Source organism: Bufo bufo, chromosome 3, assembly GCF_905171765.1.
Source record: "Bufo bufo chromosome 3, aBufBuf1.1, whole genome shotgun sequence".
Classification (NCBI taxonomy): Eukaryota; Metazoa; Chordata; class Amphibia; order Anura; family Bufonidae; genus Bufo; species Bufo bufo.
The window spans coordinates 597,700,634-597,844,812 of NC_053391.1; the positions used below are offsets into that span (position 1 = coordinate 597,700,634).

Consider the following 144,179-nt stretch of genomic DNA (forward strand, 5'->3'; position numbering starts at 1 on the left):
AGCTGGTCCCACAGAGGCCATCAGTTACACAAGGATGAGACTATTAGAGATCATGCTCCTTCCATGGGTCACGATGCAGCCCAAATCCCACTTATATTTAACTTTGACTTATTTCATGCGACACACAAGACATGTATGTGCCTTAAATGGTTGGATTTACTGAACATTGGCATGATTTATGCTCCATGTGGTCTAATACCATCCATCTTTGTAATTACAAATTATACTAGACACTATGATATTTGTAAGAGGAAAGCAAGAACATGATGGTAAAATGCATAGACGGTATTAAAGTATTAAAAAATATATTATATTCACTGTTTGGAACTCCCTCCGTTCCCGAGCTGTGTTCTGATCCTCCTCCTTTTCATGACTGCACTGTTGATGTGCCCATATACTGCATGTGAATGGGAATGGGTATAAGGCACTTCAGCCAAAGACATGACATCATGGCCGCAGCGACGATAGAAGATTGGAGCTGTGGTGGTGGAGTAGAGGGGGTTCAGAATGGAACTTGGACAATGCCATAGAGTCCTATACATTAGATTTAGAAATTCCCATTCACACACATGCATTTTGCAGTTGAGTTTTTTTTTTCTCTGGTACATTTCAGGTGTTAGAGCCATTTGGTTTCCACTTAACTCTGTCCATGTATTTTATTATTAAAGAGGTTGTCCCATAAAGACAACTTAACCCCCATTCACAGGAGAGGGGATCGGTCTCTGATCAGCGGGGGTCTGACCGCTGTTAAAGGGGGCCACCTCCCCCATTTGAATAGAGCGGCAGTCACTCATGCACACTGCCGTTCCACTAAACTCTGTGAGGCTGCTGGAGATAGCCATGTGATTTTCGCAGTCCTACAGAGTCGAAAGGAGTGGTGGGTTTCTGCCGCCCCAATCAAACTTAGAGATCATGCCTGGTTCTTGTGATTGGCAGGGGCCCCAGCGGTCAGACCCCCACTGATCAGACACTTATGGCTTATCCTGCAGATATGGTATAAGTTCTTTTAATGGGACAACCCCTATGAGTTTTGCAATGATTGCCAGCCATCATACTGAACTTCAGGAACCAAGGGTGAGGGTCGCATTCTGGAACTCCGTAGTGTGAATCCAAGCATACTGTGTAGATTAATCCAAGCAATTTATTTTATTTATTTTATGCACTTATATAGCGCTACTATATTCCGCAGCGCTTTACAGACATCCAACTGTCCCCAATGGGGCTCACAATCTAGGTTCCCTATCAGTATGTCTTTGGAGTGTGGGAGGAAACCGGAGAACCCGGAGGAAACCCACGCAAACACGGGGAGAACATACAAACTCCATGCAGATGTTGTCCTTGCTTTATTATATACATACTGTACCATGTAAAAATGGGAAACCTAATCATCAGCTCACAGGGCCAGAGTCAGATTGTGGTTCCACCAGAGGAAATTACTCTCACGGCCCAAACCCCATATCATCAATAAAGTCTAAAAGGTTTGATTCATAGAAGTAGATCCTAGTGGCAAGTTATTGGCTCCAATGAAAGTTGTAAATGTTTTTTTCTTCTGAACCCACTATGGTATCAGAGCCTGGGCCCACCGGAGTATCCTCTGGTACTCTGGTGGGCCAGTCAGACACTGCACAGGGCTGGGGGGAAGGGGATCAAATTCCTCGCTGTTGCCCTGCAAATCCATCATCAGAAAGACAACCTAGGTCTCCATTGTGGATTGTCTGCTTTATTATGGGATGATCACCCAGCTTGTAAATTCTAGTTCTAAGGATATATCAGGTTATCTATGATACTGTTTATGCAGTTTATACCTCCATCGAAATTCCAACAGTAAAGACATTTCTTAAACATCTGAAACTTAGGTCTCCTTATTTTGAGGAACATCTTTAGGTTCTTGTAGGCAGCATTGAGGCTGACTCATAAAGTGCTCTGAACATAACTCCTGCTTTAGTAGTCAGTGAAACTCTAAATTGATTTCTTGTGTTTCTGATGTCACACAGCGAAAAAAAAAATCACAACTGACCACTGCAACTTGTGCATGCTCCAAGAGGCGGATTTCGCCTCCCTCCCATTCTTTCATAACACTCACCCTAAGCCCTGCTGTTCCTTTCCCTGAAACCAGTGCTCAATAGGACCCTCCACATACATTCTTCTTCTCATGCACTATCTTTTAGGATACCAAGAAGGACGCAGGTGACCATACTGTAGGGGGGCAAGAAACAGGAGCAATGAATGCATGATTGGTCACTTTTTCTCCCCTGCTAGCTAATATAGTTTTGGAAGGAGTCAAAAGCTGGAGGGATGTGGTAGGGGGAGGGGAGGCTGGGGGATGCCCTAGTGATTGCAGTCCAGGCAGCCTGCTGTCACACTCTCCCTCTCTCTCACACACACATTGTCACAGTAAAGAATGGTGAGTCCCACACACGGCTTCGCTTTGGTCCCCTTGGCTTTGCACAGTGTGGATTACTAAGCAGCACATTTGAAGGAGCATGTTCCCAGAACCAGGAGGTAAGGAGAGGCTTCTATCTGGATGCATAAATGGTCTTTTTAAGGGCTGGTTGTTCCCTGTGGCTTTAATGTGGAGGCAGCAGCTGTCCTGCATCAGCATGACCTGCTTTCCAACCTTTTGTTGCCAATGGGGCTAGCAATGCCTTGCCACACAATCCTACCACAGAGGTCAATAGGCATGGCTCTTGGATTTTTTTAAGAATTAACAAAGCCGCTGGTTTCTGGGCTGTGTACGTTTGGGACTGCGGTTACCCTACGTGTTTCCCTTTTTATCACTCGTCTACGTATTCCATTGATTTTATAGGTGAAAGTATACAAAGTTTCGTCAGTGTATTCATTTCTGGCGACGAGGTTTTCATCTTAATGTCTACAACATGAACATGTAAAACCTCCTCTTTGCATTATGTGTCCAATGGAAATGTAGGACTTTGTTGCAATTATATAGTAGGCTGGCCTGCGAACATATATGTATGAATTTTGTGAATGAGGGGTTTGGCGATAGTTCAGAGGAGTGGCGTCATGTAACACATTGTACAGTGAGCTGGAGCTCTGATCAATAGATTGAACTTTTTAGGTGTATACAGACTTTATCTATCTATCTATCTATCTATCTATCATATCTAATATCTATCTCATATCATACTGTCCCATATCTATCTATCTATCTATCTATCTATCTACTATCTATCTATCTATCTATCTATCTATCTATCTATCTATCTATCTATCATCTATCTACTGTATCTAATATCTATCTCATATCTATCTATATCTATCGATCTATCTTATCTAATATCTATCTATTTTCTATCTATATCATACTGTCTCATATATATCTATCTACTATCTATCTTCTATCTATCTATCTATCTATTATAGTGTGTATACTATATATATATACCTACATTGTGGCTTTATGCCTGCATTTGCATTCACTTTACTTTTAATTTTTCAGATCTCATCATTCCCTTCCTTTGCCACATATTTCTCTTCTGTCATTTTACTATCGATCTTTTGCTTTGAACCTTATTTGTTTTTTTATCACTTTTTAGACTGGTTGATTGTGATTTGGGCTGTTCACACTAGACACCTCCAGCATGTTGTGCTGTAATTCTCATTTATTTAGTGTATGAGCTGTGGTAAGCGGCTTCGTTCATCCGGGGACAATGCTTTCTGCTGTGTCTGCAGGCTAGCGGCTACTATGGGGCTAGTTGTTATGGAATCAGATCTAGCAGACTTGTGTACAGACAGCGTCTTAGTGAGAAAAGTGGTAATTCACATTCTTGCATCATAGGCGTGAAAGCAGTTTGAGCTATTCTTCATTATTACAGACATTAGATTGTCCAGGTCATTTTGCTACATTTAAAAAATGCTATCCTTCATCCATTGTATGTCTGTGTCTCTCCTTAGGCCAGTGCAATACATTTTACGCCAAAAAATAACAACCTCCTAATTTCTACATTAAACTTTTGCAAATGACGGGATGCCACATTTTGCTGGGCTATCCATTATGACATTACTTTGCCTCCCTGGGAGGAGGGGGCTTATAAACAGTGTAATGGTGGGATACATCGTGCATTTAGGATTTGGGAAAATGTAAAGCCATATTTTCTTCTACTTTATGTAGTGAATATTTGACTTTATATTGTAAGCACTGTAATAGGTGAACTGAATTTAGGCCACTTTTAACCATGGCGGATGCGCCACGATTTATGGACAACTTTCGACAATGTCTAAATGAGGCCTTATGTTCGGATGTGTATAGGATAATAGTCATTAATGTGGGGGCAGTGATCGTGTACTTTCCTACACTAAGGCTACCTGCACACCATGCGGATTATGTGCGGTTTTTCATATACACTTTGCTTTTTTCTCTCTTTGCTGTTTTTACATCTGCAGCATTTCTATTGTTTGTGCAGTTTTTTTGTGCGAATTTCCCCCTTTTTCAATGGAAGGGTGAGATCTGCAGCAAAAGCTCACCAAAAAACGGAAGTAAAACATGTGGTTTTTTGGTGCAGAAATCCGCATGGAAATCGGTGCCCATATTCTGTTAGTAAACCTGAAACCATGTGCGTGTACCCTTACTTGCCTATCCTCGTAGACTGACATGAGCTCACTCGTGCCTAGAACTAAATATACTCCTAAGCGGAGGCAGGGGGTTGCTCACATGGTGCTGTCTCAACTCTTTGCTTACATACGTCATCGTACAATAGAGCAGAACAAGCATTAAACATTAAGAAACCTGATCCGTTTAATTTACGTCCCCGCTGCATAATATTCAACACTGGCGTACATTGCGTATCGCTCCTTTTAAGTTGGATTTAACCCTTTGCAGCTGTCGCTGCACACAACTGTTGGGCTACGCACACAGGAGTAAAAGTTTCGGGCTTGGCAATGTTAACGTTCTCTCATGTGAAGAAAACAAATATCATTTCATCCACATTACACTTTGGGACCCGGTAGAAATCACTTTATACCCCCGGGAGATCTTATGTTTCGTATTAAGTCTCCAATTATTGCACACATGGTAAAATCTATTTATATCAACTCCAGTTAGGAAGGTCTTGTTGGAATTCAGAGGCACTGTGTCACTGAGATTTCGCAGATTCCACACCTCCTGCTGGATTATTTGATGTGGGAAAGGCTCGTGGTGATCGTTTCCATTTCCATTACAGCCTGAGACTGCACAGCTTGCTGTTCCTCCATCTATATCATGCACAAGTCTAAACCGCAAGCCTTCTGCTCACATTGATTTGAACTGTACAACCCATGTAACACAAACTATGCTGGACATAGATAAGTGAAGCTGAGGGAGGTCGAGGCTTGTTTCATACATGGTGTTTTTCTGAGAAATGCCACCTTTTGCTGTGTTTAAATTTTATTTTATTTTTTGCAGCCAGATACTACTTTAATATCTATATTGAATTATAAAATGCACTACATACAATACATTTTGGTTTTTAGTGTTTTTGTGGCGTTGGGTTTGGCCATGTTTTTTCTTTTTAAACGTTTTAGCGCATGCATTTATTATGTGTTTTATTTATTTATTTAGTATGTAACCCCCTCCTTGGTAGGTCAGGTTTAAAAACATACATTGCCACTTGTGTTTTCAAAAGCAAGGCCAAAAAAATCATTGGATGATTATGGCACAAAATGCCAGGCAAAATGTGTCACATACAGAGCACGGTGTGACTTTTAAGAAAATCTCATTGACCCCCCCTCCCCAAAAAAAAGCAACACAAGTGAAGAAAAATGGCATAAAAACATGTTTATACTGCATTTAATAATTTCCATAGTAACCAACATTTGGCTGTAAAAACAAAAATGTCAGGAAAGATACACAATTCCTAAAACATGCCAAAAAAGACTGTAACACCACTCACACTACGTGCAAATCCAGTTCTAATCTGGTACGATTTTAATGACCAGAGCATGTACTTTTTGGGGATCACCCTATTAGTAGAAGCATGGGCTGCCAGAAACAAAAAATCTAAAGTAAAACATGACTTTTTGTCATTTTCGACCTTTAGGTAGAAAAAGTTTTGAGCATCATCAATATCTAAACAATTGTTCTACAATAAGTAAACGTTCTGTCAGTAAAGTCTGAATGAAACGCTTCCCGTCACCATCAGATAGATAGAACCTTTTAACATGTTTTCATCACCTGAGGACTTTATCATTGGAGTTTTCAACAGATTTAATACGGTCAATTTAAAGGTCCAGATTATGCCCGTAACAGCCAGATCCCCCATGGTACTACAGAACTGAGCCTAGACTCTAGACTCAGTTCTGAAGTGTCATGAGGGATCTGGGTGTTATGGGTGTAATATGGACCTTTAAGCAGCGATGGCTAACCTCCGGCACTTGGGAGTCGTAGTAGTTTTACCACAGCTGGAGTGCCAGAGGTTAGCCATCACAGCTCTGGAGCATCATAGGGTTCTAGGTGGACCTAAGAGTGGGTCAGTAAAACTGCAGGAGGTTCTTGGGTTGCAGCTGAATTCATTACCCATAAATGCAGCTCCACAATGGAGAACTGTGATTCAGGGATACTCTTTTGTTGCATCAATGTTCATGTAGGGAACAATCGCATATGTGGGTATATCATTGAATATGTTGGCCTGGATGCCCACCGGATGGACTGGGTTTGCTTCCAACCCATAATGGTGAACTCTCCTTCATGGAGAGGTTGACACGATTCATAGATTCTTTATGCTATGTAATATATACAGAAATAAAGGCTAATTCTAAGAATGGTTCTGGAGTAGGTTTGAAGGCAGCAGGGCAGTGTATTTAGGGTACTTCTGTGGAGAGGCGCCACTTGCTCTCCATCCCTGTTTGTCAAGTGTTTCATACATAACAACTGAGCTGCAGAAAAGCAATGGCAAGGGCGGTCGATTTAATATGCTGAGGAGTGAAGTGGAATTAGCCTGCACTAGACTAGTGAGGGGCATCTGATGTCTTCTCCGCTTTGTCTGCTCTACCATTACTAGATCCTCTGCATGCCGGTGTTATGGCTAATTCATACACTGCTGTCATCGGGCTGGTGTCCTGACTGAGCAGAGGACTAAACACATATGTCTAGTCATGACGACTGCAGTGCAGACATGTCTTACTATACTGTATGCAACATAGTGACATTTAACTATGGGATTGATGAAATATTGCACCCCACCTAAATAGGAGTAGTAAAAGTGTGTTTGCCAGATGACGGCATCTGGATAGCTTATCTTTAGTCTTACATGGGATTTTGGGAGAGTTGCCATGAAATCCCCAAAGAGTTTAGCTAGAAATTTGCCTCTGCTGTATCTCTAGGCATATCCTCCAAGTGTCTTCATTTTTGATCCAGATTTCTGAGTCCCTCTTGTGAAATGTCTGTCTTTCAGAACAAATTGCTGATTTGTGGTAATACATTTACTATAATGTCCCAGAAAGTGAAGGCTTTTATACATAGTGGACTCCTTGTGAACGAAGCTGGCAGATATACCGACCCCTCTCCCCCGTCTGTGCTGCCACATGTGGACTGCACCTCGGTGTTCCTCTCAAATCTTAGGCTCATTCACATCAATATTTCCCCATAAGACAAGCAGTTCACTTAATTCACAATTCAGCAATTGTGCACCCAGTTTAACATTATTAAAGACAGCAAATTTCAGAAGTGATTTGACATTGACCACTCGTTCACATTTATTACGCTCTGCAGTATGAAGCCAGTTATTGTTAGCTTTATAGTATAATATGTAATTTACAGACTGAAATATAGCAATATAATACTTCTGTCCTCTGCCTCATCTATATGTACTGGATGTGAATTAGAACCCAGTTGTCTTGTTTCATTTCCAAATATTACATTTGCTGCTTGCTCTGGCCATGTACTTAATAATAGGCACCTTAACTGTGATGGCAGGTTAGTTGTAATTAAGTGCAAACTTAGCATCTAAATGCAACATTTACGGTAATAACTCAAATGTATTAAAGGGTATTTATTAGCAGGGTCTTGGACTGTTATCTGTAGTAATACATGAGTAGTACTGCAGAGCACTACTTTGTGTTTTCCTACTTCCCCTCATTCCCCCCCTGTCAGCGCTCAAAGCTGCACTGAAATACATTGTCAGGACTGTAGCGCACATGAGTCCGCTCCATTATGTTAGTGCAGCACCGCAGTCCAGACTACATATTTCAGAGTAGCTTTGAGTGCTGACACAGGGGTAACGGGACAGTAGGAAAATATAAAATAGAACCACTCTATGCACCCTTGTTCTACCTGCTTTCTCTTCCAGACCCTCTTTGATTGACAGTGCTAGGCGGAATGACTATGCAAGAACTTGACCCTGTCAATCAAGAAGGAGGAGTAGCGGCTAGCAGAAGAAGCAGGAGGAGCAAGGGTGCACAGAGTCGCTTGAGCCTACCCTCAGTGCACTTAACTTCACATTTGCATATGAATGAAAAGTACTTACTAAGTGAAAGGTATCATTACATATAGCTGAGCTGAAGACATTGTGCCTGGGTAACTGGCTTAACAGTAAATTTCCAGGTGACAAATTCCCATTAAGCTGCAAAAATAAATTTTGTATTTAGAGGTTTGTTCAGTTGTGTTTGGGAATTTTATTTCTATTTCTGTATACTGCCTTTTTACTAAAATTTGCCAGATTTGTTTAACATAAGGGGCAGGGTTAAAGGGTTTGTCAGCCAATCCCGCCTCCCCCGCCAGGCATGTGGAAGGAAGCACACTTACCTGCTCTTCAACACTTGGTTCTAGCTCCTTCAGTCCACAGTGATGTGCCTCTTTGAGGACATGTCACCGTTGCGGCCAGTCATTGGCTGAGGCTCCTATCCTTTGACAAGCGGGGTCTGAAGTGCGGTGGATTGAAGGAACCAGATCTAAGTGGCAGGGAGCAAGTAAGTATGTCTCCTTCCACAGGTTTATTGGGATATGTGGAGCTGCCGAAAAGTGTCTGAAAGCTGGACAACCCCTTTAAAGGGAACCTGTCACCTGGAAAACACATATTAAACCAACCACAGTACCTTAAAGTATCCCCCAGTGTGTTGCTAATCATGATTTTCTTTCCTTATTCTGTCTCCTCATATTTGTTAAAATTGCAGTTTTAATGTCTATTGGCTCCTTCTCTAGTCAGGCTTGAAGTCAAGGGGGCAGCGGCCTCCTTGCTTCAAGGCACGATAACTCCGCCCCTTACCCCTCCTCTCTACATTGTGAGGCAGCGCACGGCGATTTTAACAAATATGAGGAGACAGAATGAGGAAAATAAATCATGATTAGCAACACACTGGGGGATACTTTAAGGTACTGTGGTTGGTTTAATATGTGTTTTCCAGGTTCCCTTTAAGGTTCCATATGTCCTGCTACATACGTATATATATATATAGCAGGGAATGTACAAATGCCAAATAACTGTCGCCCATGTGTTCCGAAATTGCAAGCAACATACCCCTCGTACGGTCGTGTGACATTTTAATGAATAAAGCATGGTGGTACAGTTTTGTCACATTTTACATAAGGGTATGGTCAGGTTTTGGAAGCCAAAAACTTCCAAAACTGCATCAGGAAACCTGACCGTGTGGCCGTACCCTTATTCCAAACAGAGGACACATTGGTACGCAGCAGAGTTCTCATTTGAAACTGGAAAGAAATGCAATGTCCAGATGTAAGAGAATTAGATTTAAAGAAAACTTATTCTGAAGATATGTTATTTGAGTTTCATCCTCTGTGGTTCTGTGCGGTATGTGCAGTCTGAACTGTCTTCTAGCCGGGTTGATACTACAGCAACATCTCGTCTGACGTGAGCGCTCGTATAATCTTGTGGTAATGAAGTGGCAGCCACTACGGTGACTTATGTAACTTATATAACCTAGCCGTACAGAATCACTTTAATTCACCCTGGAAGCGAGCTAGTCGCGGAGGCTGATGTGTCATCAGGCTGTTCTCAGAGGAGGTACATGTTCTGAGAGAACATTACAGGCAGTTCTGTCCTGGGGGAAAAACAAGGAAAGCAAAATTACTGGAAAGTATGAGTGTTCTTTCTTTATACTTCAGACAATAATTAGAAATTTAATGAATGGGATTCCTGATCCTGTTCCAGATGGGCAAACATGTTTAGAAGGGGATGTATGTCATACACATGGTTCCTTTGGAGGATGTTAGAAGTCTATTATGCTTAAAGGGGTTCTCTACTTTGGACGGTTCTTACTTAAAGGGGTTTCCATCATTGACACACTTTCTGGCAGTTTCCCCCTCCCTGCTGGACCTCTGGAGTGAAGCATACCTACCTGCTCTCCGCTGCTCGGCTACCGCTCCTTCATTTGATTGTACTCCTGTTCTCTGCTTGTCAACTTCCAGAGTAGATAGGGTCACATGTGCCACTACAGTCAATAAATGGCCACAGTTTTGACGTGTCCACCAAGTGGCACATCACTGGGACACGTCACTACTACAGCCAATTATTGGCAGCAGTGGCACACGTGATCCCTGTCCACTTGAAAGTTGACAAGCAAGGAACCGGAGTGTAGTGAACCGAAGGAGCCCGGTACTGAGCAACAGGGAGAGCTTAAGTATACGTCGCTCCACAGGTCCAGCGGGGAGGAGGAGCTGCCGAAAAGTGTCTGTGTGATGCAGGACAAGACTTGTCAGAGAGAGAGAGAGGGGGAGATGCCAAGAGATTAGGACCCTGAACAGGGGACCTGCCTAATACAACTTACAACTACCTAATGGAATACTTGAAAATGGTATTTCTGAACTGAAGGAGCCCTTTAATATTATTTGGCGTATATCTATTTAACACAAAGGTGTTAGGCAATCCCTGCGGCTACTGTATGGAGAGGGGAGGCTTCCTTTAACGTTGACCCCATCCTGCTCTCTCAGGGGCTGACATTGGAGAACACAAAGACCAGCCCCTCCAAGTATAGGCCCAAGGAAAAAAATGGAGTTCTTGGATGGGGTGTGCTTTTTTGATATTTGCCCGTATACATATTTAATTTGGAATAGAAGAACGGCTAGGATTGGATCCAAAACACAATAAAGGATCTAGTCCCTGACTTGAATATTTGCACCTAAACTTTGCCGTGTGAACAAAGTCTAAACTGAAATATATACCTTGTTTAACATGAGGCAGGATTATAGGTATATACTACTGTACAATATACAATATTACAATTGGGCTTTCAGTCCCCTGTGAGAAAAATCACATTATTTATAAATGCTGTATATTCATACCGCAGGCTATTATTATGTAGGAGCATTTCTGTAATCTCCTGCGTACCCATTATTATTACTTACAGTACAGTACACGTAATGACAGCATAGTTTAGTGTTATGTGTAATAGAGCAGCCATAGCCACACTGTGCAATGTGTTCAGCTCCCTCTTCGGGTTTTATGTTGCACTTTTTAGACAAATGTCCCTCCACATCATGCGTCATTCCTGCCTTCCTGTTCCACGTGGCCTTTTATCTGCAAATCTGTTCCAGTTGTCCCTGGAGCTGGGAATGCAGAGGATTACAGAAATGCTCCTGTATTTTCTCCTCTGTTTGTATGCCACATACCAGCAAAATAACAATGTGAGACGCTCACTCAGCGCCAAATTAAATTATCCACGTCAGGATTTCTCCAGAATCTCTTTGTGTTTAGTTCTCTATTTCTTGTGTATTAATTTAAGTGAATTCTCTTAAATATTAAATTAAAGGGAGTAGAATATTGATTGCCTATCCTCATTAATATCTGATCAGCAGCGGGCCACTGATAGGGATGCAGTGCTTGGAAGAGCGCCGCAGCCTCCTCACAGCTTACCAAGAACAGCGCCGTATATTGTATAGTGGCTGTGCTTGGTATTGCAGCCCAGTCCCAATGCAGGATCGGACTGGACTACCAAAGTACCAGAAGATCCTTCAGTGGGCCCATAATGAGCCGCAAAGATCCAGAAAAAACTCATTAGGCTGTCTTTGGAGCAATCACTTGCCAGTAGGGTCTATTTCTCTAATTCAAAACCTACCTTAAACTTTATGGATAATATAAGGGTTGGGCCTGTAGAATAAGTTCCTCTTGTAGGCCCTGGAAATCCCAGTCTCAGTGCCACTAGCCTAGACAGAGGCCGTAGTGCTCAGTGGGAGTCGGACCTTCACTGATCTCACATTGATGACCAATCCTGAGGATAACTGAAGGTAAGAGTTGAACGGCACTCCTCATTTGGTGTGGACGGTGCTCAGTGGTAAGTATAATAGCAATGTTAATAGGAAAACCACGGCACTCAAAAGAAAATGTTGCGTAAATTTCTTATTTATTTTCTTACATTCTTATTTTTATATTCTTATATTTTTGTATATATATATCCATCCGGAAAATTAATTCATAGTGGTATAGTGGCCAACGTTTCGGTCTTATCCAAGACCTTGTTCACTGCCTGAGTCTTACAAGTAATGGACGCACGCCATCCGATGCCTCCATTACTTGCAAGACTCAGGCCGTGAACAAGGTCTTGGATAAGACCGAAACGTTGGCCACTATACCACTATGAATTTATCTTCTGGATGCATATATATATATATATATATACAAAAATTTAAGAATATAAAAACAAGAATTTAAGAAAATAAATAAGAAATTTACCCAACATTTTCTTTTGAGTGCCGTGGCCATCCTGAGGATAGGCTATCAATATTTTATTCCTGGAAAACCACTTTAATACAGTTCTATCTGTTTCACATCCAATATGGCCTCCACTACAGTTATTAGCTTTCTCAGGTTCCTCAATGGCAAAAATCTCTCAATACATGGCGTACACTAATGCGTCCATAGACTTTATGGGGCCCCACTATTCAAAAAAGGATCCTGCAGTTCCAAATGTAGTTGACTGCACTTTTCAATATAACCATAAAAAACCCATATCCACATACCATGCTCTATAACGGTACATTTTTCTTCTTATTGTAGTCAATGGCAGGACTATTTATATAAATGTGGACTAACTTGGGGATGCATGGTGACACCCTATTTGGAAAACATATTGACAACTTGATTCGTTTTTACCCAGATTTTTCAGTAACAGAATGGATTTTGACACCACAGTTGAAGGGTTGGCTCATGGGGTTGCATTTACTGATGATTTTATGATTTTAGAGGCAAATGGAATAATTTTTGAGCTTTATTCTGACCTGATGATTGTGACCTTTATTAGCAGCTATTAAAGCAGGGGCTGTGGGCTAGGACAATACTGAAGCTTTGGTAAAAGTTGTCTTTGAGCGTGCACATTTCCACAACTCAGTGCTTTCAGTAATGACAGTTAATGAGTTTTTTTTTTCCTTTTGTGGGCTGTTATTGTGAATCTACGCAGTCACCCCAGCGTTAAAAATAATCGGAGACAGCCTCTGAAAGAAGCAGTCCGGCCTCATTTTCTTTTCATTTTTCCACATCAGTGGCTAAAAACTTCATCTAACCCCCCCATCCCTCCAAAACCTGAAGCGGAGTATACAGTTAATGCCATGTTTCTCAGCTTTGTATTACATGAGGTTGCGAAGTGCTGTCTCGGGGGGTATGGCACCTCTCAGTGTCAGCATGTGACACAAAGTTCAGCTTTCGGTGACATGCTGGTGCTTGACATAGGCATCAGAGGGATTTTTGTAACTGCTGCGCTGCAAATCCCATACACAGTGTGAAGCTTTCTATCAATTGTTCTGCAAAGCATTGCTTGGCTCCGTCCCCGAACTGTTTGCTTTTTTCTTTCTTTTTTTTTTGCAGGAGGGGCACATGGTGAAATGTTCATTTAAAAAAGTTAACACCATAGAAGAAGTGGTTGAACAGATCAGAATCTGTTTTATTCCAGCCTGAAGTCCACTGACAGACTGTTTAGGTTTACGCAGCTTTGAGAATGCCATTGACTGCTTGTTTATTGTAGAAGTGTCAGTAGTGATAAAATAGGGTTGGTGCCAAGCCAGTGACTCCTAGCTCGACAGGCAGGAAAGCTGGCATCGATGTCAGGAGAGATTTTATAGACATTTACATTTTATTTATATCAGGCGCTCTAATATGTGCATGGACCTAGTATGGCAGTGCATGAAGTCTATATGGTATGTCTATGAAGCACTGGATTCCCTGCTAGAAGCAGAACACCTCCCCTAATCCAATGTTGCATGTAGGTTTCGAATCAGAAGTACATAATGGACATAAAACAGATTTAAAGGGGTCCTCTAATCTCAGACATCAGTCCCACATCAGTCAGACTGTCCTGGTCGCTGATGCATCCAGGCTGCAAGAGGCATCTGGGTTTACGGAAACAGCCGAGGTATGCTGTTTCCATCACTCCCATGGTAGCACAGTGACCGTATCTCACAGCAGAGCTCTCTGTGCTACATGGTTTCCAGAACCGCCATTTATTTCTATGGGAATTAAGCCAACAGTGTAGCACAGTGAGTGTGGCTGTTTCCATAAACCCAGCCATCTCATGGAGTCTGAATGAGGCAGCCAACAGGGTATGACTTGTTGGTCTTGGTGGACCCTGATTTAGAAGCAGATGCAGGTCCCAGAGGTGTGATCCATGGACTTGTATATCTGATATTCATGACATATTCACAGGATGTCTACCATTGATCCATACAATAAAAATTTTTGTCCTAGGATCAACATTTATCACTGATGGCTGGGTGATGCACTACTGGGACCTTCTTCAATAATAAGAATGAGGGATCCTGTCCCCCCTTTTCCTCTTCACTACACCCTAGGAAGTGATGAGGAACGTGAATGGAGCATGGTCCAGAATGCTCACTAATATCACTCCATTCAGGTTGTGTCATTGATGGAGATTGCCGATTGAAGGGTTTGGTTATCTTTGCTATCGTAATGGGTGGTGTCCCCAGCCAATAGACACTTATGACCTGTCCTGTGGATAGGTGATAAATGTTCATTCTGGGAAACTCTTTTAAAGGGATTTTCCGAGTGTTTAATACTGATGACCTATCCTTGGCCTCCTTGCAGCTTACCAAAAGCAGTGCCACCCATTGTATAGCAGCTGTGCTTGGTATAGCAGCTCAGCCCCATTCACTTGAATTGGACTGAGCTGTGCCTAGGCTATGTGACTGATGAATGTGTCATCACTGGCCTAGGAAGAAGCTGCAGAACTCATGGAGTGCTGTGGCCTCTTGGTGGGGGAGACATGGAGGCAAATGACCCCTTTCAGACCTAATAACTGAACCATAGTATTAATAAAATAACGACATGACACCTTGTGTTGGAATAAAAATGGCCGCAATGCTTTATTAAGGGTAAATAAATTAATAAATAATTAAAACTTCAAATTTATTAAATAAATAACCATTAAAAAACTTCAATAATTACCGAAATCCACTCAGCAATAGCTGAGTGATACAGCCCCTCTAATAAAGCAAAGCGACATAAAGCGTAAGAATAGGGAGGAAGGGCGGTGCGACCATCCGGTCTTGATAAAACTGGCCCAGAAGCGCCGCCGAAACCCTCTTTTTAAGGACCATACTTTCCCGCCGCTGGCATCAAAACCAATCAGCTGTCTGGAAATCTCCCCCAGCAACCAGCTGCACCAATCAGAGAAGATCCCTGCTTGTCATCTAAGGCTCAGGTGAGACCGGATAAAACCAGCTGATTCTGACAGAAACTTTACCACTTGAGGTAAACCTGAAATAAAAGAGCGGGAAAAGCAAAAAGGGGGGGGGGGGAGAGAGCAAAAACCATACACAAAATACAAAAATGTATGGTGTCATTGCCCCCATGTGTCCCCCAAGCGAAACGCTCTGGGGGGCCTGAACAGGAGTCGGATCCTCACCAATCAGATACTGATCCCGAAGATAGGCCATCATTATTAAACATCCAGACAACCCCTTTCAAGATCTATAATAGGGCTGTGTGCATTGGACCATATTTTGGTAATTGTGGATAACTTTCAGATTAGAACTTCAGAAGTGTCTATAGAGCAATAGTGAGCACAGATGAAATGACCAATTAGCCCACTTTTGTGCTAATGTGATGGTGAATGTGTGGATTTCTACATGTATGTCTTGTCTTCATGGTCAAATGCTACATGCTGAAATGAAATCTAAATCAAATCAAAGCCTCTTGCACATGACCGTATCCGTTTTTGCAGTCCACAAATCGTAGATCGGCAAACCACACAGATACCATGTGCATCCCGCATTTTCCCTTCTGCAGGTCCAGCACTATTTTCTAGATGTCAATTCTATAAAATAGGACATGTTCTATTTTTTTTTTTATGGGACTGCCGAACAGACGTACGAATGAGGACAGCACATGGTCTGCTGTCCGCATCTTCTACAGCCCCATTAAAATGAATGGGTCAGCATCCGATCCGCAAAAAAATGCAGATCGGATGCGGACCAAAACTATGGTCGTGTGCATGAGGCCTAAAAATGCTGAAAAAAATGCGTGCAGAATTCTTCTGAAGTAGTTACTTGTCGCTTTTTTTCCGGCTGACATCCTCCATTATGGGAGCTGACACGCCTGTTTCTTTATCACCCTCATGGTGAAAGCGTGCAGCGGTTTAATATGTTATAGATGTGATTATAGTGATGAAAGACATTTCATGGAAAAACAAACAGAAGGTAAAGGCTTAATTCTGAAGACTGCAGTAATGAGCGCCTGACCTGGGGATTGTCAGGCGGACTTTTCACCGGGCTGCCTATTACAGAGCGGACTTGTCGGACTGGATGCAGAGTTGCTAGTCCTGGTTCTTCTCACAAACAGTCTGTGAGCATTGACAGAGGAGGGGGAGGGGCGACCCTATCAAAACTTGTTGAGATGCGTCTTTTTGTGCGGATCCTATACATTTCCACCCAGTATTCGTTTCCCAGAATGTTTGCAAAATGAGTCGGATGATAGGCTTGACATAAGTAGGAAGTGTGTCACCATATTGTCACAAAATATTCCTAGTTTCTATATTTGCAGCTCATTTCCTTTCACAGTTTCATAAATTCTTTCAGGAGATACGTTTCCTGCAGATTCAGCATTTGTGCATGTACGGCCTGGCTTGTTCACACACTTCTGGATTTTTTGCTCTGGATTTAGGAAGGTAAATAGGAAAAGCTATTGTGCCAGACGTCATCACAGAACAACTGTGGCCTTTTTTTACTGTTTTACTGTTCTCATTAAGGACTGGCCGTACCTGGGCTGCAAGCCTGGGGGGAGGCCTGCATGACTGGGTTTGGAGAGAGTGAAGAGAAAATGGCAGGCAAGGGGTTAAGGGAGGTGCTGGGAGGGGAGTGGCTGGTGGGAGGTGGAAGACAGTTAAAAGCGGGGATCAAAAGCAGGAAAGGGGCCATTTTAGTGGGCACACTGAAGGGATCAGTCCCACCCACCCGCCCTGTTGTATGTCAGTGGTCACAAGTGGGGAGGGGGGGTTTGTGTTGGTACAACTGGGGGTCTGGTAGGTGGTTGCCGTTTGTTGGCCAGGTCATTCTTTTGTCATGGCGGCCTTGGCGGTTGGGGGGTCCTTGGAGTTGGTGGAATGGTGTTGAGGGAGCCAAGAGGGCTCTGGACTCCTCAGGTCTTGGAGACGGAAGGGTGAGATGGCGGAAATATGCCCAGGTGTAGCCCATGTTTGCACAGTTCTGCGTCTGAGCTGGCGGCTATACGGATAGAGGTAATTTAGTTGAGGGGCAGGACAGATTTACGCCAGGTTCTGGGGCTGCAAGGACCCTCCCCGTTTTAGGAATGTTTTTGGGGTTGTTGAGGGGCCTTAAGGAAAGAAGACCTTTGGGGATGTTATATGTTATGTATGATATTTATGTTATTTATGTTGTTTTGTTAATAAAATGGCTGCTGTGGCCAACTAAATCCACCTTTGGCTGAAGTGTCTTTCTTGAGATTAAGGGAAGTCGGGGGGTGGCAGTAGCTAGGAAGGAGAGAGCGATTCGACAATACCCTAGTCAAGAAACAATAGGCCTCCTTCACACACAATTTATATTGAGCAAATTTATTTTAGTCCACAAAACACAGCATATTTCTTGCATTTTTTTTTTTTGTTATTATAAATAGTATTTTAGTACATGTTTTTCTTTTTTGTGGCGTTCTTTTGTATTTTTTTTTTTTAACAGGAACCCATGTATCCTCTGTAGATCTCTATACGACTGAAAGCCACTGTAAGAAAAAAATGTGAAAACACCATAAACGAATGCAACACAAACAATGCTGAAAACAATTGATGGCTGTGACTCTAAAAATGCCAGAAAATAATGAAAAAATGCAATAGCCGCAAAAAAAAAAAAATGTAAGTAAAAAAGCATGTTTGCACTAAAAATAAAACTGTAAAAAGCTATATGTGTGTAAACAGCCTAAGGGTTCGTTCACACACAAATTTGCTCTTCTGAATGAGAATCTAGAAACATAGAAACATAGAAACATAGAATGTGTCGGCAGATAAGAACCATTTGGCCCATCTAGTCTGCCCAATATACTGAATACTATGGATAGCCCCCGGCCCTATCTTATATGAAGGATGGCCTTATGCCTATCCCATGCATGCTTAAACCCCTTCACTGTATTTGCAGCTACCACTTCTGCAGGAAGGCTATTCCATGCATCCACTACTCTCTCAGTAAAGTAATACTTCCTTATATTACTTTTAAACCTTTGCCCCTCTAATTTAAAACTGTGTCCTCTTGTGGTAGTTTTTCTTCTTTTAAATATGCTCTCCTCCTTTACCGAGTTGATTCCCTTTAGATCTCTATAGAAGTAGCCATGTACTGCACAGTAGTCAGGTACAAGTGCCATACAGGTTCTTATACACCAGGAAAGATCAGCTTTACCTGTGATGCATTTACGTCACGTAATGTATAGTTTTTATGATATAATGCAGTTATAATGTCAAGCAATCGATGATTTATCTAGCAAACGTATCCATAGCGCACACTCAAGCCAAGCTGGAAACCTTACAGATGCATCTGGTGCTTGAGTGTATATTAAAGACTCATTCATCACAGCAATCCATGATCTCTATGATAATGGTGCTTTAGCCGTATTTACCGTGCAATGAGCATGACTCAATGAGCCGCGTGAAAAATGATTCCAGTGGATGAGAGCTTAGGCTTAGGCTCTGCGCCTGTTACAAATATGCCTCTTTATCACTAAGTACTACGTGTGTCGAACCTGTGTAATACTCTATATAGCCTCCTACAATTCAGTGGCTCTAACCATCCAGAGGTGGGGAACAGTGTATATTACATTTTATATAGTAGTATATGGGTGACGTGACCGTATGGATATGGTACATCCATTGATATCTACTGTTTGTATATATATATATATATATATATATATAAAATGCATCCATATACTCTACATTTTGGAATGGAAATAAATTACCATTGCCTTCAATTGCAATGTCCAAATCCTTTCCCGAAGCCCCAAATGACACACAAAGTATATATGTGATGCAGGCAGGTATATACATTGTAAAGAATGTAGAGTCCCTTTAAGGTAAGAAGGCATGTATTCAACGGTCATTTTTGGTGATTGTTTTTTATCATTTTCTCTTTACACAAAGTGGTCACTAAACCTCTAAATATCCTCTAATACATCCCTTAAAGAGGCTTTCCAGGAGGAAAATATTGATGCCTAGACTCAGGCTAGGTCATCAATATCTGATCGGTGGGGTTCCGACACCCGACACTGTCACCAATGAGCTGCTTGAAGAGGCTGCAGCACTCTGGTGAGCACCGTAGCCTCCTCACAGCATTCAGTTGCAAGAAAAAGTATCTGAACCCTTTGGAATGATATGGATTTCTGCACAAATTGGTCATAAAATGTGATCTAATCTTCATCTAAGTCACAACAATAGACAATCACAGTCTGCTTAAACTAATAACACACAAAGAATTAAATGTTACCATGTTTTTATTGAACACACCATGTAAACATTCACAGTGCAGGTGGAAAAACGATGTGAACCCCTAGACTAATGACATCTCCAAGAGCTAATTGGAGTGAGGTGTCAGCCAACTGGAGTCCAATCAATGAGATGAGATTGGAGGTGTTGGTTACAGCTGCCCTGCCCTATAAAAAAACACACACCAGTTCTGGGTTTGCTTTTCACAAGAAGCATTGCCTGATGTGAATGATGCCTCGCATAAAAGAGCTCTCAGAAGACTTACGATTAAAAATTGTTGACTTGCATAAAGCTGGAAAGGGTTATAAAAGTATCTCCAAAAGCCTTGCTGTTCATCAGTCCATGGTAAGACAAATTGTCTATAAATGGAGAAAGTTCAGCACTGCTGCTACTCTCCCTAGGAGTGGCCGTCCTGTAAAGATGACTGCAAGAGCACAGCGCAGACTGCTCAATGAGGTGAAGAAGAATCCTAGAGTGTCAGCTGAAGACTTACAAAAGTTTCTGGCATATGCTAACATCCCTGTTAGCGAATCTACGATACGTAAAACACTAAACAAGAATGGATTTCATGGGAGGATACCACAGAGGAAGCCACTGCTGTCCAAAAAAAACATTGCTGGACGTTTACAGTTTGCACAAGAGCACCTGGATGTTCCACAGCAGTACTGGCAAAATATTCTGTGGACAGATGAAACCAAAGTTGAGTTGTTTGAAAGAAACACACAACACTATGTGTGGAGAAAAAGAGGCACAGCACACCAACATCAAAACCTCATCGCAACTGTGAAGTATGGTGGTGGGGGCATCATGGTTTGGGGCTGCTTTTCTGCATCAGGGCCTGGACGGATTGCTATCATCGAAGGAAAAATGAATTCCCAAGTTAAGACATTTTGCAGGAGAACTTAAGGCCATCTGTCCATCAGCTGAATCTCAACAGAAGATGGGTGTTGCAACAGGACAACGACCCAAAGCATAGAAGTAAATCAACAACAGAATGGCTTAAACAGAAGAAAATACGCCTTCTGGAGTGGCCCAGTCAGAGTCCTCACCTCAACCCGATTGAGATGCTGTGGCATGACCTCAAGAAAGCGATTCACACCAGACATCCCAAGAATATTGCTGAACTGAAACAGTTCTGTAAAGAGGAATGGTCAAGAATTACTCCCGACCGTTGTGCACGTCTGATCTGCAACTACAGGAAACGTTTGGTTGAAGTTATTAATGCCAAAGGAGGTTCAACCAGTTATTAAATCCAAGGGTTCACATACTTTTTCCACCTGTACTGTGAATGTTTACTTGGTGTGTTCAATAAAAACATGGTAACATTTAATTCTTTGTCTGTTATTAGTTTAAGCAGACTGTGATTGTCTATTGTTGTGACTTAGATGAAGATCAGATTACATTTTATGACCAATTTGTGCAGAAATCCATATCATTCCAAAGGGTTCACATACTTTTTATTGCAACTGTAAACTTGGTATTGCAGCCCAGGCCCATACAATTGAATGGAACTGAGTTGCACCTAGGCCATGTGACCAATTAACGTAACATCACTGGCCTATAGGAAGAGGCTGGCTCTTCAAACTGCTGATGTCAAAAGTTATACCCCCACCAATCAGATATTGATGACCTAACCTGAGGCTACATTAAACTCCAAGAAAACCCCTTTAAAGGGGCATGCCAAGATCAAATCCCTTTTTAATTAGGCCCCCTAGCATGTGGTACTTAAGGAAAGAACCAAACGTGTCTAGTCCCCACCGCTATGGTTCTGAGTCCTGGCTGTGCTCTGTGATCTTAAGGTCCCTAGATTATTTACTTCTGGTAGAGGTATGGATGATGTCACATGCACCGCGGCAGCCATTGCTTGGCCTCAGAAGTGATGTGTCCCCAAGTGGCACGTGACCCCAGCAGTGACATGCTGTTTGGGGACACATCACTGCTGAAGCCAGTCATTGAATGTAGCGGTGCCCGTCACCCCATGTGTACCTTGGCTGGTAGTAAACAAGCTGGGAACTGGAAGATCAGCAAACAGAGCCGAAGCGGCGAATCGGAGCGGTAGAAAGCAGAAGGGTATGATTATTTCCTTAGATACCACATGCTAGGGGGCTTAGGCTATTGTTCACATCTCCGTTTTGTAAATCTGTTAGTATGTTCCAGCAGAGGAACAGACTGCCGGAGTTACCGTATCCGTCATAGCCAGACACCACGAGGTACCGCCAGATTCCACTTCACTATAATGGGATGCATTGGATTTCCAGCATGAATGCCACCTTTCTGCCAGCAAAATACTGCTGTATTTCTCCAGCAGAAAGCTGCCATTTGTGCCGGAAACCTTCCAGATCTTCACCAGGTCCCATTATGGTGAAAGGGGATCTAGCAGTGCCCGGTGGTGTCTGGAAGGGATGAGCGAACGTCCTATTTTGAAGTTTGAGTTCGTGTTCGGGTATATGCTGAATTGCATTATGGATTCCATTACAACAGACCATAACGCAATTCCATGATGGAATGCATAACGGAATGCCTTTCATTCATTCCATCATAATAGAAGTCTATGGCCTGGCACAACAGATCCGTCCAGTTTTCGTTATTTTGTTATGCTGGAGTCCTCTCTTTCATAACGGAAACTAGACGGATCAGTAATGCAGCCCATATACTTCTATTATGATGGAATGAATAACGGAATGCCTCTAAAGGCTTCCGTTATGCATTCCGTCATGGAATTGCGTTATGGTCCGTGGTGACAGAATCCATGACGCAATTCAGCATATATACCCCAACCCGAACACGAACTGGAACTTCAAAATATGTGTCCGGCTATGCCAGATACAGTAACTCCAGAACTCTGTTACAAAACAGAGATGTGACCAAAGCCTACAGTAAAAAGGGATCAAATCCTAAAAAACCCTTTTATGTTTTCATTTGTCATTTCATTGTTTGGGACTGTATTTGTTATGATCTGTGATAACCTGCAGTCCTATAAAAATGAACTGTACCATATGACAAACTCATGTCTGTTATATCTTCATTATCTCAGCATTTGAAGGGCCAGAATTGTATTTTTTTGACCCATAAATGAAATATCCGGTAACAACCTAGTCAGTGGATGAAGCTTTCTGCAGATATTACGTGATCTGTCTTTTGCTGGGATGGTTTCAGTGTTATTGGGGGCAGCTCGCCTGGGTCAGCAGCTGCAATTACCCAAGAGCTCCAATAATGCAGATGAGTTATTGTTCATTAAGGAGATGAATTGGAATAACAAATGTATTCAGTTGTCTGGATGTCATCCAGCCCGGCTTGAAAGCATGCCTTGCATTATTGTTCCATGCTTGTGGCTGGGAACCAGAGAGATCATATGTTTTTTTAATATGTTAAGTAGCTGCTGATATTTGTTGACTAGGCAATGTGCTAATGTGTGTAGTACAGAGGGATCATTTGCAGCATATTGCGGTTTTACAAAGAAGATTTTTTCAAAATGCAATTGGATTGGACACTACATAGAGCCAAATGATGGCGCTATACAAATGAAAATAATCCCGCTATAAGGTTGTAGGGTATTAGGCTAGGGCTACACGACGACATGTGTCGTGCGACACATAGGGCACAACTACACTGCAACATGACAATTTTTATAATGATAGCCTATGGTGTCGCACTGCGACATGCGACATGCTGAGACTGCGGATCGTGGACCCATTCACTTTAATGGGTCTTTAATCCATTGCAGTGCGACACCGTAGACTATCATTATAAAAATTGTCGCGTGACAAATGTCGTCGTGTAGCCCTAGCCTTACCTGAATTGACAACACAAGATGCTACATCTTGAAACAGTGAAACAGTGATATGATCGGATGCCATAGGTCAGTGGGTTTGTGGGTTTATATAATTTTTGATATACGAAGGCCCCTTATATATACACTGAACAAAAATATAAACGCAACACTTTCGGTTTTGCTCCCATTTTGCATGAGCTGAAACATTTTTTACATACACAAAAGACCCATTACTCTCAAATATTGTTCACAAATCTGTCTAAATCTGTGTCAGTGAGCACTTCTCCTTTGCCGAGATAATCCATCCCACCTCACAGGTGTGGCATATCATGGTTATGATCAGACAGCATGAATATTGCACAGGTGTGTAATTCAGCTCATGCAAAATGGGAGCAAAACCGAAATTTTGTTCAGTGTAATTATTAGAGTTATTCCAGTTAGGGCTCATGCACACGACCATGTGCTGCCCGTGGCCGTATTGCGGCCCGCATTCAGCAGGTCCGCAATACACGGGCACTGGCCGTGTGCATCCCGGATCGTGGACCCATTCACTTTAATGGGTCCTCAATCCAGGAGATGCGGAACGGAGGCACGGAACGAAAGCCCATGAAAGCACTCCGTAGTGCTTCTGTGGGTTTTCTGTCCGTGCCTATGCACCGCAAAAAAGTAGTGCGTGCACTACTTTTTTGCGGTGCGGACAGATCACGGACCCATTCAAGTTGAATGGGTCTGGATCTGTCTGCGGCCGCCGCACGGATGTTGCCGTGCATTGGGGGCCGCAAATTGTGGTCCCCAATGCACGGAACGGCCAGCACACGGTTGTGTGCATGAGCCCTTATAAGAAGTTATCCCCTAGGATAGGAGACAACTATAAGATCGTGGGGTCTGACTGCCGGGACTTCCAATGATTATGAAAAAAAGGGCCCTGCGCCCCAAAATGAGTGGCTGGTTGAGCATGAACTGTGACGCTCCGTTCATTCTCTAAGACGCCACCACAAATATCCAAGTACAGTGCTAACATAGATAATGAATGGCGCGGAGTACCCCATAAAAGGGGTTGTCTGGGCTTTATAATATTGATGATCTATCCTCAGGATAGGTCATCAATATCAGATCGGTGGGGGTCCGACACCCGGCACACCCGCCGATCAGCTGTATGAGGAGACGGCTCGCGCAGTGTGCACGTGCCGTCTCCCGTCTCTCTTCCTGCTCACCGCTGCTGTCTATGGTAAAGCAGCAGAAAGAAGGGAGACGGCACATGCGCACTCCTCATACAGCTAATCGGTGGGGGTGTCGGGTGTCAGACCAATCTGATATTGATCCTAAGGATAAGTCATCTATAGTAAAAGCCCAGACAACACCTTTAAGGCCGGCTGTACACATTAGATTGCTGTTGGGAAGACCTGCCAATTTCAGCTGGACCAGTCGATCTACTGTGTATGTGTCCCAACTAGGATTGGGCATGTTGGAGTTCAACATGCCTGAACCTTTTGTTTTCATGGACGATAAGCCACTAACAGACAAGTCTGGCAGCAGTTTACGCCACTGAAGATTCATAAGTGAAATGTGCATGTGTATTGGGTTGTTCGGAGGAATAGTGCTTGGCTAACATCTTAAGTCTTGTTTCACTCTGGTGTCTTTCCCAGTCACTCACTGGTTCCAGTATTTTTCTCCGCCTGATCCCATTATAGTCAATGGGGCTGGCGGACATTGCGGTAACATCCGGCAATGCAGGATCCAGAGAGCTCCAGAACAGCCTGCCAGAGCCAATAACATTGATGTGAAAGATGCCTTATAAATAAATGGGATCTGTCAGGATTCGTTGGTATCAATGTTTAATGAATGGAAACTAAATGTGAACTAAAACTAATATGTATTTTTCATTACTCGCCATGTAAATGGCGCCACTCTACTGTGCAATGCGCTACTTTGTCAGTAGGATATGCAGTAAATTATTTGTGTGCAGTATATTCTCATTATCTGCTAGAGTTCCCCTATAAATACACGAGGCTGTGAACTCGAACACATAGTACAGAGCTGCAGATCACAGGGCCGCCATATCTGCCTCCTACCGCAGCGGTCGTGCTTTGCGGCTGCAGCTCATGAACAATTTATGGCAGTAATTTGTTATGGAGGGATGGAGCAGGAATGAGCATCCTCCTTAATGAGCGCCCGCATGAGAAGATGATTGTTTCATATCCTCCTTCTGGCTGATTACGAGCAGTCATCTATCAGTTTTTCATATCATCAGTGGCTGGTGATAAGTCATGTTCTGGCTGGCTTCATAGAGACCAGAGCTGATACTTACAAGAACATTTGCTTCCTTAAAGTGGGAGCTTTATTTTCAATTAAAGTGATCATTCTTAAAACAAAAAAGCATGTCCCTTTAAGTGCAGGCCCTGACATAAAGGCCTGTCCTCAGAACATGCCCGATCTTTATTCAGAGCATTGTGACTGTGCGCGTACACCATGATAGAATTCAAACATGCTAAGGGTGGGTTTACATCACGTTTTATGCCTTCGTTTGACTTATACGTTCTTTTATCCCGCACAGTACGGTAAAAAAAAAAGTATACTTTTTTTTTTACAATGGAACTCTATGGTGAACGGATGCCACTTTATGGCATCAGTCTGAGGCTTCCGTTTAACGTATACGTTTTTTGTGTACGTTAAAAGGATGGAAAAACAGGATGTGACCCCAGCCTTAATGACGCACTTACCTCTGCAACAGCCTGAGCTCCGGGTACAGCACCGCGGTTACCGTTAACTGCCGAGCAGCACCTGAACTTACCGGGTGAAATATAGGTATGGCCTGGCAATAAGCAATAACGACAGTGTCGTAACCCGGGCTCAAGCCTCACATGTAATATGGCCCTTAAAGTCACTGTTTAACCAGGCACATTGCCTTGTAGATCAAGCTCAGTTGAATGGAGGGGCTGGCAGGTGGAGCAAAGGTGCACAGAGTGGCTTGGGCCCGCCCTCGGTGCACTGAACGGCTCATCTGCCTATGGATTAGGGCGGGTTCGCATTTGCGTTATGAAACTCCATTATAGGGTTCCGTTATAACAGAGTTAGGGTCCATTCACAGATCCGTGGAATGGGTCCGCATCCGTTCCGCAATATCTGGAACGGGTGCGGACCCATTCATTCTCAATGGGGCAGGAATGGATGCGGAGAGTCCACTATGTACTCTCCGCATCCGCATTTCCAGAGCGCGGCCCCGATCTTCCAGTCCGCAGCTCCTTAAAAAAATAGAACATGTCCCATTCTTGTCCGCAATTGCGGACAAGAAAAGGCAGTTCTATGGGGGTGCTGGCCGGGTGTAATTGCGGATCCGCAATACACTACGGACGTGTGAATGGACCCTTATAACGAAATTTTAGGACGGAATGCAAAACGGAAGCCTTTAAGAGACATTCTGTTTTGCTCCGTCCTAATACATGTCTATGGCCAGAAATAATGGTTTCGTTTGGTTCCATTATACATAATGGAAAAAATAGTCAGTTTTGCATTCCATCCTAAAATCCCTTTATTTTCCATTATAAATCTGTTATAACGGAGCCCCATAATGGAATTCCATAACGCGAATTCAAACGCGCCCTTAAAGATACGTTTTCTGAAGAGTGAGGCAACAGCGAATTTCCTGCTGACAGATTCCCTTTAAGGTCACATATTCTTAAAACTCCTAAAATTTTGCTACGACGCACGCGTGGCCTACATCTGTTGATATCATTATTGTAAGTGACGAATATACAAACGTATGCATTATGTAGTAACATTTTAATGTATGTTTTAGATTTATCAGGCAGTCATAAAAATATATGAAATTCCCCCGAAAGACAGAACCTTCAGCTCAAAATGAAATATCAAAGGGGTTGTGCAGTGCAAAGATATTGATGAACTATTTTCAGGATAGGTAATCAATGTCAGATTGGCGGGGGTCCGACCAGCTGTTTGAAGAGGTAGTGGCGCATGGGCGCTGCTTCCACTTCAAAATGACCTGCGCATCGTCTCGTAGAGACGGCGCTGTGAATGGGACAAGCAGTTGTAATGACATGGCACTGCCGCTGCAAAGGAGACAGGTCATTTTGAAGTGAAAGCAGAGCTGGCATGAACACAACTACCCCGTCAGACAGTTGATCGCTGGGGTGCCAGGCGTCTATCCTATGGATAGGTCATCAACCCCTTTAAGACAAAATCTGCTAAAATCACTGTGGGGAGATTTATCAAACTGCTGTGAAGGAAAACTGACTTAGTTGCCCCTAGCAACCAATCAGATCCCTTCTTTCATTTTTCAGAGCTCCTTTGCAAAATGAAAGAAGGAATCTGATTGGTTGCTATGGGCAACTAAGCCTGTTTTCCTTTACACCAGTTTTGATGAATGTCCTCCTTTGTTCTTACCTAGAGGAATTTCCTCATTGATTCTGTGTGCATTGCTGCTAGTATTGGATTATAAGGCCCCTTTCACACCAGTGAGTTTTCCGGGGTGCGATGCTTGAAGTGAACACATAGCCCCCCGCACTGAATCCTGACCCATTCATTTCAATGGGGCTGTGCACGTGAGCATTTTTTTCACGCATCACTTCTGCGTTACGTGAGAATCGCAGCATGTTCTAGATTCAGCGTTTTTCACGCAGCCCTGGCCCCATAGGAGTGAATTCAGTGAAAAACACATTGCATCCGGAGGCAGTCCAGGTACAATGCATTTTTCACTGACTGACATTGTTTGTAAACCTTCACGCGCGTGAAAAAAACGCATCAAAACGGATTGCACCCGCGCGGAAAAAACTGAAACACTGCACGCAATCGCAGACAAAACTGACTGAACTTGCTTGCAAAATGGTGCGAGTTTCACTGAACGCATCGTGACACAATCCGTTCATGTGAAAGAGGCCTCAGCGTTTCTTAAGGTCCCTTTCACACGAGCGAGTTTTCTGCGCGGGTGCAATGCGTGACGTGAACGCATAGCACCCGCACTGAATCCTGACCCATTAATTTCAATGGGTCTGTGTACATGAGCGTTATTTTTCACGCATCAGTTCTGCGTTGCGTGAAAATCGCAGCCTGTTCTATATTCTGCGTTTTTCACGCAGCCCTGGCCCCATAGAAGTGAATGGGGCTGCGTGAAAAACGCATTGCATCCGCAAGCAAGTGCGGGTGCTATGCGTTTTTCACTGATGATTGCTAAGAGATATTGTTTGTAAACATTCAGTTTTTTATCACGCGCGTGAAAAACGCATCAAAACGCATTGCACCCGCGCGGAAAAAACTGAACAACTGAACGCAATCGCAGACAAAACTGACTGAACTTGCTTGCAAAATAGTGCGAATTTCACTGAACGCACCCTGAACGCATCCGGCCCAAAAACATGACGCCCGTGTGAAAGAGGCCTAACGATTAAATATTGACGATTAAAGGAATTTCTCGTCCCCCCCCCCCATATCTGGCTCCATGGAGCACATTCCCTTATTTTTAGCATTTTTCTCCTGATGCTCTAATGGGAATCCTCCTTTTTACAGGGCAGGGACTGAGCAGAAGAATGGGGCTCGCTCTATCTATTAACCACATGTGCTGTTGCCTCTGTTTTATGGCTGTTTATTTTCTTACAGTGACAGTAAAGCTGACAAATAGCAGGCACCGCTGTGAGAAAGCGGAGGAGAATACCTTTAGACAGGGTGCAGCCATGTGGAAAGCAACTTTTGCTGTGTGTTTTTTTTTAACCTTCTTTCCCCAACCCCCAGCTTTTCCTCCTTTTGCCCTTCCCCCCATTTGGTGCCCCCCCCCCCCCCTCCTCCCTCTCTTTTCTTACCCCCCATCTTTTTCTGCAGCTTCAGGGCATCCCTCTGCCACAATGCTTTGTCCTTCCCTCCTGCGCAGAACACTCCCCGCTTTGTTACGTTTTTTGCCCTGTATCACTGGAGCTAAATGGCAATGCAAGTGGCACGCCATATGGATCAACTTAGCATTTGCTTATCTTGTAGTATTTTTCTTTTTATGTGAAACATCTGAACTCATAAACAGGCGGGCGGCAGAAAGCAGGGGAGGGGGGCTCGCTGTGGACATTGATTGTGTACACAGGAAAAAGCTTTCCTCATGGTTGCTACAGCCATACGCCATCAATAATGCAACATCGTCACCATATTTGTGTCTGCGGCCCCACAACAATCTGGTAGTATGAGGAAATATTCTGATATTAGGATATTTGGGTCATTTACGCTTTTATTGACCATTACCACGTAATTGTACCTTGAGGCAGTGGATTTACACGTGTTACCGTCAGGTCACTTTTACACGGGTGGATTTAGGTCGGTGTTTATAAGTAAAAACCAGAAGTGGACCATAACCCGAGATAAGGTATTATGGAAAGATTTGCATTTTGGACCCACTCCTGGTTTGGCCTGGAAATTCTGATACAAAACACTTAACCAAATATGCATGTGCGAAAGCTGCCCACGTGTTGCGGAATACGCACATTTTTTCTGCGCAGATTCCCATGCAGAAAAGCCGCAGCGTATTACATTACCAGCAAAGTGTATGAGATTAACCAAATACTCATGTACACTTTGCAGATTGTTTCCGTGCGGAAATTTATTTCCAAATCGATTTTGCCCTTTTCTAATTAAGGATGAGATCTGCGGCAATACTGCATTAAATCTGCACAGAAAACACGTTTTTTATTGCTGTTTGGATGCAGAAATGCACAAAAATCCTTACAGAAATTCACACAGATCTCCTGCACATTGACCTGCACTCGTGTAGGCTTAGAGTCCATTCACACGTCACGCAATTTTGCGGAACAGGTGCAGACCCATTCATTTTCACTGGGGCCCGGAATGTGCTGTCCGCATCCTCATTTGCGGATCCGCACTTCCGGATCCGCACTTCCGTTCCGCAAAAAAATAGAACATGTCCTATTCTTGTCCGCAATTGCGACAAGAAAAGGCATTTTCTAGGAGAATGCCGGCTATGTGCGGTCCGTAAAATGCGAAACGCACATTGCCGGTGTCCGTGTTTGTGCGGACGTGTGAATGGACCCTATGTGAATGGATTTCTATGGGGCCATGCATACGTGTTTTTTGTAGATCCGCATGGCCTTTCCGCAAATTATAGAACATGTCCTATTCTTGTCCATATTGCAGTTGAAAATTGTCCTGTCTGTTGTTGAGTGAGAAAAATGCACACGGAAGGTATCCGTATTTTGTGGATCCGTTGTATGCGGACCGAATTATGGTCACAGCCGTGTTCAGGAGGCCTTAAACTGTTATACGCTGTTGTATGACAGGACTCCCTAAGGTTCCTTATTACATAGCCATAGTCACTCCATGTGCTACCGTATAGTGGCCATATATTGTTGCAGTGAAGCATTTTTAGCACATAGATTTCTGTGATGTTTAGATCCATAATATGACTTATAATTAGGCCACTTTTAGAATGATGCATGGAATATAATATAGTGCACACAAGGGGTTGCCCTGGATTAGAAGAATATGGCTGCTTTATTCCAAAAACAGTGCCACCCTTTTACACAGGTTGTGTGTGGCATTGGAGCTCCGACCAATTCATTTCAATGAGGATCAGCATCAATACCAGACCACCTATAGAGAGCCATATTGCCGATTAACCAATACCCACTTCACTGATTCCGTGCCTCGCCCAGGGTCCCCGTTGTACTTTGTGCTCTGATCTCAACATGCAGGAAACGCCCCCTCTCAACCAATCACTGGCCACAGTGGTGACCCGCCCCACTCAGTGATTGGCTATGAAGGCATTTTCTGTATTTTGAGATGGGAGCCATGGGGACCTGGGTAGCATCGGAAAGGGAGCGGCAGGGGATCGGTGAGCATCAGTTCTTTTATGTTTTTAAGCCAATCTGAGCCTGTTGCCACCATTTTCTCACATCTTTAAAGTAACATTGCTTTATTTCAGCACTCTATGCTGACAGTTCTGATGGCACACCTTTTCTCAAGGGCACCAGTTTTTGTAAATCTGCCATTGTATTTTGCCATAGTCACGGTACCAAGAGGAAGCCAGGTACCTGGGATGCAGCCATTTAGCCTTGTGAGTCGCAGTGGTAGCTGATTGTTAGTACCCGGATTACTGCCTGGCTTCTTCTCTATAGGAATGTATCGTCAGTCAGGCCTGGCTGAACCGTGAATATTATGGCTATAAATTGAATGGCCTAAGTGGATCCAGTGGAGCTTCTGTGTCCTCTTCAAGGACTTACTTAAGGTAGTAGGCATATTGTAGAAATGACAAGAAGACCGCATTTCTTTCCAGGGACAGATGGCCTGTAATAAATTAGCTGAAGAGCTCATTGTGTCATCACTACTGTTACAGCCTAACAGTACTTCTCCTACATGCGATAACCACCACCGAATCTGCCCCTGCCCGACTATTCTGGTGCACAAATCTAATCATGTTGTTGAGAGGTTTTCTGTTGTCCATCTGTTGACACATGTATCAGATGTCAGAAACATGACTTCTCATAAGTGACAAGGGAACTACTGGTTTGCATCAACATTCTATAAAATAATCACTTATGAAGGTCGCTGTAATTTTGTAATGTATTTCTTTTACCTTTATTGCTCCTATCTTCTGTTCTGGGCTGTGGTCACATGACCATGTCCATGCAGCTCTTTCTTATTTCCTGTGATGTTATGCCTACAGGCGGGGCAGTGATAGGGGAGTGTCTATGTAATTAGCTGGGTGGGAGGAGCTATAAACTAGCTGGGTGTTGTTAGGGGCGTGTCTATGTAACTAGCTGAGTGGGAGGAGCTATAAACTAGCTGGGTGTTGATAGGAGCAGTGATAGGGGCGTGTCTATGTAACTAGCTGGGTGGGAGGACCTATAAACTACAGTAGCTTGGGCATTGTTAGGGGCAGTGCTGGAGCTGTGGCACAGGAAGGAGAAGTGCATCATGGGTTTGGTTGGATTCAGCAACAGGAAGTGCTACATATAGGATGTGAACAAAACCAATTGTTACATGGTGAATATGGGTCAGGAGAGGCAAAGCTAATAAAAAAAATAAAAAAAATGGGTAAGATGTACATGAGGTAAGCAACTACATTAGCAAATTTGTTAAAAACCATAGTAATACCAGAAAATCCCTTTGAAAATGGAAACGGTTTATATTGTTTTTCTGTTTGCTTATATAGCACACACATATTCAGTAGCTCTGTACATAGACCCACTAGGGTAAATTTTAAGCCAGTTAACCCATATGTATGTTTTTCAACTATAGGAGGAAACCAAGATATCCCAAATTTTTGTGCACATTGTTGTCACACAAAAAATATTCTACAGTTTTCAAACCAGCACTTTTGTAATTGCATGTAATTAAAAGTTTTGTATAGCCACTGATTTATTCAATAAAATGTATCTGTATAGCGCCACCTGCTGTTTGCTCTTTTTCTTATTTCTTTGTCACTCACTGAAAAGGCCGCACAGTTGTGATAGGGAGAGGTGAGACACGCCCCCTGAGCTGCAGCAGAAAAGACACACCCCTTGAGCTGCCAGCTTGATATAAATCTAGCAGAGCAATGAATGCGGAGATCTCTGGATCCATGGTACAGGACTAGTTCTAGTTTTGTTAAAAAGAGATTGTTATACTATAAGATGTCTAATTTTCATTTTTTACATTAATCATGGGATAACCCCTTTAAGCCACACCCTTTATATTATTCCACACTCCTCCCCCACTGATTCAAGCCCCTCGTTGAGTAAGATGCAATGGATTCTTCTTTTTGGTGCCTGTCCTTTATAAATAGGTCTTGATGCAACAGTATGCACCAGAAAGGCACCAGATTTTTCCCATTTTATAAGAATGGCTAGGCGCAATAATATTAGTAAATCTGGGCCTCTGGTCTTCACTCATTTTCCAGATCACTGTGTTAAATGGAGGCTATTTACAATTATGGTTTCCAAGAGCTTTGTCGAATTTTTTTAAGCTGACAGGCAATGGGATGTAGCGCGGCACAGCCATGATTTATAGATGTAATCAAGCACTTAAAAACCCTATTACTGTTGTGTTGCGCTTATCATGATAATAAGAAGCTGCAGCTCAGGCACTGACCTATGAAACAGGAGAGCCAGCTATGCCATCAGCACAAATCTGTGTAACCGGTTTTATCCGATGACCTAGCAACATGACACAGAGTCTTGTTTGCATTGCCAGCCACATTCCTACACAAAAGGCACACGGTGTGAAAAGGAAACTTACAGCCAAAACATGGAGCCAAACACCTAATGTTCTGGAAAGTCTTCTGCTCAATATGCATTAAACAGTGCCTCTAAGTTTCTACACACAGTGGGTCTCCTTAAGGAGAGCCAGGACCCCCCCCCCCCCCCCAATCCCAAGCTGTATTGATGGCATCCCACCCAGCCCTCAAGAATGTCTTTGGATGGTGTTTTAATGTTTGTTAAAAAGTTGGATATTGAATCAAAGGGAGATTCTCTTTCCCTGGGAAATACCTCTTTGCATATTATTTTCCCATAGAGCATTGCCATTAAAGGGGTTGTCCCAGGAAAATTATTCACCAGCACCTGGATCTGAATAATTTTGTAATTGCATGTAATGAAAAATGTAACATAGCCACTGAGTTATTCAATAAACTGTATCTGTATGGCGCCACCTGCTGTTTGTCTTTTCTTATTTCTCTGTCCTGCTCACTGAGATGGCCGCACATGCTCAGTTTAATCTTTCAACTGACTCCTGAGCTGAGATAGGATGAACTGAGACACAACCTCCTTAGCTGCAGCAGAAAAGACACTCCCCTTGAGCCAAAAGCTTGATATAAATCTAGCAGAGCAATGCATGGGGATATCTATGGATCCATGTGAGGTACAGGTCTGGTTCTAGGTTTGTTAGAAAGAGATTTGCATGTACAGTCGTGGCCAAAAGTTTTGAGAATTACATAAATATTGGAAATTGGAAAAGTTCCTGCTTAAGTTTTTATAATAGCAATTTGCATATACTCCAGAATGTTATGAATAGTGATCAGATGAATTGCATAGTCCTTCTTTGCCATGAAAATTAACTTAATCCCAAAAAAAACCTTTCCACTGCATTTTATTGCTGTCATTAAAGGACCTGCTGAGATCATTTCAGTAATCGTCTTGTTAACTCAGGTGAGAATGTTGATGAGCACAAGGCTGGAGATCATTATGTCAGGCTGATTGGGTTAAAATAGCAGACTTGACATGTTAAAAGGAGGGTGATGCTTGAAATCATTGTTCTTCCATTGTTAACCATGGTGACCTGCAAAGAAACGCGTGCAGCCATCATTGCGTTGCATAAAAATGGCTTCACAGGCAAAGATATTGTGGCTATTAAGATTGCACCTCAATCAACAATTTATAGGATCATCAAGAACTTCAAGGAAAGAGGTTCAATTCTTGTTGAGAAGGCTTCAGGGCGTCCAAGAAAGTCCAGCAAGCGCCAGGATCGTCTCCTAAAGAGGATTCAGCTGCGGGATCGGAGTGCCACCAGTGCAGAACTTGCTCAGGAATGGCAGCAGGCAGGTGTGAGCGCATCTGCACGCACAGTGAGGCAAAGCCTTTTGGAAGATGGCCTGGTGTCAAGAAGGGCAGCAAAGAAGCCACTTCTCTCCAAAAAAAAACATCAGGGACAGATTGATCTTCTGCAGAAAGTATGGTGAATGGACTGCTGAGGACTGGGGCAAAGTCATATTCTCCGATGAAGCCTCTTTCCGATTGTTTGGGGCATCTGGAAAAAGGCTTGTCCGGAGAAGAAAAGGTGAGCGCTACCATCAGTCCTGTGTCATGCCAACAGTAAAGCATCCTGAGACCATTCATGTGTGGGGTTGCTTCTCATCCAAGGGAGTGGGCTCACTCACAATTTTGCCCAAAAACACAGCCATGAATAAAGAATGGTACCAAAACACCCTCCAACAGCAACTTCTTCCAACAATCCAACAACAGTTTGGTGAAGAACAATGCATTTTCCAGCACGATGGAGCACCGTGCCATAAGGCAAAAGTGATAACTAAGTGGCTCGAGGACCAAAACGTTGACATTTTGGGTCCATGGCCTGGAAACTCCCCAGATCTTAATCCCATTGAGAACTTGTGGTCAATCCTCAAGAGGCGGGTGGACAAACAAAAACCCACTAATTCTGACAAACTCCAAGAAGTGATTATGAAAGAATGGGTTGCTATCAGTCAGGAATTGGCCCAGAAGTTGATTGAGAGCATACCCAGTCGAATTGCCGAGGTCCTGAAAAAGAAGGGCCAACACTGCAAATACTGACTCTTTGCACAAATGTCATGTAATTGTCGATAAAAGCCTTTGAAACGAATGAAGTGCGTGTAATTATATTTCACTACATCACAGAAACAACTGAAACAAAGATCTAAAAGCAGTTTAGCAGCAAACTTTGTGAAAACTAATATTTTTGTCATTCTCAAAACTTTTGGCCACGACTGTACTATATGTTGTCTGATTTTCATTTTTTACATTAATCATGGGATAACCCTTTAAGTCTACATATACAGCTGGACTCCTAAAAAATAGCCTGTACTTCCCCTAAACATTAGTCAGAATTTTCCAGAAACACACTATAAAACAGAATGTTCTAGGCCCAAGTATGGCAGTAGAAGTATGAGAATTGTGGGGGCAGCAGAACTTCAGAGGATCGGGTTATGACATCTCAAATCACAAATTTCTTGGTACAATCGTATCCTACAGAAGAAAATGAACATAAGGCCTCCTTCACACACACTTTTTTGACTTGTAAAAAATGTTATGGACATCGATCATTTTTTTAATATTCTCAATCAATTTTTTTTAATATTCTGTACATTTGTAATGTGCATTTTCTTCTAGTGTTTTTCAAGTCAAATACACCAAAGGCTAGAAAAACATCAGAAAACAAGCATGGTTTGCAGAGTTACTTATTTCACTATAAACCTTCAACTGACATCTGACCATATACTTTTGCGAACGGCAAAATGGATACAATCGTGTGAACATAGCCCTATAGATGCTCACCTCAGGGATTGCTTAATAATTATTGTGTTGTTGATTAGTCTACAAGTTCTCGTCCTAACAGCTTATGACTCATAACGCGGAGACATTTTCTGATGTCTGTCTCTTCACACACGCATGTACAGGCACTGGAGACCCGGAGATGCAAGGGCTGATCTGTATCAGGGGTGTCTTGCACTCTGTTATGGAATTTTCTTCAGACGAGGGTTGTTCCCAAGCCAGGTGTACAAACCTGTTTGTTTAAGACATTTCTGAACTCATCAAGACAATGAGGATAGTCCTAGAGGTGCAGGGCTTCCTATAGACGTCATCTGAGCCCTACAGACCCAAACAACCTTCTAGAAGCATCCACGTTACAGTGCCTCCTTATAATGACATGATGACTAAGCACTATGGGGGAGGCATTTATCATGAGGGGAACTTTTGAAGTCAGTTTTGCTTGGGTCTATGTGCGACGGGCACCTCCCCCCAGGGCCCTTAATAGATGTAATCGTGCGTGTCCCAGGTGTAGGAATGCCGAGTGGTATACTGCGGCCTAAAATGTCCCTTTATGTGTCACGGTGCTCCTACCTGAATACGGCTGAAACCTAGGCCTTGGCTCCGAAGCAATAAGTAGGGGGAATAATTGAAGAAAGAATTGAGTCCAGACCTTATATAAAGTTGAACAGCAGCTTTACTTGAATAAATGTTCATCCAAGACAATCTTCAAGCTTTATCTTGGTCCCAGCAGGCTTTAGCATTAAAACTTGGCGGGCAAACTCGTCTTTGCTACACTGGTTTCTCTCTGGCTCTGCTGTACTGACAGGCTGGCTGTATAACTTTGACTCTTCAGTCTGCTGCACTTTCTCTCTTTGTAGTCTGTCTCTTAAGTTATGCCAGGGAACTATACTCCTGGCTCCTAAGGCTTTATACTTTGGCCTTCATGGCCAGCAGAGCTGAGGGTGCTCTGTCTAGCTTGGGTTGGGCACATCCAGCAGAGACGTGCCCAGCACACCCTCCCTTGGCAGGGGGTAAGCTGAAACTCACTAACTCTGGTGCCCACCCTTCCTGCAGGAAGCGGGGTTCGCTCACTTCTCTTCAGCTACCTAATTATAGCTCTGCCAAATTTTCTGCCACCTGCTGGTGAACCAGGCACATTACATTTGAACATTACAGTTGCAAAACATTAGAAATGCACAGTGTATAGGACCTGAACAAAATATATAAGATGACATTTAAAGACAGTAACAGGGTGCAGAAGTAGTAACACCACTCTGGGGTGTTACATTCCCCCTTACTTAAAACCAATCCATCCTCATCTTGTGCTTAGGATGTGCTTTAAGGGTACCCAAGGAAGGTTAGAGTGCTGCATGAAACTATTTATTATTACTGTATACATAGACTGATATAGAGACGGCTACCATTAGGTCTCTGCCCGTATGAGTAGGGTGTCTATTTACTGTTTCCATCTCGATAATAACCAGAGAACCAAAAAGACTGCACAAAGCGCTCAAATACTCCACGACGTGGCCATAGTTGTATATAGAGCGTGGGGGTGTTATGTACTGTAATCCCTCCACGATGCTATGAGACGCCCGCAAATAGAAGGGTGGCTTCATCCTGTAATCCCTTCCTAGCACCAAGGTCTATATAAAGCTTTTCGCATGGTCACCTTGATGACTACACAGGTAGCTTCAAAAATGTCCTTAAGGCTGTGCACAAGGCCTTAGGACACACTAAACTAGGAGGAGGAGACGGTTCTCTCCTATAACTCCCATGAGGGCTACTCCCTCCTAACACACATTAGCAGCAGGGTTACCCTTGGCAGTGTTAGACCTGCTTGTGACTTACCACTTGGTCCCTCTTGTGTAGCAATAATACAGTACCATGCCTAGGCTTTCTAAGCTAACCCAAGGTGACATGATAAGAACCATTAGTATTAATGTCCTCAGAGGCAGTTCATATGAGCAAAGAAGTAAGGTGCTAACTATCTGGCTAACCACATTATTTTGCCAAAGTCCATTTAAAGTGCATGAGGTCACATTGTTGTACCCGTAAAAAGAGTCCTGACAATGGGCTACAGTGCTTAAACGTTTGCAGAAATTCCTGAAATTATAACACATTGATTCAAACATAGTGCAAATATATAATACAAAAACATGGTGCAATCAAATTCACATTAGAGACCATAATGAGTTCAGTCTTTTCTTTAAGTGCTGGTGGATCAAGTGCACCAAACTGGAACAAATAGTGCAAAAGTCATTTGTAATCCACATGAGGTAATAAAGTCATTATTTGTAATCCACATGGAGTATCATATTAAATAGCAGCAAATTTTGATAAGAACCCTTTAAGCAAAAGGGGGCTCCCACTTAACCTGAGAAGGGGGGGGGGGGGGAAGGGAATTGGGCGCTGTTAGGCGCAACTTGGAGATATTTTTGAAGATGGGGGGAGTCCTAACAAACCATGTCCATCTGGGTGAGGACCGAACACAACTACAGAAACAAACATGGGCCAACAAGTTCTCACCCTTCAGACTCAGTTCACGTTGTGGCTCCAGTAGTCCAATGGATAGTTTTCCTCACAGCACAAGGTCACTTCCTCCTGGGTCCCATAGTTGAGGTAGCAAAAGTCCTTCTTTAAGCGGCGCAACATCCTCATCGCTGTCACTGCCAGCTCTGGTGCTCTCAGCAGCTGTAACTCCGTCAGAAACCTCATCTGCAATCTCCTGGTGACCTTCCGTGGCAGAACTTGGAACTGCAGGATCACCCTCTTCTGGAGGATCCTCTGTAGGCCTTGGATTTTTCCTGGTAGGTGACAGATTCTCCAGACAGCAATAAAGGATGGGCCCTTGGTCTTTCATAGCAAGAATTTCCACATTCGGTGGTGGTTCCGGAGTGCATGGAGCATTATCAGAGGACTCCTCACTGATGGATAGGTCACTTTTAGTGGTTGAAGGATCTGGTAGTCTCATACCAGGTGTGCTGTTTTCAGCAGGCGGCTGAAAGAAAGTCTTGGCGTTTTTGTAGGCTTGATGCAATTCCCTTTCTCTGCTCTCTTCTTCCTCCACAATTTTTTAAATATGTTTTTATCCTTTTTCTTCTTTCTGTTAAGTCACCTTCTCCACCAAGCATCCTCTCCATCTTTTTCCTTTCTTCCTCTTTCTTTATCACTCCTGTGGGCCTTCCATCAGACAAGGTCATTCTGCCATGTGTCATCCTCCTCTTTAAGTAGATCACTGAAATACTGCAGGTGTTCTTGGTGGGCTTCTCCTGAATAATGTGGGAGCCAAGGTGCCTTAAAATGTACGGCATAGTGAGAGGCATGATGCAAATGTTTGTTAGCACAATAAAGACAGTAGCAGGGTGCAGAAGTGGTAACACCACTCTGGGGTGTTACATATGTTGCAGTAAAAAGAGCAAAATTTATGAAATGTAGCATATTGTTTGATACATGTGGTGCATCTGAATCCTAAATTGCATTTCTATGCACTGATCAAGCAGGCAATTATCGGGATAGAGATCATTCTTTCCTGATAATTGCCTGCTTATCAATGGGGGGGGATGCATTTACACCTCCACTGTATGGGGACGAAACTGGCACAAACTGATGGAAACTGATCCCAATCGATACTCAAAATAAGACGGATCAGTTATTTTTTCATTTTTCTGTTGTAATAGATTAAAAAAACGGAAACCTCAATGCAGACGTGAACTCAGTCTTACTGAAAACAATGGGGGAGATCTGTCAAAACTGGTGAAAAGTACAACTAGCTTAGTTTCCCAAAGCAACCAATCAGATTCCACCTTTCATTTTTCAGAGCTCCTTTAGAAAATAAAAGGTGGAATCTGATTCTTTGCTGTGGGTAACTAAGCCAGTTTTCCTTGGCACCAGCTTTGATAAATCTCACCCAATGACAGCAGTTCATATATGTAACACGTATGGCTAGGTGCCATAGGAAATAAATGGAATCACACAGATTTATTCAGTTTACACCTGAAAAAACATCTATTAAGCATTTAACCTGAAATCCCTTCTTTTTAGGGTGCGGCCACGTGGTCAGGTTTCCTGATGCAGTTTTGGAAGCCAAAACCAGGAGTGAATTCAAAAAAGAGAAGTCATACCGGTCCTTTATACTTTCTCTCCTTTTATGATCCACTTCTGATTTTGGCTTCCAAATCTGCATAAGGAAACCTAAGGTGTGGCCGCCCCTTTTAGAGTTCCTTACGCTAATGGAAGCCCATTGTTCCTGTGAACAGACAAAGGCTTTCTTTACCACCTCCACTAATTAGTGACATACAAGACAGATACTGATCGTTACCCAGGATGGAAAGTGAAATGTAAAGAGGCTAATTGAAAAAAAGCTGCTAAAAAGGCTGCTCCATGGAGAATTTAACTCGAAACACAAAATAAAATAAAATAAAAGTCAACAGAATTCACTAATCACATCCACTTAATACATAGATTTTATCTGATTATCCATCGCATAAGACTACATTCACACGAACGTGGTGTTTTGCAGATCCACAAATTGCATATCCGCAAAACACGGTCACCGCAATTTGCGGACTGCACATGCCGCGGCTGTCATAGAAAATGCCTATTCTTGGACAAGAATAGGACATGTTCTATTTTTTTTTTTTGCGGACAACACACTGCTGTGTTCTATATTTTTTGTGGCCCCCATAGAAATGACTGGGTCTGCAAAACTTGCAGAAGGCACGGTTGTATCAGCCAGGTTGTAGGGGATTAGAAAACATGGCTGCGTTTTGTAAGCCATGTACCGGGGTGTGCTCCCCAGGATACAGCGAAGTCACGAACAAGAAAAGCAACTCTGACACCAGCTTTTGTAAAACAGACTTTTTCCTGTAACGGTTATCAAACAAAAGCCCAAATGCAGTGAACATAAATTTAGATTACATACACAGCCCGCTGAGACCCCTGTGTTTCACATCACGGCACCCTCCGATGGTAGCCGGAAAACACTTGAGCAATTTACCTACTGCAAGCAGAGCTAACTCTGCCTCGCTATACCTGTTATACCCTAAAGAAAATGCGAATAACTGTTTGGGCGCGTAGGACGGGTTAGCCTGCGGTGCAACACAAGAGCTTATAATCTTGCAACATTACACAGAATTCCCCCCTTTTAACGTAGCACATGCCTAAGAATCACTTCTGGGCAAACACATTAAACTGGCTGGAGTTCCTGGGATAAATGATAACAACACTTTCGGCCTGACACAATATAGAGGCCCTAACTAGCTAACTGCAGGCCCTATCTCAGTCTCTAGGTGCCAAAACATCTATGAGGTGCGTGCACAAATTTACTGACCTGTGTCTGTACTGTATCCGCTGGCGGCTCCGGACCGAACAACAAGTCCCTGCCACAACATGCGATCCTGCAGGGATTGTAACTTTGCTCCTCCGTTCTTATCAGCTTCCTGAAATCAATGCTCTTTCCTCGGAACAAAATCTGGTTCTCGGACAAACAGTGAGGTCACTCAACTGCAGCATCGATCGCTGAAGAACGCTCCAGACCTGGATGCAGACAGATCCTCTTTCTCCGGATGGACTCTGGGACTTGGACTGCGATCAGCCTCCTTCAGCTGCAACTCTGGCCACTCCAGGACTCCCTGACGCCTGGATGCGACCGGATTCTGTTCTCCAGCCCCTCTGCCTCTCTCCTAAGATGTCTGCTGCTCTGCTTCCTGCTTCTTCTCCAGACTGAGAGAGTCTCCACCTACAATTAAATATTCAAATACTTGCACAATGTTAGCTGTGTTCAGAAACAGCGGCATCTAGTGGCCAAAACTCAGAATGACAGTCCGATATTTCATTACACACAGACAGTGAACAGTGAGAGCTGTTTCACAATCTCACAGTTTTACCAGGAACAGCATAACTCTTGTCCATAAGCTGTGTGTATTGAAGCTAAGTCCCATTCACCTATCAGAAGGATAAACCTTATTAAACCAGGTAGGGTTGATCCTGCTGAATCAATTGATGTCTTGTGCAAGTCAATTGTGACGTTGCAGATAAAAAAAAGACTTTTTTTTCATTATGCAAATTAGGGCTTCAGTGCACCAAGGGTAGGTCCTAGAGCCTCAGTGCACCAAAGCTCCTCAACTTTTCAGTGCTGGCCACACCCCTTGGTGCACTGAGGCCCTTGTTTATGTAAAGAATGAAAGTGTTTTTTTCTCGAGAATGCAGCAACTGATTTTCACAAGACAGGTATCATTTTTTTTTTAACAGCAGGATCAACCCTGCCAGGCAGTATGCCTGGTTTAATACAGTTTATCCTACTGACATATGCTCTTTAAATGGGGCTAAGCTGGAATACCACATACAGCTCATAGACAGCAGTGGGGATGCTTCTGGAAGAAACCTTCACATCTATCATATATGCTGAGGCATGCGTAGTGATAATGTCACTTGTAAAATATGAAGTAAAGGCATAACGTGAAGCAATGAAAAATCTGGTGTACCCACCTCCCCACCGATCTGTGCCATTTATAATACTGGTGTCTTATAATAATAATAATTATGTTGGCTTGAAAAAGCCAACATACTGTTATTCCATTGTTTCAGCTTATTATTCCGTTTTAATATTCTTCTCCGCCCCCCCTTTTTCTATACGCTACTCCTCCTACAGTTTTGGGGTTACAAACGCCAAACTTCACACTTCTTCGACCTCTAGTGAGGTAAGTTGCTTGTGCTTTAATAAGCGATTCCACACTCCGGGCCCCTGCGGCGGACCACCGAAGACCCCTTTTTTGCCATTGACTTTGACAGGGAAAATTTTCAAATCGCTCCCACTTGCAGTTTTGAAGCTACACTCCCCAAACTCGGATCACATATTGTTGGTATGAACCCGAATAAAAGGGTAAATTTTGAGGGGACACCCCAAAGTGGGCGGACCTAGCAATGGCCAAGGAAAATTTAGCTATTTTCTATACGCTACTCCTTCCACAATTTTAGGAGTACAATTACCAAACTTTGCACACTTGTTCGGCACATACCCAAATAGGTTGCTTGTTCTTTGTTAACTGATCCCACCCTCCGGGCCCCTGGGGCGGCCCCCCAAAGACCCCACTTTTTGTCATAGACTTTCACTGGAAAATTTTTAACTTTTGCCACTCGTACAGCTTTGAAGTTAAACTCACCAAACATGGGTCACTTAGTCATGGGGTCAACCTGAACATTTCTGTCACATTATGGGGACTCTATCACAGTTTAAATGCCAAGTGTCCCAAACTTAGCACAATTACTCACTGGGTGACTGTGGTCAAAATTTAGGGAAAGTGGGTGGAGCCTAAAACAGCCAATCAGATTTCACCTATTGACTTCAATATAAAACTTTCAAATACTGCCATTCTCACAGCCAGAGACCCCAATCTTGGCACAGACCATGACTGGGTGACTGGACTTAAAATTCGGAAAGCTGGGCGGAGCTTATTACGTAGTGCTATTAAATGGGAATATTTAAATTGCTGCCATTCTTACACTGTTAATGGCAGGGTCTTCAAACTTGGTACATTCGGTTACTGGGTGACAGGAATTCAAATTTAAAAAGTGGTCGGAGCCATAAACAACCAATCAGATTTTGCCTATTGACTTCAATGAGAAAATGCAAAAAGCTGTTATTCTTACAATATGAAAGCCAGAGTCCCCAAACTGGCACTATGGGTCACTGGGTGAGTGTGGTTAGAATTTAGGAAAAGTGGATGGAGCCTTTAACAGCCAATCACATTTCAGCCATTCATTTTATATGGGAAAATTTAAATTACTGCCGCTCTTTAACTGTTAATGGCAGGGTCCTCAAATTTGGCACAGTCAGTCATTGGGTGACTTGGGTTAAAATTTTTAAAAGTGGGTGGAGCCACAAACAGAAATCATATTTCAAGCCAACATCCTGTGGTTTCTTCAGAAACGACACCATCTAGTTATTATTATTATTATGATTTATATAGCGCCACCATATTCCGTAGCGCTTTACAAATTCAGAGGGTTCATGTACAAAATAAAAGACATCACAAAGTTACTGGCTAATATACTGGCCCTGCTCGCAAGAGCTTGCAATCTATGGGCTCGTTCACACGAACATTTTTTGCGTTCTGTATACAGGCCGTTTTTCCATATACGGCATTATATATACATTCATTTCAATGGTTCCGCAAAAAAAAAACTAATGTACTCAGTATGCATTCCATTTCCGTATTTCCGTTCCGTTGAAGGATAAAACATGTCCTATTATTGCCCGCAAATCACAATCCATGGCTCCATTCAAGTCAATGGGTCCGCAAAAAAAGAAACACATACAGAATGTACTTCGTATGTCTTCCGTTTCCATTCTGTTTTTGCGGAACCATCTATTGAAAATTTTATACCCAGCCCATTTTTTTCTATGTGATTACTGTATACTGTATATGTCATACGGAAAAACGGAACAAAAAAACGGAATCACTACTGAAACAAAAAACGGAAAAACTGATCCATTAAAAATGTCCCGCAAAACACTGAAAAAGCCATACAGTCATGTGAACGAGCCCTATTTCTTATGGGACAAAGGCTCTTTTGGACCCCCTCAGGCACTTGGGCCTAGGTGCGACTACCTCTGCACCCCCCATAGCTGCACCCTGAATTGAAGAATTGTTTAGACTCTTTGCTTTTTTAATTTACGAATCATTTATGAATTATTGCATATATATGAAACCAATCTCCTAGGACTGTAGGAACCAGAAAGACGATTTCAATGATTCAGCTGGAGAGAATGATGTCATGATATAAAGTCTGTATATTGTTCTTTTACTCAGCAGAAGTGCAACCTGTCTGTCCTGAGCATGGAAGATGAAGTCTGTAGAGTAGATTTCAAAATGGCAACATTATTGCACCTCGCTTAGATACACAGTAGGTTTTCTATGATCATTTTCCTAAATGTCACTTCTTTATTTTAGAGAGAGCACATTTTTATCAAACCGTCTGCACAATGTATTTTACATTAAGAAGTTTACACTGAAAGCAATTTAGCCAGTGGATGCATAAGCATTATTGCTGACTTCATTTCTGGAAAATTGGCTTATCTGAGTGTTTTCTGCTCCACTGCTGCCAATTTTGCTCCGCGCTCCCTCTTAGTCTCTGGAGCAGTGGCAGGGTTGTCCTGGTCAGACTCACAGGCTGATTAAAATCTTTCCCCAGGCTTCCTACAGTCGTCCCCTCACCTGCGTTACCTCTTCCTTTTTTTCTGGATCTTTTATAATTTAACCAGTTGTAGGATGATGGTTTTTGGAAATCATCTGTGGCCTGAAATCTTAATTTTCCATGCAAAGTTGTGGTGGTGATTCAAGCATTGAGTCTGGCACAGTATTTTTAACATTCATATTTCCTTTAGGGCTCATCCACATGTACGTGTGTGGCCGGTGCCCATATTGCACAGCCGTGTGCGCTCCATATCACTTGAATGGGTCCACAAGAAACGGAGCGTTGAGGAGCAGAAGCGCTACAGAGTGCTTCCGTAGGATTTTAGTCTGTGATTCCGCAAAAAAATAGAACATACTATATTTTTTTGTGGTGTGGAGTGAATCTTCAAGATCGTGGTGGACCAATTCAAGTGAATGGCCGGTGCCTGTGCATTGTGGATCACCATTTGTGGTCCTCAGCACATTCGTGTGCATGAGCCCTTATTATAATAAGGTTTTCCTTTTGTGTTGATTTTCATACCATAATTTAGCTACAATTATGTGGACTTTAGGGATGAGGGATTTTTTAAAAATTCCATTGAGGTTCGATTCAGCCTAATGAACCGTTCAATTCAATTCAGGTCCAAATAAGTTTGACCAGAATTCAAAGTGCTTTCATTCCCTGAAACAAAATCCATCTATCTCTCCATCTCTATTTCTGTCTCTCTATCTCTCTCACACACAGGTTGAATTGATTTGCTCATGCAAGGGTACTTTCACACTTGCGTTGTTGGATCCGGAAATCCGTATGCAAACCGATAGAATTTGTTTCCGGATCCGGATACAGATCTGGCTGACAAATGCATTGAAAAAACCGGATCCATCTCTCCGGTGTCATCCGGAAAACCGGATCCGGTTTTCCAGAACACTTGGTACCAGATCTGCCATTAATACATTTCAATGTAAATTAATGCCGGATCCGGCATTCCAGCAAGTGTTCCGGAATTTTGGCTGGAGAAAATACTACAGCATGCTGCTGTATTTTTTCCGGCCGAATACCGTAAGAGAGACTGAACTGAAGACATCCTGATGCATACTGAACGGATTGCTCTCCATTCAGAATGCATTAGATAAAACTGAAGCATTTTTTTCCAGTATTGAGCCCCTGTGACAGAACTCAATACCGGAAAACTTTAACGCTAGTGTGAAAGTACCCTAACATATGTATGATACATTGGATCTTTGCTTCCACATATTTTTTCTGCATATATTTTTTTCCCATGGAGCATTGCCTTTAAGTTTCCATACACAGCTGGCCTCTTTAAGGAGAGCCAGCACCTTACCTAAGCTGCCTTCAAGGCATCGCACTTAGCCAACCAGATAGCCAACCTACTCCATACTGATGCACTGACGCACTTACAATTGACATTGTTACAAACATATCCTAGCCACCAAACAATAACGATTCGGATGGTATTATACTAGTGTAAAAATTTCCAAATCCATGAGTTCCTGTTTTTATACATTTAATATACTGTATACAGTGGTGCTGGGAAAGTTTGTGAACTTTTCAGAATTTTCAAAATTTCTGCATAAATTTGTCCTAAAATTACATCAGATTTTGACACAAGTCCTAAAAGTAGATAAAGATAACCAAAGCAATCAAATGAGTAAGAAATTTTAGACTTTGTCATTTATTTATTGAGGAAAATGATCCAATATCATGTCAGTGAGTGGCAAAAGTATGTGAACCTTTGCTGCCAGTATCTGGTGCGACCTCCTTGTGCAGAATAACTGCGAATAAACATTTCCAGTAATTGTTGATTAGTCCTGTACATCAGCTTGGAGGGATTTTAGGCTATTCTTCTGTACAAAAACATCTTCAGCTCTGTTATGTTGGTGGGTTTATTCTAATGAACTGCTCACTTCAGATCCTTCCACAACATTTATATTGGATTAAGGTCAGGACTGTGACTTTCTAAAACATTTCTTTAACCATTATCTGGTAGACAGACCAAAAAGTTCTATTTTGGTCTCATTCGTCCAAAATACATTGCTCCAATATTCCAGCCTTGTCTGGGTGATCTTGTTTTTGGAGATTAGCTGCTTTCTTCTTGCAATTCTACCATGCACACCATTGTTGTTCAGTGTCCTCCTGATGGTGGACTCATAAAACTTAACATTAGCTAATGTTGTACAGACCTTTGGCTGCTTAGAGGTTACCATGGATTTCTTACGTGCCGTGGTCTTCGCAGGATCTTTGTCGGACAACCATTCCTGGAGAGGGTGATAATAAGTGTTGAGCGAATCAAGCTTTGGATCACAGATCCAAAGTCGATTTGTTCAAACACTTTGGTTTCAATGCTGTCTCCGCGTACAGCATTAAAATGTATTGTCTCTGTGTAGTTAAAATTAGTTTCAGATGAAATCGTGCAAGACTTTGGTGAATGAATTTGGTAATCACTTCTGTGTGTTCAAAAACATTTTAAAATAGCAATCTGAAATCACATCGGTACCAAACCCAACTTCGGATTGCTATTTTAAAATGTTTTTAAAGATGCAGAAGTGATTACCGAATTAATGGCAGGAATGCATTTAAAAAGAAATTGGGACTAGGACAATAAAAAGCTGAAAAATTAAGTGAGACTAATGAACAGCTGGTGGAGCAATTTGTTAGATGAGTCAAAATTTGATATTCTTTTTAGAAACCATGGATGCTGTGTCCTGCAGACTCAAGAGGAGAGAGACTCGCCAGCTTGTTATCAGCCTACATTTCAAAAGCATGCATCTCTGATGGTATGGGGCTGCATTAGTGCCTATAACATGGGCAGCTTACACAACTTTAAAGACGCTATCGATGCTGAACAGTATATAGAGGTTTCAGATGAGAAATCCAGCAAAGAAGTATAATGAGAAATCCAGCAAAGACAGTTGAGCAACTAGAATTCTATATGAAATAAGAAAGGGATAACATTTCTCTCCCAAAACAGTTTTTCCCACTTCCCAGACATTTACAGCCTATTGTTAAAAGAAGAGGGGATGCTACCCAAAAAATGTCCAAGTCTGAAAATCTAATTAGGTTGAAATTATGCAGAAATACAAAAATTCTGAATGGTTCACAAACCTTCAAGAACCAATATACAGTATTTTCTTCATTTTTGAGTTTAATGTGGATCCCAACCATCTTTCAATGTTCAATGTGGCTCACACAGTAAAAAAAAAAGATTGAGGACTTCTGCTCTAGAGTAATGATATCTTTATCCAAAGAGGTAGAACCAACAATGTTAATAACAAGGCTGTAGATTGCAGCAGGCCATGACTTATGGCCCAGTTGGCCTCATTTATAAAAAATAGTGTGAGTTGTTATGGCTTAGAAAATGAGTCTTATTGGGTTAGTTGCTATTGTGTGTAGTGTTGAGCGAACTTCTGTTTTAAGTTCGGCGTCTAAAGTTCGGCTTCCGGTTAGCGAAGAATCCCGATATGGATTCCGAATTCCGTTGTGGTCCGTGGTAGCGGAATCAATAATGGCCAATTATTGATTCCGCTACCACGGACCACAACGGAATTCGGAATCCATATCGGGATTCTTCGCTAACCGGAAGCCGAACTTTAGACGCCGAACTTAAAACAGAAGTTCGCTCAACACTAATTGTGTGGCAACATCTGGAGTTTTCATTGCACTGGTAGAAGACCTAACGTGTCCAGCCAGGAACTTGCTTATCCAACTCTTGGTGAATAACTGGAGCAGCCTTTGCTAGCTTTAGGCTGTGTAAGAGAATTGCATTAGAAAGCCATTAGATTACCATATGGTAGGAATTATATGAAGGAACTAGCCTAAGGATGTGTCCATAGGGGAAATAATTGTTGGGGAGGTGTAGTTGGAGAAAGTGACTATAAAAGTGTAGTTAGGTCACTCTCCCTGGAATGTCATTCATTATAAAGGTACAGTAAAGTATGTTTTAAGATTTGGTTCACTGCTTATTGAGTGCATTTATGTACTGTTTTGTTCCAAGTATAATATAATTTTTCTATTTTCTCCCTTGCTACAAAAAGACATTTTACTGTTTTTAGACACCTCAAGAACTGCAATTAACCCTTCACTTTTCATATGAGATAGACCGGTTTGGACGTAATTCCATTTTTTCCACTTTGAACAAGGCAAGAGCACTTTCAGCAGTTACGTGTTGTTGAACATTTTCCGACACAAACTGTTTTCTGTATTTCTTACGTAAAAAAAAATCTCAAACATCTACTAAATATATGACACAAATACATGCCCATTTTGAAAAACAGAAATTTTTAAATACAGAGACAGACATTTCATGAGCCTAGTCTATGGAGGAGCATTATTGTGGGGGGAATTTTTAAAGTCAGTTTTGCAAGAGTCTGCATTACCATAACTGGTGCTTAATTTTGAACAATCTTTGATAAATTTAGTTCACTTTTTCTATGCAATGCTACTCAAGTAAAGGGGTGGTGTAGAAAGTGTAGTAAGATTGTGACAATTTTTACGACTTTGTTTAAAAAGTGGCAGCTGATAAATCTGGCTTAAATGAGCTTCATGGGCTAACCACAACACTTTTGCACCCACTTTTTAAAACCAGAGTGAGTGGTGTAAACATGAAAAAAGTTGCTAAATTTTTTGCAGATAAGACCAAAATGTCTCAAAGCCCTATCTTTTGCCATTTGAAGGCAGAAGGAAGAATTCTGGAGTGCATGGCTTGATAAATACTCCCTGTATGTGAAATTGAGTATTTTTTATAGGAACTTTCATAAAGAATAAGGCCCAAGTGTTGAGTATTGTGGTTATGCAATGGCAGATATTGCACAGAAAATGCCAACATAATACAAAGCCATATGGAGGCATCATATCACAGGAGATAGATTGCCTACATAGAGACTCTGTGTGCTACCATACAACCTGGAATCACAATTGCTATTTTTGTGGCACATTTTTGAGCCAAACACAGGAATGGATGCAAAGGAGAAGAGAAGTATCAGTCTTTCTTTTATACTTTTCTTTCTTTTTTCGAGCAACTAATAGTTACACATATTGTAGTTTTATAGTTAGTATGGTTAAAAAAGAGGGGAGAGGATGTGAATGAAGGGAAGGGGAAACCCTATGCCCCCCCTTAGATGCCTCTTCTCAAGACTAAATAAATGTAAGTATCTTAATCTCTCATAACATAGACCCTCCGTGCCCCTTATCAGTTCAGTTGCTTTTCTTTGTACTTTTTCCAGCTCCAGAGCCTCCCCTCTTTGAACTTGTCCCCAGAACTGAACTGCATATTCCAGGTGAGGCCACACCAATGCTTTGTAAAGTGGTGATATTACGCCACTGTCCCTCAAGTCCATGTCTCCTTTAATACGTAACAGTATTCTGTTGACCTTAGAAGCAGCTGATTGGCATTGCATTCTGTTATTTTAGTGACTGCATGTAGATTGTTAGTACCCAGACAACTTTATATTTATCCACATTGAATCTCATTTGCCAAGTGGATGCCCCAACACCCGCTAAATAAAGATTGTTACTGCCATAAACTTTATAGCTTCTACTTTGGAGTAAATCCTTTAACATTTCCCATGAACCCCTTAAGCTTGCTGACGGTATTGAGAATATGAGACGTATCTAAAAGTGGCCACCTAGCAAAGGCATCATAAAACTGAAGCGTATGCTTACTTAGCATTGATATTTGAGAACGGGAGACACTGGGTGTCCCCTGCAGCTGACTCTCCTGTGCTCATGTAAGAAACGTGATTAAAATAGATGGTACATATGGTTTGTCTGTAGAGGCAGCTTCTTCAAAATACCACCTTAAAACTAAAATATACCACCAGTACAATTCTCACTTGTACATGTATTATATTTTTGCATATGATCTATTTTATCCATAGCTGTCCCAATTTAATTTGGTAATGGTTTTACAAGGTGTGTATCAGCATTACAAACAAGATTCTAAACGTTCTATTGTTCATAAGACGTAGAATAAGTCATGCAGGTTGGCTTATTGTGTCAGTGCCAGAGGCATAAACATGGATGGGTATAGTTACATTTTTAGATAATTGCCATTTTTTACATTCCACATAGAGTCTGAGCTTGTGTTCCTCTAGTTGAATAGTATTTCCATCTACCAGTATTTTCCTGGCAATAAGTCATTTTCACTTCAAAACCATGACTGTGTGTCCATTACAATGTGACCTTTTGAAGTTCTAATGGTGATAAAAAATTTTGTCTATCCAAATATTTTTAGATTTCCTTAATATTTTCTCTTTGTATTATATATTTATAATAATACCAAATATGTATACCTTATCAAATTTCTGATAAAGATACAGTAGGGGTAGTGATAGTAGAGAGTTTCACTTTAGTGCATCTACCTCTCTAAGCCATAGCTTAGCATATCAATTAGGGTTCAGAGTCCCTAGAAATAGTGGGCAGAAAACATTAGGGCAGATGTAGAGCAGGATGGTGCTAGGCAGGCAAAAGTCATGGACAGTGCTCAGCGGAGCTCCAGTGAGCGCCGTAGCCTCCTCTCAGCTTCCCAAACACAGTACCGTACGTTGTATTGTGGCTGTGCTTGGTATCGCGCTCAACCCCAATTACTTGAATGGGACTGAGCTGCGCCTAGGCCACGTAACCGATGACATCACATGCAAGAAGGCCTGTGACCTTCTCAAACAGCTGATCAGCATGGGGTCCTGGGTGTCAGACTCCCACCGATCAGATACTGATAACCTATCCAGAGGATAGTTCATCAGTATAAAAAAGTTGGAAAACCCCTTTAAAGAGCTATTTCAGGAGTCTCCTCACAGATTACAGCCACAGATGTTTACTATATTATTAATCATAGTCACATAGAAAGCTACCTTTATTAAAGGGGTTTTTCACCCCAGAAGGTGGGCTGTGAGTGTCAGGATCTCACTAATCCAATGGTTTAGTGCTGCAGCCCCTTCACAGTTTTTCCTTGCAAAGTGCCAGTTCTGGCCATCCACTGTGCAAGGAACTGCAACAATGCCCCATTGATTCTTGGTGGGACTGTATAACAATGTTCATCCTGACCTGTCTGGTTTATTCATAGAATGGCAGTACTACAGTTAAAATGAACCTCCACTCAGGCAAGAATGAATCACCCATTCCCAGAGCCACTTTACAGACTACCAGCTTCTCAGAAGCTTTCTATCTATCTATCTATCTATCTATCTATCTATCTATCTATCTATCTATCTATCAGCAAAATATAGCATTAACTTGCTCCTGTTGGTACTGTATCGCTATGCCCACCTTTTGAGATTATTAGGAATGTAATTTTTAATCTTTCCACCACATGGAGGCATGTTCTATCCAGATAAACGTATAAGTCAAAACGGTGTTACCCTCTTCAAGGTCAGCTTCATTCCAGGATATTATCAAGAAGACCTAGCACAATGATGCATGGATATAATAGCAGAACTGTTTATTACGGCCTTAATTCCTTCCGGGCCAGTTTTCTAGGGGGGGAACATTATGCTCTGGTAAGACAGATGATACAATATAGGTAACACATGTGTCCCTTAGATTATTGCACACAATAGAGCTTTCCTTATCCTCTGTTAATAAAATGATTTTCTTCTTTCAATTTTGAACATGTTATCTATCAGGCACCTACTATTAAAATACACTGAGAACACATATGCCAGGAAGAATTGCCTGATAATGGACACAGGGTGAAAGGAGTTAAATGCACACTGTATGGACTGCAGATGTGATTAGACATTTACCTTTAAAACAAGTTCTAGAGGGATTAGGTTCATATTCATTCTTCTCCTGGAGGGTAGGGTCATAAAACATTCATGAAAGTGGTAGCCTTAAATAACATTGTAGAGGAGAAAAGGATATAGTCACTAATTAAATTCAGGATAAAAAATGAGTTCTGAGCTTCCCCCATACACTAATGAGCACCCACTAATTATCTTTAATTGTTGTAGAATGGGAAATTCCCTGATAGAATTCAGAAATATTTCCTCCATTTGTATGAAAAATGCATGTTTTATCTTATTAGTCCTTGTAGCTATTGAACTGATTATTACGATAGAGATAGACAGATACACATGATATACCGTATGCCAGAATATTATGAGTTTTAGACCGGGGCTACACTGCAATCTTGGGTTTGACACCCGTGACCAAGGATTGCTGTGTAGCAGTGTAGCCATAGAACGGAATGGGGTTTCTGCACAACTTGTAAGCTGCCACAACCACAACCCCAGGATCACCATGTAGCCCCAGCCTTAGACACTTTTTTTTTTTATCTCACTGAAAAGGGGGCATAGCTTAAAATGTCTCATGTCACTAAAATTTTGGTGCAAAACTTTGACTAACGGAAGCCAACCAAGAGGTGTACTATACTTCTAATCCAGCATGAGGCACTGTGATAAATTTTGGAAAATCAAGTCTGTTTCTTTGCTGTCTAAGGCTATGTCCGCATCTGCATTTTGATGTTCCCATATTCAGGTCCGGCAAACGGAGCAGACAACCATTATCATATTCGGCCTAGCTAGACAGTGCGGGGGCCTGCAGGATCCTCTTTCACTATAATAGAAACTGTTGGGTTTGCAGCAGGTTTCTGGTATGAATGCTGGCTTTCTGATGGAAAATACCACTGCATGCATCCTAGAAACACGACGGATCCCATTATAGTGAATGGGTAGGCGGTGGGCTCCAGTGGTGTTCAGCTGTGCCAGATACTGTAATTCCAGTAGCCTGCGTCTCTGCTGGAAATGAGTACAGGAAAACCAAAATGCAGGTGCGAACCTATCCTACTCGTTTTCTTATTGATGTACAAGATCTCATCTAGCTCTGGTGATTATAGTCAGGGCTTCTATCTAATATACTTACCCCACTCCTCGGCACCCGCATCGCTCCTGATCTCTCCACGGCTGCCGCTGCATCTCCCGGTTATGCGGATCAAAACATCCAGTGACTTGGGGGGGGGGATATGCTTTTGGAAGTTTTGCAGCCAATGGTAACAAGTCTCCATAGCGTCACTCGCTATGCTAGGGAGGATAGTCTCCGTTGTGGCCTACTATTGATTGATATATAGATTTTTCCCACAAATTTATATATCAATCTGCTCAGCTCCTTCTGCTCTGTAACCTGCTGCCTGCAGATTGCACCATATTTCATGGTGACAGGTTCTCTTAAAGCTGCTTCAGAATGCAAATGCATTGTGTTTTCTTTTTAATTTTTTTTATTTAGTTGGAGCTCTGTGGTTACTACACTACTTCATTGTCAGCTACTAAAAAAGAAAAAAAATCTAAAGATAATAGGATAATAGGAGGGAATTTATTATTTCTCCACCTTGCTTCTGCAACTTTTTTTGTCGCAACTGGCATTGTTATCTCACTCTCGCCAATTTTCGAAGGGGATGTGGGTGGGGCAATCGGCCATGGCGCATTCATTATTATTTACCACAGAAAGAGCTTGGAGCTGCAATAGGACTGCCTGAGGGGTCATGTCATTTATGATGAGGCCTGAACTTGTGATAAATTACATACCCCTTCAGCAACGCAGGCCCTATCAAGACCGACATACAGTAGCACTCACCGGTCTTGATAACTCAGGGCCTTAGTGTTTCCTAATAGATGAATTATAGAATTATACCGTTTATATACTTTTCTTGACCATTGTGTGCACCACTTAAGAAGCTTCTGTGTTTAACCTCACAGCACATTCTGTTACAATCCAGGTGTATCCTTATATTACAGTCCTGCTTGTTACATAGCTGGAATGTTCCTATTACACGTATAGATGAATACATTGCAAAGAAATGCAGAAAAGATCTCAGTCTTAATACGTGTAATAAAGTGGTCAGTTTTAATAGTCCTTCATTTGAAAGTGTCACAAACAATGAAGCAAGCTGAGCTGTCCGAAATGTGTAACTCATTGATAGTTGCAGATTCTGTCCTTTCCAGTTCATAAACTAGCTGAGAACGTAAAGCCATAGCTCTGGGCAGATCTTTCCATTTGTTGTTATAATAGGGGCCTGTAGGGGTCACCAGGCAGAGAGTGTGGAAGCGTCTATGTGGAAGTGGAAAAGGAATTTACCATATGTGATGGACATATTCTGCATTCCAGCTATACTTGTTTCTTAAATGTAGGACATTCCTCATCCCCTTCACACTGACTTTACAGCCATGTCCCAGTGTAGCTGCAAAGTTACGACCAGCTAATCCCTTGATGGGGTCCATAAGGCCCCCACTGACACAAACTGTCTCTCCTAGGGAGAATCGTTGAAATAACCACATAAAAGTAGACGCAGAAAACCTTGGAATTTCCATCCACCAATTTTAGAGCATGACTAAAATAGCAAAGGATCAATGAGTGCCTCTCTTAGTGCTGCATATTGAGCCCATACATTGTCCATAGTCTATGTAAACCATATTGAAGGCACACAGTATTTGTTTCTTATAGATTAAAAGATAGCACCTTTATAGAGAATACCTAAAAGCAGTCATTTAATTCACAAGATTTGTAATATCATATCTTCAACCAGAACCTTCCCAAATTGAGAATTTTTATAATTATTGTGGATCATTCAAAGGTTGAGACTCTTGCATTTATCCCATTCATGTTTGATCCCAAGCACATTACGCAACATGGGATTGGTGAATTTAGGCTGAACCTCTTCTCATGCCTCTCTTTTGTATTCAGTAGATGGGTCAACATTATGACTTCATTGATTGCAAATCTCCTTTAGAAGAAAAGTGGTCCAGAGCTGTCTATATGATTCCTATTGGCAAATTCACCTGCCTTTTGATTAGCAGCTTAATGGGTTGGTTACAATGGCTTGGTTTTCTAGAATCTAGAATCATTATCCTTACTTAGAATGATAGATTCTCTGTGGTCTAGTATTATGTCTTTATATCTTCTTCCTTCATGGTGGGATATCCACAAGAGATGGCATAAATGTCTGATAGATGTGGATCTCACCTCTTGGAAAAAGGAGGTCCTCCAATCCCGTTCATGTGACCGTTGGTCACCACATCCAGGTTGTGATTGAATGCAGAGGTGGTTAAGGTTACGGAAAGAGCTGGGTTAGATGAGCTACTCCCATAGAAGTGAATAGGAGATGCGGAAGCAGCATAGCACAGAAATATTGTCTATTTCTGTAATCCCATCCACTTCTACATTCAATTCTGGTCTGGTTGTGGAGACTAGCAATAGCCACCAGGATGGGAGGACTCCGCTCTTGAGATAGGTGTGGGTCATAAATGTATCTATCATACATTTATGGCTTCTCTGTTGATTTCACAATTGAAATGTAGAGGTGGAAATGTATTGATATTTTTATCTTTACTTACATTTTTTTAATAGTGTTTATAATATGTTTTGGGTCTTTTTGTTCATTTATTGATTTGTTTTACTCTTTCACATGACTTGTTTAAGTTTTTTAGTTGCACAATTAGGAGAAGGTGAAGTGTTAACAGTTTGATTCATTCTCCCAAATGCTGACACAGTTACTTTTATCAATGCTCAGTACAAGCCGCAGCGGGAGTCTCTTCCGAGTCTCCCTGGATCTCTTGTGTCCCAGTGAACAGATGGGTGATGCTCAGCTGTCCTCAGTCAGCTCTGATACATATTCATTTTCCCATCCCTGAACTAAGGTCCTGAAATGGCACAGATGGAGGATGGCCTGTTGGCTGGTCTCTATTTCCTAGTGATGTCCAGCTGCTCTGTATTTGATATATGAGGGGACAGAGTGGACATGGATTGCACTGATTTTAGTTTAAATTCCAGCTATGGGAATAAGTAGAGGGCTTTGCAATGTGGATTGTGGCTATTCTTACATCGGGGGGGCGGTAATGGGCAATTGGGTGCTAGATTACATGAACAACATTGCTAAATGCATACACACATGACTGCTAAACACCCTTATGGTGAAAGAAATGGTGGTCCATGAAGAATCCAGTTTGTTCACAGAGTCATTAGAGCTAATCAAATTAACAGATGTCTAAGCAAGTTGCTGAGACCGAATGCAGTCTGGAATACCATGTTGTAAACTGTAATGGGTCTTTTCTGATTTAAGTTGGTGTCAAAAAAGTAGTAACATTATAACAAAACTTCTCAAATAATAGTAATAATATTATAAGTAATAAATTACAATAATAATTCAGAATAAACAGTTTTAGTGTTAGTTATTTTATTACTATTTGTTTAATGATTGTACCTTCATTGTATTTCTTTTGTACACCCCTCCCCCCATGTGTTAATGCATTATATACTCTAAAGTTGCTCTACTCCACTTATATACAGTTAGTTTTGATGGGATCCATTTGTGTCCTGCAATATTACAAGGGTCATGGATCGACAAGCCCCAGTCTTCGGCAAAAGTCTGTCCAAGTAAGTTGCAATGCATTTGTTAAGAGGCACTTAATAATATATTTGGTGCATCTTTGGCCTGTCCATGCGCCACAAACTGAAATCTATATGACCCGTGAGCCTGCATAGATTTCAGATGATATTTACACCAGTTTTCAGAAGTAAATTAAGATAAATCTATCAAAATCCCCAACTGTTTTAAAACTGCGGGCAGATAGACCTACGGGAAAAATCAAAGTTTTCAACAAATGTGCACTGGACATCTAGTACATAGGCATAAAATTGCAGATTCAAGTGCCTTTGCCTTAATACTATTCATTGTAATAATCCATATTAATAAGAAAATCTAATGCATTCATCCATATACTGCAGAGCAGATATAATATGAGAGCCAGCTTGGCCCATATGAGCTAGCAATCTATAACTTGATTGATTTAGAAGACTGAGACATTGCTGATGCTTTATTCATGACTTTCCCTAATTCGGCATCTCCGGTTACAGAACTGGTTTCTTGAATGCAGAAGAGCTGCATGCTGGAGTCTTCAAACAGTAAAGCTCACTTTGTTATAGGACAGAATATGACACCCAAGGGGAAACATGAATTCAAGCCTGACACAAGATTGAAATGTTTTTCTGCCTCACTGGGCCAGCCACACACTTTTCTTTCCTAATCAAATTGTGTTATATTTGCTGTGGTTTTTCCAACTTTCCTTTCATCGTTTGAGGGGGAGCGCAGCCCAAAGAAAATGAGTTATAGCAAAGTAATGGACTGCAAGGACTACTCACAGCCTGCACATGTACTTGGCCAATTCTTTATTTAAGCTGCTGGATACAATGAGATGCAATTGTCGTAAACAAGTGCATTTTCAGCTTGTTTTTTTTTTTTTTACCCTTCAAAGCTAAAAATTCAGACTTCCAAAATGAAGCTTTCCCATTGTTTCATCTCAAACATTTTCCTACAGAAAGTTTTGCAATGACCGTTGATGCCTCTTACCAAAGCACAGCGATCTGATTGATTTTTTTCAATTTTCACGCAACTAGAATGCTGAATTAGCCTCCTACTTCTCATTAGCATAACAGCAGCCATTGATGTTGGGCATGAAATGACAGCTGGGAAGGGCGCACACACAGATTACATTCTGCTAAATGGCTAAATAGTGCTGGAGCCACAGGCGGCAGCGCGGAGGAAACAGGAGCACGAAAAGGAGTCGATAGATTAAATAACAGTAGATAACCTAAGAAATAGGCAATTCTGCTTTGCCTTCCAGTAACTTGCAAATTACATATACTTCATGCTGTCAGCTAAATCAGACCTGGGATATCCCCTGCGAGATAATGTATCAAGACAGAAAGAGTTGTTTCTATATTTGTCCATCGACAGCACGAGAACATTGCAGTGATTTACAGCAGTATCCTCTGAGATAGCAGTCAACTCTTGCCCTCTAGTTCACAGTTACAACAAAAAAATTATAATACCTACCAATTTATAGTGATTTCCGTAGTGCGACTTGTAGATAGCGTCAACGTGGATGTACGGTGGGACTAGAGAGAAAGCTACTCTTTAGAAAACCCTCAAATCGTGTGTATGTCTGGTCTTACAAAGCTATGGCCTGAGGACAGTCCTCTTTTATGCACTGATTGGCTGGATGACTACTGGCACTGAGGTATCGGAGCGTCCACCATTACAAGGTTTTCATTTCTCCTTGGACTGCATTGTGTTGCTTCCCATTTTGTTGAAAATCTACAATCTCTATGTTTTAAGAAATATCCAAATGTCAATACCGATATTATACCAATAGCAATATTGTTACACCGTTATTCTGATAATTTTTCTGATCCATACCTACCATAGATAGGGTCTAGTGTGAATCTATGCTCAGCTCCACCTTTGAGATGGCAAGGGATGGAGAAAAATGGGGGCAGAACTTTCTGTCCTCGAAGAGGGGATGTGGATGAAGGAAGCAGCATCAAACAGAGGAGAATCTAGGGGGACCTGCAGGAGTATGTGCCAAGGGAAGAAAAACCCAGCTACATCTCCAGCACAACATTCTTTTTTTTTTTCCATGTGGCCTCCTGTGTGACATTTTTAATCTAATCAGCATAAATAGAGATGTTTATGAAATATGTGGTTTGTATGTAAAGATGCACATGCATGTAGAAGTAAACAGTGCATTCAGAAAGTCTTCTGCCCCTTTTTACCTTTTTCACATTTTATTATTTTAGGGCCTTGTGCTAAAATAAAAAAAAAATCTAGTTTTTCCCCATCATTCTGCACTAAATACACCTTAATGACAAAGTGAAAGCAGAATGTCAGAAATCTTTTATAATTTATTAAAAAGGAAAAACTAAAATCTTGCATTGACATAATTAGTTGAAGCACCTTTGGCAGTGATTACAGCCTTCAGGCTTCTTGGGTATGATGCCACAAGGTTTGCACACCTGGATTTAGGGATTTTCTGTCATTCTTCTCTACAGATCCTCTCACGCTCTGTCAGGTTTTTTTCAGAGCTCTATTGTAAAATTAAACGAGGAATCTGATTGGTTGTTATTGCAGCCAGCCAGTCGCAGGGGCAACACGTGAGGTGCACGGTGGACCGATGAGGGGCCAAATAGTATTACACACAGTTCATCAGTTTACTCACAGTTAGCAGAGAGCCTCCCTGGGCTGGCAGCACAGTGTTGAGGGGGACAGCACGAAATCCCCCGAGGCACGCTCTGTGGTAGGGAAGCATCAGCCAAGATGGTGGTTGAGGTGCCCTTGATGTTAGGGGTGCTTAGGGTGCTTGTTGCGGCTGAGTCCCTTGATGGTTTTTGTCGTGACGCCAGTACCGTTAATGGTGGTACAACCATAGGTAGTAATAATGAGGTAGACAGTGGTGAAAAGCAACTCACAACTTTTACTTTGGATGTCTTTTGGTTGCAGCAGTACAATTATGCAGTCTCTAGATGGTACAGAGTTAATTCTGCAAATCCACTGTTTCTAGGCTTTTTAGGTTTCTTCGTTTTGGAGCAGTGGGTTAGGTGTACCTGTTTCCTTTAGATGTGTTAGATCCTATTCCTTGTCTTTCCCTACAAGCTGAATATTTTAGGCTACTTTCAGACTAGCGTTCAGAGCGGGTCCGTCTGATGTCTGCACAGACGGATCCACTCCTATAATGCAGACGTTTGGATCCGTTCAGAACGGATCCGTCTGCATTATAGCTTAGAAAAAATTCTAAGTGTGAAAGTAGTTCAGACGGATCCGTCCAGACTTTACATTGAAAGTCAATGGGGGACGGATCCGTTTGAAAATTGAGCCATATTGTGTCATCTTCAAACGGATCCGTCCCCATTGACTTACATTGTAAGTCTGGACGGATCCGTTTGCCTCCGCACGGCCAGGCGGACACCCGAACGCTGCAAGCAGCGTTCAGGTGTCCGCCTGCTGAGCAGAGCGGAGGCTGAACGCTGCCAGACTGATGCATTCTCAGCGGATCCGCGTCCACTCAGAATGCATTAGGGCAGTACCGATGCGTTCGGGGCCGCTTGTGAGCCCCTTCAAACGGAGCTCACAAGTGGAGCCCCGAACGCTAGTGTGAAAGTAGCCTTAGACAGGAAAACTCAACTGTCCCTTAGAAGGTTGGTGTGGCTGCCTGAAGCTATAAAACCTCCACCATGCAAAGGTGTCTGAGGCCCTCAATAATGGCTCTTATTACCGATGAATTCCTAGGAATGCTTGTTTCTTTTCCAGGGAGGCAAACTCTTCTCCTACTGGTCAGGGATGCAAGTCTATAGTCCGGCTACAGAAGGAAAACGCTCTTCTGCGCCTCACATCTGAGTATCACCTCATAGCGAAGTTGGCTCTTCATTTTCTTCCCACTAATCTGATTTGACTACCTCAGATCTGCTCTCTTCTGAACTACATCTTCAAAAACCTCTTTCACTAGGCCTGACCTAGGTATATATATGACCTGAACTTTATCCCCATCTAGTGGTGGGATGTATAAATTGCACCTAATAGGCCTGTTAACAGGGATTTTGCAGATACACAAATGCAAAGTTGTACATTACAACCTAGTGCTTTTGATACAGTAAAAAGTGCTTTTAAGCAGCGCCCACACACACGTAGTGGGACGCTGCATTATCAGTATGTAAGCCAGTTTTTCTTTACACCAGTTTTGAAAAATCTTTGTCTTGTTGGAAGGTCTGAAGTCCAGAGCACTCTGGATCGGGTTTTCATTAACAATATCTCTGTACTTTGCTCTATTCTGCTTTCCCTCAACCCTGAGCAGTCTCCTTGTCCCAGCTGCTGAAAAACACCCCCACAGCATGGTGCTGCCACCACCATGCTCACTGTAGGGATGGTATAGAGCAGGTGATGAGCAGTGCCTGTTTTTTTCCAGACATGACACTTAGAATTGAGGACATTTCGGTATCTTCAGACCAGAGAATCTTGTTGCTTACAGTCTGATAGTCCTTTAGGTCCAGGTGGGCTTGCATTTGTCTTTTACTGAGGAAAAGCTACTTTCTGACCACTCTGTCATTAAGCCCAGATTGGTAGAGTGCTGCAGTGATGGTTGACCTTCTAAAACTTTCTCCCATCTGCACACAGGGTCTTTGGAGCCCAGCCAGAGTGACTATTGGGTTCTTGGTCACCTCTCTTACCAAGGCCCTTTTCGTCTGATTTTAGTTTGGTTGCGCAACCAGCTCTAAAAGAGTCCCAGTTGCTCCAAATTTCTTCCATTTAACAATTATGGAGGTCAATGTGCTCATGGGAACTTTCAGTCCAGCAGAAAATTTTTGTACCTTTCTCCAGATCTGTACCTCCACACAATCCTGTCTGTGAGCTCTACAGGCAGTTCTTTCCTCCTCGTGGCTTGGTTTTTGCTCTGTCATCAATTTACAGCTGTGAGACCTTATATAGAAAGGGGTGTGTCTTTCCAAATCATGTCCAGGCAAGGTGTAGAAACAGAGATTAAGGCCTCATGCACACGGCCGTGTTCCGCGGCCGAGAGCGGTCCGTGGTAACCCGGCCGGGATTCCTGCTGACAGCAGGAGCGCACGGCGTCATTGGTTGCTATGACGGCGTGCGCTTCATGCCGCCGCTGCCGTACAGTAATACACTCGTATGATCTATACGAGTGTATTACTGTACAGCACCGGTGGCATGAAGCGCATGGCGTCATAGCAACCAATGACGCGTGCGCTCCTGCTGTCAGCAGGAATCCCGACCGGGTTATCACGGACCGCTCTCGGCCGCGGAACACGGCCGTGTGCATGAGGCCTAAGTGTCATAGCAAAGATTCTGAATACTTAGGTCAATGCTAAATATTCATTTTTCTTTTTAACAAATTTGCAAAGATTTCTAAAATGATGTCTCATTATGGGGTATTGAGTGCAGAATGATAAGGAAAAATTTTTTTTTTTTTTTTTTTTTAGCACAAGGCCGCAATATACAGTATAACAAAATGTGAAATAGTAAAAGGGTCTGAAAACTTTCAGAATGCACTGTAATCTATGTAATATTTATATGTGTGTTATATTTATTTTGGTTCTACAAAAGTAATATCTTTTCACAACCGGGGTTTCTCACTCTCGATAGCCCTGATGACTCCTCTTGTTCTTCTGGTATAAATACACCCAATAGAGGTGATCTCATATCCCAGGCGTCCGTGACTCTCTCGCCTTGCTGCGGAGACAAATTGTCAAGAAATCAAATGGTTGTGCATGACTCCGTGGATGCATGCTATCAGGAAGATTAAGTATGTGGGTTAAGGATGAGATTTCCTTTTTACCCATTCCTCCTGGGAAACAGGATTTAATCAGTCTAGATTCTGAAGCTGTATAAACAAGCTCTTAGCTTTTCTATCTTTTAATCTTTTGACCGTAGTGTCTGGGTGTTCTCCAAATATGAGTGTAATAATAAGGGGGCCTTTCTGTGTGGTACAGTGGACCTTGTTAAAAAATGTCAGCCCATAGTCGTCAAAATGACTGGCCTTTTATTTCCCCTGGTCATTAGTGAGGAGAGCAATGGACTAGCTGTCCCTGTCAGAAGCTTGACATTCAGCCACTGTCACCTGTTCAGAAATGCATCTTCTTGGCAAGTAGTGTCCTGGCGGCCCATATATTTTTGAACAAGTAGACGTCAACCAGCTGCCATATGGATAATCATTTTGTTCTCTATATTAACCCATGCATCTTCACAAAAAGGTCTTTCACTGCACAAATCACTTGATTCCTCGATAAATCGGGACATTAATATAACTAAAAAAGCTTGGCAAAGTATGACTATTGTATACAAAAAAGTTATATGCAATTGAAATTTTTAACTTCAAATGTGGAGATGTCTGTTAAAGTGTAATCTGTCTTCATCGTGTAGGTAGCTCGTTATATGATGATCTCAGCCATGTTAAGCAGTAAATGGTCCAAGCTGTCACACATGATGTGGTTCACATGAGCCTGTTAAAGTGTCAGTCATTTCTTGATGGACACTGCTATGTGTTCGCTATAAGGCCTCGTTTACACTTCAGTAAATCAAGGATTTGTGCTGTCCGTCTTCTCCATGGGCAGCACATGTAACCATTGATTCTAATGTTTGTTCACATATCAGTGGGAGCATGCTCTACCTTTGTCCGTAATGTGGACCGAATAAGCCGATTGAAGTCTATAGGTCCTTGAAAAACCACTGATACAGCACAGATTGCATCTGTGCTCTTCTCTGTCCTTGTTCTAGGGATTGGCGGGAGTCGGTGCTCAGACCCCCATCGATCAAAACTTTTCATATGTTTCTATGACATATCAAACATTTTGCGAAATGTTATTGACCCTTAATTATTGCAGTTAGTGGCTATAGTTGTTAATGTCTGACATTCATCTCTATTTAACCAATGCAATCAGGTTGAACACATTTCTTTTTTAACTATGCTGTTTGATTGGAACTACATATGACTGTATTTTTTATTAACAGAAAATTAAGCAAATAGTTTTTTTTTTCTTTCTGTTTTTAGTTACATTTTGCCAAAAAGGACAATCCATCAATCTTGCAACCATAACTGTGAATCCATATGGTTGCATGTAACAAAGGGACCCTTCCTACTTGGACATCATTCGTTTGGAGTATGATTCACAGTGGATTTGATGTGAGTAGTGCAATGGACATTTCCATGTTTCTATAAATATCGATCGTTATGTATAGTATGTTTATATATATACACGACCTTACGTGTTATTAGTATTATATATATTTATAATCTAAGTAATAAAAATGCACAAAATGGACATTTAACTGTTGAATTCTTGCAAAAAAATATTTTTTGGGCTAGAGACAATTAGATGTCCATGGTTTCTGTCTTGTCTGATTAACCTTATTACCCACAAAATGTACCCTGTCCAGTAATCTCATTTCACAGATTGTATTGTCATTTAAAAACGGCTGTCATGCAGCAGACCTACTGCTAACATGGGCACAGCTGCCCCCCACAGAAAAATGGAGTCTAGGATGATGTCTATTGCTTGACAGAAGCGAGCAAATATTTGCACCCTGAATTTTGTTTTGCCCTTTGGATGGAGATAGTAGATGATGGACTAAAACAAGTCCTTCTGTCCCCTATACTGGTGATTTACTGAGTTTCTCCTTATATAGCTTTTAGGAGAACCTGGAACAAAAGACCAGTTTAGGACGCTGCTGAATAGATTAACAAGATTTCCATAATTAGGGGCCGCTTGGAACAATAGTATCCTCCCCTCCCCATCTTCTATCAGTCCTTTGTCTTCAGCAACGGATAATGGACAAGCAGCTAGGGTGGGAATCCGAGATGCCATTTGGTCACTGGCCAGGCATTTTCTCACACTGCCAGGAACGCGCATTCAAACATCTGGCCTATTCCAAAACTCATTCACTTTTCTTTTCTTCTTGGGTCTTGGTACTCCTCATCCACCTGTCTTTCTGTTGTATTTCATTTTTCTCTAATGCTTAGGTGGGTGACATACTGCTAAAGACGGTCAACATAGCAATTAAACAATTGCCATACAACTGGCAAACACTAAGCTAGTAATGGCCTAGGTCTAAAACACAAGTCATCCCTTATGTTCCACTATGTAGAGAACTTTATTGTATGTTCCCCAAGCTTAACTCTTATCTTATTTTATTATGAATGCCCCAAAGGCTGATTGCTTAGTTGGTAAGCCTTTATATGATCCACATGATAGGGGATAAGTGTCTGATTGGCAGGGGACCCTCAGGCAGCTGGAGCCCCCACTGACCATGAGGATGGGGGTACATGCTCTAGAGTATGAATGGAGCAGTGGTCACCCATTCCAGCTTGCACTCAATTCAGCTCTATGGGGTTGGCTGCGTATTTCTACACTGCTATCTCTGGCAGCCCATAAAGTTGAATCGAGTGGTGGACATGCATTCAAATAGTTCTTATGGGGCTCTTGCTTTCATACCCCTGTTCTTATGGGGCTCTTGCCTTCATACCCACACTGATCAGACGCTTATCCCCTGTTCTAAAGATAAGAGATAAGTTGTCTTAATGGTGTAACCGATCTTTATATCACTTTATATTTATATATATTTTTGACATATTTATATATTATATCACTACTTAATATTATATTTTATAACTTAGATACTATGGAAAATACAAGTTTCAGTGGAGGTGAAGTGGGTAGGGAACAACACCCACTTTCTTGCAATGGCTTGATGGGGTTTTTAGAGTCGGTTGTGACCCTGAGTAAGTTATGTCCTGGAATTTTAGTGGAAGAGAAAATTTACATCACAAAAACAATTTAAAATGTTAGAAAAACATGGCTTCTTTGCAAAACTAGTGCTGCTCCTGTACAAAAGATGTGTGTGGTATTGCAGCTCAGCCCAACTCACTTCATTGGAGTTGAGCTGCAGTAACAGATACAACCTCTGGACGGGTGTGGTGCTGTTCCTGGAAGAAAGTAGACAGGTTTTTCTCTTTCTGTACAAGTGCAAAGTATTTACCTTACTGCCCTGGACATAGAACTGGTATATAGATAATATAACAAAATCACAAATTATGCTGAAGGCTTCTTTTAATGAGAAAGCTGTATGCTTCACTTTTGTATTGTCAGTTTGCACAGATCTAGATTCATGGCTAGTCATTTGCTAAGTCTGTATGAAGGTTACATGGTCATTGTAATGAGAGAATATTATATATTCCAACTTCTATTGCTTTCTCCACTTTCATCATCACTTAATCATACCTCTATAGGCATTTTTATGGTTGACTAGATTACCATTCCACACCACATCTAGATTATCCATGCTGTTTCTCTCACTTTCTCTCTAGATTCATACTTGAATTTCATCTGCTTTACCACTTTGTACATTGAAACAATGTTATTTGACAGCTCTACTTTTATTATTGTTATTAAATTAGGCTGATGATTGTTATACTACATACATTATATCGGCCTGATAATCATTTACAAGGACATTACTGAATATAAATGTGTTAAATCCATATGAGTACATTAGTATATTTTTCACTTTTTGTATAATACTGTTTACCTAGTAGATGTTAGGTAACTACCCAGTTGAGGGTTCATTTGAGAATGCATGGTGTAATTCATATAATTATTGCTCTTGGTGCATGGTGTTTTTATTGCTCTTATAACCAGTTTGCCTTTAAAGTGTAACTGTTCTTTCCGTTTATTTTAATATAGTGTATGGACAGGGAAGTTAAACATTTTTGTAATATACTTTATTAGGAAAGATGTTTCTTTGTACTAGAAAACAGGGTGTAAAGAGTCTTCTTAGTAAATTTCTAACTGAGCCTTGCTAAGGAGAGTCTGTCTTCAGTGTTCTACTGAGCGCTGAAGACGTCTGTGTGTAACAAGTCAGACAGGTGGGCAGCACGGTGGCTTAGTGGTTAGCACTGGGGTGCATGGAGTTTGTATGTTCTCTCCATGTTTGCATGGATTTCCTCCAGGTACTCAGAGTTCCTCCCACACTCCAAAGACATACTGATAGGGAACTTACATTGTAAGCCCCATTGGGGACAGTGTCTGTAAAGCGCTCAGTAGAATGCTAAAGGCAGACTCTACTTAACAACAGAGCTTTGATAAGAAGACTCCTTATACCCTTTTTTCTAGTACAAAAAATATCCTTACCTAATAAAGTGTATTACAACAATGTTTGACATCCCTGTCCCAAAACTATATTAAAAATAAACCGAAATGACACATTTTAATATAGAAGGTGGTCATATTAGCAGCATGACTCCCATCAGCATTGAGGGCAATGAAAAAATAAAGTAGGTGGAAGATGTCTGCTCTCCCACATCAAGCTATACCTGTATTACATTCTGCTGCAAATGACTCAGTACATTCAATTATTTGTTATAGAGAAAAAATCTGGAATATGTCTTAAAAGTCCCTTGATCCTTACATCTCCTTGAGTGGGAGACAAGAGGATATTAATGGACAGTACATGGTTAGAAAGTGCACTTGCTGCTGTTCTAGTGAAGCTGCAACTAGAAGGCAATCTGACCACTGAGCAGAACTGATAACAGAAAGAGGTGTCATGGGTGTGACCATATTACAGATACATGTAGTACGACATAACATTATATAGATCTATACTGTATAACCATGTGCCTTTCATTTTTCCCACTTATAAAGATTCTGAAAGAAAAATAATTAGGGTATACCCCATTAGGCAGTTTTCATGTCGGTAATTTTGCATCAATACTGTTTAGTAGAGATAAGCGAATCAGGCAAAATTCAATCCGGGTTTGAGTCGGCCAAATCCATTAACCAATTCAGTTCAGATCTGATTCAACTCTACCCAAATCAAATTGACCTGAAAAGTTGTGTATGATACTCTGAGGTCTCCTTGGACTCATACTTTTTATTCTTGTTTCTCACCTTTTTTCTCTCTTTCCACCTCTCTCTTAATACTCCCAAAATATTCCTGAATCCAATCACCAAAATTTGGATTCAGATGCAACTCAAATTTATTTTTTAAATGTGGGTTCAATCCAATTAGTTTAGAATCAATTTAGTCATCAATATGGAGTCGGTCCAAAGAGCAAAAGATGCAAAAATCTTTCCATTATACTTTTTTTGTGTAGGTTCTACTCCTGGTTTTATCTTACAAATATGGATAATAGTGTGAAACTGGCCTAACATGATGTATTGTAGAGACTGCTCCACTAGAATTTCCTTCTAAGTGAAAATATAGCAACATTTATAGTGCCTACGGAAATAGACTCCTTGGTCCACGTATCACTATACAGGGAGCCCCAAGGGGAACTCATCATCATGTGCCATTATATGCTTAGAACTATCCAAATACATGGTACATACAGTTGAAACTCGAAAAATTTGAATATCGTGCAAAAGTCAATTTATTTCAGTAATGCAAATTGAAAGGAATTGCATTAATGCAGCTTAAAATTATAATTTTGTGAAAAGGTTCAATATTCTAGGCTCAAAGTGTCACACTCTAGACAGCTAATTAATCCATACCCCCTGAGCAAAGGGTACCTCAAAATTGTGACTTTGGGGTTTCATAAACTATAAGCCATAATCATCCAAATTATAACAAATAAAGGCTTGAAATATCTCGCTTTGCATGTAATGAGTCTATCTCATATGTTATTTTGACCTTTTAAGTTGCATTACTGAAATAAATGAACTTTGCACAATATTCTAATTTTTCGAGTTTCACCTGTACATACTTAAATGGAAAACCCAGCAAAAATATAATTTATTATTTCATGGTACATAGATTTCTTGCAGCATATGTACTGCAATAAACACGGCTAGGTGGTAGGACAATATACATGTATGTTGGATTGTTACACGTTGAGATGCTGAGAGAGTGCTTTTGAGAGGGGGAAGATGAGAAATCCTCTTAAAAGGTACAATAGTATGCAAGAGGTAAAATCAGAAGTTGCTCCTCACATGATCTCAATTTCTGTTAAGAGGAGAAGTCTAAGACACATATTTGTCTGTTGTAACTAAAGCCTTTTGTTCACTTAATTTACTTTACTTTTCCTCATTCACGTCTACAAGGAAAGATTGTACCAATTTTCTGGAGTACAATCAATGGAGACTCTTGGGCTATGAAGCCTTGAAATCTGCTTTCTGCTCTTGTTGAAAGCTCCTTTCATCTTGAACTCTTATGATGCCCGATGTCTTTAGAAAAAAAATGTCTTGTAGTATAAAAATTAAAGCCCAACCAAAAGATTAAAGGTAGGCAACTTTGATGAAGAGTGGATGTTATCAGGAGCAACATGTTGAGATGTATAGAAATTCTCACGTAGTATTGTCATGTCAATTAGAAGAAACAAGGAACATTACTCAAAGGCACCATAACATTTAATTACTGGATGTCTAGATCCCTAGAATGGGGTCTGATAAAATTACTGAAAATGAGTATTGACAACACAAGAAAGAAGCCGAGGGGTAGATGCCGTGTACGTTGATTGTGAAGGACGTTTGTCCTTTTAGACTATGAGCATATAGGAGTAAAGCATTTTCAGTTATATTTTCATTTGTATGAAACATGATATATTGACATCCCTATTATCAAGATTTTTGGGCCTGGATTATAGTAATTCTGTTTAACCTCTTTAAAGTTACTGGATCCTGGAAGAAAAAGTTTTTTTGCACCCATCACCAAACGACTAATAACATAGGTCATGTGCCAACCGGGAAGAAGGCGACTCCCATTCCCTTGATAGGTGGGAGCCCTGGAAGTGGAAATTGTGCTTTTGATAATAAAAGTGTCAGATGGTGGGACCCCTTTGAGTTTTTAAAGGGGCCCTGTGGGAGATGTTTAGTGTGACAGCGTGGCCTGTAGACCTCAAAAGGTTGTGTGCCTCTGCCATATAGGATCGGTATACTCCATGGTAATAAAATATTTATTTGTATTGTGAGACAGATTTCACTTACATTTGGTGGTGTAACTTGAGTTCTGTGGGTCCAAGAACAATCTCTGGGCCAGCCTAGTCACCCCACTCACTACACCCAAAATATATTATGTACCACTCTTTGCACTTGAGTTATAAAAAATTTGATTCGGCTGCTCTGCCGAAATTCACAAAGGAATTCGATTAGTTACAAATTACTTTGTCACGAATTGCATTCAATTGTATGTAGTGGGCGCCGCCCTCGTCATTAAACCACTCAGATAATGCATTCATCTCTGATCTTGACATCTGACATTAAAATTTAGGCCTTTCAGGGGTTAACATACTCACCCTATCCATTTGCCAGCGAAGAGGCCATCGCGGACATCTTGATTGAAAAAACTGAGCAAAATCTTGCGCGGTGATGTAATTCACCGGTAGTGATGATGTTATCACGTACGTCCAGCGCGCTGATGTGGTGGCGTCACACGTCACCACATGCGAGATTTGGCGTCACACGTCACTACATGCGAGATTTGGTGGTTTCTTCAATCAGGGTGATCACGATGGCCTGTCCACGAGAAAGATTTATGAGATGAGTATTTATTTATTTTTTTAACCACCATTTCAGGTAAAATAGATTAATTACCATGAAGCGCAAGGAAAGACGGCTTTGTGACAAATTGAACTTTTCCTGAAATTCGGATCAAAGTCAATTTGTTTGACTTGGATTCGCTCAACACTTTTAAATTGCCATAGATTGGGCTGTGGATTCACTGTCAATTTCACCCTGTACATTTAGGATATGGAAAATCATATCTGCCAGAATACTACAGCACCAAAATCCACATCAAATGGTGCAGACTTTGTTGTGGAATTCATAACGTTAATTCTACAGGCTTTCCGCAGAGTTAATCCTTGTGCAAAGCAAAAGGTAAAATCTACACTGAAAACCCGCAACATCAATTGACCTTTCACGGATTTAAAAGCCACCCCACATGTCAAGTTATGTCTAAATTCTATTGAGGAGATTTTCAGTAGCGCATGGATGAATTTTTTTTAAGTGCCATCCAGTTTTCTGTGAGTGTATAACTCTGTGGATTTTCCACATGAAATTCTGTGGTGGAAGATAGCATATGCACCGTTGGTGGCCGCACAACTGAAGGTAAAATCTACAGTGAAATGCTCCAGTTTCTCCACACTTAATATGGATAGCGCATATTTACATTGATTTGCCTGATGTGAGCACTCTCTGGAGCAGATGGAGCAGGCAGTGAAACAGAGCATCACTGAGGTATTTTTCTCAAATCACGTCACATGGATTTAATAAAGCTGGGAATAGGGCATGAATTCATAAAAGACACTTTTATTTACAAAAAGGGAAGGGTAGGAATTCAATCCAAAGGTGGAGGGAGCATGAATTCATCCATACATCGTATTCAGACTTGGCAGATCTGTGATGTGGAATCCGCACCGCAGACACGTAGCAGTGTACAGGAGAAAACATATGAATAGGGTATAACATGTGCGTGTGTCTGTGTGCGGTGGGGAGTAACAGTGGACTAATTGCGCCACACTATGTGGACCCAGCCCAGCCATAGAAATGTGTTCGTTATTGAAGTCTATACTAATAGTTGCCAACTTTCTCAAATATGCAGGGATTGTCCCTAATTTTCATAGACAGACACAGCAAATTTGGACTGTAGGGCTGCAAATGGCTGGCCTGTGTAAGCCATGGCCATAAGTGGGTGTTCCTGGGGTGGATTCTGGGCGTTTCCAGGAGCAGGGCTTAAATACCCCAAAGGTAACACCTAGACTTGTTGGCAGTGTGTTATGGCAGGCCATAATCAGTAACATCTATATACTAAATTGGTGTCTAGCATTGTTTTAAGGACACAATTAAAGGGGATGTGCCATCATATAATACATGACAATCTCTAACAAAGCTAAAACCAGTCCTGTCCAGAGATCTCCCCATTCACTGCTCTGCTAGATGTATATCAAGCTGGCAGCTCAGGGGGCGTGTTCTTTCTCAAGGGGTGTGTCATTTCTGCTGCAGCTCTTTCCTCGTAACTGTCACAGAAGATATGGCTGGTGGCAGTTGAAGATTTAAACTGAGCCCATGCGACCACCTAAGTGAGGTGGAAAAGAAATAAGGGGAAAAAAACAAACAGCAGGTGGCGCTATACAGATACATTTTAGTGAATAGCTTAGTGGCTATAATAAATTTTTAATTACTTGCAATTACAAAAGTATTCAGATCCAGGTGCTGGTTTGAAAAATGTAGAATATTTTTTGGTGACACATTAAAGGAACCAAGCATCTCACTAGCTAAGACATAATAGGTTTCTATACATAAACTTAAAGGAAAAGCAGAAAAAATTAAGACATAACTATATATAATACACTGCTCAAAAAAATAAAGGAAACACTTAAACAACACAATGTAACTCCAAGTCAATCACACTTCTGTGAAATCAAACTGTCCACTTAGGAAGCAACATTGAGTGACAATCAATTTCACATGCTGTTGTGCAAATGGGATAGACAACAGGTGGAAATTATAGGCAATTAGCAAGACACCCCCAATAAAGGAGTGGTTCTGCAGGTGGAGACCACAGACCACTTCTCAGTTCCTATGCTTCATGGCTGATGTTTTGGTCACTTTTGAATGCTGGCGGTGCTTTCACTCTAGTGGTAGCATGAGATGGAGTCTACAACCCACACAAGTGGCTCAGGTAGTGCAGCTTATCCAGGATGGCACATCAATGCGAGCTGTGGCAAGAAGGTTTGCTGTGTCTGTCAGCGTAGTGTCCAGAGCATGGAGGCGCTACCAGGAGACAGGCCAGTACATCAGGAGACGTGGAGGAGGCCGTAGGAGGGCAAAAACCCAGCAGCAGGACCGCTACCTCCGCCTTTGTGCAAGGAGGAACAGGAGGAGCACTGCCAGAGCCCTGCAAAATGACCTCCAGCAGGCTACAAATGTGCATGTGTCTGCTCAAACGGTCAGAAACAGACTCCATGAGGGTGATATGAGGGCCCGACGTCCACAGGTGCGGGTTGTGCTTACAGCCCAACACCGTGCAGGACGTTTGCCATTTGCCAGAGAACACCAAGATTGGCAAATTCGCCACTGGCGCCCTGTGCTCTTCACAGATGAAAGCAGGTTCACACTGAGCACATGTGACAGACGTGACAGAGTCTGGAGACGCCGTGGAGAACGTTCTGCTGCCTGCAACATCCTCCAGCATGACTGGTTTGGCATTGGGTCAGTAATGGTGTGGGGTGGCATTTCTTTGGAGGGCCGCACAGCCCTCCATGTGCTCGCCAGAGGTAGCCTGACTGCCATTAGGTACCGAGATGAGATCCTCAGACCCCTTGTGAGACCATATGCTGGTGCGGTTGGCCCTGGGTTCCTCCTAATGCAAGACAATGCTAGACCTCATGTGGCTGGAGTGTGTCAGCAGTTCCTGCAAGACGAAGGCATTGATGCTATGGAATGGCCGGCCCGTTCCCCAGACCTGAATCCAATTGAGCACATCTGGGACATCATGTCTCGCTCTATCCACCAACGTCACGTTGCACCACAGACTGTCCAGGAGTTGGCAGATGCTTTAGTCCAGGTCTGGGAGGAGATCCCTCAGGAGACCGTCCGCCACCTCATCAGGAGCATGCACAGGCGTTGTAGGGAGGTCCTACAGGCACGTGGAGGCCACACACACTATTGAGCCTCATTTTGACTTGTTTTAAGGACATTACATCAAAGTTGGATCAGCCTGTAGTGTGTTTTTCCACTTTAATTTTGAGTGTGACTCCAAATTCAGACCTCCATGGGTTGAAAAATTTGATTTCCATTTTTTTATTTTTGTGTGATTTTGTTGTCAGCACATTCAACTATGTAAAGAACAAAGTATTTCAGAAGAATATTTAATTAATTCAGATCTAGGATGTGTTATTTTTGTGTTCCATTTATTTTTTTGAGCAGTGTATATGTTCAAGGATATAAACTTGGCTAAAGAAACATTCATGCCTCTTATATTTAACATAAGACATGCAGCAAAGTAGTTTTTGATAATTAATCCCACTATATTTGGGGACAGGGACCTGAATCTATTCTGTTCCTGAATGAGCCCCTCTCGTGCTTCCAGTCCTGTTTTTAAAACCATTGAGGACACTTTCTAAAAAGACTTAACTCTCTCTTAAATCAGCCCATATTTGGAGAGGAGCATTCAATAGGAAAACCTGGCCTCATTTTCATGAAAAAAGATCTATTGGAATAAACTCTTTGCCATCACTAATGACCGTTTACCTATCTGTGGCACTTTCAATAATGGCTAGTAAACGTTGGCCGGGCTGGATAAAGCTTTGCAGAGCTGCTGGTTAAATCCTCTTGTGTAGTTTTGATATCCAAAATGAAAGTTGCGATGCTGTATAAGTCAATTAAAGCATTAGGTAATCTAATTGTGCTACAGCCACAAAGTAGCTTAAAAGCTGCACAGGCAGTGAATAGTACACGGGCGCTTCCCAACCCCCTTTAGGTTGGCTATCCCCCATGGTCTTTATGAAAAAAGGCGAATGGAGAAAACACACAGAAGGACAACAATAGGCCCAGAGGGACTTGCTCATGCAGATGTTGGGAAAGCCAGTATTCCTAGCCAGAGGGCAAGAAATACTTTGTGCATAGGGACAGATCTGTATGCCTGTAATATAATCAACAAAGTGAAGGGGGGAGGGTCTTGCCAGCACTGAAATTTTGGAATTTGTTTTGCCCTCAGCAAGTCTCTCAATCTTGTCTCTGTTCATTAGTTGTAGGGAGGAAAACTGATCAGCAGAAAAATTGTGCAATTAAACTTACTTATCCTGGAGACATTGATGTGTGATTAACATTCTTCCATATTGCTTTCATTAGTTGCTTTGTTCAATGTGTGTGTGTGTGTATATATATATATATATATATATATATATATTTTAATAAAAATTTCAGAAAATAGAAAAAACTTAACAAAAAAATGTGTCCCAAATGTATTACTTGTTAGACATTTTTGCAACAGTTTTAAAAAATGTTTACAAAAAACTGCACGGTAAAATGTGCCAAAGTTATTAACAGCATGTGACATTTTTTTGCTTCAGATTACTGGTTCTAAAGGGGTTTTCTGGGACTCAGGGGGTCCTGCAGACCGTCCTTAACAACAAATAATTAACCAATAGAATTACAGTAGATAAAGAAATAAAAATTCAAGTCTCTGTGCAACCTGTTAAAACAGATTTGGCAGCTGGATCCACAACAGGGAATAGGTCCACATTCCCAATATAAAATCAAATAAAAACAGTACCAGATCCGCACTGAATCTCTGGAACAACCTGAGAATCTCATATGAGGTAGGTAATTACAAACTTCTCCCTCACTGCAGATCGAATCAGCGCCTTAATTCACACCAAGCAATTCCTTCTGGAACATTAAGCCAACGGGAATACTGCTCCTCCTTGCTTCGGTCCTAATACACAATTGTATTGACAATAGTAAAGATCCGTAAGCAAGAAGTGTGCAAAATAGACAAAACAGTCCCTGACGAAGCGGAGCGAAACCCGGGTCAGGCTGATTTCAAGTATATTTTGTGTCATGTGGAGGAAACCACAAGTACATTGATGGGAAGTGGAATTTCTATGCGATTTTAAACTACTATCCTGTGAGTAAATAAATGTTTTGCGCACTTCTTGCTTACGGATCTTTACTATTGTCGATACAATTGTGTAATAGGACCGGAGCAGGGAGGAGCAGTATTCCCGTTGGCTTAATGTTCCAGAAGCAGTTGATTGGTGTGAATTAAGGCGCTAATTCCATCTGCAGTGAGGAAGAAGTTTTGAAATACCTACCTCATATGAGACTTTCAGGGTGTTCCAGAGACTGAGCGCGGATCCGGAACTGTTTTTACTTGAGCCTATAGAATTAGGTTGGTAATATACTTACCATCCCGAAGTTGCATGGATTGACCACTCGGGAACCTGGTCATGTGACGCTCCTCTTCTTTTTCCATTGACATCACTTTCTATACTAGGTTTCCGGCCTGGCTGTAGACGGGATGTCAAGTCTGCTGTGGACGGAGCCAGAACAATTCCTCATCGCCGTGTTTAGAGCGATGGGGAAGACAGGGATCATAAAAAAGGCTTAACAGCAGGCTTCCCTCTCCTGCAGCTGTACGATCAGCATGCAGCTGCTGTCTCTGCGCAGATGTTTTAAAATGTGTGCAGAGATATATGCTGACCTCCTGGACGTATATAGTCAATGGGTTGTTGGCAAGGGGTTAAACACTTTTTACATCTACCTCAGCAGTTTTTAAAAGAGGTGCCTATATGTGTTACACTTTTGCCACTAAATTTTACATGTGTATTGGTCCTGAAGTGGTGTTAGGAAAAAAAATGTGAGATAGTTAGTTGCTCCATACTGATCAATTGGACATAGTTAGCATTATTTACACCGGCATGTAAATTTAAAGGGAACCTGTCATCAACTTGATGCTGACCTCACTGAGGGCAGCATAAAATACTGACAGAAATGATGATGTCAGCGGTGTGTCACTCATCAGCTACAAGTAAGTGGTTGCCGAGAACCAGCATCATAATCATTGGAGCCCAGGCCTTGAAAAGAGTCAAATCTACTTGAGAAGAGTCCTGGTTATACATAATCTCCTGCTCTCTCACCCATCTGCTGATGATTGGCAGTTCTCTCCTAGAGAGAAAGAGAGAAAACTAGGTAGAAGACTGTCAGTCATCAGCAGGGAGAGCAGGAATTCATGAATAACCATGACTCTTCTCAGGTGGCCGTGACTCTTTTCCAGGCCCAGTCTGCAATGATTGTGATGTTGGTTCTCGGCAACCACTTACTTTTAAATTTTAAATGACAGGGCGGTGAAATCAACTCACCTGTCTCTACTTTATACTGCTGTTAGTATGGGCAGCATAAAGTTGATGACAGGTTCCCTTTAAGAATCTTGCAACACTATTACTGAATTTCATCCAAATAAATCAAAATAAAAGCTATTCAAAATTTACATCTTATTTGCTGTAGTAACCATATTTTTGTACCATTATACTAAGGCCTCATGCACACGACCGTTGTGTGCATCCGCGTCCGTTCCGTCATTTTTCACAGTTTAGCGGAGGTCCCATTCATTTCTATGGAGCTGTGAAAAAAACGTATAGTCCTCCGTTTTTTCTCCGCGTCCGTGATCCGTGATTCCAGTCCGTCCAAAAAATATAACCTGTCCTATTCTTGTCAGTGGAAAACGGAGGATGGACCCATTCAAGTCAATGGGTCCGTCAAAAAAAACGGATGCACAACTGATCATCCGTGTCCGTTTTTTTCTACAAGACCTTGGTGCAATAAAATTACACTTTTCATTAACCTTCCTTTTTTTTTCCCTGTCAGACATAAAAAAAAGGAAGACACAAGGAAACACAACTGAAGCAAAATCGGACACGGACCACTGAAGCCAAATCACTGACCTGGCCTAAGGCCTCATGCACACGACAGTATTTTTTCACGGTCCGCAAAACAGGGTTCCGTTGTTCCATGATCCGTTTCCGTTTTTGTTTCCGTTTGTCTTCCGTGTGTCTTCCTTGATTTTTGGAGGATCACCAGACATGAAGGAAAGGGAAGGAAATCAAAGTCAAGTTTGCTTTGCAAATGATAGGAAACAAAACCGACGCGCGGACGCGGATGACAATCTTGTGTGCCTCTGTGTTTTTTCACGGACCCATTGACTTGAATGGGTCCGCGAACCGTTGTCCGTGAAAAAAATAGGACAGGTCATATTTTTTTGATGGACTAGAAACACGGATCACGGACGCGGATGACAAACGGTGCATTATCAGAGTCTTCAACGGACCCATTGAAAGTCAATGGGTCCGCAGAAAATCACGGAAAACGGAACAACAGACACGGAACACAACAACGGTCGTGTGCATGAGGCCTTAGGTGGTGAATCTCTTTGATGTAATTCTTTTCTGTGTATTACATCATTCGCTTTGTCCATTATTGTTAACACTAAAAAAGAATAATATGAACCAGGAAACACTAAAAAAACCTTTTTTTCTTTCAATATTTTGCAGCAAGAAATCGATGAATTAGCAGTTTTCTGGCCACTTTCTCTATGCAGTGTAAGGAATAGCTCTCTCTCAGGGGGTCGCAATCACAGACTTCTCCTCTGACAATGGGCTTCAGGTCCAAAAGGTGCTTTATTTTGGCACTTCAGCACCAGCACAAACATAAACATCGAAAATAAACACCTGCCCATCTGGGCTCTACCTAATACACGTGTTGTCTCTACCTATAGAGCGCCGTTCACACACGGGATTAGATCCGGCTTCCTCAGCTATATACAGTCCAGCAGCGTCCAGGCTGTGACCACACCAGCACCTTTGGGGGAAGATGGTCCAGAAGTCCTCCCGACTCTGACCGTGTGACCCTCTTTCCATAGGCGTCGCTTGGCCCCCCAAACTTCAGGCTTTACAAAGCCTCGTTGCCCCTCAGCCCTCCTGGCTGAGACCACACAGAGCATCTCAGGCCCCCTTCTCTCTCAGGCTTCCTCAGCCTTTCTCCCTCCAAGTCATACACAGAGGGTTGTTTTATTCCTCCTTGATTACAGCAGCAGGCCTCACCTGCGATCACATCTGGCAAAAGACAATACATGTAGTGGAAGGGTGTGGACTGGCAGATCCCACTACCAAACCTATCCCCCAGTCCACATAAAATCCAGCCCAGAACAACATCTAGACAAAACTGTGTCAGCAAACTGCACTTTGCTGAAACCACTGCAGCTTTCTGGATTTCAGTTATCTCACCCAGCTGAGGTATCTGGGTGGGATATACACACCTCCCAGGACTTATACTGTACACATCACCACAGCAGATATTATTAAAGTGTTTTCTATTATATGAGAAGCTGAATGCTTGTAACTTGTTTGCAAATGAGAAATGTCTATATAATGCAATGTATGCAAAAAGTGCTGGTGAACGTCATAAAATCCATCTATACGTCTCTTCTCTTTTTTCAGATCTGTGGTTTGCAGCTGACGCCAAAGTATATGTGATTTAGAAGCAGATCGTTTTTCTCAGGAAATGCACTTCAATCAGATAAATAAATATTGATTTAATGGGTAAGTGTACATTTTCAATGCCATTAAGACATGTTAATTATGCATTTTGTAGAGTTTTGCTGTGAATCTGATGCCTGAGATTACTAAGCACAAAACTTCAAAAAAGCTTTCGCCATCAAAACTTTCCCTGCTTGAATAACCTTTATAATATAAATGATAATGTTTTAAAAACTAAATTTGTATTTTTACTGTTGTCAATATTTTAGGTGTCAAAAATACTGTATATCCTGCAGCCATGCATTTTTATCGGTGTATATGTCGCTGTCACTTTAGGATAACTAATGCTGTCTTAAAGAAAGTTAAAGAATTTGAAATGGGTAGCATAGAGTCCTAGGAGACCGCAGAATGTCATCCACAATTTTACAGGGTAATTGGAGCACTTTCGATTTGGGTCAAATTTATTTGGACTTAAATGGAATCACCCAACCAATTGGGCCGAATCAAATCCAAATTGAATATCAAGAAATTTGCCCATCCTAAATCTGATACAAAGAACCCTGAAAATAAATCACTGGCTATGATTCTGAGCCTGTGCAATCAAGTTCTGGGTCGTCTTCCTAAGCCAAGGGGCTATGGTGTTAGGTTTTGTGGCACGATTTACCACTTGTCGGCAAACTTTAATTCTTAACTTCAAGTAATAGTTCTTAATGTGAATGTTCTCTGTGTTCAAAGAAAACTCTAGATACTGGCACACTAAGTGGCCACTTTGCATACAATGTCGGCTATCGATGGGAAGGTGGGCAATGCTGTTTTGACTGTGTTTCTTCTATCAAAGTCCATCTTTCAACTGAGACCAACACTGTGCTTCTTTCTAGCTAGAGATGAGAAGCATAGGCAATATTCGTTCTCGCAATATTTTGTGAGTATTTCGCATAATATTCGCAATAAATTAGCGATTTCTAGAATTCGTGATCTCCAGTCATTATTTTTGCAATTGCGCAAATTGGCACTAATGCATATTTTTTGAGCAATACATGCAACTTCACATTTTATCAGGTCTGAGTAGATATTACTGATTGGTGCACTAAGTACTGTTGTGAAATCACAGCACTGTATCTAACAGAGACACTAATCCCTATCACATGACAGTAATTCCTATCACACTGCCTCACACCCTGCACTGGAACCAGCTACACTATATCACTATCTAACCTACACTGACTATCTCCCACTAACTATCTGTATTATATATATATATATATATATATATATATGAGCTAACTATCTAATGTGTAATGGATAAGGAAAAGGATCCAGATGAAAGCACAGAGCACAGCATTGACACTGCTCTCTCTCTCTCAGAACTGCAAAAAAACATCAGAAAATGGCTGCTGGGGAGTTTATTATATAGTAAGGGGTAGGCAACTTTCCTATTGGTTGCTAGGGATGTTGCTAAGCTCTGACAAAGATATTACGGTCTTCTCATTGGCCCACAAGTAAGAATGTAGGTTACTGTTGGAATAAAATCTAGAGTATTTGCAATTACAAATATATAGCATTATGTTCTACATCTTCGTGGATTCTCGCAATGTGCCGATATTCACGATAAAAATTTGCAATTAGAATATTCGCAATCAACACTAATTCTAGCATATGCTACCCAAATTTTACATTCATTTATTTTTTATTTCAGCTCTCTTGAAGATGCACTGGACACCAGAGCATGCCCAGCCCCTCAACCAGTGGCCAGAGCAGCACCTTGATGTCTCCTCAACTACTTCATCTCCAGCACACAAATCTGATGTGTATCAAAATAGTCGACAAAGGCTTAATTACGCATGGGCAAATGATGACATATCTGCACTGACCGCTTCTAACCTCCTGAAGAGATATGCAGAAAAGTACTCTGGGGTCTTAGATTCATATGAGAGAGCACCACTAAGTAGCTATACAGATGGGGCATTTGGACCTGTTAATGGGCAGAAAGGTGATCTTGAACCTTGGCAAATGTCACATGGGTCTGAGAGTTCCTATACTGTAAACTCTATACATGACAGTTTGGCTGGCTCCAAATCAGGCAATGGACATATTGGGTTGGGCAGCCCAACAATTGCATCGGGCAACTTGCCTGAACCACTTTATCCTGGTAGCACATGCGGAGCACCTAATCCTGCAAGTGGTCTTGTTGCACCTCAGGATTATACCTCAACCTATAGTGGCACATATCTCCCATCTGGATATTGTAGTCAGCCCACTGCAGCACTTCCAGCAAGCCACCCGTCATCTCTCCATAGCTCAGGACTTCAACCAACACATGCTTCACCAGCTTTAGTTCATGGATATAGTTCTTCTGGCACAATATATAATTATAGTTCAAGCAGCTACCCGACTCAACCTGGATATGGAGGGATGCATCCAGCACATCCTTCTGGTTATCTGCCTTCAGGTATTGCTGCTCCGACACCACTTCCACCTCATACAGCATCATCAAGACCTACTGTGGTCCCTGGATACAGTTACCAAAGTTCCAATTTAGCATCAATCTCAGTCACTCCTCTGAGCACAGAGTCAAGCAGTTCCTTAAAGCGGAAAGCTTTTGATATGGCCACAGAGGAAAGTGAGGGTAAATACAGAAAATACAGCTATGAGCAACCAAAGACTACATCAGATACATCATTTCAGATGTCTGACAATGTACCAAATGAATGCAGAGGCAATGGCTTCAGTCGCAATGGTGAGACCCCTCAGATGCCCTTTAAACCTGGAAAGCACCCAGCAGAAGAAGAACAAATAGGAAAGTACAGCAGTCAGTCGATGAAGGCAATGATTTCACCTACATATAATGAAGAGGTCCCTTTAAGACCTGGTGAGACATTTGGTAAGTTTACACCACCAATAATTAATGAACGGAGGGGGAATGAACAAGGACATGTCTTTACACAGAGAATGCAGATTTCAGGGATTAAGCCACCAGGATTTTGTAACCCATCAGAGGATAAGTTAAAAAATGTGGATCCTCTTATTTTAGAACTTGTCAATGATGAAATTGTGGACTGTGGGCCCCCAGTTCAGTGGACTGATATAGCTGGCCATGTATCTGTAAAGGCTGCAATTGAAGAAGAATTAGTGTGGCCTATTTTAAGACCTGGTGCATACACTGGAGCCAACAGACCTCCAAAAAGTATTTTACTGTTTGGCCCTTCAGGTTCAGGCAAAACCCTTTTGAGCAGGTGCATTGCAACCCAGCTGGGGTCTACATTTCTGAAACTCAACAGCGCTCTACTTGTCTCTAAATGGAAGAACAAGAGTGAAAAGGTTTTGCAGACTGTGTTTTACATGGCAAGCTGTCATCAGCCTACTGTGGTTTTTATTAGCGAAATTGATCTGCTACTTTCTGCCCATATCAGTGAGGAAAATGCTCACCTCAGTAATCTGAAGTCCCAATTACTTTCCTTCTTGGATAGCATAGCTACCTCAACTGATGATAGCATTATCTTTATTGGAACTTCTCAGAGACCGGATGATATTGATGAAGCTGCTCACCGTAGGTTTGCCAAGCGGTTTTACATAGCTCCCCCTGATACTCTAGCAAGGAGGCAAATCCTCCACCACACTTTGGCTCAACAAAACTACTGCCTTAGTGAAAGGGAAATGGCCCTTCTTGTTCAGCACACAGAAGGCTACTCTGGCAATGAGCTCATTCAACTCTGCCAGCACGCTGGAGCCAATCACCTCCATGGTATTTCTGGTCAACATCAACCCACATCCTACAAAGACTTTGAGGGGGCGTTCTGTAAACTGCGAGCTGGTACTTCCCAAAAGCAATTAGACTTATATGCGGAATGGAATAAAATGTACGGCTCAAGACATTAACTGTGGAATGAAATCTGTTTAATACCTTGACATAACACTGGCATTGTTTTTTTGTTTTTGTTTTTCCTTAGGGTGCGTGTGTTGAATCCTTAACATGAGTGGATACCTTAAAGAAGTGTTTCTTCCCTGTAAACGTAAATGTGACAATTTCATGTCAAGCGATGGGCATCTTTTTTTTAAATGCGCGTGTGTATACACATTGACATATTTGTACAGCAATTTTCACACCATTGAATGTTTTTGAGGAAAAAAATCTAAAATTTTTGTTATTGTTTTCACGTTTGGAAACCTATAAGAAAGAAAAGTAGCTCTTCACTGTACTCAGGATATCTTCAATTTATTGCCAAATGATGACGGTGCCACTGTAGTTTGGTAATTAGGAATTCAGATGTTCTGCAAGTATAATATGATCTCAAGGACTAGTTTCCACTGGTTCATCATGGCCAGTCTGTTCATATGTTAATGGTTTTATCATCAGAAAATGTTAGCCCCTTCATGGCACTTTGGGGAGCCCAGTTCACACTTGTCGTAGATTTGGTGACCAGGAACAGCAATCGATTGTGTTGTACAAGGCTCAAGAACCAACAACTAAGAAGGGATGAAAAGAAAAGTACACTGCTAGCTAAGTATAGGAACCATTTGTATTTTTTTTTACTTGTTTTTATGTTCTTCATGTTTATTTCGAAATACTCAGGAAAAGTTTACTTCCAAAAAGAATGTGTATAGGACTCATTTTCAAGATCATTTGAATTAGAGACCATAAAAGTACTTGAAGTTATTACCAGGATTGAATGTATTGCCAGTTCTTTCACTCCAGTTATCAGGAACAAAATGTCCTACAAAGGTTATAATCCGGTTATAATTTTTTTCTTAATTATTATTATTATTTCATTTTTACTGTAGTGTTTATGGAGTTATGTGGTTTCAAAATGTGTCAGTAGCACGGTAGATTGGAACACATTGTCAGTACCACTTTTTGGATATTATTTCCTGTGTTTTAAATGGTTTATGTCAGAACTTCTCATATGTCTTTCTATGTTGACAATGTTTACAACTGTGATCTAGTTTTATGTGGTAGCTACAAAAGAAATGCATAGTATTGCCCACAACTGATCAGTGGTTATTCCATCCATATGCAAGAATGAAGCCCTTCAAAAAAAAAATCCTACAATTGAGTATACTAGTTCATTACACACAATAGAAGAAGCCATTTTGTGAACCTAACCAATGTTTACATGGATGAACACTTTGGCCTGGTGCATGACTAGGCTTTCAAAATGGCCTCATCATTATGGATCATGTATCAATTGGCATTCAAGAAAAAAAAAAAGAAAAGAATAACATGGTTTATCCACATATTATTCAATTTTGTACCTCAATGGTTTATATAAAGGGCAAGTGTTTAGGCAGGTCATGTATGCGTACCTCCAAGTCAGATTTGTAGATTCACAAGTGTGTCATACAAACAACACTACTGATATTTGACCACACTTACGTGAAGTTGATAAGTAGAGGTGTAACTCAAAGCTCATAGGCCCCAAAGCATAACCTGTCTCAGGGCCCCCAAACTATTATAGTACCAGTCTCTTCATGTGGGGCAGAGGGACCTTGTGGACCTCCTTAGGCTCCAGGGCCAAGGTGCAAACTCAACCTCTGAACCCCAAGTGACCAGCATGAACAGAAACATAGCATGTTCAGATTATGCACAAAATACAAGTTATATCTTCTAATTTATTTTAACATGTTATCGTTCTTTAGTTTACTAGATGGAAAATGTTTGAAATCATCATTTTGTTAAATGACCAAAGAACTCATAGTGTTTAAGTAAAGATGAATGTAAAATACCAAAGTGTTTAGGGATAGGGATTATTCACTACACTGAATGCCAAATCACATTACTGTCCACCCATAGTTACTATATACAGTGTTCGTTCTTCTATCAGATTGTTTACTGATCCCTGATGGTCTTGTTTGTCTCTTTATGTATGCCTCATTTTCATGTGAAAATATGTTCTCTTTAAACCAAAGTTTGTTAGTGATTAATATTTTGAAATATTGTCATAGAAAGTTCTATTAGTTTTATAGTACATATTTAATCAGTTGCCTCCCGCCTTCTCTGTAACTCAGCCTGGAGTCAAAAATTATTAAAACTATACCTTGTTTTTATTTTGATTTAAACCAAAGATACTAAGAATTTCATTTTGTACAGTTCAACTTTTGAATGGGTTGCGATGTAATGTATGTATTATATTCAGACTAATGTGATTAAAATGTTGCAATGTGCTATGCTGTTCATTAAAAAATGTCAGGGCATATATTCAGAGACTGTGCACAGCTCTTGAGGATCAAACGTTTTATGTTAGTAAGCCTTCAAGAGGCTCCATTGTAATGTGTAGTATATTGGCAGCACACCAAATATAGGTAAGCCTCGTCTTCTAACAGTAGTCTTGTGATATTCTCAATTATCATGACTAGATATTATCCATAGCTTGTAGTATCTTATTTAAAAAATGCCAATGCCAATTCTTATAAAAACCTTGCCAGAATTCAAGACAATGTAACGGCAATTTAAAGTTTAGCAAATGCACGCACTGAACGTTTCCTACTAAATCCTAGTGTATTCATTTAAAGGGGTTTTCTAAGATTGTAATAGCTATGACTCATCATCAGGATAGGTTATTAATATTAGATCGATGGAGATTTGACACCTGGGACCCATCAGTTGTGGGACTGTGGCCTCCTCAAAGCTTACTAAGCACAGCTCCATCCATTGGAATGCGTGCCGCATGGACCTCTATGTTTCATAGATGTCACAAAGAATAAAATATTAGTATCATCCCATAAAACAACCACCACAGACTACAGGTTCGCATTCAAATTCCCCCATGACAGTTTAATGGCATAAAAAAGTTGCAAACATCATGTTTGCGACTTTTTAAATGCCACTGCGCCTAATTTAAGCCAAAATGGGACATGCTGGTGCGGGACCAGCAAATTAATTTTCTTGTGCGCCACTTTCTGGAGCTGCCATAGGTTTCAGTGTAGGCGCATGGGATGCCGGAGGATGTGCCTAATTTATGACGAGGCATGCTCTTTGTCATAAATTAGGCACATGTTCCAGCAGCGCAGGGGATAGTATAGACTGGCATAAAACTCTGGTTTGTGATAAATTGCCTCTCAAAGTGTTCATAAGGAATAGGAGATCAAATATTAGAACATTCACTGGGCTTTAATTAACCGCTATGTAAATACTATACTCCTTTTACACTGATTTTGCTGTGAAGTATTAGTAAAAAGCCTCATAATTTTAATTTAGTGGTTAACCACAGTTAAACCAAACCATCTAGAAATCCATTACAAACCCTTCATTGTCAGCTTCTGCCTCCTTGTACATTCACACAGTATAATTACAGCACGGTAAAAATCCTTTACCAATCAGACATAGGATTGCTTTATATTAATGAATTGCACCCTTCATCCACAATGGTAATTTCACGCTGTCAGACACTCACGTTGTCCTATTAGGGTGCCACAACATATCCGGGGCCTAATCCACATGAAACCCATCTCTTGGTTTTGTGCCAAAGTCAATTTCTCCTAACTACCTCAAGTGAAGAAATGTTCATGCAGAATCCCTAATTGCTAATAATGTCAAATTGATCCCTGATAAAAGCATTGCTTCTTCTCACATCCATGGGAGAACTGTTGTGGTTAATCATTAAGGACTTTATGACTTAACGGTACCTTTTAGAGCCTGTAACTCAATAGTAAGGTAAAATACACACAACCGATTTATAGTGGTTTACGAAAGCCCTTCACAAACTCCTGGACAGGAATGCCATGAGGTTCTGATACCACAGAGAGGGCATTAATAAAGAAATCTGAAGGAAGGGCAAGAGCAACTTGAGCTAACATCCTTAGTGCTTAGCTTTGACTAAATGTTCATTTTTGATGCAATGAGGGTAAAAAATGTAGGAATCCCATATGACAGGTAATTTGTTATTTACCAGTGATGATGAGATGTTGGTAGTGGTAGGACAACAAGGAACTATACATCGCTCCAGACACTGAGGGTAATATTTTTTATCATACTTTTGCCCCTTCCATTTGTAACCTGATTGATACACAAACCCGAAGTGTTTTAATTCCTTTCTGAGTTATTTTTTCTCGAAAATGCTAATCAAATATTTCTATCTCCAATTAATAGGGTCTTCTACCCATTATTTTTACAACTCAATGGAGCATTTACTAGTGTTAAGCTATTAGGAATGAATTAGAAAATGGTCACTATTGATTTTAGAGCAGTCTAATATTATAACACGTTAGAAATATCTACATTAAATTCACATAAAGTAAGTCTACCATTATCTCTAGCATTAGGAAATTGCTACACTTGTATTACTTGCTCTCAAAGAAAGCCTATCCATGTAACATCCCAGTCAAAGTTCTGGGAATAATGCTTGGGATGTGAAGATGTTCTTTTAGGCTTTGTAGTGGCCCCCCAGCCATTCACATATTTTACCATGAGCCTCAAATATAATCATGTAAACCTTGGACAACATACTGTATATTTCCCCATCCTCCCACTCAAATGAAATCTAATGAATGAGTGATACATAGTCAGTAAATTCCACTTAATTCTGTAAATAGCGTGGCCTGAGCCTTGGATTTGGCTCAGGAAATGAATGCATCAAAATAAAGAATTCTTCACCGCCATAAAAAGACTTATCTTGCACTGAAATACAAGCTTTCTGTGTTACTCATGGGGCTAGTGTGTGAAGCATACCACTTACAAACAATACTCTCTTTGTGTGTGTAATTATTTCCAACTGTTTCAGGCTAAAGCTACTAAATCTGTTCTAGAGACCCCCCTCTTCCTTCTGACAATATCACCTTGTTTATTCTCACATTGGTTTGCATCTTACTTTTTTTGGAATTTGACCCACATTTATTACATGAATGCCGTTCTTCTTTTGAGAATTTCAGTCCTTACATGTTGAGACAGTTTTAGACATTAGACATGCACACTCCACTCAATCTATACTTTGTTCTTCTTACCACTTACTAATTGACAATGAAATACTAGGACTGTTAGGGTACAGCCACATGTTCAGATTTCGAGATGCCAAAACCAGGAGTGAATTCAGAAAAGAGAAGTCGTACCTTTCCTTAATATTTTGTCTTCTTTTTTTTTATTCACTGCTGATTTTGGCTTTCAAATCTGCATCAAGAAACCTGAATGTATGGCCGTACCCTTAAGTTGGCCATACATTAAGGATTTCAGATGCCTGTTTTCTGACCAACCTATCAAACACGGTTGGTCTGTGAAGGTTGTTGTCAAAGTTTTAATTTAAAATGACAATTTGGACAATACAATTGATCCGTGCTGTGATCTGTAGTCTAGTCTGGGCTTTCATTGATGGGAAGCAGATCTTTCATTCAGTATGAATGACTTGACAATCACCCCTAAATATCCAACACAGCAGATCAAATTTTTTATAGATATCTTTCATCACTTGGCATCTGTCACGCTTGTTAGTGCCACAAAACATGGCCATCCAAAATCTTAGTGCATGTTAATTGTCACTTTAGGACCTTTAAAAACTTTAAGCCATGATAGAGCTAATGTTGAAGAAATACAATGTATCCAAAAAGACTGATATGGTTAAGGAACGAACGACTGAGAATATAGATGACATCTTTATAATGGTTTATCATTGTTATCAGAATTACGATATCCAGACTGATGGCATGACAGAAGTGTCTGTTCTGCCCATAGACGTCATGTGAAAAGCATTGCAGTACATTGCCGTCATTACTTGATAGTGATCTAACCCTGGAATTCCTAAGGGTCATGGTAAGAACCTTTAAGCAAAGAATTCTGGTTTCATATAGCATAAAGACTTTAGTCTGATAGTGATTTGATTCTTTAATTTTACATAAACTGGTACATTGATTTGACAAAACATAGTGCACCAAAGTAAAGATTCCTGGGGTATGTTTGTAGTCTTTGTCCATTGTGAAGGAGATGGGAAGACAGACAATAGATCGATGCAGGACAAAACATCAAAGTCATGATGAGTGGGTGATGGAGGCTGGATGCCAATATGTTCTTTATTCTGATTATTTAGACAATACTGAGAAGGCTTTGGAGGGCATGTGAAGAGTATCTCCCTCCAGGTTTAATGTGTTGTTGAATAGTACAGAGTGCTATTCACACTATTATCAATGGACGCAATCAAAAACTGGAGGAATTTCATAGCCATGATCTGTGAGCAAGCTAGAGATTGTTTTATGGTTGTCTATACCTGTGATATTCAACTTGTGGCTCTCTGTAGCAAGTATGTATCAAGAAAAGGTCAATGTAGAAGCCACTGTCATAGGTCTGCCTATTCTATGGCTCAGATATCTGGTTCTGTGACCCCTTTAAGCAAAACCTGAAACTTTATAAAATAAACATGAAATAGTATATTGCCAGAAATATGTACAGTGATAAATACCGTAATCATCTCCTGTTTTAGACTAGTAAGAATTTTAACTGTAATCATGAATATCAGTGTCCAATTCTAGGTACAGTATGTTTTAGTGGAATACAAATCAAGAACCCCAAACCCAAATTTGGGATCCCTAGGTCCAAGTCCTGTTTTTCTGTTCTAGACTAATGCAACTGGCTAGATTCATCTTCATTTATTCTAAGCTGTGAAAATCTCTGCTTCTTCTCTTTTTGGACCAGCTGTGCCATTCCTTTATTATTCCTAGTAGCAGTTTATGAATGAATCTCCAGCAATCTGCAATAAAAATAAGGATGGGTGTTACCAGATGTCGTGTGTCCCTGTACAGTCTGACACTATCAAGTCAGTGCTGCCAGCATCTGACCATGCAGGGACCCCCCACCCGGTAACACCCAGATGGACCTTTATTGCAGACTGTTGACAATTCAATCATATACTTCTAGTAGATATATTAAAACAGACATGTTAGGAGAAGTGACAGGTCCACTTTAAGACTACATCCAAATGAAGGCTACATCTACAGGTTTTGTACATATACTTGGAGTACATATATGATGTAATGCATGTTGTTAGCATTCTTAAGAAACAAAGATAAATTTGACAAAAACTTTCCCTTACTTTAATAAGTTAAATCATGCCTTATTCTCAATGCTGTTGGATATAACTGTAGATGCTGGTCAGCGTCTTTGAGAACATCTGTAACTACGCACTGCAAAAAAAAAAAAAAATATCCATTTTCCAAGAAAACAGAAATAATTCACTGTGCACTGAATGTTATAGCCCTAGCTGTCCTCCTCAGACCGTTTTATCACAACAATCTATCATCATAGCAGGCCTCTCCAGCTACTAAAGAAATGCATTTTCCAAAAAGTGGTACTGTGTCAAATGCAAAGGTTTTCATCTGACCGTGTCCCATCTTCTGTAACCATTTCTACCTCATTTTGCAATGTATTGTACATGAAGTATTTATTTCATGTCCTTTTAATGTTGGGATACTCTTGAGCTGTGATGGTCTACCTCAAAATACTGTATTTTAAAAGGAAAAAGTATTACGCAGTATTAAAGAGATTATGTGAACTTTCTCCATGGCTGTTGTTTTTTTTTTACTTTTTTTTATTTTTTATTATATACAAATTTCGAACACTTCAGAAATACTTGCTGTTTTTGTGCTTAAAGGAATACTCCAGGCAAAGGTTTATAGGGCCAGAGGGGGCAAAGCATGACACAAGTATTCAAAGAAAACCAGAGAATCTATGTGGCATGCACTGGCCCATCAGATCACACACTAGACATAACACAATAATTGCCATCGGTCCTATATTTGCAGGGACTGTCCCTAATTTTCAGATTGTCTCTACAAATTCAGGCTGTCCTGGGCAAAAAATGGGTAGAGCTTATATAAACCTATCCATAAGTGGGCAGTCCCACATGACTTGTGGACATTTCCAGGGTGGGGTTTATTTGTCCTGAATTAATAACTGCTCTACCTAGAGTGTTTTCTTTAAAGGGGATCTCCGGGAATTAAGAAAATAAAAATACGTAAATATTACTTTATTATAAATATATTCCCAAATACCTTTCATTAGTTATAATGGCTAGTTTTGCCTCGGGAGCAATGATTAGGAGAACCCCTTAAAGCAATATTAAGTTTATCGATTTACTTAGGCAGGGTGCTGAATCTCATTAAAGAGACCAGTTGTGTATGGAGATTTACTGGAAGTAATCCATGGTATGGAGAACTATTGGCAATGCTCCATGGGAAACAAATATGCAAAGAGGTATCTGATCTCCCAAGAAAGAGAACCATCTTGCCAGCCAGGTCATATCTGGCCTGACTATATTTGGCGGTGGCGAGATTGTTCTCTTTCTTGGTAGATGCTGCTTTGCAAGTTTATCAATTGAAAGAATTGGTATCACTGAGCTACAAGAAGAATTGCTGAAGTTCAGCAGAAGACAATCTCAACTGCATAATCAGTAAACCTGGTGCAAGGAAAAGGTGGAGTAGCTACCCATGGCAGCCAGTCAGCTTCCACCTCTATTTCTTCATCTACTTATGTCCCTGTCTATGCACTGGGACTGGAGGAAATTTCAAGGATCAAATCACAGAAGAGTATATTAGATTTCTAATTTATACAAGTCCAGAGAGCCCCTTTAAAATACAAAGGACGTGATGAGGGGCAGTGCATGTGCATGACAAATACTCTGAAAACTAGTGTGAAAAAATAATTTGTGCATATGGAATATAGAGAGTAATTCTAAAGTACATGAAATAATACATTACACAATTTCAACCATTAGTTGATCTTTTAAAGGTAAACTATCCATTTGCTGAAATACTGCCATATGTTCTTGAAGAACAGAATACAAACTGTTATAGTTTGTCAAAAACAGTATGACAAGAAAGTCAACAAAAAAAACATCTACGGTATGTGCATTGCATTGTCTTTTTTTATTTCGTGGTTTAAAGTGTACCTCCAATTCAAAACAACTTTCCATCAATTGGACAAGAGAAGTCCCCTCTCTCTAACCACTCAGATACCATTGTTGCTATTGACTCTGAGGGGCCAAATGGCTGGGATCAAAGTTATTTCCAATTCCAGCCATTGCACCTGGGTGTCAGCTGTATACTGCACTCAACACCCCGGTGTATGGATTAAAATCCAGAGAGGAGAAGGCTATGCAACTTCACTGAGAAATCAGGTTACAGCTGCCTATAGAAGTCTATGGAGAGGGGAGGGGGAGAAGCAGGGGATTAGCTCTATGATCAAGGCAAACAGATAGAAGAGGTGATCCTGCTCTTCTATCTTACATATACACTCGAAGCAGCAGTGTGGAAGACATTATATAGCAGTAATGAGCAGTGTAGCTGTGAATTCGGCACTGGGCTAAGATAAAACATTTTTAAAGCCTTCAGCAGCATTTTTCTGTGTTATGTAAAAGTTACTTACATATTTGCAGCTCCACATACGGAATCACTTTAAATAGAAACGGTTATATTTATGTGCTAAAATTCATACTTTTACTGTGCCCATGTGTCCGTCTACGCTGTGTGGCTAAGTTGTGCATTGAAGCTCCCCATGAGTCCTCAAAATTCTCCATGCACCAGTGTCACAGCTGACGCCTTTCTTATAGTGCTCTGTGTTCCTACAAAAAGGAAACCCAGTTCAGGAGAGAAGGGAAACATTCTTAAAAATGTTCTCCTGTCTACCAAAAACCACATCACACATGTTCATGGCCTATGTCTAGTATTGTAACTTACAGTATCTTTAGTGAAATGGAGTCGAATTGAAATACCACACAAAATATCTGGGCAGGAGTGCCACTGTTTGGGGACAAGCAGCCATGTTTTAGTAATCTCGGACAAACCCCTATATGAACAGGTGGGGCAACAAAGCTCAATAGCACCAGTGATCATACAGCATTGAAGGGATTGTTCAAAATTAGAAAAACATGCTTGCTTTCTTCCATAAACTGTTCGTACATAACTTCTGTCTTTTATTGCAGCTTACCTACATTAGAGTGAATTGGGCTGAGCCTGTTGGCAGATATGGTGCTGTTCTTCGGTTCTTCCTGGACAGAAGACCCCATTTTGAACCTTTTTAAATGCCTGTGCGCAGGGCTTTCTTTAATATTGATTGGACCCTGGGCAAAAATTTACTTGGATTTACCCTGGATCCCGCCTTCCCACACCCTAGCATGCAATCACGCCCTCCACCCCAACACACACAAAAAAAATTCCACACACCTGGTAGAGTACAGTGAATGACTGTAAATACTTCCAGTTCTGAAGACTCCAGCGGCTCAGGATCAGTGCTCTGGGCAGCTGGGCTCAGGCTGGAAGTGGGCACCGCTCTGCAGGAAGGAGACCGGGGCTCGGCTCACCCTTGCGTTACAGTGCACCCCAGCACCCCACAGTATGCAGTATAGCACCCTATAGTATACAGCACCCCACAGTATGCAATATAGCACCCTATAGCACACAGCACCACACAGTATGCAGTATAGCACCCTATAGTATACAGCAACCCACAGTATGCAGTATAGCACCCTATAGTATACAGCACCCTATAGTATACAGCATAGCACCCTATAGTATACAGCACCCCACAGTATGGAATATAGCACCCTATAGTGTACAGCACCCCACACTATACAGTATACAGCACCCCACAGTATACAGCACCCCACAGTATATAGTAGAGCAGTATAGCACCCCACAGTATACAGCACCCCATACTATACAGTATACAGCACCTCACAGTATACAGTAGAGCAGTATAGCACACCACAATATACAGCATCCCACAGTATACAGCACCTCACAGTATACAGTATACTGCACCCCAAACTATACAGTATACAACACCTCACAGTATACAGTAGAGCAGAATAGCACCCCACAATATACAGCACCCCACAGTATACAGCCCCCCACAATATACAGCACCCCACAGTATACAGTAGAGCAGTATAGCACTCCACAATATACAGCACCCCACAGTATACAGAACCTCACGGTATACAGTATACAGCACCCCAAACTATACAGAATACAGCACCTCACAGTATACAGCACCCCACAGTAAACATTAGAGCAGTATAGCACCCCACAATATACAGCACCCCACAGTACACAGCACCCCACAGTATACAGTAAAGCAGTATAGCACCCCACAGTATACAGCAACCCAACGGTATACAGCACTCCACAGTATACAGCACCACACAGTATACAGTAGAGAAGTATAGCACCCCATAGTAAACAGCACCCCACAGTATATATCACCCCACAGTATAAAGCACCCCATAGTATACAGTAGAGCAGTATAGCACCCCACAGTATACAGTAGAGCATTATAGCACACCACAGTATACAGCATCCCACACTATACAGCACCCCACAATATACAGCACCCCACAGTATACAGTAGCTTACAGTATATTAGCATAACAGCTGCTGTCACCTTTTCCTGATGTAATCTTCACAAAAAAAGCTCCACAGTTAGGGCAAACTTCTCCTGCAGCAACACTCCTGGTAGAAAGGATCTTTGATTACCTCATACGCATGTGACCAGTAATATTGCTAGGTTACTGGTCACATGGTGATGATGTCATCTAAGGTCCTTTAGACTCACAGCTCTCACAGTTCGCTGCCTGGAGTGACGGCAGGCAGGCATGGCAGCACCTCCCTGTGTAGCTCACAGCCTGACACCCGGGGCAGTGGCCAGCAGGGCTCAAGAGGGAGCTGCCTTGGGCCCCCCAGGAGCAACTGGGCCCAGGGCAGCTGCCCCTTTTGCCCCTTGTTAAAGACGGCCCTGCCTGTGCGAGAATATTTTGCTGTTCGGCCATTTTCACACTGTGCTCTATACTGAAGAGTGGCGGGGATTAGGCCGGGGCCAGGTGATTGGTCCTGGCAAATTCAATAACATTACACCTTTTTCCAGGCATAAATGTTAAAAGCCTGGAGAACCCCCTTAAAGGGGTCCTTCACTTTGTTTTAACTGATGATCTATCCTCTGGATAGATCATCAGCTTCTGATCGGAGGGGGTCCGACACCCGGGACCCCCGCCGATCAGCTGTTTGAGAAGGCAGCGGCGCTCCAGTAGCGTGCGGCCTTCTCACTGTTTACCGCCGGCCCACTGACATCACGACTAGTATCAACTGGCCTGGGCGGGGCTAAGCTGTGTTCACTTGAATGGAGCCGGCGGTAAACAGTGAGAAGGCTGTGGTGCTACTGGAGCGCCGCTGCCTTCTCAAACAGCTGATCGGCGGGGGTCCCATGTGTCGGACCCCCGCCGATCAGAAGCTGATGATCTATCCAGACCAGAGGATAGATCATCAGTTAAAACAAAGTGCAGAACCCTTTTAAGTATTAAGCTATTTCACCCATTGCAGGTTTGTGGTATACTTTTTTGTCACCACTGACCATTCCATTTAGGCCTCATGCACACGACCGGTTTTTTTTGCGGTCCGCAAAAACTGGTTCCGTTTTTCCGTGATCCGTGACCGTTTTTTCGTCCGTGGGTCTTCCTTGATTTTTGGAGGATCCATGGACATGAAAAAAAAGTCGTTGTGGTGTCCGCCTGGCCATGCGGAGCGAAACGGATCCGTCCTGACTTACAATGCAAGTCAATGGGGACGGATCCGTTTGACGTTGACACAATATGGTGCAATTGCAAACGGATCCGTCCCCCGTTGACTTTCAATGTAAAGTCAGGAGTCCCTATTATACCATCAGATCTGAGTTTTCTCCAATCCGATGGTATATTTTAACTTGAAGCGTCCCCATCACCATGGGAACGCCTCTATGTTAGAATATACCATCGGATTTGAGTTAGATCGTGAAACTCATATCCGACAGTATATTCTAACACAGAGGTGTTCCCATAGTGATGGGGTCGCTTCAAGTTAGAATATCCTACGAACTGTGTACATGTCTGCCCCCTGCTGCCTGGCAGCACCCGATCTCTTACAGGGGGCTGTGATCCGCACAATTAACCCCTCAGGTGCAGCACCTGAGGGGTTAATTGTGCGTATCATAGCCCCCTGTAAGAGATCAGGTGCTGCCAGGCAGGAGGGGGAAGACCCCCCTCCCTCCCCTGTATTACATTTATTGGTGGCCAGTGCGGCCTCCCCTCTCCCCCCCTAATTAAAATCACGTTCCCCCATCATTGGTGGCCAGTGCGGCCTCACCTCTCCCCCCCCCAGTTAAAATCACGTTCCGAATCCCCCATCATTGGTGGCCAGTGCAGCCTCACCTCTCCCCCCCCCTAGTTAAAATCACGTTCCGAATCCCCCATAATTGGTGGCCAGTGCGGCCTCACCTCTCCCCCCCTAGTTAAAATCACGTTCCCCCATCATTGGTGGCCAGTGGGGCCTCACATCTCCCCCCCCACTAGTTAAAATCACGTTCCCCCATCATTGGTGGCCAGTGGGGCCTCACATCTCCCCCCCCCACTAGTTAAAATCACGTTCCCCCATCATTGGTGGCAGCGGAGAGTTCCGATCGGAGTCCCAGTTTAATCGCTGGTCTGTGCGGCGCATTGCCTATAGCACAGACCTGTCACTTACCAGTAGGAGGAGCGCCCGGCCGGTCACAGACATCGCAGGTAAGTATAATGCTTCTAAAAATTGCTAAGTAACCATGGCAACCAGGACTGCAGTAGCGTCCTGGTTGCCATGGTTACCGATCGGAGCCGCGATTAAACTGGGACTCCGATCGGAACTCTCCGCTGCCACCAATGACGGGGGAACGTGATTTTAACTAGGGGGGGGGAGAGGTGAGGCCGCACTGGCCACCAATGATGGGGGATTCGGAACGTGATTTTAACTGGGGGGGGGGGGAGAGGTGAGGCCGCACTGGCCACCAATGAATATAATATTGGGGAGGGAGGGGGTCTGCCCCCTCCTGCCTGGCCGCACCTGATCTCTTACAGGGGGCTATGATACGCACCTGAGGAGTTAATTGTGCGGATCACAGCCCCCTGTAAGAGATCAGATGCTGCCAGGCAGCAGGGGGCAGTCATGTACACAGTTCTTAGTATATTCTAACTGGAAGCGTCCCCATCACTATGGGAACGCCTCTGTGTTAGAATATACTGTCGGATTTGAGTTTTCACGAAGTGAAAACCTAGCTCTGCGATCCGTCTGTGTAAAAGTAGCCTACGGCCATGGATCACGGACGCAGATGCCAATCTTGTGTGCATCCATGTTTTTTCACAGAACCATTGACTGGAATGGGTCCGTGAACCGTTGTCCGTCAAAAAAATAGGACAGGTCATATTTTTTTGACGGACAGGAAACACGGATCACGGCCGCGGATGAACAACGGTGCATTTTCCGTGTTTTCAATGGACCCATTGAAAGCCAATGGGTCCGCAGAAAATCACGGAAAACGGAACAACGGCCACGGATGCACACAACGGTCGTGTGCATGAGCCTTATATGAATGTAGCTTGTAGAAATGTATGTGCTTGTAATTTGGCTTCTGATCGGAGGGGGTCCGACACCCGGGACCCCCGCCGATCAGCTGTTTGAGAAGGCAGCGGCGCTCCAGTAGCGTGCGGCCTTCTCACTGTTTACCGCCGGCCCATTGACATCACGACTAGTATCAACTGGCCTGGGCGGGGCTAAGCTGTGTTCACTTGAATGGAGCCGGCGGTAAACAGTGAGAAGGCTGTGGCGCTACAGGAGCGCCGCTGCCTTCTCAAACAGCTGATCGGCGGGGGTCCCATGTGTCGGACCCCCGCCGATCAGAAGCTGATGATCTATCCAGACCAGAGGATAGATCATCAGTTAAAACAAAGTGCAGAACCCTTTTAAGTATTAAGCTATTTCACCCATTGCAGGTTTGTGGTATACTTTTTTGTCACCACTGACCATTCCATTTAGGCCTCATGCACACGACCGTTTTTTTTTGCGGTCCGCAAAAACTGGTTCCGTTTTTTCGTGATCCGTGACCGTTTTTTCGTCCGTGGGTCTTCCTTGATTTTTGGAGGATCCATGGACATGAAAAAAAAGTCGTTGTGGTGTCCGTCTGGCCATGCGGAGCGAAACGGATCCGTCCTGACTTACAATGCAAGTCAATGGGGACGGATCCGTTTGACGTTGACACAATATGGTGCAATTGCAAACGGATCCGTCCCCCATTGACTTTCAATGTAAAGTGAGGAGTCCCTATTATACCATCAGATCTGAGTTTTCTCCAATCCGATGGTATATTTTAACTTGAAGCGTCCCCATCACCATGGGAACGCCTCTATGTTAGAATATACCATCGGATTTGAGTTAGATCGTGAAACTCATATCCGACAGTATATTCTAACACAGAGGTGTTCCCATAGTGATGGGGTCGCTTCAAGTTAGAATATCCTACGAACTGTGTACATGTCTGCCCCCTGCTGCCTGGCAGCACCCGATCTCTTACAGGGGGCTGTGATCCGCACAATTAACCCCTCAGGTGCAGCACCTGAGGGGTTAATTGTGCGTATCATAGCCCCCTGTAAGAGATCAGGTGCTGCCAGGCAGGAGGGGGAAGACCCCCCTCCCTCCCCTGTATTACATTTATTGGTGGCCAGTGCGGCCTCCCCTCTCCCCCCCTAATTAAAATCACGTTCCCCCATCGATGGTGGCCAGTGCGGCCTCACCTCTCCCCCCCCAGTTAAAATCACGTTCCGAATCCCCCATCATTGGTGGCCAGTGCGGCCTCACCTCTCCCCCCCCCCCTAGTTAAAATCACGTTCCGAATCCCCCATCATTGGTGGCCAGTGCGGCCTCACCTCTCCCCCCCCTAGTTAAAATCACGTTCCGAATCCCCCATCATTGGTGGCCAGTGCGGGCTCACCTCTCCCCCCCCTAGTTAAAATCACGTTCCCTCATCATTGGTGGCCAGTGCGGCCTCACATCTCCCCCCCCACTAGTTAAAATCACGTTCCCCCATCATTGGTGGCAGCGGAGAGTTCCGATCAGAGTCCCAGTTTAATCGCTGGTCTGTGCGGCGCATTGCCTATAGCACAGACCTGTCACTTACCAGTAGGAGGAGCGCCCGGCCGGTCACAGACATCGCAGGTAAGTATAATGCTTCTAAAAATTGCTAAGTAACCATGGCAACCAGGACTGCAGTAGCGTCCTGGTTGCCATGGTTACAGATCGGAGCCGCGATTAAACTGGGACTCCGATCGGAACTCTCCGCTGCCACCAATGACGGGGGAACGTGATTTTAACTAGGGGGGGGGGGAGAGGTGAGGCCGCACTGGCCACCAATGATGGGGGATTCGGAACGTGATTTTAACTGGGGGGGGGGAGAGGTGAGGCCGCACTGGCCACCAATGAATATAATATTGGGGAGGGAGGGGGTCTGCCCCCTCCTGCCTGGCCGCACCTGATCTCTTACAGGGGGCTATGATACGCACCTGAGGAGTTAATTGTGCGGATCACAGCCCCCTGTAAGAGATCAGATGCTGCCAGGCAGCAGGGGGCAGTCATGTACACAGTTCTTAGTATATTCTAACTGGAAGCGTCCCCATCACTATGGGAACGCCTCTGTGTTAGAATATACTGTCGGATATGAGTTTTCACGAAGTGAAAACCTAGCTCTGCGATCCGTCTGTGTAAAAGTAGCCTACGGCCATGGATCACGGACGCAGATGCCAATCTTGTGTGCATCCGTGTTTTTTCAGGGGAACCATTGACTGGAATGGGTCCGTGAACCGTTGTCCGTCAAAAAAATAGGACAGGTCATATTTTTATGACGGACAGGAAACACGGATCACGGCCGCGGATGAACAACGGTGCATTTTCCGTGTTTTCAATGGACCCATTGAAAGCCAATGGGTCCGCAGAAAATCACGGAAAACGGAACAACGGCCACGGATGCACACAACGGTCGTGTGCATGAGCCTTATATGAATGTAGCTTGTAGAAATGTATGTGCTTGTAATTTGGTAACACTGAGCATGTGGTGGGAAATGTTGCATCAAATTTGTAAAACAATGAAGCCTTACTTATCTCTGCACGACAGGTCACAATTGAACATTCCAGTAAAGGGGCATTCACACCACCGTATGCATTTTGCGGTCAGCAAATTAAGGATTGTGTTGCACCTATTTTTTTTAAGGACCCGTTGACCTCAATGGGTTCATGGTCTGCATATGCAGCCAGGAATAGGACATGTATAAATCGGACATACGGATGCAGAAAGCATCCTGAAGACATACGTGTGATTTCCGCATCCATATGCCAATTCCGCAAAAGATAGAAGGGGAAGCACTTTCACTCCCTCTTGTGACAAGACCCAACGTCCAAAGAGACCACACCAGTTATCCTTTCCATATCTGCCTGAGACCTATCTGCATGCTGAGTTTTGCAGTAGTATGACATTTCTATCTGGGCGCGTTACTTATTTTTTTTGTCAATGAATGTATTTATATGTTTAACCCCTTAATAAACACTGTTACGTCCTCAAGAGAGAACTTGGAGTCTCTATTTAATTAGTTATGGTGTCAAATGGTTTCCAAGATGAGTCCACCTGTACTCCACTTATAATACCAGATACAAGAAATACCAGAAGGTATAAAAATGTTCATCACAATTATATTGAAATTATATCCTTTCCAAAAAACTGAAAAGCGAGTAAAATGTTTTGTCAGATTGCGACAAACCATTAAAACTTAGTGACAACATACCCTTGTGGAACATAAGCTGAAGTCTTCCATGTATAATGCCGAGCCTCGGGGATATCTCTTATCTGAGAGTGGCGGTGTCCTGTGACCAGGCCAGATGCAGAAATTAAAAATGCTGAATGTTTGTGACTCTCATAGCCATGAGCAAAACATTGTTATTAGAAGATAACAGCTGACCCGAAGGCCATTATTAAAAAGCTAACAATTTATGAGAGTCTTCTACATGGGGAAATCGCTCTTGATTGGTTTCTGAAAAAGTTCATTTTTCTGCCATTGAAGTACAATTAAATATTAGGTTAGTGGAAGAAGGTCTATATTTTGATAAAGGGTTGACAGACCTGCTTACAAATGTATGCTAATATGAGTAGGTTAACTGAATATCTAAGGGATTGTAGTAATACTCTAATACAGCAATATGAGTCTCACCAATAATACACATGCAGTGTGAAATTCAAATTGCCCCATTGCCCAGATAATGGCAGTGTGCATGCTATATTAGGACAGCTGATATTCCACAAGTATAATAAGAGACTGTAGGCTGATATAAACATTTATATAGTTTAGTATTACAGAAATGTAACTTGAAGGTCCTGGACCCTAATACAAAAGTGTCCCCAGCTATGACATAACATTTATAGCTCTATTTATATGGCACAGGGACTGCAACCACTGCACCATCTGTAGTAACAGATCCTACCCCATTGCTTATATATATTTTAAGGCATTAAAATTTCCTTAGCCTCTTAAAAACCCCACATTTTTCAGCTTTTACGTTTTCATTTTTTACTCCCTGCCTTCTCAAAGACATCACTTTTTTATTTCTCCATGCACATAGCCATATGAGGGCTTGTTTTTTGCAGAACAAGTTATACTTTCTAATGGCACAATTTAATTATTAGCAATCATTAGCGATCATCTTGCCTTGCAATACGGCTGCCGATTGCCCAATGGACGAGCAAACGCTTGTTCATCAGGCAATTCTGATTTTTCAGAATGCTTAAAAATCTGTGCTTGCCAGCAGCAGATCGTGTTGTCTAATAGCGATCTGCAGCTAACAAACCACTAGACAGCATGGGGATGAGCAATGGCATAGCGATTGCTCCTCCCCGTGCTGCGGAGGAAATCGCTGCATGTAATAGCAGCAGTCTCCTCCGCTAACTAGCAAGCAATTGCTGGGAGGGAACACTTCCTTCCCAATAATCACTAGCTTATCTGCCTATCTAATACAGGCTTTAGTGTTGGCAGATTCACAGAAGGGAGACACGCCCTGCTTGTGAGAGAAATGCATCTAGTTGTGCAGATGAAGAGCGAAATAATTAGGCTGAAGAAGCCTGTTCCTTCACAGTTATGATTGTACAAAGAAGCACAGCCATTGTGCAAACTGTTTTTTGAACTCAGGTCTGCTTTAAGGATATATCATCAATACTGAGGTCCAGGTGGCACTGTTTGGAAAACACCTTAAAGGGCATTATACTGTCAGTAAAAGTTTGCTAAGTCATAGGGTAATATCAAGTGTTTTAAATAGTGGGGTTCTGAGCTCTGAGACTCCCACAGATCTGTAGAACAAGAAGAGAAATATGCTCACTTAGCGAGTTGTCCCTTCTCGCTGCAGGACAGGAAGCGAGAACTACTCACTTTCATCTCCTGTCGCATGGAGAGAGAATACTCTATGTGCCTGCTTCTCTCTACTTGTTCTAGAGATTGGTGGGGGTCTCAGCCCTCAAACCCCCACTGCTCAAAACTTTTGAGATGTCCTTAGGATATATTAAAAGTTTACCAACCGAAATATATACCTCAACCATAGAATAAATACTTATTTAAGTAATGCCCAAGCCTTTGGCAGTACAATACATACATATACAAACGGAAAATGCAAATGTGATCGCACACTACATCCAGCACTCTGCCCTCCATGCTGGACGAGACATTGGTTTATATTTTGGCCAAAGCATAGTAAGCCACTCACCGCGTCAAGGCCGCCCCATGAGCGGTCCCCAACTCTCGTTCCCACCTGTTCACGGGCCACGACAGCCACATAAAATCCAGGGAATGCAGGTCAGCATGCAAGCCAAGTACACTTTGCTTGTAACCCCGTCCGGTGCCATTACAGCTTTCATCGGATCCAGGGATGCAAGTACCAACATGCATGCTGAACCCACCATATACTTCTCCTGGAGCCAGATGGCTAATGGTAGGTTCTATACAAGCAGACTCAGTTTTATACTGACTTTAAAACCAGCCTCAAGGACAGATTAACTGGTCAGGTGTGCAATGACTCCAAGGAGATCGCCACGCCTCCAATATATACTACAAAGAAAAAAATAAGGGGTTGGGTCAGCACAACCTGCCTGTAGGTGCACATCACTATGGCGAAATACATATACAAACGGAAAATGCAAATGTGATCGCACACTACATCCAGCACTCTGCCCTCCATGCTGGACGAGACATTGGTTTATATTTTGGCCAAAGCATAGTAAGCCACTCACCGCGTCAAGGCCGCCCCATGAGCGGTCCCCAACTCTCGTTCCCACCTGTTCACGGGCCACGACAGCCACATAAAATCCAGGGAATGCAGGTCAGCATGCAAGCCAAGTACACTTTGCTTGTAACCCCGTCCGGTGCCATTACAGCTTTCATCGGATCCAGGGATGCAAGTACCAACATGCATGCTGAACCCACCATATACTTCTCCTGGAGCCAGATGGCTAATGGTAGGTTCTATACAAGCAGACTCAGTTTTATACTGACTTTAAAACCAGCCTCAAGGACAGATTAACTGGTCAGGTGTGCAATGACTCCAAGGAGATCGCCACGCCTCCAATATATACTACAAAGAAAAAAATAAGGGGTTGGGTCAGCACAACCTGCCTGTAGGTGCACATCACTATGGCGAAATACATATACAAACGGAAAATGCAAATGTGATCGCACACTACATCCAGCACTCTGCCCTCCATGCTGGACGAGACATTGGTTTATATTTTGGCCAAAGCATAGTAAGCCACTCACCGCGTCAAGGCCGCCCCATGAGCGGTCCCCAACTCTCGTTCCCACCTGTTCACGGGCCACGACAGCCACATAAAATCCAGGGAATGCAGGTCAGCATGCAAGCCAAGTACACTTTGCTTGTAACCCCGTCCGGTGCCATTACAGCTTTCATCGGATCCAGGGATGCAAGTACCAACATGCATGCTGAACCCACCATATACTTCTCCTGGAGCCAGATGGCTAATGGTAGGTTCTATACAAGCAGACTCAGTTTTATACTGACTTTAAAACCAGCCTCAAGGACAGATTAACTGGTCAGGTGTGCAATGACTCCAAGGAGATCGCCACGCCTCCAATATATACTACAAAGAAAAAAATAAGGGGTTGGGTCAGCACAACCTGCCTGTAGGTGCACATCACTATGGCGAAATACATATACAAACGGAAAATGCAAATGTGATCGCACACTACATCCAGCACTCTGCCCTCCATGCTGGACGAGACATTGGTTTATATTTTGGCCAAAGCATAGTAAGCCACTCACCGCATCAAGGCCGCCCCATGAGCGGTCCCCAACTCTCGTTCCCACCTGTTCACGGGCCACGACAGCCACATAAAATCCAGGGAATGCAGGTCAGCATGCAAGCCAAGTACACTTTGCTTGTAACCCCGTCCGGTGCCATTACAGCTTTCATCGGATCCAGGGATGCAAGTACCAACATGCATGCTGAACCCACCATATACTTCTCCTGGAGCCAGATGGCTAATGGTAGGTTCTATACAAGCAGACTCAGTTTTATACTGACTTTAAAACCAGCCTCAAGGACAGATTAACTGGTCAGGTGTGCAATGACTCCAAGGAGATCGCCACGCCTCCAATATATACTACAAAGAAAAAAATAAGGGGTTGGGTCAGCACAACCTGCCTGTAGGTGCACATCACTATGGCGAAATACATATACAAACGGAAAATGCAAATGTGATCGCACACTACATCCAGCACTCTGCCCTCCATGCTGGACGAGACATTGGTTTATATTTTGGCCAAAGCATAGTAAGCCACTCACCGCGTCAAGGCCGCCCCATGAGCGGTCCCCAACTCTCGTTCCCACCTGTTCACGGGCCACGACAGCCACATAAAATCCAGGGAATGCAGGTCAGCATGCAAGCCAAGTACACTTTGCTTGTAACCCCGTCCGGTGCCATTACAGCTTTCATCGGATCCAGGGATGCAAGTACCAACATGCATGCTGAACCCACCATATACTTCTCCTGGAGCCAGATGGCTAATGGTAGGTTCTATACAAGCAGACTCAGTTTTATACTGACTTTAAAACCAGCCTCAAGGACAGATTAACTGGTCAGGTGTGCAATGACTCCAAGGAGATCGCCACGCCTCCAATATATACTACAAAGAAAAAAATAAGGGGTTGGGTCAGCACAACCTGCCTGTAGGTGCACATCACTATGGCGAAATACATATACAAACGGAAAATGCAAATGTGATCGCACACTACATCCAGCACTCTGCCCTTCAGGCTGGACGAGACATTGGTTTATATTTTGGCCAAAGCATAGTAAGCCACTCACCGCGTCAAGGCCGCCCCATGAGCGGTCCCCAACTCTCGTTCCCACCTGTTCACGGGCCACGACAGCCACATAAAATCCAGGGAATGCAGGTCAGCATGCAAGCCAAGTACACTTTGCTTGTAACCCCGTCCGGTGCCATTACAGCTTTCATCGGATCCAGGGATGCAAGTACCAACATGCATGCTGAACCCACCATATACTTCTCCTGGAGCCAGATGGCTAATGGTAGGTTCTATACAAGCAGACTCAGTTTTATACTGACTTTAAAACCAGCCTCAAGGACAGATTAACTGGTCAGGTGTGCAATGACTCCAAGGAGATCGCCACGCCTCCAATATATACTACAAAGAAAAAAATAAGGGGTTGGGTCGGCAATACAATACAATACATACATAACCTACATAGAAAAATGCCAGACCGCTGGTACTAATTAATTCTTTATTACAAAACACATAATAATTTAATGACATACATGATTAAAAGAATCAGTGCAGGAGATAAAAAAAACAACATCGCTGGATGAGACATACAGTGGACAAAAAGTCCCAATCCCTTAAACATGATTAGTCAAAAAAATGCATACATGAATTCATACAATGCAGGAAACAGGACAATTACCCATGCTGAGTCTCCTCCAGGATGGCGCCAACCCCTTTATATTAAAAGTTTACTGAAAGTACAGTGACTCTTTAAAGGGGTTTTCCAGGATTTATTTTACTTTCTTATATATCACCATCATATTCTGCAGTGCTTTACAGACATCATCATCATTCGCTCTCCCTAGTGGGGCTCAAAATCTAAGTTCCCTATAAGTATGTCTTTGGAGTTTAGGAGAAAACCGAAGTACCCAAAGGAAACCCACACAAACACAGGGAGAAAATGCAAATTCCATGCAGATGTTGTGCTTGGTCAGATTTAGACCTAAGACTCCAGCACTTCAAGGCACCAGTGCTAACCACTGAGCCACCATGTAGCTCTGTTACTTTGGTTCTTTAATAGATATGGTCATATAGTCACTTATTTCATGTACATCTTCCCCAGGATTTTTTTTTTCTATTTGTACTCTCCTGACTTGTAAACAAATCACTCTGATTTATTACTTCCTGTAGGTAGCACTTCCTGTGTATCCAACCAAACCCATGATGCACTGCCACAGATCCAGCACAACTCCTAACAGCACCCAGCTAGTTATATACACATTTTACTATCACTACCTGTTTATGGTTTGACATCACAATTGATTCGGTCTGTGACTTGTCTTTTCAACATTTGCAAAGTAGAAATTGAGACTATGGCTCACCAGTTCAATGTGCAATAGAATCCAAGGCATAACCAATGTAGAGGGTTCAAGGCTTTATAATGGAGCACAAAAGCATAGAACCAGAAATTGCTTTGTTTTTAGGCTTTTGTGCTCCATAATAAAGCTTTGAATACTCTACATTGGTTGCGATTAAGTTCTTGGGTGGGTCTTGGTGAAACTCACCCCCAAGAAGACATGTTATGTTGACTTAGTGTAAACCTCACTCATTTTGGAAACTCTAAAGAGCAATCTATACAACACAAGGTTTAGTTCATAAAAAGTTTTTAGTTCACAAAGTTTGCCACAGATTCCATGCCAAAAACTGTGCAGTATCCACTGAAGATATCAGTACTACAGTACTTTAGTCACTTTCAGTGGGACTAAACCACAAGCAGACACCCACTGCGGTTTCTGGTGGTGTCCACATGGACATATCCTTTGTTGGTGCTGTCTGGAAACCACAGCTGAAAGATAACATGGCCACATGAATGGTGGAATAGGCGCCACTGAAAACATTGAGAGGTGGTTTCTGTCTGGACATCATATGGTTTACGGTACAAAAAACTCTGTTTTGACAAGGCCTACTGTAAGAAGAAAATATACATACCAAGCATAGAGAATCTGTCTATTCCCATATGTTGATAGGAAACTAAATGGTTTTTCAGTGGTTAGAACTTCTCTAAAGCAGCTGATGCGGAAATAAGAAAATAGCTGTGAGTTCAGAAGAACATTTCTCTCAATAACCAGTGTACTCTAAATGACAGGTCACTTTTATTAGAACAATATATCCAATGCTTCACATGTCACAAGTGAGTAGATCTGCTTGCAGTTACAGGCACCAAAACAATTCTAAATTGCAGAACACACAGCTCAAGAGGTAAAAAGTTCACAAGCGAACTGTGCTACAGGGAGCCAGTTAATTGCAGGATTTATGTGTACAAAAAACAAAGGTAAGCCATTTCTGGGAAAATCTGGAAATTTGGTAGCAGGAACTGTTTTCTTGCAGTCAGTGTTTGGGGGAAATTAAATCAATATGTGTTTTACAATCTGCTTCAAAGTCAATGATTTGCTGGACAGATTAATACAGTGAGGAGAGATGTTTCATTACAGTTCTTACAGAAAAACACTCTAACAGGGTTACAAATACCCCTGAGAGTACTTAGGACATGCTATTCAAAATGGCAGACCATGGGGCACCAATTCAGGGAAACTATTCTCTATATCTTCTTTCGAGGCTGATAGAGCTTTCAAAACCTATTGATCCTGACTGAATACACACTTCTTGCGGTACAGGACAATGGAACCTGAGAACGACCATACTTGAGATCCATCTCAGCCCCCTATCATTTTGTATATGCCTGTGTTCTCCTACCTGTACCAACAAGCTTGAAATCACAACTAATATTCATTACTAAAAAGCAACAACTGGTCATAAGGGAAAATAAATAATTGATCTCCAATTACTTGAAGCCTTTATAACATTCTAGGAAGCCTGTCTAACAAGCTGTCCTTAAAAATCGTGGACAATCTTCTCCTCCGTTGTTCAAATTTGGTTAAAGACTCAAATTTCTCATCAAGCAAATTCAATCAATATATCATGACATACTAGGAAAATTCTATTCACAAATGCAATTTAAATTATAACCACTGGGCGGCCATACATAGTTAACATAGACATCTAGTGACAGAATATCACAAAATCATGTATTTTTTTAAAGCTGGTAATCCCACACCACATATCTAGAGATGTGTTGTGTCAAGACGAAAGCTAAGGAAGGACACATGTGTATAGTCACTCGTGACAAACCCATCTGAGTATTACACCCGTCTAGTACAAAAATTCCTGTAAAATATGAACAAATATAAATTCAGTTAGATTTACATGGAAGGACCTACTCATTATGACCTGTAGTAATTGCAGGAGATATTTCCACTTTACTGTAGGAAGCTAAATTGATAGCAGTTTATGGCCCATATCAACTAATTATTTTCCTTTCATTTGCTCTGGTCAGTAGTGATGAATGAACATCGGCTGGGACGTTTCACAAACGCGTTCGCGCGTTCGCGATCAAATGTTCGGAAACCGTGCGTTCGTGGCGGGCCCCATTCACTTTAATGGCAGGCGAACCTGAAAACCTTCAGGTCATATTTTCAGCCACCAAATACTTACTAGAAGTGCACAAATAGTCCCACAACATGGACAGTGACATACCAGAGGGGGATCAATGGCAAAATTCCCACAAAAAATATGTATTTTAATCAGGGGCCATTTTTATGCATCTTAAAGGGAAACTCCCAAACATTAGGCATTCACCGGACAGAAAAGAACAAGTGATTATGTGGCTGGAGGTATATTAGGCGGTCAGTGGATAACAATTTTATTGCAGGCCAGTGGAGTACAGGCCCCAAACATTAGGCATTCACTGGACAGAAAAGAACAAGTGATTGGGGGGCGGAGCTAAATCGGGGACGGGACCGCACACACAACGGCAGTTCTCTTGCAGAAAACTATCATCCACTGCCATCCGCAGCCTCAGAAGCGCAAATCCGGCCCCTTACCTTAACACCCTGAACCCTCAGATAAAGAGGAGCATTTTAAGGGGTGAATTGCACAGTTTACCCGCGATCGCCAACAGACGTTCCGGATTTTCCTGAACCGCCGGGCCGACCGGAAGTGCGGGCGGAGAGTAGAGCAACGAGAGGAGATTGAAACACTACCTACTTCCATTATAGGGCCACCAGAAAGACCGGCCCAGCTCCTGAAGAAACGGGGGACTGCTGCATCCAGCAAGATCACCGGAAAAGGGCAGAGAGGGAGGAGAAGCAACGCCAAGCCAGTCCAGGCCCAGAAGAGACCCACAGAGGCCTGGTGTGGGGAGCTGCTTGGTGACACACAGGAGGTGCAGCCTAAAGAGAGGACAAGAGTAAAGACCAGAAAAGGCGGTAAGGGGGAAACATCCTGGCCCAGTACACAGGGTAGAAATCCAAAACCCCACTGACGTTGCCATGCACACGAGACCCAGGGACCTGCACTGGTCTACCTCCTGCCACTGCACTCCAATACAGTCCTACACTACCACATTCCTACAGGGAGCATAGCTCCAATTTTTCATCAGGATCCCTTACAAGATCCGCGTACCATTAAGCAGCCTTCCTCCTGGATGCTCATATTCCTTACCCACAATACCGGACCCCTTCTTCTCCACTCAAAGAAGAGTCTGGCCTAAGTCTTTCCCACTCTGAATACTAGGAGTTCCATATGATATAGTTCCTCCAATGTAACTAAGGGAAGCTTCAGGCGCACTAACCGCATATAGGAGATCACTATGGTAAAAATTGGCAGCAAAACGCAGAGAATAGAGCAAGAGATAACCATATCATCTATTAATCCTGACATGGAGAAATGCCTAACTAAACAAAGTTCTATAGCGACTTCCAAAATACCGTCGCCTAAAGACAACCCAGCTTCAGACTCAGATCAGGAAAGCGAAGATGGTAGTGACTGCTCTTTGAATAACAAACCAATATCTAGAGCTTTTCTTACTCGCTTGCTAACCTCCTCTCTGGCCCCTATTGCCAAAGACATCTCTGAGATCAAACAAGACCTCCAGCACTTGGGCCATAGAATTGCCCAAGTTTCTGTTATAAAACGCAAGTTTCTGTTATAAACCACTCAGGGGCAGTTGCCGCGAACCTACAAATTCAGGAGGCACATATTAATAAGCTCTACACTATAATGGAGGACTTGGAAAACCGCAATAGGTGCAACAATCTGAGGGTTAGGGGATTACCAGAATCTGTGGAAGCTACTGACATCATGCCCACCCTATCCGACCTATTTCTGAGCCTTCTAGAAGAATCTGATAAACAGTCACTGGTCATAGAGAGAACACATAGGGCACTTGGTAAGGAGCAAAGAAGCTGTGGCACTCACTTTAACATTGTGGTCTACTCAAACAGCTAATTGGTGGGGGTGCCATGAGTCAGACCCCCACCATCTCATAACGCTCTGAGTACAGATTTCATAGATGTCACCTGCAGTCCTATGTTACACCCCAAATAACACAGTGAACTATTGTGTTATGTGGGGTGTTACATAGGACTGCATGGAACATCTACTACATTATCTGCACACAGAAAGTTATCACTGTTACATAGGACTGCAGGTGACATATTAAAATTGTAGTTGCCAAATTTAAAATACATGCGATTATGATAAAGAAAAGACTTGGAGGAGAAGATGAGACACAGGTCACAGTAGTGAGCCAGCTCTACATATAGGGGAATACAACATCACATACCTGTTACATCAAGTGACTTCTCCAGTCATGTAGATCTTCTCTTTCCTCTTCTCCTCCGTTTGACCCAGATCGCCATGACAAATTCTTTCAGCCGCATCTCGTCTCTACAGAGTTTGTTACACAGACACGTTAGATTTCTCATAATTGGGGTCATTTATCAAACTGGTGTAAAGCACAACTGGCTTAGGTGCCCACAGCAACCAATCAGATTCCACCTTTCATTTTCCAAAGGAGCTGTCAAAAATGAAAGGTGAAATCTGTTGCAATGGGTAACTAACCCAGTTCTACTTTACACCAGTTTGATAAATTACCCCAAAATTCCCTTATAATGTCCCTTAGAGTGCCCCCAGTAATAATAACACCCTATATTGTGCTCCAGGTAATAATTGCCTGTATAGGGTCCCCAAAAATAATGTCCCCTAAAAGAAACGCCCCTCACTACCCCCATATAGTAATTTACCCCACACTGCCCCATATAGTAATTTCCTCCATACTACCCCCATATAGTAATTTCCCCCACACTGCCCCATATAGTAATTTCCCCCACACTACCCCATATCGTAATTTCCCCCACACTACCCCCATATAGTAATTTCCCCCTCACTGCCTCCATATAGTACTTTCCACCACACTACCCCATATAGTAATTTACCCCACACTACCCCATATAGTAATTTACCCCACACTACCCCATATAGTAATTTCCCCCATACTGCTCCATATAATAATTTCCCCCACACTGCCCCATGAGGTAATTTGCCCCCACACTGCACTCCCATAAAATAATTTGCCCTCACACTGTTCTCCCATGAAATAATTTGCCCCCACACTGCACTCCCATGAAAATATTTGCCCCCACACTTCCCCCATGAAGTAATTTTCCCCCACACTGCACCCCGTGAAGTAATTTGCCCCCACACTGCCCCATGAAGTAATTTGCCCCCACACTGCCCCATGAAGTAATTTGCCCCCACACTGCACTCCCATGACATAATTTGCCCCCAAACTGGTGCCCATAAAGTAATTTGCCCCCACACTGCACTCCCATGAAGTAATTTGCCCCCACACTGCCCCATGAAGTAATTTGCCCCCACACTGCACCCCTGAAGTATTTTGCCCCCACACTGCACCCCCTGAAGTAATTTGGCCCCACACTGCCAACATGAAGAATTTGCCCCCACACAGCAGCCCCTGAAGTGATTTGTCCCCACACTGCCCGCATGAAGTAATTTGCCCCCAAGTAATAATCTGCCCCACATGAAGTAATTTGCCCCCATTTAATAATCCGCCCCCCCCCCGAAATGATTTGCTACCACACTGCCCCATGTCCTCCTCTGCCCCCCCAAAGTTGGCACGCACGCCTGCGCCGAGATTTCACTACCGAATAGGCCTCAGGCCTACTAGGCCTGAAGCCTATGGCGGTGATCGGCGGCGCGGCAGGGAACTATTCGCTCCCATGCCCCGCCGCAGTATGTGGGCGTTCGGGTCGGAGTTGGGCCCCCCAGGGATGCCGGGCCCGGGGTTACTGACCCTATTATAATCCGCCACTGCCCCAGGGACATTATCTGTAAGCTATTGGACTTTCGCATAAAGAAAGAGATCCTGCGGAAAGCTAGAACCCCGTACTCTCTTGCCTATAATAATAGCCCAAAAAACATATTTATAGATCTCGCACCTTCTACGCTCGTCGTTTTCTCAAACCGTTTACGGACGCTTTGCGCCAGAAACAATATATGGCTGTTCCCGTTTGGCATCTCCATCTCTGCCAATGGAAAAAGATACACAGCTCGCACGACAGAAAAAGTGATGACAGTGGCAACAGAACTGAGCATTCAATTGGAACCACCTCCAGTGCTTGAAACAGCGCACTCAGCCATTGAAATACCAGCTTTGCCAGCGCTATTACCATGGGAGCAAATGGAAAAGCCCAAGAATCAAAGAAACAAAAAGAAAGCCCAGAAAGTCTCATCCCAGCTCAGACGACTAGAGCCAGAGTGACAAGCTGCGACACATGTCCTAAAAGACTGCCTATTAGCCGATGAGTATTATACCTAACCTTTTTCGATTCACAGGTGTAAATCGGTTAATGTTATTTAAGTTCACAGGGTGCGCCTGATGGCACCCCTTTTGTTATGTCATATTGTGTTACTATGTTATTTTTTAGAGATAGCTACAATACATTTGTTAGTGAAGTCATACCCACTGTACACGAATTTGCATCATCAGTTTCTATAAAGGTGGTACACATCACACCTTTATAACCTCCCCTTCACCTTCATCCTTTACACCCACGAGACATTACTTACCCAAGATCACGCCCAACGCTTAGATTCTCGATCATTTTACACCCAAATGACCGCTGAAACACAAAATGTGACCTTTGTCTCATATAATGTAAGAGGTCTCAATTCCCCTGTTAAAAGGACTCAAATACTAGCTCATCTAAAATCACTTAAGGCTGGCATCCTATTGTTACAAGAAACGCATCTAATCTAATCAAAATCCCCCACTTTCCATAAATCCTTTTATAACCAGTGGTACCATTCCTATTCAGAGTCTAGGAAGTCTAGGGGTTGTTGCTATTGCTTTGAGCAAACACGTCCCTTTCCAACTCCAAGATACGCTCTTAGATAATCAGGGTCGGTACATTTTCGTTAAGGGCAAAATATCAAATACATTAATAACAATAGGGAACCTACAACAATCTCACGGACGAATAGATTACATATTCCTTCCACTTCAGGCGCTTCTGGCTGTAAAAGAAGCGACTATATTGCCAAGTGTTCACTCGGATCACTCAATCCTATTGCTTCGCACGTCACTAGGTAACATCGCTAAACCCTCACAAACTTGGAGACTAAATGAATCCCTCCTATCCAACAGCCAATATAAAAACCGAATAGAAAATATATTGAGAGACTACTTTCTACGAAACACAGACTAAACACTACCCTTCACCACGACTTGGGAAGCGCATAAAACTGTCATTTGTGGCGAGTTCATCTCAATTGCCTCACACCTTAATAGATCAAGGCAGGAAACAGAAAGGAACCTATATTGTGAGATTCAACAACTAGAACTCACACACAAATCCTCTCATTCTAGAGACACTTTACAAACCTTAACATCCAAAAGACAACAGCTGAGAGACATCCTAAATACTCAATCAGCTATATTTTATGTCATGGAAAAATAGAATATTCATACATGGAGATAAAGTGTCCAAACTGATGATGACTCTCATAAAAAAATGCAAAACATGCACATACATACTCTCAGTAAAACAACGCGAGGGATCAAGAGTCACAGATGCAAAAGGTATTTCAGACACATTTTTCAAAACCCTATACCAATTAAGGGCCAATGAGACCGCCGTCCAGACAGCAAAGAGATAAGAGGAAATCAGAGATTTCTTAACATCCCTGCAGCTCCCCACATTGTCGGAGGACCAACAAAGGGAGATTAATAAACCACTCACTCTTCGCGAGATCCAGTTCATCCTGGGAATGAGCCTGGGTCCTGATGGCCTTCCTATCTTGTATTATAAATCCCTACGTGAAATTCTCCAAACCTACTGTAAGAGGCAGCCCTGAATCAACCAGCAGCATTTCCAGCACTTATATCTATGCAGACTGTCATGTTATCCTCCGCCCACCAGAGGCCACTGTGACTGTACAGTAACCTGATCTGTGCTGGCCAGAGGCTACGAAAAAGTTAAGAAGTTTTTCCCGGGCTGTTCTAGAAGTTTCTGGGGCCTTGCTGAGATAACAGAGAGAGATGGACTGCTGAGAGATAACAGTAAAAGACTGGAGCAGCAGGAGGCTATATTAGCTGAGTTTTCCCTGACAGCTGTGGAGCTGCACACAGAGGACTTCACCGTGTGTTCCAGAGGAGTGGGACCGTGTGTCAGAGACCAGTACAAGCCGATCCTTCCTGCCAGAGTTGAACTAGGTGAAGATCTGCATCTGCTGTAACCAGAGAGAGAAAGACAGACAAGCAAGCGACCGGACCTGGAGCCAGACTGCATCTTATTGGATCCAGGAGTATCTGCAGAACTGTGAGTGGCACCGGTGCTTTTCTGTGATAGGTTATAGAGTCAGGGACTTAGTCAGTGCACTGTAGAAGCGTCCCCTGGGTAGCAGGGCTAGATAGGTAATTGGTAGTGAGAGTAGCTTGTAAGCTGACTGCTTGCTGTTTAGTTCATTCTGTGTATATACAAAATTCCATTGCCATTGTTGTTAATTTATGTTCACCTGTTCATATCATTCCTGTCTTTGACCCATTGTGCCTCTGGTGCGGTGGTACTGTATTGTTATTCAGGTTTTCCTGCAGTTTCATTTCGCTCCTTAACCGCCTCTGGACCGCCTAACGCAGGATCGCGTTCCAGAGGCGGCAGCCCTGCGCACAGTCACGCATATATGCGTCATCTCGCGAGACGCAAGATTTCCTGTGAACGTGCGCACACAGGCGCGCGCATTCACAAGATCGGAAGGTAAGCGAGTGGATCTCCAGCCTGCCAGCGGCGATCGTTCGCTGGCAGGCTGGAGATGCGATTTTTTTAACCCCTAACAGGTATATTAGACGCTGTTTTGATAACAGCGTCTAATATACCTGCTACCTGGTCCTCTGGTGGTCCCTTTTGTTTGGATCGACCACCAGAGGACACAGGTAGCTCAGCAATATGTAGCACCAAGCACCACACTACACTACACCCCCCCCCGTCACTTATTAACCCCTTATTCACCCCTGATCACCCCTGATCACCCCATATAGACTCCCTGATCACCCCCCTGTCATTGATCACCCCCCTGTCATTGATCACCCCCTGTAAGGCTCCATTCAGACGTCCGTATGATTTTTACGGATCCACTGATACATGGATCGGATCCGCAAAACACATACGGACGTCTGAATAGAGCCTTACAGGGGGGTGATCAATGACAGGGGGGTGATCACCCCATATAGACTCCCTGCTCACAACCCTGTCATTGATCACCCCCCTGTCAGGCTGCATTCAGATGTCCATATGTTTTTTACGGATCCACGGATACATGGATCGGATCCGCAAAACACATACGGACATCTGAATGGAGCCTTATAGGGGGGTGATCAATGACAGGGGGGTGATCACCCCATATAGACTCCCTGATCACCCCCCTGTCATTGATCACCCCCCTGTCATTGATCACCCCCCTGTCATTGATCACCCCCTTGTAAGGCTCCATTCAGACATCCGTATGATTTTTACGGATCCACTGATACATGGATCGGATCCACAAAACACATACGGATGTCTGAATGGAGCCTTACAGGGGGGTGATCAATGACAGGGGGGTGATCACACTATATAGACTTCCTGATCACCCCCCTGTGATTGATCACCCCCCTGTGATTGATCACCCCCCTGTCAGGCTGCATTCAGATGTCCGTATGTTTTTTACGGATCCGCAAAACACATACGGACATCTGAATGGAGCCTTACAGGGGGGTGATCAATGACAGGGGGGTGATCACCCCATATAGACTCCCTGATCACCCCCCTGTCATTGATCACCCCCCTGTCATTGATCACCCCCCTGTCTGGCTGCATTCAGATGTCTGTATGTTTTTTACGGATCCACGGATACATGGATCGGATCCACAAAACACATACAGACATCTGAATGGAGCCTTATAGGGGGGTGATCAATGACAGTGGGGTGATCACCCCATATAGACTCCCTGATCACCCCCATGTCATTGATCACCCCCCTGTCATTGATCACCCCCCTGTCATTGATCACCCCCTTGTAAGGCTCCATTCAGACATCCGTATGATTTTTACGGATCCACTGATACATGGATCGGATCCACAAAACACATACGGATGTCTGAATGGAGCCTTACAGGGGGGTGATCAATGACAGTGGGGTGATCACCCCATATAGACTCCCTGATCACCCCCCTGTCATTGATCACCCCCCTGTCATTGATCACCCCCCTGACAGGCTGCATTCAGATGTCCGTATGTTTTTTACGGATCCGCAAAACACATACGGACATCTGAATGGATCCTTACAGGGGGGTGATCAATGACAGGGGGGTGATCACCCCATATAGACTCCCTGATCACCCCCCTGTCATTGATCACCCCCCTGTCATTAATCACCCCCCTGTCATTGATCACCCCCCTGTAAGGCTCCATTCAGACATTTTTTTGGCCCAAGTTAGCGGAAATTATTATTTTTTTTTCTTACAAAGTCTCATATTCCACTAACTTGTGTCAAAAAATAAAATCTCACATGAACTCCCCATACCCCTCACGGAATCCAAATGCGTAAAATTTTTTAGACATTTATATTCCAGACTTCTTCTCACGCTTTAGGGCCCCTAGAATGCCAGGGCAGTATAAATACCCCACATGTGACCCCATTTCGGAAAGAAGACACCCCAAGGTATTCGCTGAGGGGCATATTGAGTCCATGAAAGATTGAAATTTTTGTCCCAAGTTAGCGGAAAGGGAGACTTTGTGAGAAAAAAAAAAAATCAATTTCCGCTAACTTGTGCCAAAAAAAAAAAAAATTCTATGAACTCGCCATGCCCCTCATTGAATACCTTGGGGTGTCTTCTTTCCAAAATGGGGTCACATGTGGGGTATTTATACTGCCCTGGCATTTTAGGGGCCCTAAAGCGTGAGAAGAAGTCTGGGATCCAAATGTCTAAAAATGCCCTCATAAAAGGAATGTGGGCCCCTTTGCGCATCTAGGCTGCAAAAAAGTGTCACACATCTGGTATCGCTGTACTCAGGAGAAGTTGGGCAATGTGTTTTGGGGTGTAATTTTACATATACCCATGCTGGGTAAGATAAATATCTTGGTCAAATGCCAACTTTGTATAAAAAATGGGAAAAGTTGTCTTTTACCGAGATATTTCTCTCACCCAGCATGAGTATATGTAAAAAGGCACCCCAAAACACATTGCTCAACTTCTCCTGAATACGGCGATACCACATGTGTGACACTTTTTTGCAGCCTAGGTGGGCAAAGGGGCCCACATTCCAAAGAGCACCTTTCGGATTTCACAGGTCATTTACCTACTTACTACACATTAGGGCCCCTAGAATGCCAGGGCAGTATAACTACCCCACAAGTGACCCCATTTTGGAAAGAAGACACCCCAAGGTATTCCGTGAGGGGCATGGCGAGTTCCTAGAATTTTTTATTTTTTGTCACAAGTTAGCGGAAAATTATGATTTATTTATTTTTTATTTTTTTCTTACAAAGTCTCATATTCCAATAACTTGTGACAAAAAATAAAAACTTAAATGAACTCACTATGCCCATCACGAAATACCTTGGGGTGTCTTCTTTCCAAAATGGGGTCACTTGTGGGGTAGTTATACTGCCCTGGCATTTTAGGGGCCGAAAGCGTGAGAAGTGGTTTGAAATCAAAATCTGTAAAAAATGGCCGGTGAAATCCGAAAGGTGCTCTTTGGAATGTGGGCCCTTTTTCCCACCTAGGCTGCAAAAAAGTGTCACACATCTGGTATCCCCGTACTCAGGAGAAGTTGGGCAATGTGTTTTGGGGTGTCTTTTTACATATACCCATGCTGGGTGAGAGAAATATCTTGGCAAAAGACAACTTTTCCAATTTTTTTATACAAAGTTGGCATTTGACCGAGATATTTATCTCACGCAGCATGGATATATGTAAAATGACACCCCAAAACACATTGCCCAACTTCTCCTGAGTACGGCAATACCAGATGTGTGACACTTTTTTGCAGCCTAGGTGGGCAAAGGGGCCCACATTCCAAAGAGCACCTTTCGGATTTCACAGGCCATTTTTTACAGATTTAGATTTCAAACTACTTCTCACGCATTCGGGCCCCTAAAATGCCAGGGCAGTATAACTACCCCACAAGTGACCCCATTTTGGAAATAAGACACCCCCAGGTATTTCGTGATGGGCATAGTGAGTTCATGGAAGTTTTTATTTTTTGTCACAAGTTAGTGGAATATGAGACTTTGTAAGAAAAAAATAAAAATAAAAAAGATCATCATTTTCCGCTAACTTGTGACAAAAAATAAAAAATTCTAGGAACTCGCCATGCCCCTCACGGAATACCTTGGGGTGTCTTCTTTCCAAAATGGGGTCACTTGTGGGGTAGTTATACTGCCCTGGCATTCTAGGGGCCCAAATGTGTGGTAAGTAGTTTGAAATCTAAATCTGTAAAAAATGGCTGGTGAAATCCGAAAGGTGCTCTTTGGAATGTGGGCCCCTTTGCCCACCTAGGCTGCAAAAAAGTGTCACACATGTGGTATCGCCGTTTTCAGGAGAAGTTGGGCAATGTGTTTTGGGGTGTCATTTTACATATACCTATGCTGGGTGAGAGAAATATCTTGGCAAACGCTAACGCTTCCCAAGACTCTAGGTGGTCTAGGTGTACCAGACCCGTTCTTGTACTACTCTGCAGGGCTTTCTCTAGAACAATTCATTGGGCCAGACTGGAGACAGGCAAATTACATATAGCCCTAGAGGAAGCATCCTCACCGATACCCCTAAAAACTCTTCTAATAGCACCACCTGCTGACATAGACACATTCACCTTTAAAAATGAGTTGACCCAAGCAGTGATGAACATATGGAAAGTACAAGCAATAAATCTTATGCCAGTACCTTCCCCACTAGCCACAATAAGAGACCTACCGAAGCTGTACACTAAACATCATCATCTCCAACCCCCTGATCCGTTATGTTCGTTAAACACCCCTTTGGAAAATATAGTGGAAAATGGAGCAATAAAATCCTTAACCAACATAAATGACACATCGAAAGAGAGACCACTAAATTTCCTAGAGTATAACCGACTCAAATCAGCACTAGGTTCGTATATTTTAAACGGCTCATTAGATAGGCACTTAACAAAATTGTAAACCCTTATAGCTCAGCGCAATGCCCCTACTAAAGTACTATCAAAACTGTATACGCTTGTCCTTACTAGAGAGGTTCCGAATAAACGAGAGTTTTTGGGCCTTAGGGAAAGAGATTTGGAAATAGAATTATCACCGGATACAATTTCTGCTATATATAACTGTTCCCACGGACCATCCTAATGCATACGAATGGAAGAAAACTGCAACAATTTTACTGCAGGCCAGTGGAGTACAGGCCCCAACCATTATGCATTCAAAAAACAGAAGGGAACAAGTGATTATGTGGCTGGAGGTATATTAGACGCTCAGTGGATAACAATTTTACTGTAGGCCAGTACAGGTCCCAAAAATTAGGCATTCACCTGACAGAAAAGAACAAGTCATTATGTGGCTGGAGGTACATTAGGCGGTCAGTGAATAACAATTTTACTGTAGGCCAGTGGAGTACAGGCCCCAAAAATTAGGCATTCACCTGACAGAAAAGAACAAGTGATTATGTGGCTGGAGGTATATTAGACGGTCAGTGGATAACTATTACTGTAGGCCAGTACAGGCTCCAAAAATTAGGCATTCACCTGACAGAAATTAACTGGTGATTATGTGTCTGGAGGTACATTAGGCGGTCACTGGATAAAAATGTTACTGTAGGCCACTGGAGTAGAGGCCCCCAAAATTAGGCATTCACCTGACATAAAACCATTCTTTGTTCTGTGTGGTGGCGGATATGTGTGGGCTGGCATGAGGAAATTCAATTACACGTGGTCATCACAGGTGTTCAATTCCTCCGAGATCCATGCCTCATTCATTTTTAGAAATGTGAGGTAGTCCACACTGTCGTGAGCTAAGCGAGTGCGCTTATCGGTCATGATCCAACCTGCTGCGCTGAACGTCCTTTCGGACAGGATGCTCGACGAGGGGCAAGCCAAGAGTTCCATGGCAAATTGTGCCAGCTCTGGCCACAGGTCAAGCCTGCACACCCAGTAGTTCACATCTGCCGTTAAACCAATGTAGTCAGACACCTGTCGGTCTAGGCCAGGCATGCTCAACCTGCGGCCCTCCAGCTGTTGCAAAACTACAACTCTCATCATTCCCGGACAGCCTACAGCTTTCAGCCTACAGAAGGGCATGGTGGGAGTTGTAGTTTTACAACAGCTGGAGGGCCGCAGGTTGAGCATCCCTGGTCTAGGCGTTCCCTGAGGCTGGATCCAGAGGGCGGCTGTCAATGAATTGGCTGCAAGAATGATCTCATATCCGAAGTGACTAACACATCTTCATACCACCCTCTTCTTGCAGGCGCGGTAGGATTGGTACCCGCACCTGTTTCTCTGTGGGTGGAAATTCCTCTTCCAGCGCCCGCAACAGCAGAATGCAGCATCTCTCGCAGAAAGGCCTGGAAATGCTGCATTCTGACAGCCCTCTGTGATGCTGGTAACATGTCTGCCATTTTGTGTTTGTACCCGGGGTCTACGTGTGTTGCCAACCAGTACTGGTCCTTGCCCTTTATGCTTTTTATACTGGGGTCCCTCTTCAAACATTGGAACATGAAGGCCCCCATTTGCGCCAAATTGGAAGCTCATCGCCCAGGAGAATGTCGTACTCAGTCTCCTCCCCCCAGCCATGGACAACACCAGGGATCCCTGAAAAGTTTAAAGTCCCCCTTAAAGCCTGCTCTTCATGCTCCTCCTCCTCCTCCCCCCAGCCACCATCCTCTTCTGACTCCTCTTCAGACTCCTGTTGATTTGTCTCAGATGGAGTAGCCCCCCCTGGGAATTCATTCAGCATTGCACCTTCCTCATCTCCCAGCTCCTGCACCTCGACGGCTTAATCAATGACACGACGCAATGCACGCTCCAGAAAGAAAGCATAAGGTATGATGTCACTGATTGTGCCCTGGCTGCGACTGATCAGTTTGGTGATCTCACCGCGCATGAGCAGCCACTGGCACGAGGAAAAGAAACCAAGCTCCCCAGAACCTGTCCTGTTGCAGAGTTCGTACAGGTAGTCATTAACAGCACGTTGCTGCTGGAGCAGCCTATTAAGCATATGCAAGGTGGAGTTCCAGCGCTTTGGGCTGTCACAAATCAGACATCTGACGGGCAAGTGGTGTCGCCGCTGAACATCAGCGAGGCGAGCCATGGCCGTGTAAGATCTTCTAAAATGGCCAGAGATATTCCTGGCCTGCCGCAAGACGTCCTGGACCCCGGGGTATTTGGCAACGAATCGCTGCACGACTAAGTTCAGGACGTGTGCCCTGTTTCAGCTCGCTCAAGGGGATTGGCACGGTTGTCCCACACCACTTTAGCAACTTTCAAATTGAGCGGGGTTAGCCACTGATCTGCCTGTGACCGCAGAGCTGAAAGCAGTGCAGGACCGGTGTGGCTCTTGGCTTCCAGGCACAACAGCCGCAGCACAGCATGGCAACGTCTCACCTGGCACGTCGAATAGATTATGGGGAGCTTGGGGGGTGCAGGGGAAGAGGGGTGGCAGTGGAAAAGAGTCAGCCTAATCGGATTTTAATGCTTACCAGAAATACAGAAGAACCAGTAAATTGAGATGTATTTCCTAATACTATATATTTTGGAGACACAGGGAGAACCAAGTCAAGTTGTATTTATGGTGAAAAACTCCAAAAACTGAACACCAATAAGCAATGATTTTAGGTCAAATCCAAATAACATGAAAAAAATCTGCATCAAGTTTCATGCGGCATTTCGATATAAAAAGTTGATGTATAATATAGCATGAACAAAAGCAAATAATGGATTCATCTCATTGCTCAGGCTGTAAGTATACAGTCTCTCCTGGAGTGGGAAGGAGCAGTGCATGGAGAAGCCCCGAGTCGGAGGACAGGTAGGTATGGTGAACAAACATAGGTAAATAAGTCCATGTATGTAAAGAAAGTGGATTAAAAGCAGTCCAACTTTAAAGAGGACCTTTCACCCATTATGACATTGTGAACTAAGTATACAGACATGGAGAGCGGCGCCCGGGGATCTCACTGCACTTACTGTTATCCCCGGGCGCCGCTCCGTTCTCCCGCTATGCCCTCCGGTATCTTCGCTCACTAAGTTATGGTAGGCGGAGATTTCGATCACTAAGTTATGGTAGGCGGAGTCAGCCCTTGTTTTGCTGTAGCGCTGGCCAATCGCATTGCAGAGCTCACAACCTGGGAGAAAAGAACCTCCCAGGCTGTGAGCTCTGCGCTGCGATTGGCCAGCGCTACAGCAGAACAAGGGCTGACTCCGCCTACCATAACTTAGTGACTGAAATCACCGCCTACCATAACTTAGTGAGCGAAGATACCGGAGGGCATAGCGGGAGAACGGAGCGGCGCCCGGGGATAACAGTAAGTGCAGTGAGATCACCGGGCGCCGCTCTACATGTCTGTATAGTTAGTTCACAATGTCAGGATCGGTGAAAGGTCCTCTTTAATGAAGTGCTCAAAAAATGAACTGAAAATGAATCAGAAAGGGATGCCACTGGGACTGAAATGCATCAGCAGATATATTATGTTTCTATAATATAACCTTTGTATAATATTAAACTAAACCATACCATGATTTGAATTGAGACAAGTCTACAATTTTTATCATATCCCAGTGAACGTCACTTATTTCTCCTTCTTCCATTTATATTGACTAGCAAAGACTACCCGATCAGTCAGTTAGGGCTCATTCAGAAGGCCAATTTTGTGGAACGGGTGCAGATCCATTAATTTCTATGGGGCGCAAAAGATGCAGACAGCACACCGTGTGCTGGCTGCATCCGTGGTTCCGTTCCGTGGCTCTGTAGAAAAGATAGAACATGTACTATTTTTGTCCGTAATAGTGGACAAGAATAGGTATTTTGTATTATGATTGCGGCCAGTGGCGTACATAGAGAAGTAAGGGCCCCATAGCAAGGATCAAACCAGGTCCCCACACAGGACAGAAGGGTTTCCGCCTAAACCCCTTTCAATGACCCTTGGGCCATTTTTTCCACTGCCTCATGTGCTAAAAGTTGTTAATTTATAGAGTAAAGTCCTGACCAAGTTTTCATCCCCAGTAGAAGAGGAGATGATCCCAACTGGGATCCCTCTTGCCCTGGGCCCCACAGCAGTCGCATGGTCTGCCACTATAGTAGTTACGCCCCTGGTTGCGGCTATGTACGGTCCGCAAATTGCGGAACGCACACAGCCGGTATTGCTGCTTTGCGGATCTGCAATTTGCAGATCTGCAAAACACTATGGTCGTCTGAATGCACCCTTAAAGTGGGCTATTCTGATCTGCAAAAAACTGACCAAAATAGTCCATGCACAAGTTTCTCAATTGGGCGCATGGATCCCTTAAAAAAGGATGCATGAATAGCTGCATTGACTTATATAGGTCTGTATGCTGCCCCTTTTTGAAATGGGCAGCACAAGGAAGAGAAAAACAGCCTAAGGCCTAAAAGGGTTATCCTGGAAAATATAGTGATGGTTTATCCTCAGGTCCTGGCATCCCCACTGATCAGCTGTTTTAGGGAACCACTGTGCTCAACAAAGTTATGGTAAGTGATGCAGGCTCGGGGCAATATTCCAAGGACAGCACCATACACATATAGTGGCAGTGCTTGGTATTGCAGCTCCCCCCTATTGACTTCAATGGGGTTAAGCTGCAAGAAGACCAAGTGACTGATGTACAGTGATGTCACTGGCCTAGGAAGAGACTGCGGCGCTCAAGGCCTCTTCTAACAGTTGAGGTGGGGGTTGGTCTGTTCATTTGGGTGTTAAGGGTGCTTAAAGCATACCACCTTCTCTGTAAATCATCACAAACCTAAACAGTCTTCAAAAACAAAAAATAAATACTCCAGAGGGAAGAAAATCAGATACCCCATGACAAAATATAAATCAGATAAGTAAAGTATATATAAAGTAAACATGAAGATTCAGTCTGGCAAAGTTATACAGAAAAAGCCTTGCATATATATGAAAAATAAAACACAAGCATAAACAAAGAATATAAGGATGACCAGGTTCCACAGCCATCTCCATTAGGCAGTATATTCCTCATCAACACTTAAATGTGGAGTGGAGCATGGAAAAGCCCATATGGCCCACCAAAGGGAGCTTATAGTAAATCCACAGAGGTGCAATACACAAGGCCTATGTTGTACCACTGTATGACTTATGAGTTGGATTCCTTACAAATCCACAAGAAAACTTCTAGAATGTCCCATTGGATTTCATATTTATGAAGGTATTCTCTCCTAGGAGCTTTAAGTTTAAGAGAGATATCTCATTAGATATATCACCAAATTGGGTCTTTACAGCAGCATATGAAGGCTGTAGTGATGGACAAACATTGACCGCGACGATTCGTGAACACGATCGCGCAAACGCGATCAAATGTTCGCGAACCGCAAGTTTGCGGCGGGCCACAATCACTTTAATGGCAGACGAACCTGAAAAACCTTCAGGTCCTATTTGCAGCCACCAAATACTTACTAGAAGTGCACAAATAGTCCCACAACATGGACAGTGACATACCTGATGTATTATGCGAATTTGCGATCTCCATTCATTATTTTTTTCATTGCAAAATATCGGCAATGTAATTTTCGCCTATGCGCAAAATAGGCGTGGCCTACTACAGCAACTGGTTTCCACCGACCCGAAGTTGGATGCGATCAGAAAACAGGGTTGGCAGCAATTTTCATAACGTTGAGAAAGAACTCCTGATCACTGTAAGTAATTTGACATTAAAGCAGTGTATTTGATTACATTTCACATGCATGTCAGAACAATCACTTTATATGCAGATCGAGTGTTTAAAAAAATATTTGTTAAGGACATTCACTTGAATGGGTCCGCAAATCCAGAGATGCGGAATGGTGCGGAACGGAACCACGGAACGGAACCCTACGGAAGCACTATAGAGTGCTTCCGTGGGGTTTCGTCCCGTACTTCCGTTCCGCAAAAAGATAGAACATGTCCTATCTTTTTGTGGAACGGCCGGAACGCAGACTTATTCAAGTGAATAGGTCCGTGATCCGCTGCGGCTGCCCCACGGACTGTGCTAGTGTATTGCGGGCCGCAATACGGCAACACACGCCAGTGTGAAAGAGGCCTAACAGTAAATCTAATATTTCCCCTTGAAAGACTTAAATACTTTTTGCTGTTTTGTTAAGGACATTATTTTCAATACAAGTATTTAAAAAAACTGGGATTATATGCTTGCAGCTTTATCTTGCAGCGCATGTTGGGGCGGGGATATCATCTGACCCGGGCCAATGCTGAAAAACAGAGGATAGTCCGTGAACTAGGCGACGAGCTGTTGGGGAAGTTCAAAGTTAAGCACCACAGAATGGCCCTTATAAAAAAAAAATGGTCCTATTTAAAGCGGAGGAATCCAGAGTGGATCAGAGAAATCCGAGACCGAACATGCCCAGGTACAATGCACAAATTACTTTTGTATCTCTGGCCAACACTCTGTAATGTATATATACAATTATGCAAATAAGTATTTCATCCCTTTACAAATTACTTAGTACCTGGTGTGACACGTAGCAAATCAGCAGGTTACATCAAACATCTCTACCTCGCCATGAGTATATATATATATATATATATATATACACTCACCTAAAGAATTATTAGGAACACCATACTAATACGGTGTTGGACCCCCTTTTGTCTTCAGAACTGCCTTAATTCTACGTGGCATTGATTCAACAAGGTGCTGATAGCATTCTTTAGAAATGTTGGCCCATATTGATAGGATAGCATCTTGCAGTTGATGGAGATTTGAGGGATGCACATCCAGGGCACGAAGCTCCCGTTCCACCACATCCCAAAGATGCTCTATTGGGTTGAGATCTGGTGACTGTGGGGGCCATTTTAGTACAGTGAACTCATTGTCATGTTCAAGAAACCAATTTGAAATGATTCGAGCTTTCTGACATGGTGCATTATCCTGCTGGAAGTAACCATCAGAGGATGGATACATGTTCTCATTCTGTTTACGCCAAATTCGGACTCTACCATTTGAATGTCTCAACAGAAATCGAGACTCATCAGACCAGGCAACATTTTTCCAGTCTTCAACAGTCCAATTTTGGTGAGCTTGTGCAAATTGTAGCCTCTTTTTCCTATTTGTAATGGAGATGAGTGGTACCCGGTGGGGTCTTCTGCTGTTGTAGCCCATCCGCCTCAAGGTTGTGCGTGTTGTGGCTTCACAAATGCTTTGCTGCATACCTCGGTTGTAACGAGTGGTTATTTCAGTCAATGTTGCTCTTCTATCAGCTTGAATCAGTCGGCCCATTCTCCTCTGACCTCTAGCATCCACAAGGCATTTTTGCCCACAGGACTGCCGCATACTGGATGTTTTTCCCTTTTCACACCATTCTTTGTAAACCCTAGAAATGGTTGTGCGTGAAAATCCCAGTAACTGAGCAGATTGTGAAATACTCAGACCGGCCCGTCTGGCACCAACAACCATGCCACGCTCAAAATTGCTTAAATCACCTTTCTTTCCCATTCTGACATTCAGTTTGGAGTTCAGGAGATTGTCTTGACCAGGACCACACCCCTAAATGCATTGAAGCAACTGCCATGTGATTGGTTGACTAGATAATTGCATTAATGAGAAATAGAACAGGTGTTCCTAATAATTCTTTAGGTGAGTGTATATATATATATATATATATATATATATACAGTATATATTTATACACACAGCGAGGTAGAGATTAATGATGTAACCAGCTGATTTCGAACATCCCCCACTTAATTTGCATGGGATTATAGATTTTATATATATATATATATATATATATATATAAATCCGGAAAAACGAGCGGCACTCCGTTGGATAAAGAAAAGTGAACCTTTAATCACCCAGGTGGTGCAACGTTTCGGCTCTGCTCTTGAGCCTTTTTCAAGCATAAATACAACTCCAAATCTCAGCAATATATACAGGTGAATCAATTAACTTGTGAATTAAGTGATCACACTCCACCCAGTGGGTGTGAACAATTCGTGACAATAATACACTGAAGCAATATAAACACATATTGTTGACATATAGTGATAAAAAAGTGCAAATCAAAACACAATTGGAAGAGACATGAATCATTCATGTCATACATATTCCAGTGATCCATCGGTGTCTCCGGTATACACTAAGAGAGTTATATAACTCAATCTTTTCATTTTCTTGCTTCAATAATAACTTTATTTTTCTTTCCCTTTTCACGCAGAAACCACGTACACTGAACTTCAGGAGGAATGGCAGGTTCGGATAGAGTGATCACAACATACCGTACAGGAGAGGGCCGTTTTATAGGTCTTTATTGCCCATTTTTTTGTTTTATCGTGATTATACATATACTTTATTTCTGTCTGGTTTGGCCAGCACCATGGGATGAGTTGATTTTGATATAACTACCTAGGCGGCACAACTTTGCACTACTTTTCATATGTTAGATACACCCAGTGGCATCTGTGTACCCATAAGAGGAGATCCCTCTCGGATGAGATGACAGCTTAGTAACCTGGGTGACAGTTCTGCATGATCCGCGGTTTCCGTGGGTATGACAGTTCTTCGCCCGGGCGGTGCATGTGGACACCCTGTCTTGAGGGAGCCCACTGCCCTTCTGAGTATGCCATATCCGATGTAATGTGGGTTGGAAGCACTACACTGGGTTATATTGATTGAGGGCATCTTTCCAGAGAGTAAGATGGCGCCTAGTAAAGGTTTTTTCATCTGAGCATGCGCCTGGAGAGGGGCGTCCCGGATGTGTAAGAAGATACTGGAGTGATGACTGTGCGTCGACGCAGTCTGATGACGCCGGACGCTCACCTCCTTCCTCTTCCCTGACTGGTGCGGTGCCGAGCCTGCGCATTGGACAGTAAACAACGCTGGGCACACGACAGGACGCGATTCTCCCTGTGATCTCGGTATGTGTGTTGGATCACCCCTCCTTCTTGCTCTCCCCCCTGCAAGTTATGACATGTTTAGCACATAAATCGATCGATCCTTATGTTTTTGATCGACAACTTTTTATTCACTAGAACCAGAATATGGATCACTGGAATATGTATGACATGGATGATTCATGTCTCCTCCAATTGTGTTTTGATTTGCACTTTTTTTATCACTATATGTCAACAATATGTGTTTATATTGCTTCAGTGTATTATTGTCACAAATTGTTCACACCCACTGGGTGGAGTGTGATCACATGATTCACAAGTTAATTGATTCACCTGTATATATTGCTGAGATTTGGAGTTGTATTTATGCTTGAAAAAGGCTCAAGAGCAAATCCGAAACGTTGCACCACCTGGGTGATTAAAGGTTCACTTTTCTTTATCTAACGGAGTGCCGCTCGTTTTTCCGGATTTATACATTGGGGTAAGAAGCCTATTCCCCCTGGGACGTGCACCCTACTCTCCACATTCATTCTACCAGTGCCGCCATTTTTCTTGTACTATATATATATATATATACACTCACCTAAAGAATTATTAGGAACACCTGTTCTATTTCTCATTAATGCAATTACCTAGTCAACCAATCACATGGCAGTTGCTTCAATGCATTTAGGGGGGTGGTCCTGGTCAAGACAATCTCCTGAACTCCAAACTGAATGTCAGAATGGGAAAGAAAGGTGATTTAAGCAATTTTGAGCGTGGCTTGGTTGTTGGTGCCAGACGGGCCGGTCTGAGTATTTCACAATCTGCTCAGTTACTGGGATTTTCACGCACAACCATTTCTAGGGTTTACAAAGAATGGTGTGAAAAGGGAAAAAACATCCAGTATGCGGCAGTCCTGTGGGCAAAAATGCCTTGTGGATGCTAGAGGTCAGAGGAGAATGGGCCGACTGATTCAAGCTGATAGAAGAGCAACGTTGACTGAAATAACCACTCGTTACAACCGAGGTATGCAGCAAAGCATTTGTGAAGCCACAACACGCACAACCTTGAGGCGGATGGGCTACAACAGCAGAAGACCCCACCGGGTACCACTCATCTCCACTACAAATAGAAAAAAGAGGCTACAATTTCCACGAGCTCACCAAAATTGGACTGTTGAAGACTGGAAAAATGTTGCCTGGTCTGATGAGTCTCGATTTCTGTTGAGACATTCAAATGGTAGAGTCCGAATTTGGCGTAAACAGAATGAGAACATGTATCCATCATGCCTTGTTACCACTGTGCAGGCTGGTGGTGGTGTAATGGTGTGGGGGATGTTTTCTGGGCACACTTTAGGCCCCTTAGTGCCAATTGGGCATCATTTAAATGCCACGGGCTACCTGAGCATTGTTTCTGACCATGTCCATCCCTTCATGACCACCATGTACCCATCCTCTGATGGCTACTTCCAGCAGGATAATGCACCATGTTACAAAGCTCGAATCATTTCAAATTGGTTTCTTGAACATGACAATGAGTTCACTGTACTAAAATGGCCCCCACAGTCACCAGATCTCAACCCAATAGAGCATCTTTGGGATGTGGTGGAACGGGAGCTTCGTGCCCTGGATGTGCATCCCTCAAATCTCCATCAACTGCAAGATGCTATCCTATCAATATGGGCCAACATTTCTAAAGAATGCTATCAGCACCTTGTTGAATCAATGCCACTTAGAATTAAGGCAGTTCTGAAGACAAAAGGGGGTCCAACACCGTACTAGTATGGTGTTCCTAATAATTCTTTAGGTGAGTGTATATATATATATACAGTATATACACTCACCTAAAGAATTATTAGGAACACCTGTTCTATTTCTCATTAATGCAATTATCTAGTCAACCAATCACATGGCAGTTGCTTCAATGCATTTAGGGGGGTGGTCCTGGTCAAGACAATCTCCTGAACTCCAAACTGAATGTCAGAATGGGAAAGAAAGGTGATTTAAGCAATTTTGAGCGTCGCATGCTTGTTGGTGCCAGACGGGCCAGTCTGAGTATTTCACAATCTGCTCAGTTACTGGGATTTTCACGCACAACCATTTCTAGGGTTTACAAAGAATGGTGTGAAAAGGGAAAAACATCCAGTATGCGGCAGTCCTGTGGGCAAAAATGCCTTGTGGATGCTAGAGGTCAGAGGAGAATGGGCCGACTGATTCAAGCTGATAGAACAGCAACGTTGACTGAAATAACCACTCGTTACAACCGAGGTATGCAGCAAAGCATTTGTGAAGCCACAACACGCACAACGCGGATGGGCTACAACAGCAGACGACCCCACCGGGTACCACTCATCTCCACTACAAATAGGAAAAAGAGGCTACAATTTGCACAAGCTCACCAAAATTGGACTGTTGAAGACTGGAAAAATGTTGCCTGGTCTGATGAGTCTCGATTTCTGTTGAGACATTCAAATGGTAGAGTCCGAATTTGGCGTAAACAGAATGAGAACGTATCCATCATGCCTTGTTACCACTGTGCAGGCTGGTGGTGTAATGGTGTGGGGGATGTTTTCTGGGCACACTTTAGGCCCTTTAGTGCCAATTGGGCATTGTTTCTGACCATGTCCATCCCTTCATGACCACCATGTACCCATCCTCTGATGGCTACTTCCAGCAGGATAATGCACCATGTCAGAAAGCTCGAATCATTTCAAATTGGTTTCTTGAACATGACAATGAGTTCACTTTACTAAAATGGCCCCCACAGTCACCAGATCTTAACCCAATACAGCATCTTTGGGATGTGGTGGAACGGGAGCTTCGTGCCCTGGATGTGCATCCCTCAAATCTCCATCAACTGCAAGATGCTATCCTATCAATATGGGCCAACATTTCTAAAGAATGCTATCAGCACCTTGTTGAATCAATGCCACTTAGAATTAAGGCAGTTCTGAAGACAAAAGGGGGTCCAACACCGTATTAGTATGGTGTTCCTAATAATTCTTTAGGTGAGTGTATATATATATATATACACACCCCAGTAACTTAACCTCATAAAGCAATAATAAAATAAGAAACATGGAGACATAATATAAATGGATAAATTAGGCCACGGCCGACGTTATTAAAGAATAGTTAAACAAATGAATAAATTCCATAAGACATATTAACCACTGAATAGACCAGCCATAAGCTTTGAAAAAATACCATAAAAACATCTAGTCCGCTCGCCACCTATCGGCAAGCGACTTTACCCCTCCTTCTAATAAAGTGACCGTGACAAAAAAATAAACAGGGAGGGTGGGCGGGCAGAAGATCTTCAAAATGCGGCTTGGCAAACAGCATAACGCTGGCAGCCACTGCAATTATATACTCACCATAACACCATCCAATAACCCCTTATCCAATGTCCTAATTGTTGCTGGGGTCCCCTAAACTTCAATAACCCAGCAACAGTACACTATAGGACAGTGATGGCGAACCTATGGCACGGGTGCCAGAGGCGGCACTCAGAGCCCTCTCTGTGGGCACTTGCACCCTGGAAAAGTCTATGGTGTACCAATATGCCTTAGGCCTCCTGCACACGAACGTGTGCACCCCGTGGCCATGCTGTGGGCCACAATGCATGAACACCGACCATGGGGCAGCCGCAGTGGATTGTGGACCCATTCACTTTAATGGGTCCACGATCTGCAAAAAGATAGAACATGTCCTGTCTTTTTTCGGAACGGAAGTACGGGATGAAATCCCATGGAAGCACTCCGTAGGGTTCCGTTCCGTGCTTCCGTTCCGCATTTCCGGACCCATTAAAGTGAATGGGTCCACATCCGTGATGCGGAATGCACACGGAACGGTGCCCATGTATTGCGGATCCGTAAGATGGCAACGGGACACCTACAGTCATGTGCAGGAGGCCTTAGACTTTTCCTGCCATTCATCAGCGCAGGCACACTATGAACAGCACAGGCAGCGCACTGAGTGTAAACAGGTTTTTATAGCGAAAAGTACATGGGAGATATACTATACTGGACTGTAGTATTCAGGGGAAATTCCCATGTTGGCACTTTGTGATAAATATGTGGGTTTTGGGGTGCAGTTTGGGCACTCGGTCTCTAAAAGGTTCGCCATTACGGCTATAGGACACCATCCTAACCAATCCCCTGCTACCTCATCCTACCTAGTAACAGGCCATTTTCAGCCATCTTTACCACTTGTTTTGGTAGGTAATTTACTGCCAAAACCAGCCTAAACCCCCATTGGGATAATCCTAATCCCATGCAGATCCCCCCATATTGTAATTTTTGGATATTCAAAGTTGTTATGATTTCTGAGTTGTTTGTCTAAATTCTGAACATTGTGTGATTACAGATGTTACCATTCCCTCAGTCCGCCGCAGGTCGTCCACCGAGGATTTGGAGGTGGAGGAGGAGGAAGGAGAGGAGGCCAGACCCTCCCATCATGTGGATGCGCCACCCCCACCAGAGGTTGGCGAAGTGGTGGAGATGAAGGCGAAAAACTGCGGGACCCTCCAGCACCGCCCCAGCTCAGGATGAGGAGGAGGTGGTCACCAGCCCCCGCCTGGAGGGTAAATATGTGCACACAGCAATATGATTATGTATCCATAACATGTACATAAACATTAAAATGGCCAACAATGAAGGGACAATATAAAAAATACTCTGCACAATGCACTAATTTGCTTTTAATCTGAATTGCAAGTCATTTTTATATATTTTTTTATCCTAACAGTAATTAAGAAAATAAATGTGAAAATAAAAAAGCTGCAGCAGGAGCACCAAAAAGCAATCAAGGATCTCAAGGAGCAGAAGGAGCTGAAAATTAAGGCGCTGCAGCGCAAAATGCGGGTGGGGCGCAAGATGCGGGTGCAGCACAAGATGCGGGCGCATCGCATGACATTTGTGCACAAGGGGCAAAAGTTGGATGAGCAGCACCGCACTGGAATGCAGGAGGTGCTAGACCTGCTGGACCAACTTAAAAAATTGCCATAAAGGCATGTTATTTTTGCTAAATTGCTCATAAATAGTTTTTTCGTTTATAACATGTGCTTTCGTTTTTTAAATATTGTTATGTTTTGGTGTAATTTTAAACAATAAGGTTACAGTAAGACCCCTTTAGTCCCTTTAGTCCAAACTTATCAGGATCAGAACAGACAGCAGCATTATCAGGTAAAGGTAACGGTTGAGTATAAGGCCTACACATAACGCCACAAAACTCAGCAGGAACAGACAGCAGCAGGTTCTTAGCAGGAACGTGTTCCCAGGAATGTTCCACTACCAGACCTGGGCAACACCTAAAATAAACTTAAACACCTTACTTAGACAGCAGCAGGTAAATGGTAACGCTGTAGTATAAGGCAGACACATAACAGCAGGTAAATGGAGGTACATTAGGCGGTCACATGGGATAAAAATTTAACTGTCGCCCAGTATAGGCCCCAAAAATTTGCCAATAGGCATTCACCAGACAGCAAATAACTTTGTAGGATTCTGTGGCTGGAGTTACATTAGGCGGTCAGAGGATACAAATTGAATTTTAGTACAGGCCCCAAAAATTTGCCAATAGGCATTCACCTGACAGCAAACAACTTTGTAGGATTCTGTGGCTGGAGGTACATTAGGCGGTCACAGGATAAAAATGTAACTGTCGGCCAGTACAGGCCCCAAAAATTAGCTAATAGGTATTCACCTGACAGCAAAGAACTTAGGGATTCTGTGGCTGGAGGGTCATTAGGCGGTCACAGGATAAAAATGTAACTGTCGGCCAGTACAGGTCCCAAAAATTTGTCATTCACCTGACATAAAAGGCCTTTTATGCTGCTGTATAAACATAAGGCAAGGATCATTGTTTGTTCTGAGTGGTGGCGTATATCTGTGGGCTGGCATGAGGAAATTCAATTACACGTGGTCATTACAAGTGTTGAATTCCTCCGAGATCCATGCCTTATTCATTTTTAGAAATGTGAAGTAGTCCACACTGTCGTGAGCTAGGCGAGTGTGCTTATCGGTCATGATCTCCCCTGCTGCGCTGAACGTTCTTTCGGACAGGACACTCAACGAGGGGCAAGCCAAGAGTTCCATTGCAAATTTTGCCAGCTCTGGCCACAGGTCAAGCCTGCACACCCAGTAGTCAAGGGGTTCCTCACTTCTCAGAGCATCAACATCGGCCATTAACCCAATGTAGTCGGACACCTGTCGGTCTAGGCGTTCCCTGAGGCTGGATCCGGCTGCAAGAATGATCTCATATCCAGAGTAACTAACACATCTTCAAACCGCCCTCTTTTTGCAGGCGCGGTAGGATTGGTAACTGCACCTGTTTCGCTGTGGGTGGAAATTCCCCTGCCATTGCCCGCAGAATGCAGCATCTCTCTCAGCAAGGCTTGGAAATGCGGCATTCTGAAAGCCCTCTGTGATGCTGGTAACATGTCTGCCATTTTGTGTTAGTACCGGGGGTCTAAGTATGTTGCCACCCAGTACAGGTCCTTGACCTTTATTCTTTTTATACGGGGGTCCCTCTTCAAACACTAGAGCATGAAGGCCCCCATTTGCACTAAATTTAAAGCGGTGGAGCGCCCTGGCTCCTGCTCATCGCCCAGGAGAATGTTGCCCTCGGTCTCCTCCCCCCAGCCACGGACAACACCAGGGATCCCTGAAAAGTTTAAGTCCTACTCTTCATGCTCCTCCTCCTTTCCCCGGGCCACCATCCTCCTCTGACTCCTCTTCAGACTCCTGCTGACTTGTCTCAGATGGATTAGCCCCCACTGGGAATTCATTTAGCATTGTGACTACCTCATCTACCAGCTCCTGCTCCTCGGCGGCTTGATCAATGACACGACGCAATGCATGCTCCAGAAAGAAGGTGTAAGGTACGATGTTACTGATGGTGCCCTGGCTGCGACCAGTTTGGTGATCTCATCAAATGGCCACAGAAGTCTGCATGCATGGGCAGCCTCTGGCGCGGTGAAAAGAAATGAAGCTCCCCAGAACCTGTCCTGCCGCAGAGTTCATACAGGTAGTCATTAACGGCACGGTTCTGCTGGAGCAGCCTATCAAGCATATACGAGGTGGAGTTCCAGCGTGTCGCACAGTCACAAATCAGAAGTCTGACGGGCAAGTGGTGTCGCCGCTGAACGTCAGCAAGCGAGCCATGGCCGTGCAAGATCTTCTAAAATGGCCAGAGATTTTGCTGGCCTGCCACAAGACGTCCTGGTCCCCAGGGTATTTGGCAACGAATCGTTGCACGACTAAGTTCTAAACGTGTGCCATGCACGACACGTGTGTCATTTTGCCCTGTTTCAGCGCGCTCAGCAGATTGGCACCATTGTCCCACACCACTTTACCAACTGTGAAATTGAGTAGGGTTAGCCACTGATCGGCCTGTGACCACAGAGCTGAAAGCAGTGCAGGACCGGTGTGGCTCTTGGCTTCCAGGCACAACAGCCGCAGCATGGCATGTCGAATAGGTTCTGGGGAGCTTGGGGGTGCAGCGGAAGAGGCGGTAGCAGTGGAAAAGAAGGAGTCAGCCAAGGAGGAGACTGAGGATGAAGTAGGAGGAGAAGAAGAAGAGGCAGGCCTGCATGCAATCTGTGGCGGTAACACTAAATCCACACAGGTGCCACGGGTTACATGCTTGAGGACCAGAAATATTTCCTTCCGGGGACCTTCCATTGCGGTGTGCCAATAGCCACAAATTTTCTAAAGGCCTCCGAGTCCGCCAGTTTATATGACAGTAGTTCGCGGGCTAGCAGTTCCGACAAGCCAGCTGTTATCCGGCGTCATCAACTTTTTACACTCGAACATTTGGGACATGGAAACCTGCCTTCTGCCAGATGAACGCGACGACGGCACGGTGGAAGGTGGAGTGGAGGACAAATGGGAGGAGATAGGAGAAGGAGAATAGGCAGGACGTGGAGCGTCGGGAGTGTGGCTTTGTGGGTTAGAAACAGAGTATAGAAACATAGAATGTGTCGGCAGATCAGAACCATTTGGCCCATCTAGTCTGCCCAATATACTGAATACTATGAATAGCCCCTGGCCCTATCTTATACGAAGGATGGCCTTATGCCTATCCCATGCATGCTTAAACTCCTTCACTGTATTTGTAGCTACCACTTCTGCAGGAAGGCTATTCCATGCATCCACTACTCTCTCAGTAAAGTAATACTTCCCGATATTACTTTTAAACCTTTGCCCCTCTAATTTAAAACTATGTCCTCTTGTAGCAGTTTTTCTTCTTTTAAATATTCTCTCCTTTTTTACCTTGTTGATTCCCTTTACGTATTTAAAAGTTTCTATCATATCCCCTCTGTCTCGTCTTTCCTCCAAGCTATACATGTTAAGGTCCTTTAATCTTTCCTGGTAAGTGTAACACCCCAGAGTGGGGTTACTAACACTTTTACCCCGCTACCATCTGCTTAGGGCATCAACACGGTCATTTGATGTGATTTCCCTCATGTAATTCACAACTGAGCAGATGAAACCATTTTAAAGAGGACCTTTCACTAGAATAAAAAAAATCTAAACTAAGTATAGAGACACGGAGAGCGGCGCCCAGGGATCTCCCTGCACTTACTGTTATACCTGGGCGCCGCTCCGTTCTCCCGGTATAGGCTCCGGTATCGTCAGATTTTTGGCTCCACCCAGTTGAGCCTGCCGGCTTCTTTTTCTCCCATGAGAGAAAAAAAAACCTCTCAGGCTATGAGCTGAGTGCTGCGATTGGCCAGCGCTACAGCCTGGGAGAAAGAGACGCCGGCAGGCTCAACTGGTTGGAGCCGAACATATGAAGATACCGGAGCCTATACCGGGAGAACGGAGCAGCGCCCAGGTATAACAGTAAGTGCAGGGAGATCCCTGGGCACCGCTCTCCATGTCTGTATACTTAGTTTAGATTTTCTATTCTAGTGAAAGGTCCTCTTTAAATGTGATATTTTCTTTGTAATGTTTCAGGTCTACCAGCAGGTGGCGGTATCGTTGGTAGGAATAGTTAATGTTATGGCCATTCAGAATGGAACATTCCAGTTCTGTTCTACCCCCCCCCCCCCCTGCTCAAGGGAAGTGAAGTTTTCCACACCCTGCAGCAAGGGAGGGGGAAAACCAGTTAGACCCGGGGTGTTCCAGCTCTCCCTGCAAGGGGAAGGCTGTGCAAGTAGGAGCTCCCAGAAATAGGGATCCCAAACCAGGATCTTGTCTCGGTTGACCAAAGATCTTCATTCCCAGTCTGAGCCCTTGAGCCTCAACTGGTGACAAGCAAGCAGCCATCTCCAGAACTCCAGGACGAACCATTCCCTGTGAGCATAACTGTGAGTAACGTCCAGAGACCAGGAGAAGCCAAATTCCTTCTCAGCTAGTCAGTCCCATACACAGCAGAAGATAGACAGAGCAGAAGATATAGATTCCTGCCATATTCTCCAGGCATATGATAGAAGCAGAAGACAGATTCCTGCCACATAGCCAGTACCTGCTGGGACCCAAGATTATTGCTGTATCTCATGTGGATTGATGCTGCCTCCAGTAAAGACAAGTTGAATTATATTTCAAGTCTGGATCTCATTCATTGCTACCAAGTTCCTCAATTACTCCTACTAGCAACACACTCATTTATTGCAAGTGAGCCAGGATCCAGGAGTCCAGCCGTACCAAGGTAAGAGACACTGTTGACACCATTGCCATTACCACACAGAGACATTATACCACTCTGGCATTCCTAACCTGGTACGTGAGTTGCAACACCTTAAAGGGCCCTGTATTAGTACCCTGCGCACGCTGCAATTGGCGTCACAAACAAAAACTCTTAACTATCATTTACACCTGACCCAGTCATTGCATATTATAGCATCAGTGTGCATAACCCCAATCCGGCTTACTGCAAAAGTTTTATCCTGCAATCCATGTACTAGTTTAGTAGCTCTTCTCTGAACTCTCTCCAAAGTATCAATATCCTGCTGGAGATATGGTCTCCAGTACTGCGCACAATACTCCAAATGAGGTCTCACTAGTGCTCAGTAGAGCGGCATGAGCACCTCCCTCTGTCTACTGGTAATGCCTCTCCCTATACACCCAAGCATTCTGCTAGCATTTCCTGCTGCTCTATGACATTGTCTGCCTACCTTTAAGTCTTCTGAAATAATGACCCCTAAATCCCTTTCCTCAGATACTGAGGTTAGGACTGTATCACTGATTTTATATTCTGCTTTTGTGTTTTTACGCCCCAGGTGCATTATCTTGCACTTATCAATATTAAATTTTAGTTGCCAAATTTTTGACCATTCCTCTAGTTTTCCTAAATCCTTTTCCATTTGGTGTATCCCTCCAGGAACATCAACCCTGTTACAAATCTTTGTGTCATCAGCAAACAGATACACCTTTCCATCGAGACCTTCTGCAATTTCGCTGATAAAGATATTAAACAATATGGGTCCCAGAACAAATCCCTGAGGTACCCCACTGGTTATAAGACCATGGTCTGAATATACTCAATTGACTACAACCTCTGTTGTCTGTCCCTCAGCCACTGCCTAATCTATTCACGATATGGGAGTCCAAGCCCAACGACTCAAATTTATTGATAAGCCTTCTATGTGGGACAGTATCAAAAGCCTTACTAAAGTCTAGATAAGCAATGTCTACTGTACCCAGGGCCGGTACAAGGCAGGGGCCGAAGGAGCGGGTGCCCTGGGCGCTACCATTTGCGGACAGGAGGGGGGCGCAGGTGAAGTGCCAGCAGCAGTGGCGTCGCCAGGGGGGGGCCAGAGGGGGCCACGGCCCCCCCTACATCATGCTGTGCCCCCCCATGTGCCCCCCCAACTAAAATGACCCCCCCCCCCCCCAAGTGAGCAGCCGCCGCCGGGCACAGGGAGATGAGCGCTTCCATTGCGCTCATCTCCCTTGTAAACTGTCTGTGCCAGCGGAGGTGCAGGGGAGGGAGAGGCGTGTCCCTTCCCTTTCCTCTGATAGGCTGCAGGCAGGCACCGAAGTGGAGGAGAGGCCCCGCCCCCTAATTACTCCTGTTTACCTTTCTAAAGCTAAAGGACCTTTGATGATGTCATCACAGGTCCAGTAAGGGAACTGCACAGTGTAAAGTGTAGTTCCCAGGTTAGAACAGTGCATCTGCCAGGACCTGTGATGACATCATCTTCAACATCACAGGTCCTGCAGAATCTAGCAAAGGAACTGCACCAAAAATGGTGTAGTTCCTAGGTTTCAAAGGTACATCTGCCAGGACCTGTGATGACATCATCACAGGTCCTTCAACCCCTAACAGCAAGTATTAAAAGTTCACAAGCAGCTCTGTATTGATCCATACAGACTGGAATGGAGTGGTAAGAGGAGGTCCTCCACTTTTCATAATTTACCCCCCCCCCCCTCCATGCCCTGTTTTTACTCATTGCTCACTCATGTATACTACTTCAGACAGTTACCACTACCTCATGTACCTCACAGTGACTATAATGCATAACTGACCACATATTTCTATAAACACTGCATCTACAGTATTATACCTTCTATGTGTCACATCAATACACTGCTCTGTGTATATATATATATATATATATATATACACACACATACATGCACACACACTGCATATATTACACAGTATTATACATGCAATATGTACAGATATATAGTATATACCGCAGTGCACTGATATGTGAGGTATGAGGTATAATAGATGCTGTGTGTACAGATATCAGTACACTTCTGTATATACTATATATGTGAGGTACGAGGTATAATAGATGCAGTGTGTACAGATATATAGTATATACAGCAGTGTACTGATATGTGAGGTACGAGGTGTCAATACACTGCTGTATTTACTATATACCTGTACACACTGCATCTATTATACCTCATACCTCACATATTACACTACTGTATATACTGTATACACTGCATATATTATACCCCGTACCTCACATATCAGTACACTGCTGTATATACTATATACCTGTACACACTGCATCTATTATACCCTGTACCTCACATATCAGAACACTAGGGAATATACTATATACCTGTACACACTGCATCTATTATACCGCGTACCTCACATAACTGTACACTGCTGTATATAATATACATCTGCATCTATTATACCTCTTTTGTGTGCCAGGGCTGTTTTGTAATCCCATTCCGGCCCTGATGGCATAAATTATAAAACGCAGCAGCAAGAATAGTTCATGGAACAAAGGGAGGGGCTATAAAAGGGGAATGGGGGCCCAATTTAGATTCCTGCTATGGGGCCCAGTGATTTTTATGTACGCCCCTGGCTGCAGGCACTAGGCCGGCAGCCTATCAGAGGCCGGCGCAATGACGTCATCGTGCCGCCTGAGCCTTACATTACAGCGTGGGACACAGGAAGAGGCTGCATCGCATCGCTGACACTTAGGTAAGTATAAGTGTTTTTTTTTTGTTTTTTTTTACAATAGTGTTACTGGCACATTGGGGGGGGCTTATTACAAGACTGGCACATGATGATGGGGGGGACTTTATACTGGCACATGATGATGGGGGGGAACTTTATAGTGTCTGTGACTTTCAAAGTCCCACAGTCCTTTGTTCTATTGCTTTAAGTATATTCTTGTTTTGAAACAACATTGATTCTTTCTTAAAAACGGGGGGGGGGGGGGGGGGGGCGCAGTTTGCCATCTTCGCCCTGGGCACCAAATGGCCTTGTCCCAGCCCTGACTGTACCTCCGCCATCTATTATTTTAGTCACCCAATCAAAAAAATGAATAAGATTAGTTTGACATGACCTCCCTGAAGTAAACCCATGCTGTTTTTCATCTTTCAATCCATGGGATTTTAGATGTTCCACAATCCTCTCCTTAAGTATGGTTTCCATTAATTTCCCCACTATTGATGTCAGGCTTACTGGCCTATATTTGCCCGATTCCTCCCTACTACCTTTCTTGTGAATGGTGCACCTGCCCGACCCCTACCATTCATGCGGAACGATCTGCCTCTTCCTCTGCATGCAATTTTTTAAATGACCTTCTGCGCAAGTCCATAGAGAAGAGCAGTATTTGTGGAAGAAGGTATATTGCAGCCCTCAATCAGTATTTGGAGGAAAAAGGTGTATTGCACCCCTCAATCAGTATTTGGCAGAAACAGGTATATAGCACCCCTCAATCAGTATTTGGAGGAAACAGGTATAAAGCACCCCTCAATCAGTATTTGGCGGAAACAGGTATATGGCACCCCTCAATCAGTATTTTGTGGAAGTAGGTGTATTGCACCCCTCATTCAGAATTTGGTGGAAGAAGGCATATAGCAATATCACCCCTTAATTAGTATTTAGAGGAAGAAGGTATATGGCACCCCTCAATCAGTATTTGGCGGAAAAAGGTGTATGGCACCCATCAATCAGTATTTGGTGGAAGAAGGTATAAAGGAATAGCACACCTCAATCAGTATTTAGTGGAAGAAGTTATATGGCACCCCTAAATCAGTATTTGGCGGAAAAGGTGTATGGCACCCCTCACTCAGTATTTAGTGGAAGAAGGTATATGGCACCCCTCAATCAGTATTTGGCTGAAACAGGTATATAGCACCCCTCAATCAGTATTTGGCGGAAACAGTTATATGGCACCCCTAAATCAGTATTTTGTGGAAGCAGGTGTATCGCAGCCCTCAATCAGTATTTGGTGGAATAAGGTATATGGCACCTCTCAATCAGTATTTGGCGGAAACAGGTATATAGCACTTCTCAATCAGTAGTTGGCGGAAACAGGTATATGGCACCCCTCAATCAGCATTTTGTGGAAGAAGGTGTATAGCACCCCTTAATCGGCATTTGGTGGAAGAAGGTATATAGCAATAGCACCCCTCAATCAGTATTTAGTGGAAGAAGGTATATGACACCCCTCAATCAGTATTTGGCGGAAACAGGTATATGGCACCCCTCAATCAGTATTTTGTGGAAGTAGGTGTATTGCACCCCTCAATCAATATTTGGTGGAAGAAGGTATATAGCAATAGCACCCCTCAATCAGTATTTAGTGGAATAAGGTATATGACACCTCTCAATCAGTATTTGGCGGAAAATGGTGTATAGCACCCCTCAGTCAGTATTTTGCGGAAACTGGTAATTAGCACCACTCAATCAGTATTTGGTGGAAACAGGTATATAGCACCCCTCAATCAGGATTTTGTAGAAGAAGTTATATGGCTCTTCTCATTCGGGATTTGGTGGAAGAAGGTATATAGCAATATCACCCCTCAATCAGTATTTTGTGGAAGTAGGTGTATTGCACCCCTCATTCAGTATTTGGTGGAAGAAGGTATATAGCAATATCACCCCTCAATCAGTATTTAGAGGAAGAAGGTATATGGCACCCCTCAAACAGTATTTGGTGGAAAAAGGTGTATTGCACCCATCAATCAGTATTTGGTGGAAGAAGGTATATAGCAATAGCACCCCTCAATCAGTATTTGGTGGAAGAAGGTATATAGCAATAGCACCCCTCAATCAGTATTTAGTGGAAGAAGGTATAT

At 42.9% G+C, this 144,179-nt stretch overlaps 1 protein-coding gene across 1 annotated transcript; it reads left to right on the top strand.

Moving 5' to 3' along the window:
• Nucleotides 1-2,080: 2,080 nt before the first annotated feature.
• LOC120996157 (fidgetin-like) lies at nucleotides 2,081-91,587 on the top strand. Its single transcript, XM_040425909.1, has 4 exons — nucleotides 2,081-2,502; nucleotides 65,148-65,279; nucleotides 80,085-80,186; nucleotides 81,820-91,587. The coding sequence occupies exons 3-4, from the start codon at nucleotides 80,183-80,185 to the stop codon at nucleotides 83,997-83,999; spliced, it is 2,184 nt and encodes a 727-aa protein (XP_040281843.1). The 5' UTR covers nucleotides 2,081-2,502; nucleotides 65,148-65,279; nucleotides 80,085-80,182; the 3' UTR covers nucleotides 84,000-91,587.
• The last annotated feature ends 52,592 nt before the right edge of the window (nucleotides 91,588-144,179 follow it).